This window comes from Ascaphus truei, chromosome 7 (assembly GCF_040206685.1).
Source record: "Ascaphus truei isolate aAscTru1 chromosome 7, aAscTru1.hap1, whole genome shotgun sequence".
NCBI lineage: Eukaryota > Metazoa > Chordata > Amphibia > Anura > Ascaphidae > Ascaphus > Ascaphus truei.
In genome coordinates, this window is record NC_134489.1 from 18175912 (window position 1) to 18300677 (window position 124766).

Here is a 124766-nt window from a genome sequence, read left to right on the forward strand (position 1 = left end):
GCTACCATATGTTTCATTAAAGGTAGTGTGTTTTAAGATGGATCTTAAAGGTGAAGAGAAGGGGTGCAAGTCGAATATTGAGGGGAGGGGCATTCCAGGAGATATGGGGACTCATATTTCCTTCAGGGAGGATTTCAGATTAGTAGCAGAAACATTACTGCTTGTTGGAGCCAACTCCTTTAACCCTTTCAGTGCCAGAAGTCCCAGCAGCCCTTTCCAACACTTTTCTGGCCCGTCTGACATACAGAGGGTTAACACACCCGGAGTCACTAGCCTCTCCAGCTCTGACCCACAGGTCCGGGTGCCAGACAGAGCAAAGTTTACACGCAAGGCGGTCATTTTTTCCTGCAGAGACGACAAGCCTTGAGTGCAGGATTCATTCTTGTGTAACCGTTTTGTTTGCGGTGGAGAATGATGTACACGCGCGCACGCGCACACACTACAGAAAGAGAAGCCGGGAAATGTAGCGATGGAAGCAGACTTTACTACAGCAGCTGCTGTATAGTGTCTGAAAATAATATTCCACCTAAAAAGCACAAGACGGAGTTCGGGAGGGCCGGAGGGGAGGGAAAAAAAAAAAAAACTCAATGGAGAATGATCTCTAGTGTTCTCTGAAAGAGAACTTTCTTATAGGCAGAAATATCTATCTGCATGTGATCATTGTATTCAAATATCTGCATCTAACCCTTTCGCTACCAGAGTGCAATGAGGTTCTAACCCCAGACAGGGAAGTGGTTGAAATGCTGTTTTTTATTTTTTAAACACCTTGAAATTCCTGTTGTTATCACCGAGAAAGGCAGTGTGTGTTTATGTATACATATGTCAGAGGTAAGAAAACACATAAATGTATTCTTAACACATGTTATTGTCTGGTTTTGCCATGCATTTTACAAGCATTACTGCGGGCTGTGTAAGCCTCTCAGTTGTTAGTGAACTCACCGTGACATTTTTCAGACACTCCTCACAAGTTGCGTTGGAAATTTTGGAACATTCTGCAAGATAAAGATTTATGGAGATCAAACCTTTTCGTCAGGGTAGGGCAACCTTATCATCGAGCAGATGTCTGCACATTCAATCAGCTGCCAGAGAGACATATCCTTCCACTTACCTTACAAACTGCCCAATCTACTCAGCAATGATCAATTCTGCCTTCTACTTAATACAAACGACATGGTGAAGTGACTGTTCTCCTAGTTTCCATAACCATATGTAACCCCCCTATCCAAACTGCATTAACCTTTTTGCTGTCAGAGGGGACAGTCACACAAAACATTGCAGGTCACTCTGGTAATGACTTAAAATTCCCCAGATGGTTGTAATATAGAACCATCTGTAATATCCAATTAATGCTTTTGTTCTGCTGGAGATTTAACAAGACGTATTGAGGCCCAAACTCACTACAGCTTAACATACCTATAGTCCCAGCCACATGAATGGGATTTCAGCTGTACAGAAAACTTAGCACTGTTCAGCAACTTTTGGTCTTAAAAGAAGCAACCCCCACACCACCCAAAAAAAAAGTCTATACGTTTAACTCCTAGTGTCCGTATGTTGCCTCCTAAGCATATCCTACTGTTTTTAATTAAAAAATAAATCGTTTTTCTAATGTTAAAAAGCATGATTTTCTTTCTCTGGCTTCCATGGTAACATTTTGACTGTATTGGGCTCTGGGGAGAGCTCCATTTTAACCTCCTGATACTTAATATTTCAAACGCTTACATCTCTTGAACGAAGCAGCAGAATAAAAAAATAAAACATTTGGAAAGGCAAGAAACTATCTTTTGAAATAAAGGAAAAGATGTAATTTAAAAACAACGGTGATCAGCACGGACCGGTGCTTTAATGATGTTACAAATGAATAATGATGTTGTGGTTAAGTAAGCAAACAGTTAAGGTAATGTAAAAAATATATATATATATATATATTTAGGAAATGTTAATCATTTTACACTAGCTGTTTCATAGTACAAATTGCACATGTTTAAAGGGTATTTTAATGATGTCCATAACTGTTACTCTCTTATCATAATATTTTGTGTAAGAGACTACTGTTTCCCAAAAACAAACTGATCTAAAAATGAGTGTGTGTATATATACAGGCAGTCCTCGGTTATCCGACACAAAGCGTTACTCAAAATGGCGTTGGATAACGAAACGTCTTAAAGCGAAACACGTTTTCCCATAGGAACACTGTTTAAATGAAAGGTTCTGTTCCTGAAGGCATTTTTAACACTAAAATACACTAAATATTTTATGCTGGCAATAAGATACACAGCACACACAAATTATATAGTGTATATACTGTATTATATATATACTGTATTAAATATATATTTTAAAATATAATATAATATATTATATTATTATATTTTAAAATATAATAGTATAATATATATATATACACAAACAACTTTGCAAAACGTTGTAAGAGCGTTGGATAAGACGTTTTGGAGTTGTAAAAATGAACATAGGTATGCATTGCACAGCGTTGGATAAGCCATTCGTTGTAAAGCGAAGCGTTGTAAAACGAGGACTGCCTGAAATAAATATAAATATATATATATATATATATATATATATATATACACACACACATACATATATATATACATATACATTGCTTTTCATAACAATTGTACATCATATACCGTTTGCCTATAAGCAGATACAACATCAAGTATATGTATATCTCCATATCCAACAACTGTTTTACCAAACATTAAATTATATAAAAATCATTCACGTACAGCACACAAAAAGCTGTGTTCACTTTGCTGTCAGTAAATGTAACAGTATCCATTAAAGAATAAATTGCTAATAAAGTTCCTATAATTTCCTAGCTTAACCCCTTCGTGACTGGCTGAACAGCTTTACTCAATGTATCTATTTAACAATAACACCATTTACATTATTAGATGCATTCTTATAGAGGAGGCGCTAATGCAAGTCAATAGGAGGTGAAAATAATGCTTTCACTTCCTTAAATCCTGCTTGTGACTAGTATCAGTGTGTCTGCGTGTGTGTCTGTATCAGCATATAAAAGCAGCACATAAAAAGGCACGTATGTTAATTTATTTTGTACTGTATGTATCTGTTGGTTGGGAAGAATTTTTTTTTTCTAAATTTACAAACAAAATCCTAGAAGACATTTCCTATCTTAACATTTCCAACAGGGTTAAACACAGATGACGTGAACACATGTTATTGCATTAAACCGGATAAGGAAACAATTGTAAAGGAATTATGATGATAAACAGCAGCCCTTTCGCTCGCAGCTGTTAATCCCAAGCAAACAGCAATTTATTGAGGTTAGTTATTTAAACAGCTGGCAAATCACTGCCTGGCATAACTACAACACGTCCAATTCGTCTGTTTGTTTTGGCTGCAATTGCAGAAAAAGGAGACACAGAATGGGTGATCATTGTAATGAGCAACAGGTCAGTGTAGAGAGGCTGAGACAGTGTGGGGAGTTCTAACATGACTGGGGTCTTCTCCAATGTAGCCCACCCTCATCTCTGTTATAAAGAGTTCATTCTGGGGGCACTCTGCCCCTCCCCTGGCTATGGAGGAGGGCACTTCTGGGGCTTTTTGCTTTTACCTTAGCTGTGACGGACAGGGAGGAGGGAGGGGGGGGGGGGGGTATCTAACCCTCCCCTAGCTAGGAGAGGGGGTATTTCTTGAGGGTTTATCTGACCACAACTCTTATCAGGGGTAGTTTGGGGGTATTTGCCCCCTCACCTTATATAAGGGGGTATATCTTGGGGCCATCTGTTCCACTCCTAGCTATGAGGGGGTATTTATTGGGGCTATCTGCCCCTCCCCTAGCTATGAGGGGTATTTCTTGGGAGCTCTGACCACCACCCTTGCTAGGAGTAGTAATTTGGGGGTATTTGCCCCCTCAATTTATATAAGGGGGGAATATCTTGGTGTTATTTGCCCCTCCCCTAGCTATGGTATCTGTCCCTCTACTTGTTGAGGGTTATTTGTTCCCCCCCATCTTATATAAGGGGTACCTGCCCCCTCTCTCTTACCGGCCCCGGCCACAGCAGCCACCCCCACACTCAGCAGGACACACAGTGCCCCGGGCACCCAGCGGGCCGGCTCCATCCTCGCTCTTTCCTGCTATTCTCAACCGCCGCCGAGTCCCGGCTGCTGAGCACAACACGAAACCATGTGATGCTGGCGAACCACGCCCACCCAGCAACGTCACTCAACCCCATTCTACCATGGACTGGGGGCTGTAAACCCCGCCTACTCGTGAGTCACTCGCCGGGATCCTCCCTTTCATTCCAGCCACGCCCACGTATTGGTCAATCCCTTCTCACAGTAGCCCCGCCCCTTATCATGATGTCACTCCATAACTAGTCCGGGTCCCTAGGCTCCCTCAATGTGGACAAGAACAATGGCATTTTTTTTTCTCACACAAAAACTTTATTAGCATTTTCACATATATAGAGTACAGAACATAACGGGACAAATCAGTCAAGTACACACGTCTACTTGTAAGGCCTCGGCCAGGGTGCCGCTGAGCTGGCTGGCGGGCGCGCTCAAGCTGCGGTCCCGGAGGCGTGCGCTGTGCGTACAAGCAGCGCCCCTCAATGGGGCTGGGCCCAGTGCGCCCCTTCGCGCGGAAGGTGCAGCTGCGTTGTACTACAAGATTTTCCCGAGACACTGAAATGGAGTTTACTGTTTGCGACGGAGGTGTGGCCACGCCCCCACTGGCGGTTCAACCAATGAGGGCAAACCAGCTGCGTGATGTCATGGTCACACCCCCGCAAAACCCTCACCACACCCCCTCCCGTCACATCTCCCCGCAGACCTCAGATCGCAGTCAAGCGCTATGCACGCGCAGCCCCCCCGCCGGGCGCGCGTGCTACAGTGCTGATGGGGACCCCAGGGCCCAACCTCACGCTGGCCGTGATGAAACACATTGATGCAATGTGTGTGGCCAGCGTGAGCGAGCGCATGCGCGGCGCTTACCTGCTTGGCGAGACAACGAAATTTGATTTGGCTGCTCACTGATGCGTCACGTGAGCTGCGAACCAGCTCCGTGACGTAAAGGCCGTGCCCCCTCAAGCGTGCAACTTGCTGACCATGAAACGCCCAGCGCCTGATGTCACGTCGCTTGAGCGACAGCAAGCGCTCTCCCACCCTGGCCGCAGCCTTACTTTTGTCTGAAGCGCTTATTCCCATCATGTGTTATAATATGTCACGTGTATTACTCCTGTAAAGCGCTATGTACGCAGGGCAGGTCTTAGGGCAAGGCTAGCAAGGTGGCCACCTTGGGCCTCGAGTCTCCGGGGGCCCCGCGCTCCCTCCTCTCCCTCCTGTCAGCGCCGGGAGGTAGGTGTGCATAGTGTGTGTTTTTTATCCTCTTACCTTCTCCACAGCGGGCTGCCTCCTACAGTGTGACGTCACGGCGTCATACGATGTGGTGTGCCGTTTTGGGCCCCGCAAATCCAAAGGACGGCCCTTTTAAAAATGGAGCTATATGAATTACTAGCTGGAGGTACCCCTGCGCTGCTCAGGAATTCTAAGAAACAAAAAAATACTGAGATTTATAAATGGATAATTACATTTTTTCATTTCTTAATGTGAAATCCCCTGGCTAAAATAACAACTCTACCCATAATAATTTAAAGCTGCAGTTCAAGCTCCCGGTTTTTTTTTTTTAGTTTTTTTTTTTTAGTTTTTTTTTTTTACTTCAATAGTTTCATGTGGGCAATCTCTACTTACCTAAAGAACTGCATAGCTGCCGGTCAATTCGTTCTCCGTCTATTGATCGGCAACGTTTGGCGACATCTTTAAATATGGGGAATGTAAATGGTTGCTATAGGAACAAGCATGCTTGTTAAAATAGAATACAAGAAAATTGGTCTTTCAAAGTTTTTTTTTTTTTTTAAAACAGACAATGCTAAAAGTATTTTTTCTTACTACAGAACTGATTTATTTAAAAAAACACACATGCAGGACATTGCTTGAATTACAGCTTTAATTTCCTCTGAGGTCCTGAAGTGTTTGAGTAAGGCTGCGTGTTTGTGGGACATTGCACTCTCCTCCCAAACAATGATCTTGCATCTTTTGCTGCATTTTCTGTATTTTTGATAATGTTGCAAATTGAATTTTCGGAGTGACCAAGTGTAAGTGGTAGATTGAGGGTTGTGTGATGGGCTCATGCTATTTTTCATGTCATATGTGATGTCATTTGTGAATTGTATCCAAACATAGACAAAAAACGGCTCCTTGATCTCAGGAACCATCATGCAAAATGTGGTTACGATATCTTAAGAAGTGTCCAAATGCATAGCGAACAGACAAACAGCTTTCCAAAATATATGTAGCCCTCGTATCCCCCCCCCCCCTAAGTGAGATTGAGGGTGTACGCTGTAAATATGCTACTAGTGCTGCCTTTACCTGCTGGCTCACGGAGTTCCCAAGCCTCCGCCACGGGGAGCCTGAGGTGATACAATTAACGTCTCGTGCAGCGCCTCCACCTGAGAGGGATCCCAGCGTACTGGGAGGAGCCCCACACAGGACCCAATAACAGTAATCACACACTTGATAAAACAACAATAAGCTTTACTGGCACAGGAATAACCTTTTAACGCTCTAATGGTCACTAATAGGTACAACTACCCACCAAGCCTGGCACGGCCGTAACCCACCACCGTGTTCCCCCACAACGTGTCCCAAAGAGTTCCACACCCAACCCCAATGTGTGAGACAGCGCTGCCCACTAATTTGAGTTTTTGGTTTGTGTTGTGGTGAGGTACCTGCCGGGTGTGTCCACACCCGGGCACGCCTGTTACGCCGGTGCTGCCCGCAGACCAGACCCGTCCCTGTGTAAGGAATCCGCTCCTGGGTCTGGCTGGAACCCATCCTTCAGGAGCATGGCAGGTTCCAGACAAACTTTTCCCTGCTTCTGCAATCACCTGCCTCCTGCTGCCTCCTGTGCAGCTCTGGCCTGATTAGTCTCCTGTGCTATTTAGTTACTGCCCCGCCCTCAGGAAGTTGCTGCACATAGACTTTGCAACACCAGTTGCAAGTAACTGTGCTTGTCACAGACTCTCTGTTTGGCCTGCTAGGCCTCCTTGTGCCTTGTCTCCTGCTCCTATTCCCCAGCTTCCCAAGGCCTTCTTGCATAGTAGCCCCGGCGCTGCTTTCCTTGTTCCTGGCAGACTTTGCCGTGCTGAAGCGGCTACGCTGGTTTCCCCAGTGTTTCCTGTGGCGTGTCTGCACCCCTGGTTCCTGTGGCCTTCGCCCTTCTCTATTCCTGTTCCCTCCTTCCAGAAACCCTGCCATGCGGAAGCAGCTTTTCTGAACTTTTCCTGCCTTCCCGTGCTGAAGCGTTGGATTCCCAGATCTGTGGCTTCTGGTTCCTGCTTCCTCCAAGTGGAGTTTGTTCCTGTGCTGAAGTCCCTGTACGGAAGCTTCTTGTTCCTGTGACTCCTGTCCTTACCCTGTCGCGCTGCAGCACCTTCGCTGAAGCGTCTCCGCCGAAGTGGCTTCACTCAAGGTTCTTGCCTTCTACGCTAAAGTAGCTTCACCCAAGATTGCTTGATGATGACCTCGGCTCCTATCCTCGACCACCGCTCCTGTACCGCCTGCCTTGACCCCTGCCTGGATAACGTTAACCCTGCTTTCTCCAATCCTGACCTGGCTGTGTTTAACTATGAACTGCGCAACCCTGAACAGGCTTCGAGGCCTAAGGTCGGTGTTTTCATATCCCCACCTCAGCCCCGCGGCCCGTTCCCGGTTTGTGGCGAGCACGATCGTGACACTCTTATACTGAGGTGGGGACGTATGTGTGCACGCACCCGCAGCAGAAGGAGCGTGTCCGGAGTGTGGTGTTTTGGTGTTGCCTGGCCAGGTGGAAATAGCTGTAGCAATACTTGCCGGTACCGGTAAAAGAAGAGACGTAGTAGTTGCCGTTAGCCAAGGTCAGGGAGAGGAGAGATCCGGAAGGTCGGGGTCCAAGCTGAGATCGAGGGACGTGAGAAGCCGCGTAGTCAAGAGGGAGCCGGGGTCGGGAGTCAGAGAGTGTAGTCCGCCAAGCCGAGTCGTAACCTGAATAAGCGAAGACAAGAGAGAGCCAGAATAGACATCCACAAGGAGAGACTATGTCGAGCAATGTGAAAGTGGTACAACAGGCATTATATAGTGCGGCTGACCAATGGGAAGCGGAGGCAGACCTGGAGGAGCACAAGGAGCTGTCCTGGATTGGTTACCTTGATAGGCAGACAGGTGAGCAGCTTTGGCACTAAGTAACAGCCTGTGTGTGTATTGGGGACGTGGTCTCACTGCCAGAGCAGTGAATAAATTATGTTCGCCTGGCACGCGCTCTGTAATGTCGGAGAGCGCGCGCCCAGGACAAATGGCAGCCGCCTGAGTGCGGGCTGCCTGCGGGGCAGCGGTGGCCCGTCGGGGATGACGGGGAAGCCCCAGATCCACGGGAACCAGGTGGGACCGGCGGCAAGGACATCCCACGGCAGCGGGAGTCGTAGGAGGTAAGGGGGGGGTCACGCTGTGACTGCCGTGACCCCCGAATCCTCACAGTACCCCCCACTTCAGGGTCGGCCTCAGGACGATCCTCCCACAGTTTGGATGGGAACTTTTTTCGGAAGCGTTTGAGAAGCCCAGGTGCGTGAATGTCCTTAAGAGATACCCACGATCTTTCTTCGGGTCCAAAGCCCTTCCAATGGACCAAGAATTGAACCTTACCTCTCGAGATGCGAGAATCCAGTATGGCTTGGACCTCGTACTCTTCGTTGCCCTGTGTGATCACTGGGTCTGGTCTAAGAGTGTGGTCCGGAAAGAGAGAACTGGAAATAAACGGTTTGAGAAGTGAAGTGTGAAACACATTAGGAATTCTCATGCTTTGAGGTAATTGAAGGTGGAAGGCCACCGGGTTTACCTGCTCCATGATAGCAAATGGGCCCAGAAACCTAGGTGCCAATTTAGGGGAAGGGGTTTTGAGGTGGATATTTTTGGTAGACAACCAAACCTTGGCTTGTAACTGGGTGCAGGTCGGCGACGACGGTCAGTCTGGAGTTTCGAAGTCTGGGAGGCCTTTTGAAGCGCCGATTGAATTCTGGACCAAGAGTCCTGTAAGAGGGAGATGTGTTCATCTACGGCTGGTACTCCAGAGGAGATATTGGAAATAGGCAGGCGAGCCGGGTGGAATCCGTAATTAATAAAGAAAGGCGTCTCACGAGTGGATTCATTCCTGGAGGAATTAAAGGCATTCTCAGCCCAGGGAAGTAATTCCGACCAGTCGTCCTGGGATTCTGAGACGAAGCACCTCAAATACTTCTCGAGTGATTGATTAACCCTCTCGGTCTGCCCATTAGATTGAGGGTGATATCCTGAAGAAAAGGAAGAAGAAATGCCCAGTCTTCTATTGAAGGTCCTCCAGAATCTGGAAACAAATTGAGAGCCTCTGTCCGATACGATGGATGTGGGAATGCCATGGATCCGGAAAATTTCTCTGGAGAAAATATCGGCTAGAGCAGGTGAGGAGGGTAATCCTTTGAGAGGAACGAAATGTGCCATCTTGGAAAACCGATCCACCACTACTAGAATGGTGTTCATGCCATTCGACCTAGGCAATTCGACAATAAAGTCCATGGATATGTGGGACCGGGGGCGTTCCGGGATGGGTAAAGGCATAAGAAGACCATGGGGTCTCTGACGAGGTATCTTATTGCATGCACAAACCGGGCAGGCCCGAGTAAATTCAAGGATGGTCTTGGCCATATTGGGCCACCAGAAGGTGCGGCGGATGAGGTCCAATGTTTTTTTTAATCCCGGATGTCCTGCCGAATGGGAAGCGTGCCCCCAATCCAGAATCTCAGGAATAAACTTGGGCTCTACGTACAAGGTGTCCTTCGGTACCTCGAGATCTGTAGGAAGGTGTTTTTGAGGCTTGATGATTTTTTCAAGATTCTTGAATGCAGCGACCGCGAGGATCTTTTGCTTGGGAAGGATGGACTTGGTAGTTTTCTCCGGTCTCTCTTCAGAAGAATACTGTCTGGAGAGGGCATCCGCTTTGACGTTCTTGGTGCCGGGAATATAGGACAAAATAAAATTAAACCTAGAGAAAAATAACGACCAGCGGGCTTGGCGGGAACCAAAGCGGCGGGCACTCTCTATGTACAAGAGATTTTTATGGTCTGTGAGAATCGTGAACGGCTCTTTTGACCCCTCCAGAAGATGCCTCCATTCCTGAAGGGCTAACTTGACAGCCAAAAGTTCCCCATTGCCCACGTCATAGTTCCTCTCAGCTGGAGAGAACTTCTTAGAGAAAAAACCACAAGGGTGGAGTTTATCCTGGGGAGAAAATCTCTGGGATAGGACTGCGCCGGCCCCGCAGTCCGAAGCGTCTACCTCCAGGGTAAATGGAAAATTGGTGTTCGAGTGTCGGAGGATGGGAGCTGAGACAAATGCTTGTTTCAATGCTTTGAAAGCTGTGACTGCCTCAGGTGACCAAGCCGAAGGATCGGCTCCTTTTCGGTTCAGTGCCGTGATCGGAGCGATGATGGTGGAAAAATTGCGAATAAATTTCCGGTAATAATTGGAAAACCCTAGAAACCGCTGAATGGACTTGAGGGAATCGGGTTGCGGCCAATCCACTACGGCTTTAAGTTTCTCAGGGTCCATGGCAAATCCCCTGTCGGAAATAATATACCCAAAAACGAGGTGGAAGTCTGGTGAAAAAGACACTTTTCCATCTTGGCAAACAAGCGATTCTCTCGGAGGCGGGAGAGCACGAACTTCATATGGGTGATATGATCCTGTAGATTTTTAGAAAAAATAAGAATGTCATCCAGATAAACAATTACAAAAAGGTTAAGGACATCCCGAAAAATGTCATTGATAAAGTCCTGAAAGACCGCGGGGGCGTTGCATAAGCCGAAGGGCATCACGAGATATTCGTAGTGGCCGCTACGGGTGTTGAAGGTGGTCTTCCATTCGTCGCCCTCCCGGATGCGAATGAGATTATATGCCCCGCGAAGGTCTAGCTTGGTAAACACGTTAGCACCTTGAAGTCTGTCGAAGAGTTCAGAGATGAGTGGGAGAGGGTAACGGTTCTTCACCATAATGCGGTTCAGGCCCCGGTAGTCTATACACGGTCTGAGAGTACCGTCTTTCTTCTTAAAGAAAAAAAATTCGGCCCCCGCGGGCGAGTTGAAATGCTGTATAAAGCCCCGCTTCAAGTTCTCGCAAATATATTCGTCCATGGCTTCCATCTCAGGCAGAGAGAGGGGGTAGGACTTGGATTTGGGCAATGTGTATCCAGGCACGAAGTCTATTGGACAATCGTAAGATCTGTGAGGGAGTAGTAGCTCGGACTGAGTCTTGCTGAAGACATCCATAAAATCTGCGTACGGGGCGGGTAAGTTTCCCTTGGGGTTGGATGTATTAGCCAGCAGTTTGGGCGGAAGTACAGCTGGTGGGGAAGACTCCTCTGACCTTGATCTCCAGACAATGGGATCTTGAGATGTCCAATTGATGTGCGGATTGTGCTTCTGCAACCATGGTAAGCCAAGGGTAACATGTGTTCCAGGAGCATGGATTACATCCAAGGCCAGGGTCTCCTTATGGGAATGAGAAGAAATGGTGAGAGGGCTGGTCTCCAAGGAAATGTAAGCCGGGATAAGAGGACGGCCGTCGATCCCTACCAAGGCAATGGGAGACTTCTTCTTAATGAGTGGAATCTGGTTCAATTCTGAGAATTTCTGGTCCACAAAGTTTCCTCCTGTGCCGGAATCGATGAATGCCGTTGTAGATGTCTGAAAGGTAGGACCAGAGAGAGAAACGAGAATGGTTAACTTCATCGGAAATTCCTTCTTGGAAAAGGGACAGGGAGAATTAGCACCCAGGGAGCGCCCCTTCATACCCACTGGGCTTGGTAGTTTCCCGGACATTGAGGACATTCGCGAATCAGATGCTCAGAGGATCCGCAGTAAAAGCATAATCCACAGAGTCTGCGGAATTGTTGTATCGGTGCCTGGGTGCATTGAACTCCGAGTTGCATCGGTTCTGGAGCCTCCAGAGTGGGCAGCGGAGAAGTGGCAGGTCTTGTGGGTGAAGAGAACCTGGGAAAGGGGGCATGAAAAGGCACAAATCGGAAGTGTTGGCGCTCGGAGCGGCGTACCTGGAGACGTTGGTCCACCCGAATGGCCTGGGAGATAAGTTCCTCCAGAAGTTCTGGCCTGGGTTGTGAGGCGTGCTCGTCCTTTACGAAATTCATTAGTCCTCGCCAAAAAACTGTGACTAAAGCCTCCTGACCCCACCGAGTCTCAGCTGCTAGGGTCCTTGTAACAGGGGACTTATCCCTGTTCACAAAGGTGCCTCTAATCCAGCAGTGTGGTGGTTAACTGCTGGTAGCAAATTAACTAGCACCACCTGCCTGATTACAGGTAGTAGAAAAAGCCTGCCTTTGAGACAGGAAGTAACTCCTCCCTAGCTCTGACTGAGAGCTGGCCTTTGGAGAGACAGAGCAGAGGTTCTTGAGTCCCAGGAGAGACTGACCAAAAGAAACCCAGATCTCTGGAGCTGAGCGGTCTTGAGCTCTGCACAGCAGAGCTGAATTCAAGACACAGGGAAAACTACTGCACCTGAAGCTGAACCAGGAAGTGAGATTTTCCCTCCAAGAAACAGATAAGACTTTTATTCTTAAGAGACTGCTTATATCTGCTTATTTTCATGCTATATGTTTTGGGGCTGCGAGAACTGCTTAATTAAGGGAGATGTGAACTAATTGCATAGGATTTCACTAGAAATACTCCCAAGTGAATGGAAGCTTTGTTCCCCCCCCCTGTGTTTGGATAATTTCCTGATAAAAAGGAACAGGCACAATAAAGCCTATTATAATTTCACATTATAAAGCCTCCTAATTGTGTACCTCTGTGAACGTCCATCCACATATGGTGTCCAAAGTGGGACAAGAGGTGTCTTTGTAGTTAAAAAGGACCGGAGAGTTTTATGTGAAATTTTTGTTATGCTTTTTTGCGTACAAACAAGTCTGAGAAACTTAGAGGAAAAAAAAAAAAAAAACCTCATGCAGCAGAGATCAGAATTAAAGGGACACAACACTGCACTGAAACTTACACTGCATTGAAACTTACAAAAACACAGATGGACTCTTTACCCCAATCCCAAGAGGAGAGAGACTGCTGAAGCAGCTAAAACTTTATTTGCCTATCACAAAGCGTAATATGGTCATTGAAATAGGGGTCTTTGCCTTTCAGCCATATTCAGGGTTCAAGAAGTGAGTCAGCCCTTGGAAAGGGATAGGTGTTTGTTGTTTTCAAAAGTTTCGCTGAAGCAGTGAATACAGATGGTGACCCACGAGTGGTACTGATTTTGCAAATAAAGGTTGCCACACCGCATAGGGCTACCAGCTGTGAATGGAGTATATGCAGAAAAGTGTGAAAATTGATACAAGACTGTGCTGAAGCAAGGGAATTTTTAGCAAACAAATGCTGAGTGTAAAATTGCCCTATAAAGAAAAATGGTTTTCAAAGCCAATTGCTGAGTGTTGAGTCCACTGCAAAGAATGTTTTTTTTTTCTGCAAGTAAAAAAGTATGCCTATTATCTTGGGAGCAAAACAGACGCCCAATGTGTGAAGTGTGAATGCCATAATACCCAAAGATGAGACTGAAAATTACTGAACTCAGGCAGAAAATCAAATTATGTTGCTGAAGCGGAGGCATTGCACCTAGCAAATAAATGGTGTGTAGCAAATAGACTTTTTTACCTAGCAACTGCACAATCTTGTATACCTGATAAAAGAAAATGCATGCACAGTACTGCTGATATTGAAAAAAAAAAAAAAAAAAATTACCCAAGAAAGAAAAATCTACAGAGATGCCTGTGAGAGCTGCGACCTCTACAAGCAAAATATGCCCATCTGTAGGACTATCACAGTTGGGAGTTCTAGCAAATACAGTGGCAACAGCTGCAATAGCGCCTCCTGAGGTCAGGAAGAAAATGACACCTGATAGCCTAAAAATGGAGGACAAGATGCAGCGTTCCTGTAATGAACCCTAGCCCACGGAAGAGTGGCCCTTCCAGTCCAATAAAGAGGAAGACATCTCTTACGGGGAACCCGAACCGAGTCACACCCACAAAACACCCCAAGAATGGTGGGGGTGCCTGAACTCGGCACGAACAGAAAAGACCGCTCCCTTTGATGACGAATATGATCAGCAGGAGACAAAGCGGGAGCAGTGGATCACCGAATATTTCCGTCAGCTATTACAGTTGCAAGAAAAGCCGGGTGGATCCAGTGACGCTGCTAAAACTTCAAATGAAGATGTAGACCCCAGTATCCCTGAAGGGACGGTGTCATCCAAATCAAAAAGGAAGAAAAAGAAAAGCGGTTCTTCACTTACCGTGGAAGTAACAGACACGTCCGCAGATCCTGTGGAGAAAAAGGGGGACCGAGATGCCCTGCAGGCTAGAGAAAATGGAGAATTCGTCCCGCGTATAACCGAATATCTAGAGGGCCCAAGGCAGAAGTCGTGTACCCCAAAGAAGTGTCTGTCTGGTGCCAACAGTGAGTAACCCTCAACCAGTCATCCCAGGGAAGCGGAGCCAGAACCAGTGAGTGACGATCCCTTGACCAGCCCTGAAGACGCCCTGAAAATTGCCAGGCGTGACTGTGATTTACTCCGTGAACAATTGAATCAAAAGAAAGATGGTTACGCGGAGCTACTGAAAAATAACGTGAAGCTACAGGAATATGTGCTCGCAATGTACTCTACAGCCAGGACAGAATTGGACGATCTCAAGACTGAGCTAGATACTGCAAATGCTGCTATTTCCGCCATGGATGAAAAGCAGAGCCAATCTGATAAAATGGTGGCTACGCTAAAGCGGAAGTATGAGGAGGCACTGAAGCAGATGACAGTCTTCCAGCAAGAGGTTCACACTCTTCGCATAGAGCTGAATGCCTCACAACAGGAGGTCAACAGTGTCCAGATAGAGGTGGACGTAGCTCAGAAAGAGGTTCAGACACTCCACAGAGCACTGGATGCCTCACATCATGAGACCAACAGCTGCCGCACAGACCTGGAAGTTTCCAGAAAGGAACTACACAGTCTCACTGAGGAGCTGGACATTTCAAGGAAAACTATCCTACATCTTAACTTAGATCTCAAAGTCTCTCAGAAGGAGCTTCAGAACTTAAACCTGGAGATGGAAGTCTCACGCCAGGAGACAGCCCGCCTCCAAGCAGATGTTCAAAAATGGAAGGTGGACTGCAAGGAAGCCCTGAATAGTACAGAGACTGAAAAAAGAGAAAATTTAAGATTAAAAAAAGAAAATTCTGAGTTGACAGAATACGTCAAGGGAAAGAATGAAGAGCTGCAGGCTCTTAAAGAAATAAATAAACTTTTGAAAGAGGAAATGTTTGAAGCAGAGCACCGACTGCAGAACCAACTGCAAGGTCTGCATACACACCTCCAGTATGCTGAGGAGAATCAGCAAACGCTGCAGGAAGAAAAGCTGCAGGCTGCTAAAGAGGTACAAGCACTGCAGGAACGTCTGAATACCTAGTACGTCCCCACAGAGCAGTATGAGGAGCTAAAGGCCACGCTGCATGTCTTCAGAGCATCATTGGAGGCGGAGCTTCGATACCAGGTGACTCTGTATGAGAGGGAGCGTGAGAAGGCTCAGAAACTGGAGCAAGAGCTGGAGAGACAGAGAGACTGTTCCATTCTCTTGAGTCAGTACACCAAGGAGGAAACAGACGCAGCGGCAACCTTGACAACAAAAATTACGGAGCTCCAGAATATGAAGGAGACTCTAATACAGCCACCTAAGAAAGCACTAGCCAAACCTACAGCTGCCCAACAGGCAACAAACAGAGGTAGGAGTGCGGAATCAAAGCCAGAAGAATCCTTAGCTGAGGAAGCTGAAAAAATAGGACATTCTCTGGAAAAGGAGGTGGAGGTGCAACTCAGTCCCAAAGAAGGTGAACTGGCGACTCCGTGGTGTGGAGAAGAGCAGAAAACTCTAAGGGCTAGTCCTAACTGCTCTACAACTGTTGCAATACACTTTGTCTACAAAAAGAGGAGTGCCCGACGCAACAGAAATCTCATGACCGCGCACGTGATAAAAAGACTTTACGTGGAAAAAGTCCTCCTCGAGCGACTGAGGAGTGCTGATCTCAAGCACCTTCGGGAGGAGACAAAAATAAACTGGAGAAAGGGCTCCAATCCCAGCGGCACAGAGGGTTCTCTTCCTCCATCCACTCTCATTCAAGTCACAGAAAGATCTCGAATGAGAGTGGAAGGATGGGCTTTGGCCGTGGTAAGCCCGAGCTTCCCACAAACAGGGGAGGTATGTAACAGGGGACTTATCCCTGTTCACAAAGGTGCCTCTAATCCAGCAGTGTGGTGGTTAACTGCTGGTAGCAAATTAACTAGCACCACCTGCCTGATTACAGGTAGTAGAAAAAGCCTGCCTTTGAGACAGGAAGTAACTCCTCCCTAGCTCTGACTGAGAGCTGACCTTTGGAGAGACAGAGCAGAGGTTCTTGAGTCCCAGGAGAGACTGACCAAAAGAAACCCAGATCTCTGGAGCAGAGCGGTCTTGAGCTCTGCACAGCAGAGCTGAATTCAAGACACAGGGAAAACTACTGCACCTGAATCTGAACCAGGAAGTGAGATTTTCCCTCCAAGAAACAGATAAGACTTTTATTCTTAAGAGACTGCTTATATCTGCTTATTTTCATGCTATATGTTTTGGGGCTGCGAGAACTGCTTGATTAAGGGAGATGTGAACTAATTGCATAGGATTTCACTAGAAATACTCCCAAGTGAATGGAAGCTTTGTTCCACCCCCTTTGTTTGGATAATTTCCTGATAAAAAGGAACAGGCACAATAAAGCCTATTATAATTTCACATTATAAAGCCTCCTAATTGTGTACCTCTGTGAACGTCCGTCCACAGTCCTGAACTCCAAGGCGTACTGGGCCACGGGCCGACGTCCCTGTGAAAGCTGAGGCAAAGAGTCAGAAGCAGTCTCCTGTCGTGCGGGGGTATCGAAGACCTGACGAAAGTCTCGTCTAAATGCCGCATAATCTCGAGTAATTTCGGGGCGTAGTTCCCAAATCGGGGAGGCCCAGGCCAGGGCATTTCCTGTGAGTAGGCTGTAGACATACGCAACCTTCTTACGTCCAGAGGAATACTGCTGCGGAGCCATCTCAAACTGGATCTCACATTGATTGAGAAATCCGTGGCAGGTGTGCGGGTCCCCATTGTACGGCTTGGGTGCCGGAATCTTCGGGCCCGGTGCTGCGGTGCCCATCGGTTCCACGTGTGCCGGAGTTGCAACCACAGGGGGTGCCTGTAAGGAAAGATCTTCTACCTGTCGGGTGAGAAGAACCAGCTGATCGGTCATGACCTGGATTTGCAGATACATAGCCGATGTCATGCTGCCACGTTCAGTCTGATCTGCGTCTTGTGGGCTCAACATAATGTTACGCTGGTGCTGCCCGCAGACCAGACCCGTCCCTTATACGTCCCCACCTCAGTATATGTGCATGCACCCGCAGCAGAAGGAGCGTGTCCGGAGTGTGGTGTTTTAGTGTTGCCTGGCCAGGTGGAAATAGCTGTAGCAATACTTGCCGGTACCGGTAATAGAAGAGACGTAATAGTTGCCATTAGCCAAGGTCAGGGAGAGGAGAGATCCGGAAGGTCGGGGTCCGAGCTGAGATCGAGGGATGTGAGAAGCCGCGTAGTCAAGAGGGAGCCGGGGTCGGGAGTCAGAGAGTGTAGTCCGCCAAGCCGAGTCATAACCTGAATAAGCGAAGACAAGAGAGAGCCAGAATAGACATCCACAAGGAGAGACTATGTCGAGCAATGTGAAAGTGCTACAACAGGCATTATATAGTGCGGCTGACCAATGGGAAGCGGAGGCAGACCTGGAGGAGCTCGAGGAGCTGTCCTGGATTGGTTACCTTGATAGGCAGACAGGTGAGCAGCTTTGGCACTAAGTAACAGCCTGCGTGTGTGTTGGGGACGTTGTCTCACTGCCAGAGCAGTGAATAAATTATCTTCACCTGGTGCGTGCTCTGTAATGTCGGAGAGCGCGCGCCCAGGACAAATGGCAGCCGCCTGAGTGCGTGCTGCCTGGGGGCAGCGGTGGCCCATCGGGGACGACGGGGAAGCCCCAGATCCACGGGAACCGGGTGGGACCGGCAGCGAGGACATCCCACGGCAGCGGGAACCGTAGGAGGTAAGGGGGGGGTCACGCTGCGACTGCCTTGACCCCCGAATCCTCACAACGCCGACATGAAGACAGAGTGGATCCGCTGATCCCGCGATGAGTCCTTCTCCGTGTGGGGTCATATCCCACTGGATGGTCCCACCGTGAAGACAGTCTTTGTATCTTGTAGGGGTCTGGTCCCAGACCACAATTATTAGGGCTGCGCAGTGTCACAGCTGTGTCCCTGAACTTATCAAACAGCTAATGGGGCAGGGTCCTACCTAAGGGCCTGTCCCTGTAGCATCCAAAGGCTTCCCAGGTGAGTCGGGTCCTAGCTGGGGCCTAGGGGGATACCTGGCCTAGTATCAAAGACACCCTGCACCTACAACCTCCCCTATCTGCGTCCCAGCTCCTAGTGAGAAGAACTATCCGGTTCACAAATTGGAATTTCTCACCCTCAAGTGGGCAGTAGTGGAGAAGCTCCATGACTATCTGTATGGGGTCTCCTTTGAAGTAAGAACAGATAACAACCCGTTTACTTACATTCTAACCACAGCCAAACTGGATGCCACTGGTCACAGGTGGTTGGCCGCCTTATCCAACTACCAGTTCACATTAAAATACAAACCAGGGCCTCTGAACATAGGAGCTGACGCACTATCTTGGAGACCTGGACTGAGTACTATGTCTGATTATGGGCCCTGGGAAGAGATTCCTGGACCAGGAATGAAGGCGATGTGCTCTACCACAGCGATAGTAGAAGATAAGGTGATGTTCTCCAAGTTGCAAGTAGCTGATCCTTTAGGGTGCCGACCACAGGCCCTTCCTAACGCATACTGCCACCCCGATGGCATGGGTCTTACTCAAAATGTCATCTTCACTTGGAAAGAAATGGTACTAGCACAGATAAGTGATCCCGTGGCTAACGCTGTCCGCGAGGCCCTACATCAAAATAACATCCGCCTGAGGGTATCCACCGATGTGATACCCAATATGGCTCATTACCGATACGTGAAACGACTTCGAGATAGGCATTGTGTAGACTATCAGCTAGCAGAAAGGGCCACAGCTAAATTAAATGCCGATAACAAAAAGGAGGTACGACCCCAAAGTATGCTATCGGGAGCTCCAACCTGGAGACACAGTTCTCCTACGCAACTTGGGGATTCCCGACAAGCACAAGCTGGCTGATCGCTGGAGAGAGGGACCCTTCGAAGTAGAGTCCCAAATGCCGGACCTCCCTGTCTATCGCATACGTGATGTGAATGGCAGGATAAAGGTCTGGCACAGAAACCACTTGTTGCCCATCCCACAACTGGGAGAAAGTGATCCAGAACCCGAAACTGTAATAACCAATAGGGGGCCTGAAGAGTCTACAGAGACTCCCGCTTCAATAACTGAGACGACTCAAGATCCTCTGGAGGGAACTTCCAACAGAGATTGGTGGGCACCTCCCGAAGGAGCAACGGGTAATGGGCCTGCGCCTCAAGTACCATCAACAGTCGATTCACCAAGTCATCAACTCAATCACAATAGTCCGAGTTTTGTGCCACACAGAGACAATGTTCAGTTAAACAGAGACTTTGCTCAAACTAGTTCACCCTTTACGAGAGATTCAAGGCCTCAAGCATTTGACAGCCTCTCCCAAGAAGAAGAGTTAGAGACAGAGACTCGCAGGAGCCAGCGAGTAAGACGCCCTTCCACTAGAGTGGCTTATGATTCATTAGGGTCACCTCACTATGAGTTTCAGCAGCCGGCTAAAGCTAAGCTAGCCTCCGTGATAAATATGTTCGTTGAGATGTATAACCTTGTTTAAAGTGTAGTCGTTAAGATTGTGTAACTGTACAGCATTTTTATTATATAACGATGTGTGTTTATATGTTGTTCCCAAGCGGGGACGTTGGATTTTCCACCAGGGGGAGGATCCAACCTGGTCCCCCAGGCACCCTGTTTCACCCCTTACCTCCGCTGCTGTGGGGGAATGCTGAGGGGAAAAGTGCAGGAGGCGATGGGCTCGCCGGCGGCTCCCTTCACAGGGTGCCGCCATGTTGGACTATGCGTGCCATTGTATGAGTCGCACATGCACAGTGAGATTAGCGTACGCGGCAGCAGTAGTAACAGGCTGCAGAAGGAACTACAACTCCCAGGTTTCATAGGGAGGGAGTACCACCTGACGCCAGGGAGCCAATAAGGCTGCAAGAATCCCTGGGGGAAGATATAGACTTTCGCACGCTGAGAGAGGAAGGAGTCTGTCAAGGTCTGGACAGAGAGGGAGCAGGTAGGGTTCCCGGAGCAGTGCTTCGGTGGGCTAGGCCAGAATTGCCCCAAGGTCCCAGATAGTTCCCTGACTCACTGTAGAGAAACTCTATGTGTATGCTGTAAGGAAATGCCCTAGGATAGGGACCCTTTCGCTGTAGCAATAGTGTGAGATATGCTGCAGGACGTTGCCTGAAGAGAAGTGCAGCCTGTTGCAGAGGAGACTACTCAGACATCCGTGATAGAGACTATTTATATGGGTACACTCCAGTCGGGAAGCCCCTCCAGAGGCATCCGCCTAAGGATCCAATCGGGAGAATAGCAGCAGATTGCAGCGCGGAGCCACGCCATTGATCTGCGGATTTTCCATTGTTGGTCTGGACTGAGACCAGGGAGGCATTAACAAGTGCACCAACGGGCCCCAACACACAGGGAAGCGCGCTATCTCACACACACACTCTCTGGGGAGGAACTTGCTGGTGGACACTCAGGGGTTAAGTGCCCAGGCACTCCAGTACTTTGCGGTTCTCAACCGGGAGGTGTTATTGTGGGGTGATAATCTGCCAGTGCTTTCAGACATTCAGTGCTGTGGCAACAACCACCTTAACGGTGACACTATTGGGTAATATGCTGTGGCTGTGTTATGGTATATGCAATATATGTGTTTAGTAAATAGGTCGGTGCTCTGGCTTCCCCCCGCCCCCCCGGTTGTCCGGCGCTCTCCCCCCTCCTCCCCCGGTTTCCGGCGCTCTCCCCCCTCCCCCCGGTTGTCTGGCATTCTCCCTCTCCCCCGTTGTCCGCGCCTCTCCTCCTCCGTTGTCCGCGCCTCTCCTCCCCCCTCCCCCATTGTCTGCGCCTCTCCTCCCCCCTCCCCCATTGTCCGCGCCTCTCCTCCCCCCTCCCCCATTGTCCGCGCCTCTCCTCCCCCGCTGTCCGCGTGGGACAAGAGATGGGGGGGGGGGGGGGGCAGTGCCAGTCGCGGCTGACTCTCTGCTCCAGTGTGTGTGTGTGTATGTGTATGGGAGACAGTGTGTGTGTATTTTTATGGGAGACTGTGTGTGTATGTGTATGGGAGACAGTGTGTTTATGTGTGTGTATGTGTATGGGGTGTTTATGTGTGTGTATGTGTATGGGGGACAGTGTGTGTGTGTGTGTGTGTGTGTGTGTGTGTGTGTGTGTGTGTGTGTGTGTGTGTGTGTGTGTGTGTGTGTGTGTGTGTGTGTGTGTGTGTGTGTGTGACAGTGTGTGCGTGTGTGCGTGTGTGCGTGTGTGTATGGGAGACAGTGTGTGTGTGTATGTGAGACAGTGTGTGTATATGTGTGTGTATGTATGTGTATGGGGGACAGTGTGTGTGTGTGTGTGTATGTGTGTGTGTGTGTGTGTGTGTATATGGGAGACAATGTGTGTGTATGTGTATGGGAGACAGTGTGTGTGTATGTGTATGGGAGACAGTGTGTGTGTGTGTGTGTGTGTGTGTGTGTGTGTGTGTGTGTGTGTGTGTGTGTGTGTGTGTGTGTGTGTGTGTGTGTGTGTGTGTGTGTGTGTGTGTGTGTGTGTGTGTGACAGTGTGTGTGTGTGTGTGTGTGTGTGTGTGTGTGTGTGTGTGTGTGTGTGTGTGTGTGTGTGTGTGTGTGTGTGTGTGTGTGTGTGTGTGTTGTGACATAGTCCAAAGATGTTAGGCAGCTTTCTGCCCCATTTTAGAGCAGAAAGTGCAGGAATAGTTAATGATCCGTTCCACAGCTTCCCATTAACTCAGGCAGCTGGATGGAAAATCCAGACCACAGATTACAATGGCTCTAGTTCTCCCTCACCTGCTCTTCTAATCACATGCACAGGTATTTAGAGCAGAGAGGTTTTGCATTTCTCTCTCTCTCTCCTTGGAGCCTGGGGGCTGGGGGTGTCGCTACTCTCCTGCATCCAGTATCGAGGTTGACGGCCTCTCCACGTATCTCAGTACCAGAGGATTTGCCTGGACACCCCAAACAGATAAGACAAACAAATGGTTACTGCTGTTGCTAAAAGACTGTGCTGTATCTTGTGACCCTAAATGAGAGAGCATTGTTTTAAGCTGGGGAACCAGTTTAGTTGGCCAGCAGCTGTTAGAGAGACTGATTTTGATGTGTAGTTAGATCCCTGAAAGGGATAGGATTTTGTTTATATAATTTGGTTTCTTTTTACTTGAAATAACAGTGTGGGAAATACTGTAACAATGAAATGAGTGAACTGCTGAATGAAAGTATCTGAGTACCTCTAACCTACACATGTTAAAGCTGCAGTACCTTACTTGGATGAAAATAAAGCAGGCAGAAGCCTGAGTTAAGCAGCTTAATACTTTGCATGATCCTGTTTTTGTATTAAATAACCCTAGAAGACTGTGTCGGGAAGAACCCAGACAGACGTCAGCACTACAAAAGAGGGGCGTTTGTCACATATGGTGGAGAATGCGGGCAGACACTAAAAGTCTGTGGGTTTGCAAATAAATGCGGGGGTTTAAAATGGCCGCCCAGCTGAACTAAAGTACAGATGCTATGAGTGAAGTCTGTCCCACTGTGTATATCAGTTGTGCTTCTAGCATACACAGAGAATGTGCGAAGTGTGGATGCAATAGCACCCTGAACCCAAACAGAAAACCAAAATGTTTTGCTGAAGAGAAAAAAAAATTGCATCTAGCAAGTGCTGTTTGTAAAGCTAATGCCTTTTGCTGAAGTGAGTGAATTTGCAGCTAGCAAGTGCTGTATGCAAGTTGCTGAAGTGAGTGAAATTGCAGCTAGCAAATTGTCCCTGCCGGGCTTCTAAAATGGCCGACGTGAAATGTTTGTTTTGTAATGTACATAATCATGAAAAACAGTGTCCCTTCAGGCCATACGATGATGATGATGATGATGACTCGTATGTGGCCCCTGGAGGAGAGCCGTACCCACAGATGAATTTAGTATGCTGGGCCTGTCATAAAGTAGGTCACATGGAAGATATGTGCCCCAAAATTTTCAAAGACAAACAGCTGCAAAAGCAAGCAACGCCCTGTGAGTGCAAGCAAGATGTGGAAGCTGATACCAGTGAGTGTGTGCCCAGTACCACTGATATCTCTGGAGCTAATAAAGCAAAAAGAAAGAAGAAAAAGAAAACTGTTCCTCAAGTCACAGGGGAAGTGACCGAGCCACTTGAACCTGCGCTGTCAGGACATGCGTCAGAAAGGCGCCGAGATGTGCTGCAGACCGGAGTGACCGGCAGAATTGTCACGGGAACAGTGGCAAAGGAAAAGGAGGAGCAAAGGGAAGCTGAATCCTTGAACCAGGATAAAGAGGCTTTGGTTTCTGCACTCCAAGCTGCCCGCCATGATTATGAAGTCCTGCGGCAGGGATTGATGAAGGAGCGAGAATGTTGGAAGAAGGAGCAAGAATCTAACAATAAGGTGCGAGAAGCGAATGCCGAGTTACAGAGGTGTATACTTCCAGCTTTACAGGAGTACGAGGCTTTGAAGAAAACAGAGTCTCTCTTACGGAGTGAGCTGGAAGAGGTGACGACTAGGCTGGAAAAGGCCAACACCGTAATTGCCACCATGGATGAAAAACAGATTAAGTCTGACAAATTGATTGCTATCCTAAAACAGAAATACGGGAAGGCTCTACAAGAGGTGCACACGCTCAGCACAGAGGTGCAAAACTCACGCCTGGAGGGCCACGGTCTGAACACAGAGCTGGGAATGTTGAAGCAAACCTATGAGATTGCCCTAAGTGAGTTAGAGACTGTAAAGCAAGAAAATGAGACTCTGAAATTGGAAAATTCAGATTTGACTGACCAAGCAGAAAAAGTAAAGAAACAGTTGACTCAGGAAAAATTAGAAGTGCAGGAAGCACTACAGAATGCATTGATGCACACCCAGAGCAAGCACCAGAAAGAGGTGAAGACCCTGAGGGAGGTCTGGCACGATCAGGTTGAAGAGCTGCAGAAGCAGATGGCTGAGCGCGAGATACAGTGCGCCAAGAGAGAGGAGGTGTCCGTCCGTCAGGTGGTTTGCCTGACACTGCGCTATAAAAGCGAGATGGCCGATATCTACAAGCAGCTGGACCACACGGCAAATGAGGGGGCCCGGCTGCTGCTGGAGCTGGACAAGACCCGGAAGGAGCACCTGCAGCTGCAGGTCAAGAATAGAGAAAATGAAACAGAGTTAAACCTCGCTCTGAAACAGATGACGGACATGGGAGAAGCGGCTAAAGTGGTTCAGTCGGGCTATCAATCCTACCTCCTAACCAAGCAAGCTGTACGTTCCTATACGTGTATCTTCAATGCTGTTGCAATATTACGATTTGCTATAAAGATGAAGTTGGAGAAAGAGATTCCAAGGCTAAAAGAGACACGGTCACAAAAGGAGACCAGGGAAAGTAAACTCAATGCCCTCACTGATGACAAAGAGGAAGGAGAAAGAATTGACTTTGATTGTGCTGCTGTTATTCCAGAAACAGATAGGCACCCTCCTGAGAATATACTCCCTGATCTGGAATTCAAAAATCCAGATCCTCAATTTCATTTACGTTGTCCAGAAGATTATCAAACTAGTGGACACACCCAGGACACCACAGAAGATGTTTTAGCCAAGTGGGTGGCAGTTCCTGAAAACACAAACTTGTTGACAGATCCTGATGACGTGGTTAATATGGACTACGTTTGTACAGAGGCAACTAGGTCTCCAAAACCCAAAGGCCTGGTAATGGCCACAAAAGGGAAATCAAAGATTGAAAAGAAAAAACAACGAAGGTTAACACGGCGCCTGAATAGTTCCATATCTCACCAATCTGGACCACACTGTGGAGCCAAGGAGAATCTGGTCCAAGGGTCTCATCAGAAGCTAAAGAAACAGTCCAGTCATTTGCAGGTTGCAGCGGGCTATGAAATAAAGTCAAAGGATGCAATAGACTGGAAGTCAAAAAAAAAAAAAAAAAAAGTTTGGGGAATTGACCGATATTTTTTTTGTTATTACACGTGTGGACTATGTCACGGACACTTAACTATGCAAATAAGCATTTTGTCAATATTACAATGTTATATTGGTTCTCTGTGTTGAAAATGTAGCTAAACTACAAATTAATATACAGGGTTGATGGCCCTTTCAGTTGGTAAATTATATAATGAGGTTCATATTCTAGAGTAGAACAACCCAGGGAGGTAATAGAAATTGTCTGGTTTTCTGAATATATTTAGCATATCCTGGGTTGTAAGAATGTGTGCTAGACACTTATTTTTCAAAATAGTTCCCTAATAGAGAGCAACAAAATATGTTTGCCAAAAATAGTCTCTTATGACGAAACCTATTGTCCATAATTGCCGTGGGAAAAGTTCATATTCGTGTCATGTAAATACTTAATGTTGTACTGAGGAGTTAGCTCAAGTATTTCAGGTAGGACGCTCACCCCAGTGAGGTCCATGGCCGCTCACCCCAGTAGGTGTGAGCTGGGGAGGGGGATATGTGACATAGTCCAAAGATGTTAGGCAGCTTTCTGCCCCATTTTAGAGCAGAAAGTGCAGGAATAGTTAATGATCCGTTCCACAGCTTCCCATTAACTCAGGCAGCTGGATGGAAAATCCAGACCACAGATTACAATGGCTCTAGTTCTCCCTCACCTGCTCTTCTAATCACATGCACAGGTATTTAGAGCAGAGAGGTTTTGCATTTCTCTCTCTCTCTCCTTGGAGCCTGGGGGCTGGGGGTGTCGCTACTCTCCTGCATCCAGTATCGAGGTTGACGGCCTCTCCACGTATCTCAGTACCAGAGGATTTGCCTGGACACCCCAAACAGATAAGACAAACAAATGGTTACTGCTGTTGCTAAAAGACTGTGCTGTATCTTGTGACCCTAAATGAGAGAGCATTGTTTTAAGCTGGGGAACCAGTTTAGTTGGCCAGCAGCTGTTAGAGAGACTGATTTTGATGTGTAGTTAGATCCCTGAAAGGGATAGGATTTTGTTTATATAATTTGGTTTCTTTTTACTTGAAATAACAGTGTGGGAAATACTGTAACAATGAAATGAGTGAACTGCTGAATGAAAGTATCTGAGTACCTCTAACCTACACATGTTAAAGCTGCAGTACCTTACTTGGATGAAAATAAAGCAGGCAGAAGCCTGAGTTAAGCAGCTTAATACTTTGCATGATCCTGTTTTTGTATTAAATAACCCTAGAAGACTGTGTCGGGAAGAACCCAGACAGACGTCAGCACTACAAAAGAGGGGCGTTTGTCACAGTGTGTATATGGGAGACAATGTGTGTGTATGTGTATGGGAGACAGTGTGTGTGTATGGGAGACTGTGTGTGTGTGTGTGTGTGTGTGTGTGTGTGTGTGTATATGGGAGACAATGTGTGTGTATGTGTATGGGAGACAGTGTGTGTGTATGTGTATGGGAGACAGAGTGTGTGTGTGTGTGTGTGTGTGGGGGGGGGGACAGTGTGTGTGTGTGTGTGTGTGTGTGTGTGTGTGTGTGTGTGTGTGTGTGTGTGTGTGTGTGTGTGTGTGTGTGTGTGAGACAGTCTGTGTGTGTGTGTGTATATGTGTATGGGAGACAATGTCTGTGTATGGGAGAGACTGTGTGTGTGTGTAGGACACCATAAGTTCCCACCCGGTCGGTCAGTCACCCCCCCCCCCCCACTCGGTCAGTCACCCCCCCCACTCGGTCAAACATCCCCCCCCCACTCAGTCAAACATCCCCCCCACTTGGTCAGTCACCCCCCCACTCGGTCAGTTACCCCCCCCCCCACTCGGTCAGTTACCCCCCCCACTCGGTCAGTTACTCCCCCCCCACTCGGTCAGTAACTCCCCCCCTCCACTTGGTCAGTCACTCCCCCCCCCCACTCGGTCAGTCACTCCCCCCCCCACTCGGTCAGTCACCCCCCCTTGGTCAGTCGTCCCCCCACTTGGTCTGTCACCCCCCCTCTCCCACTCTCTGTCACTCACCCTGTCAGTCTGTCACCGTCACACCCTCTCACCGTCTCTCTCTCTCTCTCTCCCCCTCAGTCCCTCCCCTCCTCTCTCCCCCCATCCCCAGCGGTCTGACCCTGAAGTATTCTCTGACTTCCGGTATCTGCCGCTGCTACAGCGCAACTCCTCCCTGCCGCTCTCCTGTGCCGCTCCTGCACTGCTCACATGGTCCTCTTCTCCCTCCGCCACCAGCTGCTGTCCTCTCCCTCCGTCGGCTGCTGACCATCGCTGCAGGATGCCGTCCTTCTGTCCCTCCACCACCGGCTGCTGGGTGCCGTCCTCTCCCTCTGCTGCCAGCCAAGCCGAGGGCGAGCCTGGGATTTAGGAGGAGGGTGGGTTGGCCGGGGTCTCTTAGCAGGGGTCGTTAGTAACGGGTCAGCATGTGTTACTGGCCAAAGTGCTGTGGTGCCGGGCAGTAGATGATGAATATTAGGGGCACGAGACTGTGCTGGTCATTGTGATTAATGTTAGTCCTTCGGTCCTCACAAGGAGAAAGGGAACTGGCCGCAGCTTGACCCAGTACTGGCAACGTGAAGGCCCTGAGAATCTGTGCTGGGCGCAGGATCATGGCCACGAGTTTTGGGTGCAGGGTGATGGGTAGAAGGCTGGGTGTGGGGGGAAGTAAAGAGAGATGGGGGCAGGACACGAAGAATAACACACACCACACACCACACAGAGACACACATACACACACACACACACAAGTAATTCAGTTACTATAAATATAGACGTGCAAATAGCTAAAAATGCGTTCTAAGTCAAACTTCTTTGTGTTTTGGAACTAAAATTGTGTTTTTATTTTTAATTAAAAACATCACCATTACAAATTCAATTTGTGTGACAAAAGACAAAAGTTTCACTTAAAATGCACAGATAGGGATTCTGGAAATACACACACACACACACACACACTGCAGAATATACGAGTTCTTCAGTATTAGGTGATACCTTTTTTATTTGGACTAACAATGTATGTCATGGGACAAGCAATACTAATATATATATAATATATATATATATATATATATATATTTATATTATTACCAGATTTGGGCCCCGTAATTAGGAGACAGCACACCAGGAGTATATTCAAATGCAGTATGTATTGAAGAGAATACAGGCACTTCAACCAACGTTTCGGTCTGCAGAGAGCGACCTTCCTCAGCCCAATTCGAATAATATCATCTCTATTATTATCTATGGGATTAGCATCTGGATATTTTGGATACTTGAGTGCTGGTTGCTACTATTTACTATAGTAAAAAAAAAAAATATATATATATATATATATATATATAGCAACTGTAAATATTGCTGTATCTTCATTTGCATGTCTTAGACAGGTCTGCAACCCTATCTTTCCCCATGATCACCCAGTGTTTCCACTGCAGCAAGGGATTCTGGGAAATGACATGCAAATGAGCACACAGTGCCACCTTTTGTCTCAAGCTCGTATAACACAAGCAAATCCTCAAGCCAATGCATGCTGTTTTAAACACAGCTTTTAGACAGAGGCTGGGATGAGATGCAAAGCCAGTACACCCACTCACAGACATGTTTCAACCTTGATGGGTATCATCAGTGTGAGGTTGGTTGCTGGCTATGCTGGTATGAGACTAGACTAGGTATTCACCACAATTATTAAGGTTATGGTGGGTAAAAAAAAGTGACAAAAAACCTCCACAGTAAAGCATAAAGCAACTGTTAATAATTACTGTCTTTCACCATTATCACCCAGTGTTTCCACTACAGCAAGGGATTCTGGGAAATGACATGCAAAACACTGGGTGATAATGGGGAAAGACAGGGTTGCAGACCTGTCTAAGACATGCAAATGAACATACAGTAAGATTTACACACAAACGCACGCACGCACGCACACACGCACACTTTAATGAATTAATTCTGAGCTACTCTCCGCTGCTGCTGCACTGACACAGTTCTGTGGGGAAGATCATGTGACCAGGCAGTATAACTGATACATTTGAGCACGTGCACGGCTGTGGAGGGGGCAGGACTCACAAAGGGGTGTGCCAGGGCCTGTTACATTAAAGGAAGGGGTTGTGCCTTTCTAAAGGGTTGCTATAGAAACAAAAATGCTCGTTACATTCGAATACATAAAAAATTGTCTTTCAAAGTTGTTAAAAAAAAAATTACTACAAGTATTTTCTCACAGTACAGAACTGATTTATTAAAAAAAAAAAAAAAACGTGTAGGATATTGCTAGGACTGCTGCTTTAAAGGTTTAATGCATAACAGATGTTGGAGGTTGGCTTATAGATCGCATTTCAGGCCTAGTCTAAAATGCTGTGGCTAAAAGTTCTTTGTTAGACAAACCATGAGAAAAAAGGGGGCAGAGTTAGTGCTCAATAAATACAGGTGTATTTCCTCTCTTCTCCAAGACTCTCTGCAAGAAACATCTAAGGCTAGGTCCCCAGTGCAGCCGTGCGCGCGCCTCTCACCAGCCCCTTATCTGCTCCCTCACTGCCTCCGGTCCCACCGCGCTCCCAGGCTCACTGCGCACTGTGACACGTCAGCCGGCAGGGGCTACAGACAGTTTGTGATCCCGAGCTGCGACACGTCACGTGGTGTGGCAGGGAGCCAATCAGAGGCGCGGGACCGGGAAGGAGGGGGGGAGAAGTCTGCTGAGCTCTGTGTGTGTCACACAAGCATGTGTGTGTTTTTTTTTTAATTTGGCCGGCGTCATGGCCCCGCCCCCTCATCATGGCCACGCCCACACAGCCCGTTTTTGCCAAGCCCCCCACGCCTCCTGCAGATCGCGGTATAGCGTGCTGCCAGGTCGCATGGTGGATGTGCAGGCGCGTGCAGTGGGGCCTCAGCCTAAGCTGCAATGTGAGAGACAAAGGTTTCTCTGTCTTTATTCGATCATTACCAACTGAGAGAGCACATGTGATCGTCATTAATTAAATTTCCATCTGTAACACTGTAAGAATAAACAATAACTGTGTCTGCTGAACCACAATCACCTGAAGTATTGGAATCTTTATGGACAAGGAATAAGTGAAATTGTTTTAACAGACAGTATTATACACACAACATTTACATACTCAAAAAATACGCCATTAAAATCTAAGGCCGTTATAATACCAAAAACCCTCTGTTTTAAAAAGCATTAAAGGGACAGTCCCTCATAGGACCAAAGTGTATATGTTAAAGGGGTCACACATCTGGGTGACTGATCCCAAAATCTGACACCTATAAATATTTTTAAATAATTTCTCAAAGTTACTTTGTAAACTTTTTGAGCTGACACTTGGAAAGGGTTTCACTCCCCGTCCCTTTACCGGCTCTCGGAGAAGGACATGGTGGGAGAAGGACATGGTGGGAGAAGGACATGGTGGGAGAAGGACATGGTGGGAGGACATGGTGCGAGAAGGACATGGTGCGAGAAGGACATGGTGCGAGAAGGACATGGTGCGAGAAGGACATGGTGCGAGAAGGACATGGTGGGAGAAGGACATGGTGGGAGAAGGACATGGTGGGAGAAGGACATGGTGGGAAAAGGACATGGTGGGAAAAGGACATGGTGGGAAAAGGACATGGTGGGAGAAGGACATGGTGGCAGAAGGACATGGTGGGAGATGGACATGGTGGGAGAAGGACATGGTGGGAGAAGGACATGGTGGGAGAAGGACATGGTGGGAGAAGGACATGGTGCGAGAAGGACATGGTGGGAGAAGGACATGGTGCGAGAAGGACATGGTGCGAGAAGGACATGGTGGGAGAAGGACATGGTGGGAGAAGGACATGGTGCGAGAAGGACATGGTGCGAGAAGGACATGGTGCGAGAAGGACATGGTGCGAGAAGGACATGGTGCGAGAAGGACATGGTGCGAGAAGGACATGGTGCGAGAAGGACATGGTGCGAGAAGGACATGGTGCGAGAAGGACATGGTGGGAGAAGGAAATGGTGGGAGAAGGACATGGTGCGAGAAGGACATGGTGGGAGAAGGACATGGTGCGAGAAGGACATGGTGCGAGAAAGACATGGTGCGAGAAGGACATGGTGGGAGAAGGACATGGTGCGAGAAAGACATGGTGCGAGAAAGACATGGTGCGAGAAGGACATGGTGGGAAAAGGACATGGTGGGAAAAGGACATGGTGGGAGAAGGACATGGTGCGAGAAGGACATGGTGGGAGAAAGACATGGTTCGAGAAGGGCAAAGAGCACGCAAACCGTAAAGACCCATAAAAAGGTATTTGTGTAATTTCCAAAGAAACAAAAGCTGTCCAGCATGTGTTGTAGGAATCACATTTGATTAGAGAAGACAAACAGGTAGTTGATTTTTTAAAAATATTTTTTGGGACAAAATGTTCTTTTTTTGGTCAGCTACATGGGATTGCACCTCCACCTCATGGGCTCTGGAACTCCAGGGTCCACAGGACATAGTGGCTACGACCCGGGCTTTCTTGCTCATTTTCTACGAGAGATGGCGTTCTTTGCTCCTGTAAAACGTCGAACGCGATGTAGTCGGCAGAGGGAACGCGAAAGGAGGACTTTGTCCGTGGTCCATATGAAGATGGTCTCTTGTTCCACATTTTATTTATTTTTTATTCCAAAAACTCCTCCTTCACTCTTTAACCGCGTTGCTCTCACAACGTGTTGCTGATCCAATTGACAGGAAAGGGGTGAGAAGAAGCCCAATGCTCCAATTGTTGTTCCTCCTTTGTCTTTGCTTCAACATCTGAGCTCATTCTTCAAAGAAATTCGGATTTTGAACTGTGGTGGTGGCTTCCTTATACAGGGGATTGCCAGCCTAAAAAAACAACAGGATAACGAGAATATTGTAGGCAGAGGGTAAATGTGAACACCAATAACTTGTGTATGAGGAGAATGCTCTTATTTATAGCTGCAATCCCCCTACTCGTATTTTTATACCCCTCCTCTATTTATACAGGGTGGGAACAGTGGTTGATCTGTGCTATTTTCCGCTCTGGCGACCCTCCGCTTCCCGAGATACATACTGGTGAAGTTGCCAGCTTTATATTTTCCTCCAGGAGAAACAAAATGGCAGCCAAATCTTGGACCAATAGGAAGCCAAGACATCATTAGTTGCAGCTTTCCATTGGACAGCCATTAAAATGCCATTTAAAAACCAAGAAGTAATACCGGTAACTTCTCTGGGAAGTATATTGGGAATCTGGTGGTCCTTAGTGCTACTGTAGTGCCGACGAGTAATCTAAAACAAATCTGGGGCTATCAGCAGCAAGACCCAGGCACATGCTGGGTACATGCTGCAACATTTCAGTGACATTTCTGCAGCCAGGCTAATGGTCCATTGGATTAACAGCATGGGTCCCTGGCAGTCCCATTCAAACTGAATGGGACTGCCAGGGATCCCTGCTGTGTTAATCCGATGGGCCATTAGTCTCTGCAGAAATGTCACTGAAATGTTGCAGCATGTACCCAGCATGTACCTGGGTCTTGCTGCTGATAGCCCCAGATTTTCACAGGCAAGTTTAAGGCAAGTTTTAGAATACTCGTCGGCGCACCTGTATAAAAAGGGGGGGCTACTTTAAGGGCGAGATAATAATATACATCCTTTTCAAAAATACAAAATGTTAATATACGCACACGGTGCAAAAGGTGCAAAACCCCAAGAAAAACGTATTATAATAATTTATATCAAACTACAATAAATAATTTCGTTAACGTGTCAGAAAAAAAAACATTTCACCCTCATCCTCTCTCAGTTAGTTTTCCAACCCCATTAATAATAATTCCACATTTATTACATGGCATTGATGCCTATAGAAAAAAGGTGTTGGTAATGTCACCACAAAAATTTCAGGACCTTCTGGTAGCTTATTATTTTGGGGCAGATAAAGGGAACAATTGAAGGGTTTTATACAATAGTAAATAACGATATAGTTGTTTTTTTTACTTTGTCCCACTTGGACTTCATCTGCTCCTGCTGGAACCTCCCGTATTCCTTTCGGTCGTTTAGTTCCGTCACGGCTTTCCAGACGGCGAGGAGGAGCAGGCCGATGAGAATCACTCCGGAAATGGTCCCGCCCACTATCGCGAAGATGTTAGGTGGTTGCGGGCATTCTGGGAGAATAAAAAAAAGACGATTAGTGAAGTGTGGGCCACGGAGGATGGGACACGGCAAGCTGTTTGGACTTGCTGAGAAAGACTGAAGCCATATTTATAGTGTAATAATAGAAAGGGGAGAAACTTTCTAAACAAGTCATATTCGGCCAGAAGAAAGGTTAAAAAAAAAAGCCCACCTTGCTCTTGATTTTTCTCATCTTCAGCTTTCACCAGCTTTTGTAAATATTGCTGTATTAACTCTCCCCTCCCCCTCTATGTTTACCCATCTCTTTCATCCCCCCCTCCCTCCTCCTCTCCATAACTATCCCCTCCTGGCCCTTATCCTCTTCCCTCCCCCACCCAAACACAGGTCCATATCTCGTTAACCCCTCCCCCAGTGCACTGGGGGCCCCTGATGGGTGGGGGAGGGAGAGCGAGATATGGACCTCAGGTGGTTAACAGTGGGGATTGGAGGCTCCTTTAATTTGTCCTGGGCTACAAGATTTCTGTTGGTCGGCCCTGAGTATTATTGATTTCTACTAATTGTGCTGCTTGATATACAGATGTTATTCCAATTTACGCTGGATTTTCTCAAAGTATCATCGTTCCAATAAGTGTAGTTATCCCACCCAATAAACATATTTGTATATATAAGTGTAAACCCCCTCCTAAAGGGTTACTAGCTGGTACTGGGGTATGTTGTTCCCCACCCTGGTTGTTTTGGGGATCCATACGTCACACAGGGGTATTTAAGGAGCCAGCACTGGAAGGTCAGGTTCCTGGAGGTCCATAGGAGTGGAGCCTCGGGGAGTGTAGATGGGTATGTTAATAAGGTGATTGCAAAGACCGGGTCCCCCTGTTTGTTTTATTGCAGATAGGGCCAGTACCCCTTAAGTGAGGAGCCCCTAAAGATGAAAAAAAGGAGACCTGTACAGTTTAATAAAAGGAATACGGCACGCCATAGAGGGTGTCAAGAAAAGATAGCCCCCGGGTGCCTGCTGATCAGCTCTATCCGCGGATCAGAGCTAAAGTTTCTCCTCCGTCTGTGTGGAAGTGGCAGTGCCCAAATACAGACAGCAAGGTATTGGGTCAAGCACCCCAAGACCCATCAGGATTCCCCGTAGGGGCCCTGAATAGCCGGATCGCTATTTAAAGGGTTCCGAAGAGACAAGGGGGGCCCGGTCCCACAACTACCCACGCAATGAAGTCAGAGTACCTCCATCTAAATGTTAAGTGTGGGCACAGACGGAAGAGACGTATTCGTGTATGTCTTTGTATAAAACTTTGTATAATGTGTAAATATATGGAAGGACGGTCCCTGTGTTTGGGGACACGAATAAATGAAAGTTGTGCTATAAAAGTTACTGGCACCCATTATTTAACAACCTTGCTACCTCATCACCCAGCTGCCCGAATTCCAGCACCCTGTGTCAAGGCAAACCCTGCGGAGTAGCCATATACACATCACACCGATGTTACCTCTTTAGGAAGCCGGACAGGGAGGGTTACAAAAGTACACTGTCTATATCCCTTTGTATTCTCTACACATAATTAGGTTACATGTAGTTCTATTTAAAAAGTGGCTGTCACACCTCTCCCTTTTTTAGTTTTGGTCAAGCAATTTGACTTATCACATGGATATATTTTTCTAAAGAAGAGCGACGATAATTAATACTCCAGTGTGGTGTCTTGTTTTGGACAACTGGAACCGCATCAGATCGACTATCAAAATCCCACTGAGGTCCCAGAAGTGGAATTTGTAAATGAAAAAATAGTGGTGCGGTGGGTGAGACAATTAAAAAGTAGTGGTACTTTTTATACTCTAGTTTCATCACACTGTGGCCACGGGAGCAGTATACACGTCAGAGGCCTATCTCTGGCTCAGATCCACAGGCGTCTGTTAGCTAATTATATGCAAACATAACGTCCGCTGTGTATCTAGCCCAACGCCATGTTAAGTTAGCACTACCTTGTGTTAACGTCAAGTAACATGACTTGCGTTATGCCGGTCCTGCCTAAAGGTGGCGTCACTACCATCGCGCCCCTGAAATTTAGGTTTTGCTAGAGAGGGAAAGAGAGAGAGAGCCAGGTGCTGGGTGTGAGTGGCGCCACCTTTATCTCTGACCTAACTAACATCAGGTTAAATCCCTGCGGTAACTATACCGGAGCTCTTTGGATTTGCCTTGTTAGTGGGAACGCCTGTTTGCATATCATTAGTACGAACGTCTGTTGTAGTAACGCAAGGCCTCTTCTGGTCGGAAACAGCTCTTAACACTGAGTTTTTCAGCTTTAAAGATAGCACTTAAAGCTGCAGAACAGGATACACAGGTTTGAAGCAGGGGGTCTCCGGGGCTGAAGTGTGTTAATTTCAGAGAGACCCCCTGCTTCCAGAGATACTTACCCCCATGCTGTGCAGTTTAAATGTCCCGGTCACGCTGGCCAATAGGAAGCGGAAAGGGGTGACGTCCCAGCTTCCTATTGGCCCTCGGGACTTTTAAATCCGCCATTATGTTAGGCACACAAGTTCCCTGGCTGCTGGGATACCGACACCCCCTACGGAGGTACTGTAAATATCTCAGGAAGCAGGGGGTCCCTAGAGCTTAAATGAACACAGTTCAGCTCCGGAGACCCCCTGCTTCAATCCTGTAATTAAAAAAGGTTCTGCTGCGTTAACATATAACGGATCTCTGTGGATCTCTGTGGATCTCTGTGGATCTGGGCTTCTTGCCCCTAATCAATATGCTTTGAAGCCGCTTTCCTGCTATGGAGAAGATTTTATTCCCATGCATTTGAACGGAGTTGATCTCTTCCCCAACACTGGGAAGCCGCTCCACAACGTATTCAATTGGGGTCCAACAAGGGAATGATTTCAGAGATATGAGGGCTGTCTTCGTCCCTAACCTATGTTCTCCGTGTAGGTTAACGAGTACGTCTCCTCTCCGTCCTCCTCCTTTATGACATAATGCATCCAGCAGCTCTTTGAGTCTTTCTCCCGGCAGAAAGTCTCCTCGGCCAGCGTCTCCACTCGGTGGGCCTGGATCCCGGGACACAGGTCCGAGCAGTTCCTATGTTGCTGCTGGTCTCCGGTGGTAATAAGGCACTCAACGCATGGCCTGGAGCATGAGGGAGAAAAGTTACACGGCCATTTAAATTATCTCCAGGGTCGTGGTGGGGGGGAAGCGTGCTGGGAGGACCTTGTAGCCGCGGAGAGACACCACCCCTCCCCCGCGCAAACCCGCTCACGTAGGGAGGAGTGCTGGGGGCGCGTGGGAGCGGGGATGGGTTTATAATGGAGGTGAATCAGGTAGAAGGCGGACGTGCCAGCTGGAAAGACTGATAAGAGGAAAAAACAGGTTGTATTAGGTGAATAGAAGAGAATATGAGCGAGAATAAAGGAAACAGAATGACAGAGAACGAGAGAGAGAGAGAGAACGAGTGAGAGAATGAGAGAGAACAAGAGAGAGAATGTTAGAGAGAGAGAGAGAGAACGAGAGAGAATGAGAGAACGAGAGAGAGAACACGAGTGAGTGAGAGAACGAGAGAGAGAATGAGAGGGAGACTGAGAGAGACTGAGAGAGAGAACATGAGTGAGTGAGAGAGAGAGAGAGAGAGAGAGAGAGAGAGAGAGAGAGAGAGAGAGAGAGAGAGAGAGAGAGAGAGAGAGAGAGAGAGAGAGAGAGAGAGAGAGAGAGAGAGAGAGAGAAAAGCTGAGTGGATATAATAGATAGACACAGAAAGTGAGAAAGGAAGTAAATAAAGAGTGAGTGAAAGAGAAACGATATAATGTGTGTACTCCATGCGCACAACACTACGCTTGGCAGGACACACAATAATATAGACATATTGACAGACTATAGAGACACAGAGTTCTAACCAATAGGAACAATATACTGAGCAGACGGACACATTAAACGAGTGTCGGCATAAAAGAGCGGGTTTGGTCCTGTGGTGACGACTGAGGCTGTGCCACCATCTTGTGCTTCAGCAAGAGCAGCGAGAGGGAAGCTCGGGCTCTGAGTCTAATTATCTGACATACTGTAAGCCCCCCTCCCCCCTCCCAAGTGACCTGCGCTGGACTATAAAGGGAAACTCTAAGTGGGGTTGTGGCTAATATCAGACACACTGCAACCGAGTACTTTCTGCTAACAGAGCGTAGGCTAGTTCCGGGTTTGCAAGACGGCTCCAAAAAGCCATTGCTACACAGCATGCAGGCCGCCGACAGCCAGGTGCGGTGTATGAAAGGTGCGCCTGGACCTCCGCTTAACCACTTGGGCCCCTAACCCCTGTGGGGGAGCCTGTGCCCTGCGCTTAGCATCTCGCTGGGCCACAGGCCCTGGCCAGAGTCCTGGTCCCCAGCAAACTTTTTGAGGGCCTCACAGCACGGGGCTAGATATCACTTTATTATAGCGCTATTTCTATGTAAATAAGCCCCGGGCCGGTGATACCGAGCATCAGAACTATCATAAAGAGGGAAGTAAAAAATCTACTGGGAACTAATTGTGGGGATATGTCCAATCTTATGATACTCACATTTACCACTCAATAGACCGTAACAAAAAATAATAGGAAATATTGGAGTTTATTGTCTTTTATTCTGGTATTATTAACCTGGCTATTAATCATATTATATTTAGGTATTTGACTCCAGTTTAACTTTGCTCTAAAATGCCGTGCTCCAACCTCTCATTCTATGAACCTACAACCTGTCCGACTTCTCCCTGTGTGTGTTTTTTTTAGGTAATAGTAAGTACTTTGGTGCTGGCAGCCCATGGCAGAGTTGTGCTGGAAAACAAGCACTCGCGCTGCAGCTTGATGTGCAGGCAGCAGCCAGACTTTGTTAAGAATGGTCTGGGCCATAAGAAATGACTCTGCAGCTACCTGTGCAGGGCATGGAAGGAAACAAGACAGCCAGCCTGGCTGGAATAAACGCGCTTACTCTGCAGTTTCTTGTGAATAACATTTAACACACACTTTAACGGGATGCCCTCTAATAACGAGGCATGCTGCCCAGTGAGGCTCGTTGGATATAGAGCGTGACTTACGCAAACTTTGAGCAGGGGGAATGGCAGCCTGGGCACAGCTCGCAGAAGGGGGGCAGGTATCCGGGTTTGCAGTTGCAGGTGTTACACTCGCACTGCCCACGCCCGCTGCACACACTCTTCCTCTCGTTCAGGCAGTTAGACGTGGATTTTCTGCACTGGCAGGCGCTGCCTTCAAACTCCGTTCTGCACTTGCACATCCCACAGTCGCAGGTCCCTGTGTTTAACACAAGCATCAGGTCACGGAATCTGTATTTGCACATCCCACAGTCACAGGTCCCTGTGTTTAACACAAGCAGCAGGTCACAGAATCTGCATTTGCACATCCCACAGTCGCAGGTCCCTGTGTTTAACACAAGCAGCAGGTCACAGAATCTGCATTTGCACATCCCACAGTCACAGGTCCCTGTGTTTAACACAAGCAGCAGGTCACAGAATCTGCATTTGATACAGCGCCTTTCACTCTCTGCTGCTCTTTAGTTTGGGAAAGTTTAGGCCCTCCCCTGCCAGAGGGGACTGTAATGCAAATGTTACTTTTAATAATGAGGTTACCATCTTGATTAATAGCTACATTTGGGTTTTTGCTTCTAGTTTCTAGTGGTTAGGGATTTAAACAAATACTATGTGAATTGTGGGCCATGTTTACCAAGCCATGTAAGGTTCCATATGGCCCAAATATTTACACGGGGCTCTATGTAGGGTTGCTAGGTAGTATTGAACCGGACTGTCCTGTATTTGGACACTCTGTCCAGTAAAAAATGAGAGGTAATACTGGACATGTATGTGTCCGGTATTATTGTGACCTGATCGGCTTGGGGGGGGGGGGGGGGAGCGTGGGATTTCCCAGAGCAGGGCTGCTGCTAGGGGGATGGGCAGCTTCCTCCATCCTGATTGGCTGCATTACCCAGCAGCAGCCAATCAGGAGGAGGTGTCAGGAGTCTGGGGATGGGGCCAAGGAGAGGACGAAACAGCATGGAGCAGAGAGAGATGAGACGGGTGTGTGTGTCTGTCTCGAGTGTGTCGCACCTTTCACCATTGTGTCCAGTATTTTTGGAGACGTTACCTGGCAGCCCTAGCTGTATGGTACCTTGTCATTTTGTGCTTTTCAGTAAATCTGTGCCCCTGTGTAATGTCAGTGATAGAAAATGTAATTCCTTCTTATTTCCAAAGGGTGGCAGTGCAGGACACGGTTTGGACAACAGTTACAGCAAATAAAATACCACTTTCCACGTTATTTCTTAGGCCGAGACAGAAGGCGATGCGACGTGCGCCCTAACGTGCGAGCGCACGTCCGTCGCAAATTTGGGTTCTGTGGGAGGAGTTTTCAAACTGAAAACTCCACCGGCAGCAAAGTGCAGCGTTGTCGCTGCGACATTTTGCCGCCACAACTCAAATTGAAATTTGGGGGCTACAGTCGCGTGACGCGAGCTGGTTCAGCCAATAAAGGCGAACCAGCTCCGTGACGCGTTCGTTACACGCCCTCGCCACGCCCCCAAACGCCGCGATCTGCCTCCTGCAGTTTGAGCACAGAACGCTGTGCTGCAGGAGCGAGCGGCGGGGGCGCGGACGCTAGCAAGCTGCCATAGCAGCCTGTCTGAGCGAGCCCTAAGGCTGCGCTTTTAGTGCCGGCGCCGTGCTTACTATAAGCGCACGTGACGGCGGCAACGCATTTGTTTTGACGCGACGTTGCGTCGCTGTTGCCGTCACTATAAGCGCAGCCTAAGGCTTGGTCCCCACTGCCTGCTGCAGCGCGCGCTATGGCGTGCGCTGCAGGGACAAGAACTCCGGGCCGCTACCACGGTTGGCCGCCGCGCTGCACGGCCAGATTTTTCTGAAGACAGGAAAACTGTGTTCAGGACTTGCGACGGAGCGCTGGCCACGCCCCCTGGTGGTTCAGCCAATTAGGTCGAATCTCCCGGTTGACGTCGTGGACACGTCCCCCCTTCTTTCCCCCTGCAGCGCTGCACAGACCGGGGAACAGAGCTGCACGCGCCGCCAACCTGGCAGGCGCGCGTGTAGCATCGACACTGGGGCAGTAGCCTTAGGCTGGGTCCCCAGTACATGCTGCAGCGCACGCTGCAGGAACAAGAACCGCCCCTCAATGGGGCCGGGCTCACCTGCTGCCTTGGTGTGCTAGAAAATTGTCTTCAGAACTGGCGAAGGAGCGCTGGCCACACCCCCCGGGCGGTTCAGCCAAAGAGGGCGAACAAGCTGGGTGACGTCATGGCTGCGCCCCTGCCACGCCCCCTGTCGCAATCTCCTGCAGCTCAGCCACAGGCCCCAGGTACGCTCTTGTTAAAGTGTTGTTGGTCTATTCCTGAATTAGCAGTATGAATGTGCTTGGTGCTGTGCTATTGGAGCTGCTGGGCTGTGCTTTGTGTTGTGCCTGACGTCATGGCCGCCCTCCCTGTTTTGGCCACGCCCCCATCGCTCCCTACAGATCGCGGTTTTAAGCTGTGCACGCACCGCCAGGACGCCAGGCGCGCGTGCAGCATCCAACGCCGGGGCCGTAGCTTTAGGCTGCGTCCATGGTATGGACAACCACGTGGATGCTTCCGAACGCTGAGCGATCAAACTGCCTAATGGCAATGATCGCGTCTATACGGTGTGCGGGCGCGCGGAAGCGGGAAGGGGCGCGCGTTGCGCCAGAAATCAGTTAAAACTGATTTCTTGGTGCGACGGGCCGGTCACATGAGCTGTTCGCCCAATGAGGACGAACCAGCTCCGTGACGTCACTGGCACACCCCTAGACACGCCCACGGACGGCGCGCGTATCTTGGCCAGGAAAGGCATCCGCTTTTCCTCAGCCACCGTGCGCCTCCGCACAGCTGCAGTGTCTATGGAACCAGCCTTAGTATACAATGCAGAGCAAATGCAGGGGCTATACACCAAGGTGAATAAAAGTCCTTTATTGCATGATCGACATCATGGTAGTGGGTAAGTAAAAATCTCTTACGCGTTTTAGGCGTCTGCCCTTTATCAAAGAGAACTGTTTAACACACTGCAACCGCCCGGCTAATATAGGTCTCTCCCCGCTTCCAGCCGATCTCAGTAAGATGATTTTCGCACGAGATCGCCAAGTTACAATCTCATTGGCTGTCTGATGCAGCCAATGGGATGAATGAATACTTCTACTATGTGTGTGACGTGCAGGAGATGTCTCAGATCAGCAGAGCGGCTGCAGTGTGTATGAGTGAAAGCAACAATATATATAACACAACATTAGAGACATATTAAAAACACTGTATCATCACAGGGAAACAATCTACTCAGCTGAAATGGTGGTAAGGAGGTAACAGATAGAAGAAATGATGTATATCATATACCAAGGCTATTGATATTAATAGGCTGTTAATAAAAATAAGTTGTTAATGTAAAACAGCTATGGGAACCTAATAGTGATATAGTTCCATATGTATATTACTAGTTCATTGATTGGACTTATATGTTCTTCTAAATATTGATCATATAATTAGAATTCCTAATAAGTCAGCCTTATATAGATAGAGAATTAATGGGAACAACCATAGTACACTTTTTGTCATAAACATATATATATATATAGAACAGATACATACAAAAATAGGTAATGTACATTCATATATGTAGATATTCATGTCGTTCCACATTGTAAGAATTACATTATTTCCTGATATATCGACTTTATATTAGTGAAACATCACTTAGAAATCACCTATTTCATTGCCAAACATATACATATATACATGTTTGGACAGTTCTCATAAAATGTTTTTTAGAGACATTAATATCCTTTATCACCACCTATCATATAGTATTACTGTATACAGAAGTAATATGTCTATATACACATTTATTGTGTTTTTATGTTTTTAATGTGTCAAGACATACTGTGTTATTATGGTATAGATTTGCTGTATGATATTGATGTTATATGGCATATGATTATTAGATTTTGATTTAATTTAAAAAGTGTTTTAGCTCCCAGTCAATGTTCATTCCCTTGGGGGCCAATGTCCCATGGGTATAGATCCAGTGCATTTCTCGACGGTTAAGGAGTGACTCTCTGTCTCCTCCTCTAGGATGAACAGGGATATGTTCCAGAGCACTGAATGTTAAATGCTCTATCGAGCCTTGTACACAGTTATTAAAGTGTCTGGCCACTGGGTAGTTGTCATCTTTATTTCTAATAGTTCTGATGTGTTCCCTAATTCTTATCTTTAATGGTCTTATAGTCTTTCCAATGTAACTAGAACCACATGCGCATTTGAGAACATAGACAACATATTTAGAGTTACAAGTTAAAAATGAATTTATCCTATGTCTATGTCCCGTGAAAATATTCTTCATTGTTTTAATGGGGAGTGCATATTTGCAAAGGTTACATGTTCCACATTTGTAGAACCCCTTAGGAAACCCTTTCTCTGGAACCATTTTATCTCTATACATACTGGGTGATAAATGATCTCCCAATGTTTTGGCTTTGCGATAAACTATTTTAGGTTTAGAGAGTGTGACTCTATCTAGATCCCCATCTAGTCTAAGTACTTCCCAATGTTTGTTAAGGATTGATCGTATTGTTCCTGCTTGTCTCGAGTAAGTGGTAATGAATAAGGGTATGCCACCCTCCTGAGTACTTCTTTTCTTTTTAATGTTCTTATGTCTACACAATATATCTGCTCTTTTGCATTGTTTGGCGTTCTGTAATGCACTTTCAAGAACGTTATCTGAGTAACCACGAGCCTTGAATCTTGTTTTAAGTTGTTCTGCTTGGTCATTAAAACTTGAGTCTGTCGAGCATATCCTCCTGAGACGTAAGAACTGACTCTTGGGAATGCTGTTCAAGAGTGGTCCAGGGTGTGCACTATTTGCTCTGAGCAGAGAGTTGCGAGAATTTTCTTTTCTGTAGATATTAGTTTGTATGGAAAGATCAGTGTCCACATGTAAGTGGAGATCTAAGAAATCAATATAATGGTCATGAACCATATGTGTAAATCTAAGATTGCAGTCGTTGGATTCAAGGTATGTGAAGAATAGTGAAAGTGTGTGTGCATCCCCAGACCAGATTAGTAACAGGTCGTCAATGTAGCAACGATAGAACTTGATGTGGTGTCTGTACGGGTTAGTATCACCGAAAATGTGTTGAGTTTCCCAATGTCCCATGAATAAATTGGCGTATGAAGGTGCAAATGAAGTCCCCATCGCCGTGCCCTGTGTCTGTAAATAATATTGATTGTTAAAAGTGAAATAGTTGTGCTGTAATAAAAATACTACACTATCCAAAATAAACGTGATTTGTGCCAAGTGAAGATTGGAGTTGTTTAAGAAATAAGTGAGTGCTTTAATGCCTTTAGTGTGCTCAATAACTGTGTATAAAGAAGTCACATCTAATGTGACCCAAGTGTATGTGTGACACCATGTGATGTTTTTTGTATCTAAGAGTAAATCAAAAGAATCCTTCAAAAATGAGGGTAATTGTTGAACCAACGGCTGCAAGAAAAAATCTACATACCTAGATAAACCATCTCCCAAAGATCCAATGCTAGATATTATAGGTCTACCTGGAGGACACCCAAGCGACTTGTGGATCTTTGGGAGATGGTGAAAAATAGGTATGATAGGAAAAGGGTTAAACAGAAATTCTTATTCTTGTTTAGATAGAACATGCAACTCTCTGCCCAGATCTATAAGCTTCTCAATTTCTTTCAGATACATCTGCGTGGGATCCTTGGTAAGTTTACAATATGCATCAGTATCGTTTAGTTGTCTCATTGCCTCAGAACAGTACATCTCAGAGCTCATTACCACTATGGCCCCACCTTTGTCTGCATTTTTTATCACTATATCTTTTCTGATTTTCAAAGCAGCCAAAGATTGGCCTTCTTCTTTGGATAAGTTGTTGGATACTGAGGTTCTGTTTAACCCTTTTCCTATCATACCTATTTTTCACCATCTCCCAAAGATCCACAAGTCGCTTGGGTGTCCTCCAGGTAGACCTATAATATCTAGCATTGGATCTTTGGGAGATGGTTTATCTAGGTATGTAGATTTTTTCTTGCAGCCGTTGGTTCAACAATTACCCTCATTTTTGAAGGATTCTTTTGATTTACTCTTAGATACAAAAAACATCACATGGTGTCACACATACACTTGGGTCACATTAGATGTGACTTCTTTATACACAGTTATTGAGCACACTAAAGGCATTAAAGCACTCACTTATTTCTTAAACAACTCCAATCTTCACTTGGCACAAATCACGTTTATTTTGGATAGTGTAGTATTTTTATTACAGCACAACTATTTCACTTTTAACAATCAATATTATTTACAGACACAGGGCACGGCGATGGGGACTTCATTTGCACCTTCATACGCCAATTTATTCATGGGACATTGGGAAACTCAACACATTTTCGGTGATACTAACCCGTACAGACACCAGATCAAGTTCTATCGTCGCTACATTGACGACCTGTTACTAATCTGGTCTGGGGATGCACACACACTTTCACTATTCTTCACATACCTTGAATCCAACGACTGCAATCTTAGATTTACACATATGGTTCATGACCATTATATTGATTTCTTAGATCTCCACTTATATGTGGACACAGATCTTTCCATACAAACTAATATCTACAGAAAAGAAAATTCTCGCAACTCTCTGCTCAGAGCGAATAGTGCACACCCTGGACCACTCTTGAACAGCATTCCCAAGAGTCAGTTCTTACGTCTCAGGAGGATATGCTCGACAGACTCAAGTTTTAATGACCAAGCAGAACAACTTAAAACAAGATTCAAGGCTCGTGGTTACTCAGATAACGTTCTTGAAAGTGCATTACAGAACGCCAAACAATGCAAAAGAGCAGATATATTGTGTAGACATAAGAACATTAAAAAGAAAAGAAGTACTCAGGAGGGTGACATACCCTTATTCATTACCACTTACTCGAGACAAGCAGGAACAATACGATCAATCCTTAACAAACATTGGGAAGTACTTAGACTAGATGGGGATCTAGATAGAGTCACACTCTCTACACCTAAAATAGTTTATCGCAAAGCCAAAACATTGGGAGATCATTTATCACCCAGTATGTATAGAGATAAAATGGTTCCAGAGAAAGGGTTTCCTAAGGGGTTCTACAAATGTGGAACATGTAACCTTTGCAAATATGCACTCCCCATTAAAACAATGAAGAATATTTTCACGGGACATAGACATAGGATAAATTCATTTTTAACTTGTAACTCTAAATATGTTGTCTATGTTCTCAAATGCGCATGTTGTTCTAGTTACATTGGAAAGACTATAAGACCATTAAAGATAAGAATTAGGGAACACATCAGAACTATTAGAAATAAAGATGACAACTACCCAGTGGCCAGACACTTTAATAACTGTGTACAAGGCTCGATAGATCATTTAACATTCAGTGCTCTGGAACATATACCTGTTCATCCTAGAGGAGGAGACAGAGAGTCACTCCTTAACCGTCGAGAAATGCACTGGATCTATACCCTTGGGACATTGGCCCCCAAGGGTATAAACATTGACTGGGAGCTAAAACACTTTTTAAATTAAATCAAAATCTAATAATCATATGCCATATAACATCAATATCATACAGCAAATCTATACCATAATAACACAGTATGTCTTGACACATTAAAAACATAAAAACACAATAAATGTGTATATAGACATATTACTTCTGTATACAGTAATACTATATGATAGGTGGTGATAAAGGATATTAATGTCTCTAAAAAACATTTTATGAGAACTGTTCAAACATGTATATATGTATATGTTTGGCAATGAAATAGGTGATTTCTAAGTGATGTTTCACTAATATAAAGTCGATATATCAGGAAATAATGTAATTCTTACAATGTGGAACGACATGAATATCTACATATATGAATGTACATTACCTATTTTTGTATGTATCTGTTCTATATATATATATGTTTATGACAAAAAGTGTACTATGGTTGTTCCCATTAATTCTCTATCTATATAAGGCTGACTTATTAGGAATTCTAATTATATGATCAATATTTAGAAGAACATATAAGTCCAATCAATGAACTAGTAATATACATATGGAACTATATCACTATTAGGTTCCCATAGCTGTTTTACATTAACAACTTATTTTTATTAACAGCCTATTAATATCAATAGCCTTGGTATATGATATACATCATTTCTTCTATCTGTTACCTCCTTACCACCATTTCAGCCGAGTAGATTGTTTCCCTGTGATGATACAGTGTTTTTAATATGTCTCTAATGTTGTGTTATATATATTGTTGCTTTCACTCATACACACTGCAGCCGCTCTGCTGATCTGAGACATCTCCTGCACGTCACACACATAGTAGAAGTATTCATTCATCCCATTGGCTGCATCAGACAGCCAATGAGATTGTAACTTGGCGATCTCGCGCGAAAATCATCTTACTGAGATCGGCTGGAAGCGGGGAGAGACCTATATTAGCCGGGCGGTTGCAGTGTGTTAAACAGTTCTCTTTGATAAAGGGCAGACGCCTGAAACGCGTAAGAGATTTTTACTTACCCACTACCATGATGTCGATCATGCAATAAAGGACTTTTATTCACCTTGGTGTATAGCCCCTGCATTTGCTCTGCTGTGCTCCGCTCACCTCTCGCAGGACTTCTCTATTTGTCCACTATCAGCGTGATGCACGCCCAAGGAACAGCCGACACCTCCTAACCGTGAGTACCCCAGTCCGCTCACCTGCGCTCTGGGGCTTATGTTCCTTGTACCCACACACTTCCTAGGGGGACATTAAACTGTTCTTAGGTAATCAGATATTTTTCACTGATTTTACCGGTAGATACAGGTCCCGCCCGCTACAGAGAGGAAAGGGTTTACTTTATGGAACACACGGCACACATGTTTTAGAAGACGGCTTCTCCAATTTGCTTTTTCTTATGATATATGATATATACCTACATCCACCTCTACAAGGAATACCATATAGCTGAGCACGGTACTGGGGATTCTTTCCCTATTTTTCACTTAGTATACAATGCTCCCACTGCAGCCAGGGATTCTGGGTAATGACATGCAAATGAGCAGTCACAGTGTGTCATTTTTTGCTGCTTACCCATTTTAAGTTACAGATGTAGTTTAACGTTCTAGTAGCCATTACACACTCCTTTGTTCTGGCCCAGCATTAAGTGGGCCCTCGTGTTCCAGACTGGACAGGTCTCCTGGAAGCACTGGGAGATTCCTGAAATCTTGGGTAGACTTAGGAAATTGGACACATCTCCCACGGCAGTCTGTGTGTGAGCTCGGCTGCAGGGAGAGTCAGCCTGTGTGTATCACCCAGTGTGTGTATATCGGTCAGTCTGCTCTGTATCACCCAGTGTGTGTATATCAGTCAGCCTGCTCTGTGTATCACCCAGTGTGTGTATATCAGTCATCCTGCTCTGTGTGTATCACCCAGTGTGTGTATATCAGTCAGCCTGCTCTGTGTGTATCACCCAGAGTGAGTATATCAATCAGTCTGCAATGTGTGTATCAGAGTCAGTCTGCTCTGTGTGTATCAGTGTATGTGTATTTGAATCAGTCTGCTCTGTGTGTATCAGTGTGTATGAGTCAGTCTGCTCTGTGTGTATCAGTGTGTGTATGTGAGTCCGTCTGCTCTGTGTGTATCAGTGTATGTCTATCTGAGTCAGTCTGCTGTGTGTGTATCAGTGTATGTGTATCTGAATCAGTCTGCTCTGTGTGTATGAGTCAGTCTGCTGTGTGTGTATGTGAGTGTAGAGGGAGAGGGGATTGGCCCGGTATTAAAGTGGTTGCACCCCATATGGCCACCCCCTGACCTCACCAGGGAGGCAAGGTGTTAACTGGACTGCGGTCCAGGAATGTGGCTTACACCTTGTCATGTCAGGAAACTGTATGTTCCCCTGTTCCCATGTTTCATTATAATCCTGTATTTTAAAGATGTTTTAAAGTGCATTTCTGTATCTCCAGTTCTGGAGGTCGCAGAGAGTTGATATTTGGCCAATATGTGGAGTCACTGCAGGCATTAAAAACTGGCAAATTTCGACCCACTGAGCCCACCAGAATGGAACTTATTAATATGTGTATATATTAAAGAGTATATGTATGGTATTTTGGAACTGCTCTGAAAAATGCAGACTCCATCTGCTATGCTAAATAGGTCAGGAAGGGCAGCCGGATGATTGAGCCTAAGTACTAATCAACAGACCAAGTACTAATCAACAGACTCTGCCACTCTAATTGTTACCTGAGGGCGGAGAATCATCAAACTGGAGTGGTTTGTAAGTGTTATGTCTACACCTACAAACAATTAAGATCCTATAAGATACTTCATTTGGTAGACTGGTCGTTGCCCCTGATTGAATTATGGGGCTACAGAAATAAGACCCTCAGAGTCCCAGTACACATGGGCTAACTAGCTGGGGGGCATGATTTAATCTGTGTCTCCACGTTAGGGATTGGATACAGATAATTGTTCACCAATAGTCTGTATTCAATGTTAAGAATAGGGTTACACAGGTATATAAACTGTGTCAACCCTACAGTTTTTAGTTGTGCTTCTGATTCCACCTGGAATGTCACCGGATTGCTGGAGAATTGCTAGCTGATACTTCTCCACCCCCCAACCCCAAGTAAGTGTTACCTTCTTGTCTGTTAATTGTACTATATTGCTGTGTTCACCTTTTTAAGGAATAAATGTATTTTATTATATCTAAGCCTCGTTCAGTTCAACCCAGATATTTGGTGTTCATTATATCTTGTCATAAGCTACCGTGACAGTGAGTCAGTCTGCTCTGTGTGTATCAGTGTATGTGTATCTGAGTCCGTCTGCTCTGTGTGTATCAGTGTATGTGTATCTGAGTCCGTCTGCTCTGTGTGTATCAGTGTATCTGAGGCAGTCTGCTCTGTGTGCGTGTTTTGTGTGTACGTGAGCCAGTCTGCTTTGTGTGTGTGTGTGTCACGAGTCACGTGTCTATGTGTCTATGTGTCTATGTGTATCTGAGTCAGTTTGCGGTTTGTGTATCAGTGCATGTAAATGTGTAGCTGAGTCAGTCTGCTCCGTGTGTATCAGTCAAACACTGTGATAAATAAATACCAGGCCGCAGGCTGGTTGGGGATCAGAACATAGATTTGCCGCAAACAAACTCACCTTCCCCTGCGCACAGCTTCCCGTCAAACAGCTCACAGTCCCAGTTGTTACACTGACAGTGCTGGCCATAGATCTGCCTTGTGGGATCCTCGTTAGTGTGGCAGGAGCACTGTCCGCACACGCAGTCCCCATCCCCGGAGCACACGGCCGAGCCATTCTCCTTCCTGCAGCTCTGCTCAAGCTCCTGGTTTGTCCGGCCTCCCGTACGACACTCACAGTTCTTCCCCACATGGGCCTCATTGCACCTGAAACAGAGAACGGCGGAATGCGTTGGGAGCAGTGACTGAAGGCGATGGTCCGAGGTGCAGCGATCGCAGTGAGATGATACAATGACTCTCAGCGTATGAATGAATATGTTTCTGGGGTTTCATTTTAAGCACAAAGTCAGAGTATAGAACCTAATAAAATATTTTTCCGCAGTAAGATCGGCCGGTAGTGTGCAGAGATTTTTTTGGCGTGGGGGCCAATGTTGATGTTTTTGGGGACAGCTTTTCTCAGCGGTCTGAAATTCGCAACGAGGTCCAAAAAGCTCTGTCCCAATAATTTCTTGCGATCAGAACCAGGATCACTACTTTTATGATGGTGATGGCGCTGTGTCTGAGTTGACGGAGGGTTACCTGCAGATGCCACACACTATCGCCCCGTTTGCGTTGCAGTCCCCGTCCTGCGGCGTCTCGTCACACTCGCAGTCACACAGGGTGCTGACGCTGACAGACAGCATGTCGGTGAACCCCAGGGGACGGATCACGAAGGACTGATTTGGGAGGCATCTGGTGGCCGTCACCTTCACCCGGAAGGAGATCTGAAAGAGATATTGGGATGAATGGAAACCTGCCTTTCTGCTGCCTGTATATGGGGTGCTTGGGACGGTTAGATCACACCATCCCGTTTGCTATCATATTATTATTATTTTATATTAATACAAATGGCCACTAGCAGTCATGCCAGCGAACCAATGAGAGTCATTATGATACACTGTGTTCTCGTTGATTGGCCAATGTTTTGTTGGCTCTGAAGTTTGCAGGTCCAAATCTGCTGAACCAGAGTTTCATCTAGTTTACTGCCTCTCCAATCATATATATTTGTATAGGTTTATACATATGTATAATTATAACCATATTTCCACGCATGTATGTACGTATGTACGTAGGTCGCCAATACATACATACATACAGTGACAGCTCGGCTACGTTGCCGGATCTTTGCTCTCGCATTAAAGGCAGGAAGCATAAGAATCTGTTAGCAGGTTAATTCTTAAGAGGCATTAAAGAAAACAAACAAAATGCCTAGCTCCTCTCTGAGCGCTAACTAACACCATTGTTAGTGCCTAACTACCGCTTGGAGGGCTAAGCCCCTTACCAACTATAGTAAACACGGTCATAAGCAGGAGTGGGATGCGAGGGAAGAGTCCGAGCCTTCTCCCAGGTACATGCTCCCGGGCAGCTTGATTCCCGGGGGTTCACCGTGTTCACGGCCGCAGGGTCCTGCAGCTCCCAGTTACACCCTTAGGGCTGTAATATAGTGTGCGCGCTACCGTGCGCACGCGCGTCAATGATAATTGGCTGTGTAAGCCAGACGTTTGTATACTTGGGACGCACGGCCGTGAGCGGTGGCGCGGCAGAGCACAGAAAATACAAGAAAATTGTATTTTCGCGCTGTTGCCGTGCCACGTGACATTATGAACCAATCACAGCGTGGCGTAATGCTGTGATGTCATAGCCATGCCCCCCAGGCCGCGTGCATCACAGCTTGCCCTATACAAACAAAACGCCCGCGCCACGTTCAACACCGGGCGCGCGCCCGCACGCGCACCAGCGCCTGCTATATAACAAGCCTTATGGGCAGTCCCCCCAGCCTCTTGACCTGACTCTGCAGGTTCGGCAATAGGTACTATAGCCTCTGTGGCATTCCAGCAGAATCTCAGGGCGTCCCCGAGAAGCGTGACCCTGCGCCTGCAGCATCTGGAAGTACGGACTGCATGCAAGTTCCTGCCTTTTAAAGAGCTCAGGAGAGAATTACCTACAGTTTAGCAGCTAGGGTGTGGTCTGCTGCCACACAGTGAGTAAAGTTAACCCTTCACTGCTGCTCTCTGCCCTCTCAACTTGGGAGTTGCTTGTTGAAGGAGAGGACACAGAGCAGCAGGCAAGCATCCATTGAGAGCAGCAGCAGGCATCAGAGCATCCACTAAGCTTTCTCAAGTCATGCTTTTCGCCATTATCACCTAGCATACAGTGCTCCCACTGCAGCAAGGGATTCTGGGAAATTACATGCAAATGAGCACACAATGTGTCACCTTTTTCCTGGAATATCCATACACATGGAGCCCATTTAAGATGATGTATCGCCGTTCACACATCTTTTAAGCACAGCACAGGACTAGCAAAGCAAGTCAAACCACTCGCGGACATGTTTCAACCTTGATGGGTATCCTCAGTGTGAGGTTGGTCTGTACTTGCCTTGCAATATTCCCAGGCAAAAGGTGACACATTGTGTGCTCATTTGCATGTCACCAAACTACAGTAAATATGTCAGCTTTAAATAAAGAAACGTTGTGGAGAAAATCATTCACCGCTCTCCCAGTGAATATTCCAGTCCCTATTATTATTATCATCATCGCTTATCTCTAAAGCGCCAACATATTCCACAGCACGGTACAGTTATGTAAATGACAAACAGAATGACGTACCAAATAAGGACAAAAAAGCGCACACAGAGACAGAAGGGAGTGAGGGCCCTGATCCTCAGAGCTTACACTCTAGAGACAATGAGGGACACTGTTGAAACAGAAGGTGAAGTGGCTGCTCATCGTGGGACGGAGTGTGCCTCAGGGTGGGGCATGGACCAGCCACACCGCCGGTCCCATTAAAGCTGCCGTTTAAAAAAAATGTATATATATTCCCATTCAATATGTGCATCGATACAATCTGCACACTGACAAGTGATTAGCTACGCTGCCGATCGATCAGTTCTCCTGTAATCAATAAATTTTTTTTATAAATGCTACAAGTATTTTTTCATAGTACAGGACTGATTTATTAAATAAAAAAAAACACATGTAGGATATTGCTTGAACTGCCGCTTTAAGGTTCATAATCACTATTTGGACTTCCTTGTTAACTCCTAAAAAAAAAAAAATAGATGCTGGGAGTCCGTTCTCCAGAGTTCCCCAACAACAACAGCCCCGTGTGTGCGTCTGTGTGTAATATGTATGTAGCCAGGACTGGTTCTTGGCTACCAGTCTGCCCTCACTGGCAGAAAGCCCTGGTAATAGCAGGCCTGCCAGTACGTATCATGGGTTTTCCCCACTCCCTGCAGTACCCTTGAGTGACAGGGGGTGGAGGTGGAACCAGTATACCCAATCGTGGGTCAGACCTCGTGCCTTCCTCCTGGCTGTACTTAAGGGGGGTTGCCACCCAAATTCAGTAGTGCCTCTCCCCACTTGAGAGAGACAGGTCACACAGCAGAGTGTCTGAGCATTGGGCCTTCTCTGTTCCCCTTCCCCTCGGGGGGGGGGGAGTGAGTGTGGACCTTTCCTCTGCCTCTGCTAGAGGGGCAGGGAAGAGCAAAGTCAGCTCCGGGTGCCCTTGACCCGTAGTGGATGTCCAGGGACCATCCTACGGCTGGATAGATCACCAGAAACTGCATAGAGCAGAGGCCTGCTGTGACTGCATTGTACTTAACAGAATAAAGCCGTTCCTGTTTATATACCTCCTGCCTGGTGTGTGATCTTACTGGGAGGAGAGGGAGTATTTATCCCGTAGGAGATCGCCTCCATACATCTGGAGCCTGCGGCAGATGGAGGCGCGGCACTGCTAGAGAACCATGTGGAGTATGTACCCCAGAAACCTGTCCTGTGTCCCCACAACCATTGGCGGATGACTCAGCCCTCCTGCTTACCAACAGGTAGCATGCACCACACATGCTGTAATGGCAGAATCTCCCATCAGGTGGGGGAAACACGGTTACATGTACAATTACATATTTATGGTTACACACACATGTATGGATACAGCCACAGACACACAGAGAGTTCTCACCTCCTCTTTGATCTTCACGTTGCTGCACCTCCCTTTCAGCTGGTCCATCGTCTCGACTCCGTTGGAGCAGAAAGAATCATACAAAATGTCCAGGAAGTCCGGCGTGGTCCCATGGTCCAGAATGACCTCTGAGGACAGGTTCTTGAAGGAGACCAAAAAGCATAAAAGGTCACAAATACACTAGGCACCCTGCTGGAAGTGAAGGGGTTACTACAAAGCCTCACTCTAGGAGTCTATAGGGAAACCCCCTCCTGCCCTTCCTCCTCCACTCCAGCTTCTTACTTGTTGACACACCCGGGCAGCGGAACCTCAAAGAACGCATGTTTTACACAGCTCCACAAACCTGCTTTATTCACCCCCCATTGTCACACATCATATGGCAGCCAAAGGATTCTGGGTAATGGCATGCAAATTAGCATGTTGGACAAGTGTCATTTGTAGCTTCCTATCCATTTCTAACAAGGATTCCCTAAAGCGTTTGCCTGCTGCATTACCCAGCAAAGCCTGTAGAAGACATGTACTGTAGACACACAACGTCTTTATCTATGCTCTATTTTGCATGGTAGAGGTTTCCCGACTTGCTGACCCCAGGGAAACATGTGATGTTAATGATAAGAAAAGATTGCGCATTTACATTTAAAATGATAAAACCATTTGCTCCCACGCTCACAAACAGAAGTCGGTTATTTAAACCGGCGCTTAATAGCTGATTTTACAGGAACTTTGCCGAGCTTAACTAATGCTAAACCAATATAGGGACTGATCAGATTGGCAAATATATAGACCATGCGAACTGTACCTGATAGGCCTCTGTAATCAGCTGCACAACATTATTTGAATCTGCCGATAACTCCCCAACCGCAGACTTGGGAATTAATTTACTGAGTTCCTGCAAATGAACAGAGTTCAAACATAAACACATCCTCAATTAACAGGGGCTTAGCAGTGTCCTAATGTATTTGAATATAAACACATACAGGAGAAATAAAGTCGCAATCTGAGATCAGGGGATGCTGTGTAATGGGATGGGATGTGTATACCTGTATGTTGTAATAGGGGAAGTTAGAAAGAGAGGAGCTATATGTAGCAATGCAGGGGTTTGGAAAGAGCTATATGAAGTGATTATATGGGGCAATAGGAGGAGTTATGAGTGTTATATGGGGCAATAGGAGGAGTTATAAGAGTGTTATATGGAACAATAGGAGGAGTTATAAGAGTGTTATATGGAACAATAGGAGGAGTTATAAGAGTGTTATATGGAGCAATAGGAGGAGTTATAAGAGTGTTATATGGAACAATAGGAGGAGTTATAAGAGTGTTATATGGAGCAATAGGAGGAGTTACAGGAGTGTTATACGGGGCAATAGGAGGAGTTATAAGAGTGTTATATGGGGCAATTGGAGGAGTTATATAATTCTTTTATATGGAACAATATAGGGAGTCATAGGGAGCGGTTACAGGAGGAATCATGCAGGAAAATGCAGCAACAGGAGGAGTTATATAAAGGGTTATAAAGGAGCGGTTACACGCAGCAACAGGAAAAGTCTGAGAGCATATATATATATATATATATATATATATATATATATATATATATATAAAAGAACAAAGAGAAGCGCAGGCACCATAGTGTTATACTGTATAAAAAATAGAGCCCATTTAAAAAGATGTTTTTTAAATCGTGTAAGTGCGATTCCTTGGGACCGCGTGTCTTATTAAATGGCCTCTATTTTTTATACAGTATAACACTTTGGTGCCTGCGCTTCTCTTATATATATATATATATATATATATATATATATATATATATATATATATAAATGTAAGGATGTATATATATATAGGTTCCGCGCTGTCACTTACATAGGAGGTGCCATACTGTTCTTTTGCCAGCAAGGTCACTGCGTGGGAAGTCAGGCTGCGCATGCGCGAGGGAAGCGCGCGAAGGGCAACCAATCTGGAGGAACTTTGGGGGTTGCACTTTGAACTCTGAACTGTGAGAGAGTCAGCTGAGGCTGAGGACCAATCGGGTGCGAGACTCTGGTGAGAGGAACAGGATGCGTGTGGGCGGTGGGTCAGGCACGAGAGGGAGGTGAAGGAGGAGGTTGGCGGAACCTCGTGTGCGTGAGCGGAGGGTCAGTGACCTTCCCGCTTAGGTGAGAGACATTCCCCAGGCCCGAGGAGCATTCCCCTGTCATCGTAGGGTGCCGTTTTGTAGGGACGGCCATAGCTGTTAGGGACGTTTCCCTTTAGTGCGGTTTGAGCTGCGGAGCTGCGGTCGCCATCTTGGATTGGATACAGACGGCGCAGCATAACGGAGTGTCGGCGAAAGGCTGGAACAACGCTAAGGACCCTGTGTGGAGTGTGGCGGTCATCGCAGTGACCGGAAGGTATCATTGTCTACAAGTGCACCTACACCGGTCTACAGGCGCTGATCCCGCCTCCCACTAACTAATTGGGACATCAGTGTGAAATCATATGGTACAATACAGATACGGGTTATAGGACATACTCCTAGGGAGAGTGGCAGAGCCACCTGTGTACAGAACATTATCCCTGATAAGGTGTGGCCGAGCCACTGTGTGTGTGTAACGTTAAGATATATATTCTGCATTTATTCCGTTCAGTATGCATAATACATAAAAGGTTGCTGTTGCACAATACGGTTGTTATGTTCTTGCTTAGGGTATATTCTCTATCATGGGGATCCTGGACAAGTGGAGGCGCTGCACCGCGATAAGTAAGGGTATGACCCCAGGCTCCCAAACAGCGGAGGCTCAGAGCTCCTGAAGCCACAGGTACATGCAACACCCGTAGTTCCTTAGTGCAGGCAGTCACAAAAAGGGCTACATATATATATATATATATATATATATATATATATATATATATATATATATATATATGCAAATATAACTGTATGCTCATCTGCATGTCTTAGGCAGGTCTGCAACCCCGCCTTTCCCCATTATCACCCAGCATACAGCACTTCCACTGCAGCAAGGGATTCTGGGAAATGACATGCAAATGAGCACACAGTGTCACTTTTTGCCTCAATAACCATTTTTAACATGGTTCCCTATAGGCTTAAGCTTGCTGCATGGTCACAGCTTTGAGCACAGCCAGGGTTAAGGTGCATACCCAGAAAACCACCCACAGACAGCCGTTTCGACCTTGATGGGTCTCATCAGTGTGGGGTTGATAGAGTATTATGGTTTAGCCTATCCCATAGCCTCTCTTGCATTCCCAGTAAAATCAACCCCACACTGATGAGACCCATTAAGGTCGAAACAGCTGTCTGTGGGTGGTTTTCTGGGTATGCACCTTAACCCTGGCTGTGCTCAAAGCTGTGACCATGCAGCAAGCTTAAGCCTATAGGGAACCATGTTAAAAATGGTTATTGAGGCAAAAAGTGACACTGTGTGCTCATTTGCATGTCATTTCCCAGAATCCCTTGCTGCAGTGGAAGTGCTGTATGCTGGGTGATAATGGGGAAAGGCGGGGTTGCAGACCTGCCTAAGACATGCAGATGAGCATACAGTTATATTTGCATATTTGCTTTCCTGTGGAGGGTTTTTGTCTTTTTTTACTCACCATAACTTAACTCAGTATTATGGTTTATATATATATATATATATATATATATATATATATATATATATATATATATATATATATATATATATATATATATATACACAGTATAACACTATGGTGTCGGCGCTTCTCTTTGTTCTTCTTTTTGTTTGTAGGTACAGTACTTTGTGGGTGGCTATACCACATCAAAGGAGCTGCATGAACCATTAGTATCTGGGGTCTGGATACCACTCTAATTTTTACTATCCTCAGTGGACCTGATGGACTACACCTGTGTGAACTTTGAGTGACTTTTTTTATGATTTATGAACACCACTTATAATTAGTTATAACACTAACAGCTATTAATAGCACTAATCTAAATCACTATTATTATAATTAAGTATTCACCTAATTTTTATAGATTTAAGCATGTTAATATTCACACAATTAATTATTAAGAGCTACTGTTTGTTTGTGTGTTTTGTTTTTTATATAGATAGATAGACAGACAGACAGACAGACAGACAGACAGACAGACAGACAGGCAGGTAGGTTTGTGCATAGTTCATGGTTATATTTTATTAAGTGTGCAGTAGTTAGAGGAAATACTGCTACAATGTTCAGCTCCTCTTTCAGTTCCTGCCTCTTACTTCCCAAAGACACCTTCTTACCTGATATGTTTTAACCATCCTGGAAGTGACAGCGAACACTGGCTGAATGTTATTCTCAGAGAGTTTCTGGGCCAGCTGCCCGACTGACGGATAATCCTGTTTAGAAGACAAACCAACACAAGCCAAATTCCTGAAGTGTTGAAATGTAGTAAAAAACTAACCACTTCCTTTACTTCCCTGCAGCTATATCTTATTAATCCCTTCACCGTCACAGGCATTACCACTGCCTATTTTCTACGCTCTGGAGCCGTTTCTCTGCGTCAGTTTTGCAGTCGGAAGCCTTTAGCAAAGACCCTGAAAACAGCAGGTTTTCCCCTAACCCTATGCAAATACATTGAATATCAAGTTTCTATATACTCATGACTTAATCCCACACCCACTGTCACACCTACCAACCATTGTGGCCAAGCATTGCCATATCTATTGCACTTATTCCCTCACCTGCTGTCTCTGTAAGTCTCCCAACAGATTGTAAGCTCTCCGGGGCAGGGAGTTTCTGATTTTGTTTGTATCACTTACAGCATTATAATTCCATGTACTGTACTGTCTCTTTGGTAAAGCACTGAGTACATTGTGGGCGCTATATAATTAAAGGTATACATACATCTCAACTGCAATACATTGTTTAGCCTGAAATATAGACACGTGCCTGGAAAAGCCTCTCTCCCAGTCAGTATTGCGGACCCTCTCCTATCTATTCCATAATCATCTCATGGGGTTTCTTGTGGGTCCCTAAAAAAGAAGGGTCTAGAATTCAGGTTCGATGACTTACCCCCCAAAATAGCCCTCCCCCAAATAGAGAGAATTATTTTCTCTCCTGGGGAATGTAACCTGCATGAAATGGGGTTTCCGGGAGGTAGAAGCGAGATACTGCAGGTTGTAATATTTTTTCCCTTAGATTTATTTTCACTATTTCTTCGGCCGCTTCTGGATTTTTTTTTCAACTGCGCTGTAGCTCACACACAGCACATACAGCGCAACCCCGTTATGCCGCGATCCGTTACACCGCGAATCCGCGTCTAACGCGATGCAAGCGGGGCTCCCAATTTTCGTATTTATGAATACTTTAAAACAAGCATGTCAAACTCGCGGCCCGCGGGCCGCATGCGGCCCACACCGAGGATCAGTGCGGCCCAGCCAATGTGTCCCGGTTACGGCGGTGAAGAGGATGCGGCAGCTGGTAAGTATTGTCTGTGTGAGTGAATGCTGCCAGGTGATTGGATGAAGGGCCGCATGGGTTTGAATGAAGGAGGCGGGGCTTAGAATGCCGGCCGGGATGCAGGGGATTGGTCGCAGGCAGGTCAGAGGAAGCCGGGGGCGGGGCTTCCGCTTTGTGCAGAGCACACGGTGAGTGTGTCTCTGCCTTCCCGCTCCTCTGCCTGCTGCGCGATGTCCCCCGCCGGGCGGGCAGCCACAGGGACCCGAGGTAGAGGCGCTCACCCCCCTTGCCGCTCACCCCCCTTGCTGCTGACCCCCCTTGCCGCTCACCCCCCTTGCCGCTCACCCCCTTTGGCGCTCACCCCCCTTGCCGCTCACCCCCTTTCTGCTCACCCCTTGCCCCCTTGGCGCCCCCCCTTGCACCTTTGCCGCTCCCTTTGCCCCCGGTCCGCATGGTGCGGGAGATGGGCGTGGGGGCGGGCAGTGGTGGTGCGCGATCGCTGGCGGGCGGTGGGTGCAGCGGGAGGCTCAAAAAGCAGGCCTTTCCTCTGTCCCCCGCCCCCCCCTCCCCTCCAGTCACTCACATCCGTCGCTGTACTCCACTTTGTGTGTGTGTGGGGGGGGGGGAGGGAGTGTGTGTGGGGGGGGAGTGTGTGTGGGGGGGAATGTTTGTGTGTGGGGGGGGAGGGTGTGTGTGGGGGGGAGTGTGTGTGGGGGGGAGTGTGTGGGGGGGGGAGTGTGTGTGTGTGGGGGGGGTGTGTGTGGGGGGGGAGTGTGTGTGTGGGTGGGGGGGGAGTGTGTGTGTGTGTGTGTGTAGGGGGGGAGTGTGTGTGTGTGGGGGGAGTGTGTGTGTGTGGGGGGGAGTGTGTGTGTGGGGGGGGGGAGTGTGTGGGGGGGGGAGTGTGTGTGTGTGGGGGGGGAGTGTGTGTGGGGGGGAGAGTGTGTGGGGGGGGGAGAGTGTGTGGGGGGGAGTGTGGGGGGGGGTGTGGGTGTGTATCTGTGGCTGTGTGTATCTGTGGCTGTGTGTGTATCAGTGGCTGTGTGTGTATCAGTGGCTGTGTGTGTATCAGTGGCTGTGTGTGTGTGTGTGTGTGTGTGTCTGTGCAGGCCAGCAGAGACTGTGTGGGTGTCTGTATGTGGTCAGTGTCTTTGTTGGTCTGTCTGTGTGAGTGTCTGTAGGTCAGTGGCTGTGTGCGTCTGTGCAGGTCAGAGAGAGAATGGGGGGGGAGAGAATGGAGGGGGGAGAGAATGGAGGGGGGGAGAGGGAGATGGGTGGGGAGAGAGAGAAGAGGGGATTGAGCGAATGGGGGGAAAAGGGAGATGGGTGGGGAGACAGAGAATAGAGGGGTTTGAGCGAATGGGGGTGGGGAGGGAAGAGAGAGAGAATAGGGGGAGACAATGGGAGAGGGTGAGAGAAAATGGGGGGGAAGTAGAGAGAGAATGAGGGACAGGGCCGCCAACAGGCCTGGTGAGTCAGTCAACCACTCTCTCCCACCCTCTCTCTCTCACCCTCTCTCTCTCTCACCCACCCTCTCTCTCTCTCACCCACCCTCACTCTCTCACCCACCCTCTCTCTCACCCACCCTCTCTCTCTCACCCACCCTCTCTCTCCCTCTCTCTCTCCCCTCTCTCTCTCCCACCCTCTCTCTCTCTCACACCCTCTCTCTCTCTCTCTCCCATCCTCTCTCTCTCTCTCTCCCATCCTCTCTCTCTCTCCCACCCTCTCTCTCCCACCCTCTTTCTCTCTCTCCCACCCTCTCTCTCTCTCTCCCACCCTATCTCTCTCTCTCTCTCCCACCCTCTCTCTCTCTCTCTCTCCCACCCTCTCTCTCTCTCTCCCACCCTCTCTCTCTCTCCCATCCTCTCTCTCCCACCCTCTCTCTCCCACCCTCTCTCTCTCCCACCCTCTCTCTCCCACTCTCCCACTCTCCCACCCTCTCTCTCTCCCACCCTCTCTCTCTCCCACCCTCTCTCTCCCACCCTCACCCACTCTCTCTGTTTTATCTTAACTGCACTACCTACACCGAAATAACCTATTCTGCTTTCTTCCAGATCTGACTCTCAAGTTTCACACGGGAGACATCGGAAGACAGGTAAGGAACACCTTCCCTTCCAGTATAGTACCTTGAGGGACTGCGGATCAGGTAAGATCCCAGGCGGGATTGCTGTTTTGGAAATTGTTAAAAGGGGGCATCCTGACACTGGTTAATGGGTTCAGAAGTCATTCACGTCTGGCTTTTTTTTTGGTTCGGTTAGTGAGGTCAACACACACACACGCACGCACGCACGCACGCACACACACACACACACACACACACTGTACTTTTCAAAATAAACCTACGTTTCTATGTAAATTTAAGTTTTTGTTTTTTTTGCGGCCCACATAAACTTAAACATTGTTTATTTGGCCCGTGTTAGCCTTTGAGTTTGACATGCTTGCTGTATAGGACTGAATCCAGAGGGCTCCGGAGCTGAAATAAATATGCGGGTCAGCTCCAGAGACCCCCTGGAGGCCTCTGGAGACCCTCGGGGACCCCCGGTATCAACCCTGTGTAGTAAAAATAAAAGAAACTCCTTGATATGCATATCGAAAATCTGACCGCCATCCATCAGCTGGTGGCAAAAGAACGCAAGAGTTTATAGTATGATACGCATATCGGCGTTTAGTGAATAGCAGTTGCTGGCAAAAAATTGGAGTTTGGGGATTTTTTCAGCTACCGCACGGGTTGTTATAGCCATATCTTGGTAAAAAGACGTTGTAGTGCGATATTGCACTGTTATAAGAGCTTTGTGAATAGCTACACATGCAGTATCACACTAAAAGGGCATTAATTGTGCAATAATGCACTCATCGAAGTTTAATGAATAAGTCCCATAATACGCCTAAAAATTTTTGGGTGAGATTATGTTTTAGGTAGGGTTGCCAGGTGTCCAGTGTTGAACCGATTATCCTGTATTTGGACACCCTTTCCAGTAAATAATTAGAGGTAATACTGGACATGTATGTGTCCGGTATAACCTCTCTGGACATAGTGACCTGACTGGCTTTGGGGGTGGGAGGGCGCAGGATTTCCCTGAGCAGGGCTGCTGCTTGGGGCCGGGCAGCTTCGTCCATCGGGATTGGCTGCATTACCCAGCAGCAGCCAATCAGAAGGATGTGTCAGGAGCCTGGGGGTGTGGCCATGGAGCGGAGGAAACAGCATACAGCGGTGAGAAGGGTGTGTGTGTGTGTGTGTGTGTGTGTGTGTGTGTGTGTGTGTGTGTGTGTGTCTGTGTGTCTGTGTGTCTGTGTGTCTGTGTGTCTGTGTGTCTCTGTGTCTCTGTGTCTGTGTGTCTCTGTGTGTGTGTGTGTGTGTGTGTGTGTGTGTGTGTGTGTGTGTGTGTGTGTGTGTGTGTGTGTGTGTGTGTGTGTCTCGAGCATTGCACCTTTCACCATTGTGTCCAGTATTTTTGGAGAAGCCGCCTGGCAGTCCTAGTTTTAGGAGGAAAAAGCAGTTGAGACACCCAACTAGAGTAATTCTGCTGCGCCCCCAAACACTGAACACAAACGGCATCAGACAGAGGACTCACAAACTCATTGCTGCTCTTGTAGATATTGTCTTCCAGGTGACACTGACCATCGTTGGGGGTCAGAATCGCCGCCAGTTTCCCGTCGCCGGCGATATGGAATCCGTCATCCGTGGCATAAACCAGCAGCCTTGTCACATTCCTCCAGCCAATCTTATCCTGTGAAAAGCACAATACAGGGTATTTCTTCTTATATCCCACTTTTTGTGTTATCATGGGTTTGTATGGCGCCAACATATTCCGTAGCTTGGTACAACTTCATAGCTCTGAGCACACAAAATAACACAGTTCTTTGTAAAAACCCTTCAAATATCCAGAACCTCATTTTTTGGAACCTTCAGATTCCAGAAGAAGGGAAATACGGAGGGGTTTGGCGAGGAATCTCACTGCACTGCAGCCTCTTGAATCCAAACAGATCCTTTGTGACATGCGGGTTATTCAGTGAACTTTTGTCTCCTCATGATTCCCAGTTTGTCACTTAGATTGTAAGCTCCTCGGGTAAGTGCCCCACTCATTTCAGTGGTTCCCATTACTGGTGGCTGTACTGTATGTGCACAGATGTAGCCAACGTTACCACTGGTTATTAATGCAGCCTGAATTACTCTAGAAGCGACCATTGTTTTTAATTAGGCTGCGTCCACGCTGCCGCTGAGTGCGCTCATGCTTGAGAGCGGTGACGCCACCAACTCTCCAAGCAGGAGCGCAGGCTGTCCTGCATAATTTTGCAAGTGCGAGCGGGGGGGTGGCATTGGGTGGATCGGGGCTATTTCTGTGTCTAGTGTGTGTGTGTGTGTCGCTGTGTGTGGTGTGTGTGTCTGTGGGCATTGACTGCTGCTGAGCGCGCTTCAAAATCAATTTAATCTGTCTCCCCAAGCGCCGAGCTTGGGAGAACGCTGCGTGAGCGTGGCCGTGCAGATTTATATTCACGCGCTCAGCGGCAGTGTGGACGCAGCCTTAGCTGCCTGCATGAAAGCGGTGTGGGTAACGCGTCACTTCGCCAGCAGAGTGCAGCTGCACCGCAGACGCTGTATCTGTAAGCTTGCATCACTGTCCAGGGTCTCGCATCGTCTGCACAGTGTAAGCATCAGGGTACATATCGTGAGGTACATCATGCACCATCTAAAGCAGGGGTGTGCGCAAAACAGGGGGGTGCTAGATTTTTCAGGGGGGGGCGCGGTGGTTGCTGCGGCACCGCGCTCTTCCCCCGAGGCATTTAATTGAATGCCGGGGGATCGTGTGAGGGCTCTGCAACTTCAATTACCTTGTCTGCGGTGACGCGTCGCCATGGCAACGCAGCGTCAAATGACGCCGCAGGGTTACGTGACGTCGCGTGACCCCGCAGCGTCCTTTGACGCAGAGAGCCTGGAGACAAGGTAAGGGAAGGGGGCGTGAGCAGGGAAAGATTGCGCACCCCTGATCTAAAGCAACACTAACACAAAATGATTTCACTCACCCCACAAACGGCCACCTGCATCATGGCGTCCAGCCCCCCCTCCGGGGCGTCCAGGTTCCCGGAAATCCTCTGCTTCCCGACCTGCTCCTGGAACTGTCCTCCATCTCCGGTGAGGTTCAGGATGTGTTTGAAGGAGAAGGGCGGCTGGCACAAGACGGTCTTATCCGGACAGGGGTTCTTCAGATTCTCCGGGTGCGTGTTTACAAACGGCAGCACCGTCTTATCCACAAAGGAACCGAAACCTGCACAAACCCTCCCGCACTGTTATTCCCAGCAGCGAAAACACCGGCACACATAAACAGGACTGCTGTCATTTGTAACCTCCTCTTTTACTGCCAGATGCAAAACAGGACTGGTGTCATTTGTAACCCCCTCTTTTACTGCCAGATGCAAAACAGGACTGGTGTAATTTGAAACCCCCTCTTTTACTGCCAGATGCAAAACAGGACTGGTGTAATTTGTAACCTTTTCTTTTACTGCCAGATGTAAAACAGGACTGGTGTCATTTGTAACCTCTTTTACTGCCAGATGCAAAACAGGACTGGTGCCATTTGTAACCCCCTCTTTTACTGCCAGATGCAAAACAGGACTGATGTAATTTTTACCCCTCTCTTTTACTGTCAGATGTAAAACAGGACTGGTGTCATTTGTAACCCCCTCTTTCACTGTCAGGTACAAAACATGTCTGGTGTCATTTGTAACCCCCTGTTTTACTGCCAGATGTAAAACTTTGCCTCACTCACTCCATACTGCCACATTGAAGTGGGTCAATCACGGGCATTAAGAAGGGGATTCCCTACTCGTGAGCTGACACTATACCGAACCATCTGATGCCATTGTGGAAGGTTTAATATATACCCCACAGATACCTTTTCATCATTTGTACTTACACTGGGCCGTGTAAGTATTTTCATTTATATATTGAATTATTAACCCAGATTCCCCCCCCCCCTGCCCTCTGGAGGCTATATATGCGAGCACCCCTGTTTCTAGGATAAGATTGTGTTGTTTGTGCTGACATTTTGCTTTACCCATCCTCATTGCCTTATTGGGGAGGAACCGGATCGAACACGGGCACCGCAGAGGGGCTCCTTGCTCGTGACTGCACACCAGCACCTACCATCTGTTATTGGCCTGGATGGGTTTGGGAAACCCCAAAGTAACCAATCAACATCTGTACTTACACTGGGCCGTGTGAGTATTTTATTATATCATAATCTCCCCCTTCCCCATAGAGAGGCATTGTCTTCTTTGGGGCTTGCCCTACGTTCAATTTCTGCAAGATAGAGTGTTTTAACCCCTTGCTCCCCCTTTTTTCTGTTTCACAGATGTAAAACAGGACTGGTAACATTTGTAACCCCCTCTTTTACTGCCAGATGCAAAACAGGACTTATAATTTGTAACCCCCTCTTTTACTGCCCGATGCAAAACAGGACTGGTGTCATTTTTAACCCCCTATTTTACTGCCAGATGTAAAACAGGACTGGTGTAATTTGTGTGAAGATTGAGATAATGTGTGTGGCTCAGGCTATATGAAGACAGACTATCACCCACCTCCATTTTGGCCTAACCGCCATTTTGAGTGTTTGCTTGTATGAATGCTTATCTGTTTTATTCGTGTATGATCTGTGAATGTTTGTTTGATTCTCTGAGTATCGCTTCTAGATGTAACTAGCCCTTGTGTAATTCCTACAAGTCATGAGAGGTTTGAAATAGCATTCGTAAGAGGTTTTTCCTGCCTTAGATATTTCTGCTGACCTTAGGTTCTGTTATCTGACAGATACAGTAACACACAGGGCTAAACATTAAAAAGTCAGCAGGTTAAGGGCGGCCCACATTATGGTGATATATAGGATAAGAATATAGCAATGTAAAGCATATTTATATATCAATATGTATTTTTGTATGTCATCATATTGTTTTTATCTCTAAGCCAGCCCCCTTAAAGGGCGTATTACTCATTTTTGAAATGTATAAAAATGTGATACTAAGCAATATTTCTTCAGAGGCCTGAGTTCTTTTTTTAATTCTATTCTCTCAAATTGTACCTTAGTGCAGATAAACTCCCGTTGTTACTGCCCAGTTACTATAGCTTAGGAGTCGGACCTTCCCATGGTATAAAAGACAGCTCCCTATCAAATGTAGTTCTGTTCTGAGTGTTCCAGTGTAGCCTGCTCCTTGGGGAGTAGGCAGGATTCTACCTCACCCCACCAGGGGGTGAAGGGGTAAAGCTTAGCCCAGGGGCCTCAAGCTCCTGTGATGGCTAGTCCAGGTTAATGGTCCCACGAGCCTGGCTCTGACCATGAACAGAAATGCAAGCTGCGAGGGATGTCCTTTGAAGTGGCTGCACTGCTCTTGCATGAGAAGGCTGATGTATGAGCTGCTCCACCAAATAAAGATGTGATACTGAAGTTACTCTAATGTGTTCCTGTGGGGAAGAAGAATCCCTGGCAGAACCCTGCAGGATGGAGGCGCAGCCACATCCTGAAAACCTGTCCTGTTGTCCTAATCCCCACACCATCGCAGAGACTCAGTCCTCCTGAGATTCAGCAGGTGAGCACCACAGCTCCATAACATCCTAGTAACCTACAGATTTCCCGAGGGGGGAGGGGGGGAATAGGGGTGTTACATAATCTTTTTATTAAGCATCTTCCTAAAATGTGTCACCTTGGTGCAATTTAGGGTTGCCGGGTGTCCAGTATTTAACCGGACTATCCTGTATTTGGACACTGCCCAGTAAAAAATTAGAGGTAATACTGGACATGTATGTGTCCGATATCGTCTCACTGGACATAGTGACCTGACCGGCTTGGGGGGCCGAGGAATTTCCCTGAGCAGAGAGAGAGCAGCGCTGTTGCTAGGGGGCTGGGCAGCTTCCTGATTGGCTGCTGCTGGGTAATGGAGCCAATCAGGAGGACGTGTCAGGGGCCTGGGGGTGGGGTCAAAGAGAGGAGGAAACCGCGTGGAGCGGAGGTGTGTGTGTGTGTCTCTAGCACATCACACCTTTTACCATTGTGTTCAGTATTTTTGGAGAAGCCACCTGGCAAACCTACAGTAGGTGTAATTTAAAAAAAAAAATACATTCACACTAATGTTTGCAAAGCTCTTTGCGCCATGTCTAGCAGGGTACGGAGAGTCACAACTTTCTTACAAAGCTGCACTTTTATTTCTTTGTGTTTTCATAAAAGACTATGTGCCTGGCCGACACACAAAAGGAATGAAACTGGCAACGTTGCACATTGAAGAGCAACACTTTAACCACGGAGTCACACTTCTTCTGTTTCCCACGGATATGACACAGAGATATGGGGTAATGGGCCATATACACCTTCTTTTTTTTTTTAACCCAAATCTGACACCTATAACTATGTTTAAATATTTGTTTTCAACTTCGTTTCCAGGTTAGGGTGAGCTGCAAGTTGTTAGGGGCTCAGCGGCGCATTTCCAAATTTGCCGCCCCCAGGCACTTGCCTGTGTCTGCCGCCGCCGTTGCCTTGGTGCCGACCTACTGCTCCTTTGTAATCCCGACGTCAACTGACGCCGCGACATCGTGCGGCGGCTCGTTGCCATGGAAACCCGATGTCATGACATCATTTGACGTCGCGACATCCCGTCGCCATGGCAATGAGACGCCGTGTGACGTCACGGTGGCGGCGTCCGCAGCGTCATTTGACGCCGGGATTCCAAAGGACCAGGAGTGCGGCAGACACAGGTAAGTACCTTCCCAATAGGCCCGAGAGGCCCAAAATGGGGCAAAATGATATGGGGGCAGAAATTTTTGCCGCCCCAAAATGTTGGGCCTAACAGGGAATCTGACACTGGACTCAATTTCCTCTGGCTGCTCCCTTTTGTTTGATGTCAAATAAGAGTTTGCCCCGGCAAGATCCCCCTTAATTCTGATAAGGACAAGGTGGGATATATATATATATATAGCGGTAAAGAAATCACTTGCTTGACAACAACTTTCCCATTAGATTGTAAGTTCTTCGGGGCAGGGACCCCCCCTTCCTACTGTTACTGTCATGTCTGAAGCGCTTATTCCCATGATGTGTTATATTATTATGTCACGTGTATTACCGCTGTGACGCGCTATGTACATAAATAGCGCTATATAAATAAAAATATACATACATTCAAGAGAAATTCATTTTGGAAATAATGTCCCCCCTCCCCCCAAATGGAAAACAGCCACGTTTCTGGTTGGCTGTGTGGGGTTGCACTGTCCCGCGTCTCACCTATCTGCGCTGACTTGGTGATCTTATTCAAGGCTTGGAGAAGACTGCTCCCCAGATTCTTCACATTCTGCAGGTCATCGAACATGGAGAAGGAGAGATCCATGAGATAGTAAAGGTCAACTGGATATCCCTCCGCTCGTCTGAACTTCACCTCGAAGGTAACAGGCTGGTCTGACCGTTAAAACAAATAATAATTCCTGATTACCGTTTGTTCACCCCGGGGAGGGGAAAGAAGGGGACATACGGCATGAAGACATGAACAAGTGACGGTAAGACAAAACATTTGGTCACAACATCGGTCTATTATCTAAAAGGAAGAGTACGGGTTTGGATTAGACGTGGCCAACGCCAGTCCTCAAGGGCCACCAACTGGTCAGGTGTTCAGGATATCTCTGCTTCAGCACAGGTGGCTCAATCAGTTTCGGCTTCAGCACAGGTGGCTCAATCCGTGGCTCACTGATTGAGCCACCTGTGCTGAAGCAGGGATATCCTGAACACCTGACCAGTTGGTGGCCCTTGAGGACTGGAGTTGGCCACCCCTGCTTTAGATTATTCACTGACAAACAGGTCTGGCGGCTCTGGCAACAGAAGGCTTCGCGGGACAGACGGGCAGATGTGGTTGACCGGTACTTAAGTTGCTGGGGCGCTCATACGAATGATTATACAGGCATACCCCGCATTAACGTACGCAATGGGACCGGAGCATGTATGTAAAGCGAAAATGTACTTAAAGGGAAGCACTACCTTTTCCCCACTTATCGATGCATGTACTGTACTGCAATCATCATATAAGTGCATAACTGATATAAATAACACATTTGTAACAGGCTCTATAGTCTCCCAGCTTGTGCACAGCTTCAGTACAGGTAGGGAGCCGGTATTGCTGTTCAGGACGTGCTGACAGGCGCATGCGTGAGCTGCCGTTTGCCTATTGGGCGCAATGTCCTTACTTGTGAGTGTACTTAAAGTGAGTGTACTTAAAGTGAGTGTACTTAAAGTGAGTGTACTTAAAGCGGGGTATGCCTGTAATCTAACTTGGGCACCCAAGGCGCAGGAAGTCACACTGGGGATTTTTCTAGTAACTGTGGGATTGTACATGTCAAATTGCGTGATATGACAAGGCGATAAGCAGCGGAAAAACACTCTGATCTCGCCGTATTCTAGAAGAGCATAGAATACGATTAAAATATCACATCTAGTGAAATCACATATTGCGAGCGAATAGACGTACAGTACAAATTTCACGATGCTGGCTTTGTTTTGGCAAACAGAATTAATATAACTTAGTGTACATTGGGAGGTCATTCAAGTACAGTCACATTATATCAAACGGCCAGTTTATATTTTCTGAGGGGGTAATGAGTCCTTTATTACATTTTGAAGTATATATATGTGATTTCACTAGATGTGATATTTTAATCGTATTCTATGCTCTTCTAGAATACGGCGAGATCAGAGTGTTTTACACACGTGTATATACATATATACACACACACACACACGTGTATATATAGGCTAAAGGAGTTTCAAACCAATGACATTGCCTTTGAAGCTGGCACATTTTGGGAGGCTTAAGAACTGTTCTGCCTCTAAACGAAAAGTTTGCGGTCAAAGTTGCAAACTTTGGTTAATTTTCAGATTTTTGAGCATAAAAAAAAACCAAAGCAAAAAACTAGGGGTGTGCCCCGTCCCCCCCTCCCCGAACTAATTTGCCTATCTCTAGTCAAGGGTTTCATTGCATGTACTCTTACAGTCAAGAGATGTCTGAGATTTGGACACTATCACAACTATAATGAACTTTCATGTTGATGCATCACACAACATACATGGACGGTCCCTTCTCCAGCACCTACACAGCCACTCAACCTTTGTGCTGCTCTAAGCCAAGTGTCTGCACTTCTGCTACTTGGTCACCTGGTCTAAGCTGGAGGGAGATTCTTCGGGGGGTCAGCTGGATCACGTCATTCAGCGTACTGAAGCCAGAAGTTGCACGGCTGGTAGGGTAGATGACATCAGTGTCGTTGCACCCTCGTAGATCCAGCTGCTTCACAGTGTCGCAGCGGGCAGAGTCCGGCTCCCCCGCTTTGGTGAAATTCTGCACAGTGGACATGTTCACATTAACACCATCAGTGCCAGGGTGGAAGGGGGTGGGGGGTTGGGGGTGAGAGTTGCAGGCTACCCCTTCTCCCTCTTTTAAATTTGTAGCTTCAAAATGGTAAATGAAAAGCAACTCTTTAAAAAGGCATTTTTAAGATCTTTTCCAAGTTTAAAAGAATCCTGCCACATACCCGATAAAGAATTTCTGAAATTTGCACAGATCAAACATTTCCTCTTAAATCAATATTCAAGGCGCCGCCTTCAACAAAGCATGCCTTTTGTGTGAATATGCAGTTCTGATCCACTACAGCAGTTTTTTTGGTGAAGGAACCCTATGTGAAATTCTGAGGAACCCCAAACCTCTCTAATAGCGCGTCTGAGATCAGATGCATTGTAAGGAACCCCAACCCTCTCTAATAGCGCGTCTGAGATCAGATGTATTATAAGGAACCCCAACCCTCTCTAATAGCGCGTCTGAGATCAGATGCATTGTAAGGAACCCCAACCCTCTCTAATAGCGCGTCTGAGATCAGATGCATTGTAAGGAACCCCAACCCTCTCTAATAGCGCGTCTGAGATCAGATGCATTGTAAGGAACCCCAACCCTCTCTAATAGCGCGTCTGAGATCAGATGCATTGTAAGGAACCCCAACCCTCTCTAATAGCGCGTCTCAGATCAGATGCATTGTAAGGAACCCCAACCCTCTCTAATAGCATGTCTGAGATCAGATGCATTGTAAGGAACCCCAACCCTCTCTAATAGCGCATCTGAGATCAGATGCATTGTAAGGAACCCCAACCCTCTCTAATAGCGCGTCTGAGATCAGATGCATTGTAAGGAACCCCAACCCTCACTAATAGCGCGTCTGAGATCAGACGCATTGTAAGGAACCCCAACCCTCTCTAATAGCGCGTCTGAGATCAGATGCATTGTAAGGAACCCCAACCCTCTCTAATAGCGCGTCTGAGATCAGATACATTGTAAGGAACCCCAACCCTCTCTAATAGCGCGTCTGAGATCAGATGCATTGTAAATTCTTCTGTATTTGGTACAATTTTCAAATTACCTGAAAATTACAGGGAACACTTTAGGGAAGCCCGGGGAACCCAGGGATTCCAAGGAACCCCTGTTGAAAAACACTGCACTAGAGAAACAGCTCATATCCTCGCTCTACCTCACCTAACTCCTATGCACAGGAGATATTGAAAGACACCACCTTAGAAAATAGGAAGAAGACGTAGGGGAACAACTAGAACTACAAGATTGGGCAGAGATCGAGGGTAACATCTCCAAAATATCTATCCATCAACACCTTAATAAAAGAAAACAGTTACAAGATGCCACATTGATGGTATCAGACGCCAGCCAAGGTCAATAAATATAACAAATTCTCGCCAAATTGCTTCTGGGGCTGTGACCAGATGGTCACATTGTATCACATATGGTGGGAGTGCGCGAGGATTGAGAATCTCTCGGACCAGGTCTTTGGTCTCATAAGTAAGACGCCTGAAACAACAGTAGCCTTCTCTCCCTGGGTAGCCCTCCTCCACAGGAAACCAGACAACCGTCAGATTTACACACAAGAGATTAATAGACCATATCGTTTCGGCCACTATGGAACGTGGTGGAAGCCAAATGGCGTGGCCCAGTACCAAAGCTAAATAAGCGAATTGAAAAAAAATATGGCATATGATGAACCTGGAAACGCTCTCAGCGTGGCTACACGACACAGTTACCAGTTTCACAAGAATGTGGAACCCTCGGCTTCAAAACCACGAATACCCAACATCCGACCAGACAACATTACTTCTGTGACCCGACACACTAAAAAGCCACAAACCAGAGAGTGTACCTTTGTGATGTATGTTGTTGACTCCAGTAAGAATCCTGGATAATTGTATTTATCAGTTGTACTGTTCAGCTGTAAATGTGGGTTGTATTTATGGTGCTCCCTTTTAGCCCCCTCCACTATCCTAAAAGGACAATTTGACATTATGTACGCCCCCCCCCCCCCCCCCCCCCGGTTCCCTAATCCCTTTTCCTTATTATTTTGTAACCCCTCCCCCCCTCCCTGCCATATTTTCTCACAAAAAAATTGTCATTGGGGCGGAAAAAAGGCATTATTTATTAAAATCTCGCTGATGAAGAATGGGTTTCTTTTGTGAATCTGGTGCCATTCTTGCACCTGTGTTACATGAGTTGGGAGATGTTTACAATGGGTGATTCCATTTGCCAGCTGCTGTGTGTAAGAGCTTGCCGGCCACCTCACTCCAAGTCAGCAATGTGGTGGTGATCCAGTCCTGGCTTTGTATTCCCACTTGCTAGTAGTATCTTTGGTATTACACGATCTAAAGAAAGACTGGTCCGGATCTTTATCACAATGCTGACCTGAATTAAATGTGCAATTATGGAGGAGGTAGGTGTAGAGGGAGAGGGGGTTGGCCCGGTATTAAAGGGGTTGCACCCCATATGGCCACCCCCTGACCTCACCAGGGAGGCAAGGGCTTAACTGGACTGCGGTCCAGGAATGTGGCTTACACCTTGTCATGTCAGGAAACTGTATGTTCCCCTGTTCCCATGTTTCATTATAATCCTGTATTTTAAAGATGTTTTAAAGTGCATTTCTGTATCTCCAGTTCTGGAGGTCGCAGAGAGTTGATATTTGGCCAATATGTGGAGTCACTGTAGGCATTAAGAACTGGCAAATTTCGACCCACGGAGCCCACCAGAATGTAACTTACTAATATGTGTAGATATTAAAGTGTATATGTATGGTATTTTGGATCTGCTCTGAAAAATGCAGACTCCATCTGCTATGCTAATAGGTCATGAAGGGCAGCCGGCTGATTGAGCCTAAGCACTGTGATCAAAAGTTAAACTGCCCTGATTGTTTACACTAAGTACTAATCAACAGACCAGACTCTGCCACTCTAATTGTTACCTGAGGGCGGAGAATCATCAAACTGGAGTGGTTTGTAAGTGTTATGTCTACACCTACAAACAATGCAGATACTTCATTTGGTAAACTGGTCGTCGCCCCTGATTTAATTATGGGGCAACCCATAGCGTCCCAGTATACATGGGCTAATTAGCTGGGGGGCATGGGTTAATCTGTGTCTCCACGTTAGGGATTGGATACAGATAATTGTTCACCAATAGTCTGTATTCAATGTTAAGAATAGGGTTACACAGGTATATAAACTGTGTCAACCATACAGTTTTTAGTTCTTCTTCTGATACCATCTTGAATGTCACCGGATTGCTGGAGAATTGCTAGCTGATACTTCTCCATCCCCCAACCCTAAGTAAGTGTTACCTTCTTGTCTGTTAATTGTACTATATTGCTGTGTTCACCTTTTTAAGGAATAAATTATATTTTATGATATCTAAGCCTCGTTCAGTTCAACCCAGATATTTGGTGTTCATTATATCTTGTCATAAGCTACCGTGACAGTAGGGTGACCAGACGTCCCAGTTTTTCTGTGACTGTCCCGGTTTTTGGCATTGTGCCCCGACGACTTTTTTAAAAGTCGCAAACCGGCCCGTCTTTATGTTTGCCGTTGGTACATGCGTGAAAGGCCAGTGCCGATTGCGAATGCGCTGCTGGGAAGAGCCAACCGGGCATGCGCGGCCGGCAAGAGCAAATCCTGCGCATGCGTGCTCGACTTGCAGTTGGCGCATGAATGGCCCACACTGATCGCGGATGCACTTCCTGCAAGAGCTGATTGCACATGCGTGCCGGCATGCGCCGGATCGGCTCTTGCCTGCCGCACATGTGCGGTAGTTGCGGACCATTCGCGCATGGCTCTGGCTTTCGCGCATGCGCAGGCTGTTCGTTTTTTCACTGGGAAAATATGGTCATCCTTTGAAGAGGGCAACACTGATTTTAATAGGGCGAATGAGATATTCATAATTCATACCCTAAATGTCCTTAGCTGCAAACGTGCTGCCATTCTGTCACCCAGAGGTGGCTGTAGGAATACCTCTGAAGTATACTATATGTATACCTGCTGAAAGGGTCTATACCAGGGGTAGCAACGCCAGTCCTCAAGAGCTACCAACAGCTCAGGTTTTCAGGATATCCCTGCTACAGCACAGGTGGCTCAATCAGTTGTTAGTCCACACTGGGTACATGAGCCCTAAGTATAATGCAGACAGAGTAGCTGCCTCCTCTCCAAAAATAACGTGTGGTAATTTATTTAAAAGGAAACATTGGAGGACTTTAACACGTCTTCTATGGTGTCTGCAATTATTTCTGTCCTTTATGTGCTTTTCTACTGCCGCAGGTTAAACAAGACGTGTGATAGCTTTACCAGCTTATAAATAGAGAATACCGTTGTTATTATTACACAATGCCCGAGGGAATCACTGCTGGGAAATGTGAGAGAGGAGATGTAATGAAGACAAAATGAGACATGAAACCTAAAATGAGCAGTTCCCCATCCAGATATCCCACTCGCCCCTTAATTTATCATACGGGGTGAGAAGTAGGGGGTTTCCGGAGCTGAATCACGTTAGATACTTCCTGGAAAGGCGACGCCAGTTCCTCGCCTCCATGGGGGGAAAAATGTAGGTTTGGAGATCCCAGTCACACAGGACAATGGGATGCTGCGACCTCATCTATCGCGGCTTCCTATTGGCCCACATGCCATTAGGGGTTTAACCAACCGGGAAGCACAGGCAGCACCTTTCCCTGTAAGTATCTCAGGAATAGGGTTGCCAGGTGTCCGGTATAGAACCAGACATGTATGTGTGCGGGGGGGACATGTATGTGTGCAGGGGGAGACATGTATGTGTGCGGGGGGGAACATGTATGTGTGCGGGGGGGCATGTATGTGTGCGGGGGGGACATATATGTGTGCGGGGGAACATGTATGTGTGCGGGGGGGACATGTATGTGTGCGGGGGGACATGTATGTGTGCAGGGGGACATGTATGTGTGCGGGGGGACATGTATGTGTGCGGGGGGGCAAGTATGTGTGCGGGGGGGCATGTATGTGTGCGGGGGGACATGTATGTGTGCGGGGGGACACATGTATGTGTGCGGGGGGCATGTATGTGTGTGGGGGACACATGTATGTGTGCGGGGGGGGCATGTATGTGTGCGGGGGGGACATGTATGTGTGTGCGGGGGTGGGGGAATGTATGTGTGCGGGGGGGGGAATGTATGTGTGCGGGGGGGACATGTATGTGTGCGGGGGGGACATGTATGTGTGCGGGGGGGACATGTATGTGTGCAGGGGGGCATGTATGTGTGCAGGGGGGGCATGTATGTGTGCGGGAGGGCATGTATGTGTGCAGGGGGGCATGTATGTGTGCGGGGGGGCATGTATGTGTGCGGGGGGGCATGTATGTGTGCGGGGGGGCATGTATGTGTGCGGGGGGGCATGTATGTGTGCGGGGGGGCATGTATGTGTGCGGGGGGGCATGTATGTGTGCGGGGGGCATGTATGTGTGCGGGGGGCATGTATGTGTGTGGGGGGGACATGTATGTGTGCGGGGGGTGACATATATGTGTGCGGGGGGGGAGGACATGTATGTGTGCGTGGGGACATGTATGTGTGCGGGGGGCATGTATGTGTGCGGGGGGGCATGTATGTGTGCGGGGGGGCATGTATGTGTGCGGGGGGCATGTATGTGTGCGGGGGGGACAAGTATGTGTGCGGGGGGGACACATGTATGTGTGAGAGGGTCATGTATGTGTGCGGGGGGGACATGTATGTGTGCGGGGGGGACATGTATGTGTGCAGGGGGGGCATGTATGTGTTCGGGGGGGCATGTATGTGTGCGGGGGGGACATGTATGTGTGCGGGGGGCATGTATGTATGCGGGGGGCATGTATGTGTGCGGGGGGGGCATGTATGTGTGCGGGGGGGGCATGTATGTGTGCGGGGGGGACATGTATGTGTGCGGGGGGGGACATGTATGTGTGCGGGGGGGACGTGTATGTGTGCAGGGGGACATGTATGTGTGCGGGGGGGACATGTATGTGTGCGGGGGGGATGTATGTGTGCGAGGGACGGACATGTATGTGTGCGGGGGACGGACATGTATGTGTGTGGGGGGGGTCATGTATGTGTGCAGGGGGACATGTATGTGTGTGGGGGGACATGTATGTGTGCGGGTGGACACGTATGTGTGCGGGGGGACATGTATGTGTGCGGGGGGGCATGTATGTGTGCGGGGGGACATGTGTGTGGGGGGGACATGTATGTGTGCGGGGGGGACATGTATGTGTGCGGGGGGGACATGTATGTGTGTGGGGGGGACATGTATGTGTGCGGGGGGACATGTATGTGTGCGGGGGGGGCATGCATGTGTGCGGGGGGGCATGTATGTGTGCGGGGGGGCATGTATGTGTGCGGGGGGGACATGTATGTGTGCGGGGGGGACATATATCTGTGCGGGGGAGGACATGTATGTGTGTGGGGGGACATGTATGTGTGCGGGGGGGGCCTGTATGTGTGCGGGAGGGACATGTATGTGTGCGGGGGGGACATGTATGTGTGCGGGGGCACATGTATGTGTGCGGGGGGGCATGTATGTGTGCGGGGGGGACATGTATGTGTGCGGGGGGACATGTATGTGTGCGGGGGGACATGTATGTGTGCGGGGGGACATGTATGTGTGCGGGGGGACATGTATGTGTGCAGGGGGGCATGTATGTATGCGGGGGGGCATGTATGTGTGCGAGGGGGGCATGTATGTGTGCGGGGGGACATGTATGTGTGCGGGGGGGACATGTATGTGTGCGGGGAGGACATGTATGTGTGCGGGGGGGACATGTATGTGTGCGGGGGGACATGTATGTGTGCGGGATGGACATGTATGTGTGCAGGGGGGACATGTATGTGTGCGGGGGGACATGTATGTGTGCGGGGGGGACATGTATGTGTGCGGGGGGGCATGTATGTGTGCGGGGGGACATGTATGTGTGCGGGGGGACATGTATGTGTGCGGGGGGACATGTATGTGTGCGGGGCGGGGGGGACATGTATGTGGCCGGTATTACCTCTCTGGACTTAGTAACCAATCGCGGGATTTCCCTGAGCAGGGCTGCTGCTGCTAGGGGGCTGGGCAGCTTCCTTCATCCTGATTGGCTGCATTACACAGCAGCATCCAATCAGGATGGAGGTGGCGGGCCAAAGAGCGGCGGAAAAGCATGGAGTGGAGAGAGGTGAGGCTGTGTCCTGTGTCCTGTGTCTCCTGTGTGTCCTGTGTCTCCTGTGTGTCCTGTGTGTCCTGTGTCCTGTGTCTCCTGTGTCTCCTGTGTCTCCTGTGTGTCCTGTGTGTCCTGTGTCTCCTGTGTGTCCTGTGTGTCCTGTGTCTCCTGTGTGTCCTGTGTGTCCTGTGTCTCCTGTGTGTCCTGTGTGTCCTGTGTCTCCTGTGTGTCCTGTGTGTCCTGTGTGTCCTGTGTCTCCTGTGTCTCCTGTGTGTCCTGTGTGTCCTGTGTCTCCTGCCTGTATATGTTCTGTTTTGTCCTGGGGTCTGTGTGTGTGGGTGTGTGTGTGTGTATCTGTACTTGTACTGTTTTGTGTGTGTGTGTGTGTGTTTGTACTTGTACTGTTTTGTGTGTGTGTGTGTATCTGTACTTGTACTGTTTTGTGTGTGTGTGTCTCTGTACTTGTACTGTTTTGTGCGTGTGTGTGCGTGTGTGTGTGTGTGTGTATCTGTACTTGTACTGTTGTGTGTGTGAGTGTGTACTTGTACTGTTTTGTGTGTGTGTGCATCTGTACTTACCTGTTTTGTTTGTGTGTGTGTATCTGTACTTGTACTGTTTTGTGTGTGTGTGTGTATCTGTACTTGTACTGTTTTGTGTGTGTGTGTGTATCTGTACTTGTACTGTTTTGTGCGTGTGTGTGCGTGTGTGTGTGTGTGTGTATCTGTACTTGTACTGTTTTGTTTGTGTGTGTGTATCTGTACTTGTACTGTTTTGTGTGTGTGTGTGTATCTGTACTTGTACTGTTTTGTGTGTGTGTGTCTCTGTACTTGTACTGTTTTGTGCGTGTGTGTGCGTGTGTGTGTGTGTGTGTGTGTATCTGTACTTGTACTGTTGTGTGTGTGTATCTGTACTTGTACTGTTTTGTTTGTGTGTGTGTATCTGTACTTGTACTGTTTTGTGTGTGTGTGTGTATCTGTACTTGTACTGTTTTGTGTGTGTGTGTCTCTGTACTTGTACTGTTTTGTGCGTGTGTGTGCGTGTGTGTGTGTGTGTGTGTGTGTATCTGTACTTGTACTGTTGTGTGTGTGTATCTGTACTTGTACTGTTTTGTGTGTGTGTGCATCTGTACTTACCTGTTTTGTTTGTGTGTGTGTATCTGTACTTGTACTGTTTTGTGTGTGTGTGTATCTGTACTTGTACTGTTTTGTTTGTGTGTGTGTATCTGTACTTGTACTGTTTTGTGTGTGTGTGTGTTTGTACTTGTACTGTTTTGTTTGTGTGTGTGTATCTGTACTTGTACTGTTTTGTTTGTGTATGTATCTGTACTTGTACTGTTTTGTTTGTGTGTGTGTACTGTTTTGTTTGTGTTTGTACTTGTACTGTTGTGTGTGTGTGTTTTCTCTGGATGTCCTGCGGGAGTGATAATGACAGGGAGGGGGGGTAAGAGAGAATGAAGGGGGGGGTGAGAAGATGAAGGGAGGGGGGTGAGAGAAGATGAAGGGGGGTCAGAGGATAAAGGGAGGGGTGAGGATGAAGGGAGGGGGTGTAAGAGAATGAAGGTAGGAGGGTGAGAGAGGATGACGGATGGGGGGGGTGAGAGGATGAGGGGAGGGGGGTGAGAGAGGATGAGGGGAGGGGGATGAAAAAGGATGAAGGGAGGGGGGGTGAGAGAGGATGAAGGGAGGGGGTGAGAGGATGAAGGGAGGGGGTGAGAGGATAAAGGGAGGGGGGTGAGAGGATGAAGGGAGGGGGTGAGAGGATGAAGGGAGGGGGTGAGAGGATGAAGGGAGTGGGTGAGAGGATGAAGGGAGGGGGTGTAAGAGAATGAAGGTAAGGGGGTGAGAGAGGATGACGGATGGGGAGGGGGGGGTGAGAGAGGATGAGGGGAGGTGGGTGAGAGAGGATGAGGGGAGGGGGATGAAAAAGGATGAAGGGAGGGGGGGTGAGAGAGGATGAAGGGAGGGGGTGAGAGGATGAAGGGAGGGGGGTGAGAGAAGATGAAGGGGGGTCAGAGGATAAAGGGAGGGGTGAGGATGAAGGGAGGGGGTGTAAGAGAATGAAGGTAGGAGGGTGAGAGAGGATGACGGATGGGGGGGTGAGAGGATGAGGGGAGGGGGGTGAGAGAGGATGAGGGGAGGGGGATGAAAAAGGATGAAGGGAGGGGGGGTGAGAGAGGATGAAGGGAGGGGGTGAGAGGATGAAGGGAGGGGGTGAGAGGATAAAGGGAGGGGGGGTGAGAGGATGAAGGGAGGGGGTGAGAGGATGAAGGGAGGGGGTGAGAGGATGAAGGGAGTGGGTGAGAGGATGAAGGGAGTGGGTGAGAGGATGAAGGGAGGGGGTGTAAGAGAATGAAGGTAAGGGGGTGAGAGAGGATGACGGATGGGGAGGAGGGGGTGAGAGAGGATGAGGGGAGGTGGGTGAGAGAGGATGAGGGGAGGGGGATGAAAAAGGATGAAGGGAGGGGGGGTGAGAGAGGATGAAGGGAGGGGTGAGAGGATGAAGGGAGGGGGTGAGAGGATAAAGGGAGGATGAGAGAGGATGAAGGGTGGGGATGAAAGAGAATGAAGGGAGGGGGGTGAGAAGATGAAGGGAGGGGGATGAGAGAGGATGAAGGGAGGGGTGAGAGGATGAAGGGTGGGGATGAAAGAGAATGAAGGGAGGGGATGAGAGAGGATGAAGGGAAGGGGATGAGAGGATGAAGGGAGGGGGGTGAGAGGATGAAGGGAGCGGGGTGAGAGAGGATGAAGGGAGGGGGTGAGAGAGGATGAAGGGGGGTGAGAGAGGATGAAGGGAGGGGGTGAGAGGATGAAGGGAGGGGTGAGAGGATGAAGGGAGGGGAGGGAAGGTGAGAGAGGATGAAGGGAGGGGGTTGAGAGAGGATGAAGGGAGTGGGGGATGAGAGGATGAAGGGAGGGGGTGAAAGAAGATGAAGGAAGGGGGGATGGGAGAGGATGAAGGGAGGGGGGTGAGAGGATGAAGGGTGGTGAGGATGAAGGGGGGAAGAGAGGATGAAGGGGGAAGAGAGGATGAATGGAGGGGGGAAGAGAGGATGAATGGAGGGGGGATGAGAGAGATGAAGGGAGGGGGGTGAGAGATGATGAAGGGAGGGGGGGAAGAGAGGATGAAGGGAGGGGGAGAAGAGAAGATGAAGGGAGGGGGGGAAGAGAGGATGAAGGGAGGGGGGAAGAGAGGATGAAGGGAGGGGGGAAGAGAGGATGAAGGGAGGGGGGAAGAGAGGATGAAGGGAGGGGGGAAGAGAGGATGAAGGGAGTGGGGGATGAGAGAGGATGAAGGGAGTGGGGGATGAGAGGGGATGAAGGGAGGGGGGTATGGGAGAGGATGAAGGGAGGGGTATGGGAGAGGATGAAGGGAGTGGGGGATGAGAGGGGATGAAGGGAGGGGGGTATGGGAGGGGGGATGAGGGAGGATGAAGGGGGGGGGACAGTATGAATGGAGGGGGGATGAGAGAGGATGAAGGGAGAGGGGGTGGGAGATGATCAAGGGAGGGGGGTAAGAGAGGATGTGGGGAGGGGTGAGAGAACGAGGGGGATGGGAGGGTGAGAGGATAAGGGGAGAGAGAGGATGAGGCATTTGTGGGAGGAGCATTAATATCAGTATTGCTCGCCATGTACAGTATGACTGCAGGTCAGTTATGTATAAATGATCTGACCATTACGTCATTTGTTCTAAATTTCACTCCAAGCGTGCACCAATTTGCATCAATTTGCACTATTTCATATTCTATTTCCTAAAAAAAATCCTCGGAAGGGTGCTCCCTCCCAAGTCTCCCCAGATTTTTTACAAAACAGAATATAAATTGGTGTATACAGTACTTGGAGTGAAATTTAGAAAAAAATACGTAACAGTCAGGTCATTTCTAAATAACATTCTTCCCACCAACGATTCTGGCGCACGTCGCACCTTTCACCATTGTGTCCAGTATTTTTGGACAAGCCACCAGGCAACCCTAGTCAGGAACCAGAGGGTTCCCGCAACTGAAATGAACACAGTTCAACTCCAGAGTCCCCCTGCTTCCTGTCCATGTTAACAAAAAGTATGTATTCAACTTAGAAATCCCCTTTAAATTAAATGCCTGCAATGCCCCAGCTTTCTCCATGAGAGGCAGCCATCTTGGATTTGTGAGGTCATATGTAACGCTCTCTTCTTTGTCCTCCTCCACCCCAAGGCCCTGCAGCAGACACAGAGAGAAATGAGTTGTAACTTACAGGCTTCTTACACCAGGCACAGCCTGGACCAGACTGGACACATTCTTGGCAGTTGCTGACTTTGAACTTGGTGCATTCTTGAGAAGAGACTATAAAAACAAAAAAGGAAGAACCATTTATTTGTATTAAATAGTCTGTGTACAAAGTGAAAACAAGACGGACCCCAAGAGCTCGCAGCTTAAAACATGGCACATAGCGAAGGCGGTTGTCTCAAACTGGGCCTTTCTAGTTCAGAGATCAGAGACATCACTTAATTGCTAGCATCTCTATCAGCAGAAGATATTAAGGGTCACCTACTCCAGGAATGGTTTCCTGTTACTGTTTCTCTGTATACAGGGGCAGCCCCATCAACAGCTTTTAGTAGTTTGAATTATGACTAACTTGTAACACAGATGGCATAGATGTATACATGTCATAGAGATGCTAAGATGATGCAGTTAGAGTTTAATTAACTTTGTTTCAGCTTTTGCATCTTCTAAAGCAGCGTTTCCCAAATGGTGGGTCACGACCCGGCATCGGGCCACGGCACCAAAATTGCCGGGTCGCAGAGAGGCTGGCTGCGAGGTGTCTCCCGTCCCCCCGGCTCAAGTTAAAAAAAAATGGCGGCGATTCCCCCCGCGGTCCCGCGCGCTTGCGCAGGGCAAGCAGGGCCCGCTCCCTTCCTCCCCCCCGCTCCCAACGTGGGATGGAGGAGGAAGTACCAGCTCCTCTGCGGCCCGCACGTTACATGGGGGAGGGTGGAAGTACCAGCTCCTCTGCGGCCCGCACGTTACATGGGGGAGGGTGGAAGTACAAGCTCCTACTGCGGCCCGCTTCCCCCCGCGGCCAGCTTCCCGAGCTCACCTCCCGTGGCACCCCCTCCCGAGCCCACCTTCCGTGCCCCCAAGCCCACCTCCCGTCCCGAGCAGCAGGGGATATCGGGGGCAGCAGGGGAAAGCGTCCGGCGGCAAGGTAAGTCACCCCACCCAGTCACTGCCTCCCACCCAAGTGTCCCTGGCCCCCTCCCTCCCACCCACCCAAGTGTCCCTGGCCCCCTCCCAAAGTGTCCCTGGCCCCCTCCAAAAGTGTCCCTAGCCCCCTCCAAAAGTGTCCCTGGCCCCCTCCCAAGTGTGCCAACCAACCAAGTGTCCCTGGCCCCCTACCCAAACCCAAGTGTCCCTGCCCCCCCCTATCCCACCCACCCAAGTGTCCCTGCCCCCCCCCCTCTCCCACCCAAGTTTCTCTGGCCCCCCCTCCAGTCACTCACATCCGTCGTTGCCTGTAATTCACTATTTGTGTCTGTGTGCATATAGGGGAGAGCGAGTGTGTGTGTATGTATCAGTGTCTGTGTGTGTGTATCTGTGTGTATCTGTATCAGTGTGTGTGTGTCTGTGTGTGAATCAGTGTCTGTGTGTATCAGTATCAGTGTAAGTGTGTGTGTATCAGTGTCTGTGTGTGTATATCAGTGTTTGTGTGTGTGTGTAGCAGTGTCTCTGTGTGTGTAGCAGTGTCTCTCTGTGTGTAGCAGTGTCTCTCTGTGTGTAGCAGTGTCTCTGTGTGTGTATCAGTGTGTGTGTGTATCAGTGTGTGTGTGTGTGTGTGTGTGTGTGTAGCAGTGTCTGTGTGGCTGCGTGTGTGTCAGTGGCTGGGTGTGTGTGTCAGTGGCTGCGTGTGTGTATCAGTGGCTCTGTGTGTGTATCAGTGTGTGTCAGTGGCTGCGTGTGTCAGTGGCTGCGTGTGTGTATCAGTGGCTGTGTATGTGTGTGTATCAGTGGCTGTGTGTGTGTCTGTGTGTGTATCAGTGGCTGTGTGTGTGTGTGTGTGTGTGTATATCAGTGGCTGTGTGTGTGTCTGTGCAGGCCCTATAGGCCAGTATAGGCGATAACATTTTTAGTGGGTCACGAAAAAGAAGTTAAAAAATAACCGGGTCACGGAAAAAAAAGTTTGGGAAACCCTGTTCTAAAGGATGCCATGCACCCTCCATGATGTATCCAGATTGATGCATCAGCCACAGTCAGACGGAGTAAAGATTAAGTAGGAGGGTCCCATATTCGTAGCCAATATATTGAAGTCATACACTGAGATTTTTTTTAATGTACTTTCCACAAATGCATGGGAGATACAATGCTTTGTATATGTGACAGCACCATCTTTGTTTTCTACTAACTAGGAACCCTAACTAACCTGGACCCTGACTGTCACCCCCCACTCCTCATAAAACAAAGAGAACGAGTTACTCACCTAAAGTGTGTGTAAGAATTCCAGCTTGTATCCACAGCAAAAGGATAACCCAGGACATTTCCTGAAAAGCACACACAGGGTTATGTACAGGACAGGATGTACCATCCATTACAACTCACTAGAGTAACTATGGGGGAATTCTATGGCCCAGTGTGTCTGTCCCTCCTACTATAGGGTTACTAGGGTGCTTTAGATGCACACAGTGGCATTTAGATCCTTGTATGTATGTATGTATGTCTTTATTTATATAGCGCCATTAATGTACATAGAGCTTCACAGCAGTAATACACGTGACAATCATATAAATAACTACAAATAACACATCATGGGAATAAGTGCTTCAGACATAAAAGTAACATTGTGGAAGAAGAGTCTCTGCTCCGAAGAGCTTACAATCTAATTGGTAGAGAGAATGTACAGAGACAGTAGGAGGGCGTTCAGGTAAGTGCGTGTGCAGGGGGCCAAGCTTTATGTATCGTGTGTATAGTATTAGCCCAGGTGCTATTCATATGCTTCTTTAAGCAAGTGTGTCTTAAGGTGGGTCTTAAAAGTGGATAGAGAGGGTGCTAGTCGGGTACTGAGGGGAAGGGCATTCCAGAGGTGTGGGGCAGTCAGTGAGAAAGGTTTAAGGCGGGAGAGGGCTTTAGATACAAAGGGATAGAGAGAAGACATCCTTTAGCAGAACACAAGAGTCGGGATGGTGCATAGTGAGAAATTAGGGCTGAGATGTAAGGAGGGGCAGAAGAGTGTAAAGCTTTAAAAGTGAGGAGGAGAATTGTGTGTGAGATGCGGGATTTGATAGGAAGCCAGGAGAGGGATTTCAGGAGCGGAGACGCTGAGACAGATTTAGGAAAGAGTAGAGTGATTCTGGCAGCAGCGTTTAGGATAGATTGTAGAGGAGACAGGTGAGAGGCAGGAAGGCCGGACAGCAGGAGGTTACAGTAATCGAGACAGGAGAGAATGAGGGCCCGAGTCAGAGTTGTAGCAGTCAAGTAACAGAGGAAAGGGCGTATCTTGTTAAACTTAGTGGAGTTATGTTAATCAAAGTCTCCCAGTTGTGAAACCAGGAGAAAAATACAGCTCCGGATTGATCATAGAAAAGGATTTCAAACTAATAACAGTGGGATCTCTTTACCGTCAGCAAAACTGTTGCCCCAGTCTTCCCCCACTTTACATTATAATTCGCACTACACTGTACACAGCAGCGGATTTACAAAACTGCCGCCCGTAAGCACTTACATGGTGCCGCGCTCCTCCTTCAGCATCAAATTACACTGTTACGTCACATGGTGTCGCATTGCCATGGTAACATGACATTGCTACGTCATTTGACGCTGAAGGAGGAGCGTGGCACGAAGCAGAACATAGGAACCCTACAGAAGCCCCACGCTCTCCCCCTGTGGTCAGTGGGGAAGAAAGCAGGGCCTCTGTTTATGAGGGAGGGGGGGAGTGAAATGTTGCTGCCCTAGGCCCGGAACTTATGGGACCTAACAATTACTTCAAGTTATTGCTGCTAAAGGTGGTTCTACAAGATATTGAATCATAAGGTGTACTTAGTTTTTCACACATGGCTTCTCCAATTTGGCTTTATTTTTGTTAAATAAATCACGACACGGTGTAATATGTCATGTGTTGTTGTTCATCTGAGGTTGTATTTACCTCATTTTAAGACCTGCTAAGGAACAGATGATTGATATACAGGGCACAATGGTGCGACGCGCTGGAGACACACACCTCTCACCGCTCCATGCTGTTTCTTCCTCTCCTTGGCCCCACCCCCAGGCTCCTGACATGTCCAGATTGGCTGCTGCTTGGTAATGTAGCCAATCCGGATGGAGGAAGCTGCCTAGTCCCCTAGCAACAGCCCTTCTCTCTCCCCGCTCAGGGAAATCCCGCGCCCGCCTCCCCAAGCCGGTTAGGTCACTATGTCCAGAGAGGTAATGCCAGACACATACATGTCCAGTATTACCTCTCATTTTTTACTGGACAGAGTGTCTAAATACAGGACAGTCCGGTTCAACACTGGACACCTGGCAACCCTACTTGGCTGTAACCGATTTGTCGCACCTACCAAAAGGAGGGTCCCCTTCTTCAGGCTGTCATAGTGACAGGCGATTGTTAAGCAGTAAAGCTGTAAAATAACCCAGTCCTGTTATGAACTCATCTTCTTGCACATATTTACATTGCAGCCATGAAGGGAAGTCTCCCCTCCCCTCTATGTGGTAATGAGCAGTGTGCAGTGTGCATTGTGTAATGATGAAAAGTATCTCACTGCGAGCTTCCACGTATCACAGCTCTTTTTAACCCCGGTAATGCCAGGGGAAGACTGCAATACAGGACTGGAATGAGAGATACCAATTCTGAGGGCCCTGTCCCTTTAAAATCCTTCAAATACTTTCTGGGCAAGCTACCCATCTATCTGAACAAGCTCCTCACCCCTACCACACGCATTTTAATCTGGTCTGTAACTGTTACATACGCCTATAACATATATTATCTTTAGCTGTGCATGCAATGTCTTGTATATAGGCAGTCCTCGGTTATCCGACACAATGCGTTACTCAAAATGGCGTTGGATAGCGAAACGTTGTAAAGCGAAACACGTTTTCCCATAGGAACACTGTTTAAATGAAAGGTTCCGTTCCTGAAGGCATTTATAATGCTAAAATACACCAAATATTTTATGCAGGCAATAAGATACGCAGCACACACATAAATTATATAGTGTATATACTGTATTATATAACATAATAAATAATATATTATATAGTATAATATATATATATATATATATATATATATATATATATATAATATATATATAAGCCATTTTGGCGTTGTAAAAATGAACACAGGTATGCATTGCATAGCGTTGGATAAGCCATTCGTTGTAAAACGAGGACTGCCTGTATAATGTATAACCCTGTTCACTTATGTAACTATGTATTTGTAACCATGTATTATTTGTCATATTAACTGTGCCCAGGACATACTTGAAAACGAGAGTTAACTCAATGTATTACTTTCTGGTAAAACATTGTATAAATAAATAAATAAAATAACCTCCTTCAGTGGTGACGGGCAGTAGGTGGACCTCTAAGGAGAAACATAACCCGGAGTCTCTCCCTTGTCATTGAGAGGCGTGTTTCTGGGAGCTCATCACAGCCTTGTACCTCAACCTTGCAGCAGAAAGTCCCCCCCCCCCAATGCGGCTTTACTGGTTTATATTTTTTACCACTACTCTGCAAAATATAGCTCAGGCACGAAACCTGCATCCTGTTTGTGGGCCTCGCCTTTTGGTTTGGAGGGGAATGAAAGTGTAAAAGACAGGACGAAGACCTGAGTTCAAAGCCAGGGGCGGCCAACTCCAGTCCTCAAGGGCCACCAACAGGTCAGGTTTTCAGGATATCCCTGCATCAGCACAGGTGAATCAGTGCAATCAGTGCACCTGTGCTGAAGCAGGGATATCCTGAAAACCTGACCTGTTGGTAGCTTGAGGACTGGAGTTGGGCACCCCTGGGCTAATAAGTCTTCGACTGAGCCACCTGTGCTGAAGCAGGGATATCCTGGAAACCTGACTTGTTGGTGGCCCTTGAGGACTGAAGCTGGCTACTCCACCCCCCCCCCTCCTCCTGCAAACGGCTTTCTGGGAGCCTACCTCCCGCCTCCCCCCGAGCCTGCCTACCTCCTGCCCGGGGCAGCAGCCGCAGGGATTGGGGACAGGGGGGGAAGCGAGGCAACATCTATGGACAAACCTTTGCCTGAAGCGTCTGGCGGGCAGGGAAGCAGCAACCACCGTTCAAGATCAGTCACCCACCGACCCACCCAGTCACCCACCCAGGTAGTCACCCCCCGACCCACCCAGTCACCCACCCAGGTAGTCACCCACCGACCCACCCAGTCACCCACCCAGTCACCCACCGACCCACCCAGGCAGTCACCTACCAACCGACCCACCCAGTCACCCACCCAGGTAGTCACCCACCGACCCACCCAGTCACCCACCGACCCACCCAGTCACCCACCCAGGCAGTCACCCACCGACCCACCCAGTCACCCACCCAGGTAGTCACCCACCCAGGTAGTCACCCCCCGACCCACCCAGTCACCCACCCAGGTAGTCACCCACCGACCCACCCAGTCACCCACCCAGGCAGTCACCCACCGACCCACCCAGTCACCCACCCAGGTAGTCACCCCCCGACCCACCCAGTCACCCACCCAGGTAGTCACCCCCCGACCCACCCAGTCACCCACCCAGGTAGTCACCCACCGACCCACCCAGGCAGTCACCCAGGTAGTCACCCACCGACCCACCCAGGCAGTCACCCAGGCAGTCACCCACCGACCCACCCAGTCACCCACCCAGGTAGTCACCCACCGACCCACCCAGGCAGTCACCCAGGCAGTCACCCACCGACCCACCCAGTCACCCACCCAGGTAGTCACCCACCCAGTCACCCACCGACCCACCCAGGCAGTCACCCACCCACCCACCCACCCAGTCACCCACCCAGGCAGTCACCCACCGACCCACCCAGTCACCCACCCAGGTAGTCACCCACCGACCCACCCAGTCACCCACCCACCCAGTCAGTCACCCACCGACCCACCCAGTCAGTTACCCACCCAGTCAGTCATCCACCCAGGCATTCAGTCACCCACCCAGTCAGTCACCCAGGCAGTCAGTCACCCAGGCAGTGAGTCACCCACCCAGTCAGTCACCCAGGCAGTCAGTCACCCACCCAGTCAGTCACCCAGGCAGTGAGTCACCCACCCAGTCAGTCACCCAGGCAGTGAGTCACCCACCCAGTCAGTCACCCAGGCAGTCAGTCACCCACCCAGTCAGTCACCCAGGCAGTGAGTCACCCACCCAGTCAGTCACCCAGGCAGTCAGTCACCCACCCACATGCCTTCCATCTCCCCTCCGAAACCAGTCCCAGTGGAGTAAGTGGAGGTCTGCGCGACGTGTTCCCCGATTCCTTACACAAAGGCCCCAAGTGCAGTGTGGGAGGAGCTGGACATGTGAGAATTCTTTTAATCAATGCCATAGACAGGGAGTTGATAGAACAGGGGGTCTTGCAGTGAGGCTGGTGGCTCAGGGGAAATGATGCGAGGAAGTTCTTCTCTTAAAGGGTAGTGGATGCATGGAACAGTGTCCCAGCAAAGGTGGCGGTGGTTAATACAGTCAAAGAATTCTGGGATATTCCAAAAGGTATCATAAATACAGGAAAAACCTGGAGATCGAATCAGGTCTCAGGCCTCACAGCAACACAGGCTCAACGGAAATATTCGGCCGAGAACAGCCCAAACGGGTACTTCGTAGTATACAGAATTACCCCCAAGTACAGTTCACGCTACCACATGCTGCAATTATATCCACTACCACATGCTGCAATTATACCCACTACCACATGCTGCAATTATATCCACTACCACATGCTGCAATTATACCCACTACCACATGCTGCAATTATATCCACTACCACATGCTGCAATTATACCCACTACCACATGCTGCAATTATACCCACTACCACATGCTGCAATTATATCCACTACCACATGCTGCAATTATACCCACTACCACATGCTGCAATTATATCCACTACCAAATGCTGCAATTATACCCACTACCACATGCTGCAATTATACCCACTACCACATGCTGCAATTATACCCACTACCACATGCTGCAATTATATCCACTACCAAATGCTGCAATTATACCCACTACCACATGCTGCAATTATACCCACTACCACATGCTGCAATTATACCCACTACCACATGCTGCAATTATACCCACTACCAAATGCTGCAATTATATCCACTACCACATGCTGCAATTATATCCACTACCAAATGCTGCAATTATATCCACTACCAAATGCTGCAATTATATCCACTACCACATGCTGCAATTATATCCACTACCACATGCTGCAATTATACCCACTACCACATGCTGCAATTATACCCACTACCACATGCTGCAATTATACCCACTACCACATGCTGCAATTATACCCACTACCACATGCTGCAATTATACCCACTACCACATGCTGCAATTATACCCACTACCACATGCTGCAATTATACCCACTACCACATGCTGCAATTATATCCACTACCAAATGCTGCAATTATACCCACTACCACATGCTGCAATTATATCCACTACCACATGCTGCAATTATACCCACTACCACATGCTGCAATTATACCCACTACCACATGCTGCAATTATATCCACTACCACATGCTGCAATTATACCCACTACCACATGCTGCAATTATACCCACTACCACATGCTGCAATTATACCCACTACCACATGCTGCAATTATACCCACTACCACATGCTGCAATTATATCCACTACCAAATGCTGCAATTATACCCACTACCACATGCTGCAATTATACCCACTACCACATGCTGCAATTATATCCACTACCAAATGCTGCAATTATACCCACTACCACATGCTGCAATTATACCCACTACCACATGCTGCAATTATACCCACTACCACATGCTGCAATTATACCCACTACCACATGCTGCAATTATATCCACTACCAAATGCTGCAATTATACCCACTACCACATGCTGCAATTATACCCACTACCACATGCTGCAATTATATCCACTACCAAATGCTGCAATTATACCCACTACCACATGCTGCAATTATACCCACTACCACATGCTGCAATTATACCCACTACCACATGCTGCAATTATACCCACTACCACATGCTGCAATTATACCCACTACCACATGCTGCAATTATACCCACTACCACATGCTGCAATTATACCCACTACCACATGCTGCAATTATACCCACTACCACATGCTGCAATTATACCCACTACCACATGCTGCAATTATACCCACTACCACATGCTGCAATTATACCCACTACCACATGCTGCAATTATACCCACTATCACATGCTGCAATTATACCCACTACCACATGCTGCAATTATATCCACTACCACATGCTGCAATTATACCCACTACCACATGCTGCAATTATACCCACTACCACATGCTGCAATTATACCCACTACCACATGCTGCAATTATACCCACTACCACATGCTGCAATTATACCCACTACCACATGCTGCAATTATACCCACTACCACATGCTGCAATTATACCCACTACCACATGCTGCAATTATACCCACTACCACATGCTGCAATTATACCCACTATCACATGCTGCAATTATACCCACTACCACATGCTGCAATTATACCCACTACCACATGCTGCAATTATACCCACTACCACATGCTGCAATTATACCCACTACCACATGCTGCAATTATACCCACTACCACATGCTGCAATTATACCCACTACCACATGCTGCAATTATACCCACTACCACATGCTGCAATTATACCCACTACCACATGCTGCAATTATACCCACTACCACATGCTGCAATTATACCCACTACCACATGCTGCAATTATACCCACTACCACATGCTGCAATTATACCCACTACCACATGCTGCAATTATACCCACTACCACATGCTGCAATTATACCCACTACCACATGCTGCAATTATACCCACTACCACATGCTGCAATTATACCCACTACCACATGCTGCAATTATACCCACTACCACATGCTGCAATTATACCCACTACCACATGCTGCAATTATACCCACTACCACATGCTGCAATTATATCCACTACCACATGCTGCAATTATACCCACTACCACATGCTGCAATTTCCTTCTTCTGACCCCATTCTCACCTAGACGCCCACTGAGGACGCCCGCAGCCCACCTGTAGTACTGGTCCTCTCTGCTGCCTGGTGGCTAGATAAAAAGGAGCCCCTTTTTGTGTTTTGGTTTCGCGAGTTGGGGGCGATCCTCTTTGCTTTAGCACATGTCTACTAGCCCAGGGGAGAAACCCTGCAGTCCCTCTTAGGGCCAACACCTCATGCATCAGAGGAAACAATCCCATTGGTTCATTTTTCTTGGATAAATCTGGTGCTGAGTCTTGCAACCGTTTAGCAGTCCGGCGACTTTAATAAAGACTCCCGCTAACTCTGTGGGCCCAGGTGAATTTCTGCCAGGCTCTCTCTGTATTACTCAGCTCAGTGCTGTGCGCCAATGGGCCACGGGGGCTACTTATTAAACTGTGATAGTGCCGATCGGGGCACTGTCGAGCGGAAACTCCCATTGACTCTGCTCCAATTAAAATCGGCAAGCCTGAGGTGGCGTTAACCTGTTTAGCTCAGCGCCACGTGTAAGAACAAAACAAGCTTCATACATAGGGTTGTCACATTTAGCTTTTTATCATACGGGGCGCCGAAATGCAGTAGGAAAGTGTGACGTCAAAATTGGCGCTGAATGACATGCAAATGCTTGGAGCTGAGCGGTATCTCATGCTTGACCGCTATATTCTTTGGTTTTCATCATCTCTGCTCTTGGCTGGGCGGGGGAAAGAGGCGCACTGAACCAATAAATAGCGGTGGGAGAAAACGTAACGCCTGTAGGAGTGGGTGTCATGGTATTATGAGATGACCAGGCAGTGTCCTAACGTTGTTATTTTAATAATTTAATAACATGACATCTATCGGAAATAGGAACTATCACTCTCACATAGAAGTTCAGGCATTTGACCTCAAGGCGCTAAAATACGGGACAATTATGCGTCCCGACCGACCTTTCCGTGAGAACGGGTCAAGTCCATGAAATAAGGGACAATCCTGTATATATGGGATGTCTGGCGACCCTATTCATACACAAGGTGTAGGACCAACTAGCTGAAAATGAGAAACTGTTGCTCCATCTCGATGTATACAGTAAAACTCCAGGTTTGTCTTTTAGATGGTGGTTTTGATGGGTGAAGAAATGAGAAGTGAGTCTAAGCACTACCCCTTGGAGTTCCTATTATAGATTAGTGTCTCTGGCTCAGGAAATGAAGATTTCCCTTAAAACAGCCTGTTGTGTTTATTATTCAGCCATAGAATGAAACTGGATGGTCTCTCACACTGTCTCACCCTTTCATTTATATTCAATATGCAGTGAAACTGCTTCCCCGTGCGGGAGTAAATAAAATAATGTATGTTTTATTATAGCCCCATTCTCCCCCCCCCCTCATCCTCTCATCTCATGTCCGTCCCCCCCACTCCTCCTCTCTTACCGCCTTCACACTCCTCAATCACCCCCCTCCTCCGCTTTCTCTCACCCCCACCGCCACTTACTCCTCTCCCCCTCCTCCTCTCATCGCCCTTAGCAATGCCTACCTGGTTTTGGTGGAGCAGGGCAGCAGAGGAAGAGGACGGCAGCGGGAGAAGAGGACAGAGGAGGAGGACGTCGGCAGGGCAGCAGGAGGAGGAGCTGCGCTGTAGCAGCGGCAGACACCGGAAGTCAGTGAAGACTTCAGTCGGACCGCTGGGGCACGCTCCTCCCCGGCCATTGTCCTCTGCTGCCCTGCTCCCACAATCCTCCGTTCTCTTCTCCCGCCACTGCATGCCGTCCTCTGCCACCCTGCTCTGCTCCTGCCGTCGTCCTCCTCTCCCGCGCTGCCCACCGTCCTCCTCCTCTGCTGCTGCTGTCCTGCGCTTACCACCCTCTTCCACCACCACTCCCACCAGCCCCCAAAATGGGCTGCCCTGGGCGACTGCCTAAGCCGCCTAGTGGTTGCACCGGCCCAGCTTGTGAGATGTGCGGTTTCTTGAGACTTGTGAGTTACAAGCAGGACCGCAGGCTGATTTATTACAGGGATACTGCTCTCTAACATCCTAAACCTGTGTAGCCCTTCAGTGAAACCCATGTCTCCCAGGCATGGAGAATTCTACTGGAGTACGCTCATCTGCACTTTACCGACCAACTCCGGGCAGCTCAGCAGGGTGATAAAGATCCAGGCTGGTCTTTCTTCATATCTTACTCTATTATAACAAAGTTGAAAACATATCAGCCAATGGGCATACACAAACAGGGCTATTATCTCTCTACTTGACCTGGAGTTAACTGGCAGGAATGAAGCACCCAAAGGAACACTGAGAGGGGATAGCAGGTTCCTCTAACCCTGCAGTGGTTGAAACAGAGGTCTCTACAACAGTCTTGAACCTATTGAAATGTATTGTTATTCCACATTTGTTTTGCTGGATAATTGATTTTAATATGCTTATTATGTGCTATGAGGGAGTGGCTCAGTGAGTAAAGACACTGACTGGCACTGAGAATTTGAAGCAGGGGAACCTGGTTCAATTCCCGGTGTCGGCTCCTTGTGACCTTGGGCAAGTCACTTTATCTCCTTGTGCCTCAGGCACCAAAACCATAGATTGTAAGCTCTACGGGGCAGGGACCTGTGCCTGCAAAATGTCTCTGTAAAGCGCTGCGTATAATTAGCAGCGCTATACAAGAACATGCTATTATTATTATTATTATTATGTACAGGGCCACTGACAGCTTTTCTCAGGGCCCAGGACTAGTTTCTACCGGGGCCCCCTTGTGTTGGCAGCCTTGCGGGCCCCCTCTTTCTCTAGCACAGCGGTGCGCAATCTGTGGGGGGCGCGAGACTGTCGACGGGGGGCGCGGGGTTTACAGAGGCCCCGCGCGCTTCCCGAAGGCACTTAAATTAAGTGCCGGGGGAGCTGCAGGGCCTCTGTAAACCATACTTACCCGTGGCTCCGGCGGCTTCGTCCCGGCGTCGCCATGGCAACGCGGCGTCAAAATGACGCTGCGAGGTCATGTGACGTCACGTTGCTATGGCAACGTGACGTCATTACGCCGGTGCGAGGGTAAGTTGGGGTTGGGGTTGGGGTTGGGGTTGGGGTTGGGGTTGGGGGGGGCGCGGGAGTGAGGGGACAGCCGGCAGGGGGGCGCAGGGAAAAAAGTTTGCGCCCCCCTGCTCTAGCACACCACCTCGCTCTCTCACCCTCCTCTAGATCTGCAACCGTTTCACACTCCCTCGTCCTCCATGTATTTCTCTCCCCCCCTCCTCTATCACTCAATACCCCCCTCCTCTATTACTCAACCCCACTCCCGCAATCCCACCTCATCTATCTCTCAACCCCCCTACCATGTATTATACGGCCTTCAAACCTATCTCTGCTTGCAAAAGTACTTTTACAAATAGAACTCCAACGGGAACGCTACATACAGAAACTAGAACTATTAATGATGAAACATCATTTTTTCATTTCCACATTGTTCCCAAATGTCTTATGGAGTCAACACTGCTGAAGCCCAAATGCCTAGAGACGCTGGCAGGTCATTACTCTGTAGCTGTACATTCATAGATGTGTGATAGGCGGGGTTTTCTTCCTCGCCCCATACGGTGACACAGACACAGAATGCATCTGTGACTTATTGTTTACCAATAATGCATAGAGAGGTGTTTTTCTATTAGGTGCCTCAAGTCAGTGGGGGTTACGGATGAAACTCTTCCGGCTGTAAAACTGGAACTCCAAAACTGCACTAAATCCATCAAAGAAAAATGTCCCATAGGAAACAGTGTTATGTTTTAGTTTAAAATGTTTGGTGCCGTTTTCTTGCTCCGGTATTGAAGCTGGGAGACTTTGATACATGACCCCCATAGTATCTCCCATTTTGCCCCATGCGAGTCAGCTTGCCAGACGAGTAGCGTCAATATCAGGAGGTAAATGCTGCATCTATGTCTCTGTGTCATCTGGGTGTGTTGTTGGTGCCTGAGACACAGGGAGATTAAGTGACTTGTCCAAGGTCACAAGGAGCTGATACCGGGAATTGAACCAGGGTCCTCTTCTTTAAACTCAATGTTATACCTGTAGTTTATAGAGTCACTGTCTTTACTCACCACTCCTTCTGCACTCACCACTCCTTCTGCACTCACCACTCCTTCTGCACTCACCACTCCTTCTGCACTCACCACTCTTTCTGCACTCACCACTCCTTCTGCACTCACCACTCACCACTCCTTCTGCACTCACCACTCCTTCTGCACTCACCAATCACCACTCCTTGTGCACTCACCACTCCTTGTGCACTCACCACTCACCACTCCTTCTGCACTCTCCACTCCTGCACTCACCACTCCTTCTGCACTCACCACTCCTTCTACACTCACCACTCCTGCACTCACCACTCCTTTTGCACTCTCCACTCTTTCTGCACTCACCACTCCTTCTGCACTCACCACTCCTTCTGCACTCACCACTCCTTCTGCACTCACCACTCCTTCTGCACTCACCACTCCTTCTGCACTCACCACTCCTTCTGCACTCACCACTCCTTCTGCACTCACCACTCACCACTCCTTCTGCACTCACCACTCCTTCTGCACTCACCAATCACCACTCCTTGTGCACTCACCACTCCTTGTGCACTCACCACTCACCACTCCTTCTGCACTCTCCACTCCTGCACTCACCACTCCTTCTGCACTCACCACTCCTTCTACACTCACCACTCCTGCACTCACCACTCCTTTTGCACTCTCCACTCTTTCTGCACTCACCACTCCTTCTGCACTCACCACTCCTTCTGCACTCACCACTCCTTCTGCACTCACCACTCCTTCTGCACTCACCACTCCTTCTGCACTCACCACTCCTTCTGCACTCACCACTCCTTCTGCACTCACCACTCCTTCTGCACTCACCACTCCTTCTGCACTCACCACTCCTTCTGCACTCACCACTCCTTCTGCACTCACCACTCCTTCTGCACTCACCACTCCTTCTGCACTCACCACTCCTTCTGCACTCACCACTCCTTCTGCACTCACCACTCCTTCTGCACTCACCACTCCTTCTGCACTCACCACTCCTTCTGCACTCACCACTCCTTCTGCACTCACCACTCCTTCTGCACTCACCACTCCTTCTGCACTCACCACTCCTTCTGCACTCACCACTCCTTCTGCACTCACCACTCCTTCTGCACTCACCACTCCTTCTGCACTCACCACTCCTTCTGCACTCACCACTCCTTCTGCACTCACCACTCCTTCTGCACTCACCACTCCTTCTGCACTCACCACTCCTTCTGCACTCACCACTCCTTCTGCACTCACCACTCCTTCTGCACTCACCACTCCTTCTGCACTCACCACTCCTTCTGCACTCACCACTCCTTCTGCACTCACCACTCTTTCTGCACTCACCACTCTTTCTGCACTCACCACTCTTTCTGCACTCACCACTCTTTCTGCACTCACCACTCTTTCTGCACTCACCACTCTTTCTGCACTCACCACTCTTTCTGCACTCACCACTCCTTCTGCACTCACCACTCCTTCTGCACTCACCACTCCTTCTGCACTCACCACTCCTTCTGCACTCACCACTCCTTCTGCACTCACCACTCCTTCTGCACTCACCACTCCTTCTGCACTCACCACTCTTTCTGCACTCACCACTCTTTCTGCACTCACCACTCTTTCTGCACTCACCACTCTTTCTGCACTCACCACTCCTTCTGCACTCACCACTCCTTCTGCACTCACCACTCCTTCTGCACTCACCACTCCTTCTGCACTCACCACTCTTTCTGCACTCACCACTCCTTCTGCACTCACCACTCCTTCTGCCCTTCCTGATAACATAATGAAACATCCGTTGTGTGTCAAATACATTGTAGGTTGATATATAGTTCATTCTGCGCTAATAATATAAAGAGACATTTCAGGGTTTATGCCAAGTCGAACTTGTCGGATGATTTTTTTTTTGCTGGCAGCACTGGAACATTTGTTCTTAGTACATACTATTCACATACGCCTTACAGAGTCTGTTTCTGTTCACCAAGAAAGTAAAAAGTAATATTTGCACGCAGATTTGGGGAATTTCAGGCTTGTACATAAGCAAAGCCAAGCACAATTGAAAATTACATTTCCGTGCGACAATTTGCACCAAAAAAGCCATTTGTATCGCTTTGTACATAGGACTCAATTAGGAAAATAACGAGCTGTTAGAGGGAGAATTACAGCGGACAAGGAGTTTCACAATTAAAATGTTTACGTTGAGTGCGTAGATTGTTTTAAGGAACTGAAAGCGAATAACATTGCTAAATTGCTTATTTTGAATTGTCCTCTAAGCAGGACTGTCCTTGTAAGAGCCTCTGGGGTAATGTATTGAAGTCTCCCACCTGCTATACCAGGGGTGCTCAACTGCAGTCCTCAAGTCGTCCGCGCCCCCCCCTCCCCCCCCCAACAGGTCAGGTTTTCAGGATATCCCTGCTTCAGCACAGGTGGCACAATCAGAGGCTCGACTGAGCCTCTGATTGCCCCACCTGTGCTGAAGCTGCAGTATCCTGAAAACCTGACCTGTTGAGGGGGGTTTGTCTTGAGGACTGGAGCGGAGCCCCCTGTGTTAATCTAGTGCAAATAAAATCTCCACTTGCACACAATGGGATTTTTTTTCATTACTAAATCAGGTGCTGTTTTTTTGCACTGGTTTTCCTCCCGTTTTGCAGCTGGGAGACTTAAGTAAACGGACCTCCCCTGAGCGTATCGGCAAAGCGATGTGTTCAGAGAGCCTTACCTTTAATTTTTCAGTCTGCACATCACTATTCACTAGAAATGTCACTTCATTTTGGATTTCATTCCCTCAAAGCGCGTGGAACACATTCATAGTTGATTGTAACGAGCGCATATTTCTGCACTCGGCAGTTTACAAATCTTCCTCTTTCTGGTTTCCTTTCTGATTGCGGGTCTGTCTGGGTTCTCAGAGGTGTGTTCCTTTCTGTGCACAGCAGAAAGCACATAGTGTGCGGTTTACAAAACCTGAACTCTGCTGAAACATGGCAACTCCGCCCACGTCACCCAACGTGCCACTCTTTGCTATGATACAGAAAACCTCCGAAGCTCGGGCCTCCATCTGCAACGTCTTTGAGACAATAAGACAATAGCAACATTTTGCTAAGAATGCTCCTACTGTAGCTGAAATGTTAATCTCCTGTTGTACCTGGCACCCTCTGCCTTTTAACCCACAGGAATAACGAACAGTGAACGTATTCACCTTGGTGGAATACATATATAATAGTTGCCTGGAGCCAGTTGATGGGCAGCTTCTGGCAGTAATGAGCAAGCCAAGAATGTTTTTAGGGACGTATCATTCTACGCATAACATTTCTTGAAGGTCACGGTAGGACAAATGGTTCAAGGTCACGGTTGGACAAATGGTTGAAGGTCACAGTTGGACAAATGGTTGAAGGTCACGGTTGGACAAATGGTTGAAGGTCACGGTTGGACAAATGGTTGAAGGTCACGGTTGGACAAATGGTTGTAGGTCACGGTTGGACAAATGGTTGAAGGTCACGGTTGGACAAATGGTTGAAGGTCACGGTTTGACAAATGGGTGAAGGTCACAGTTTGACAAATTTTGGCCTAATCTTGCCGCACGTTGTTTTCTCATGTTATTCTGGAAGCCAGAGGGTCACGTGTAGAATTACTTAGCTCAGATAGTGCCAACTCGTCCTCTTTTCCAAGCACGACAAGGTCTGTTTCTTTTCTTACTTTATTTTGGAGAAAGTAGGTAAATACAGTTTCTTGTGTAGAGGTGTAGGTCTAACTGTGCTTAGTAGTAAAGGGAGGTGAAAAGATAATCCTGCAGCACCATTACAGGGGTTACAGCGAGGTACTCAAGAGTCCAGAGGAATGGTGGAAAAGGAAAAAGCAATGTGTGCTGGGTAGTAAGATAGTCTGGGTACAGACCATCTGTGGGCAGAGCAGAGGGGGAGAAAGCAGACTAGCCCATTAGAGAGAAAGGCTGAGGCTGCCATGGCAACTCACAGGAGTGCCTGGGGAAGCTACAACATGTAGCAATAATGTAACATCTTTAATGCAGCAAGCTGCTGGGAGAGGGGAAATGGCACTGCATTTACCACACAAGAACTATGTTTGTGTGCAGCACCAAACACATACAGCTGGCATTAAGAAAGCTGACAAGCAGGGCTACAAGAAAAAGGGGGGGGGGGTGAAACAGAAGTGCGGACAGGGGTATACCTGTTCCATGACACTCCCCGTCTTGTATCTGTAGATACCACTATATAACATGCTATGTGGAACATATGTGCAATGCAAACATAACATAACAATGCAAAGGTCCATATTCCCATAGCAAGGTTATACCGGCCGGTACCACTGGCGTTAAAGTTCTTTGGCCAACCTTCCAGTAAGGGAAGCCGGGTGGATGCACAGCTCTTGGTTAGCTTGATGCAACACAATGTCTTTTGTAAGAGTCTCTGGCACTGTTTCCTTTTAGCCTTGTGAGAAAACAGTCCTTTTGTCTCTGCAGTTTTATCCACAGAGCACATCCCCTTGTAAGTGCGCCAGTCGTGGTAGCTTGTCGCTCTATCACCTGGCGTTCGGCAGAAGGAGATGGCGTTTGGTTCCTTGCGGAAGCGGAACAACACTTCTGGAAGACTGGTTGTCGAATCTAGTCCAGTAAAGAGGGCGTCTCTCAGAGAGACTGAAGCTGAGTGCTCGGGTTGAACATTACCCGGATTTGATCGGGTTCCTGAGGGCGGTAGGCCCCAGGTGATTGGAGGTACTGACATTCTTCACCTTCCTCCATTAGAGGTGCTGGCTTTGCGTGGCCGGCAAGGAATATCCTCTGGACGAAGGCCACAAGGTTGTTTTTGGTCTCTGGTTCCCTTTGTAGGTCACAGAGGTGCGAAGTGAACCTAGAGATGGCACGTTCTCCATTGTTTGGGAAGCGCCTTCTTGGTGAACGGAATGGTAGCGGAGTCACCCAACTGCTTAGTCCGTCTTTAGAGAGTTCCTTGACTGTTAACTTCGGGAATCCTCTATCTTCCCTTGATGATGTTTGCTTGTCATCGTCCCTTGTTGTCTGGGACGCTGTGCACCGTAGGTCATTGGTGCATTCCTCTTGCACGAGAACATCTCCCCGTAATTTGGTTAAGCGCTTTCGTGTCTCTTTGTTGACTACCATCGGGAGGTTATTGTCTCCCCAGACGTAACGAAGAACAGTCTCTTTTGCCCTAGTAAAACCCTTTATGAAATGTCTCTGTGGCTGTCTCTTTTTGGATGTGTGAGACGACAGTCTTTTTGACACTGGAACTTCACCTGTAGGGCGCAATCTTTTGCAGCTGTGCCAGCCATGGCAGCTGGGTGCTTTGTCACTTGATACTCTGTGGCGAGGAATAACTGTACGTCTTAGTTGTGCCATTGCTCGCGGGAGTATTGTCTGATTGTCCATTGCCTTTTGGACGATCCCTTTGTCGGTCACCTTTGGGAGGTTACTTTCTTCCTTCGGTGGAATCGACTCGTCATCCTTAGCTGTCTGGACTACTGAGCATCCTAGGCCATTGTCGCATCCCCTCGACGTGAGGATGTCTTTGTTGATCTCAGAGGTATGACCTTATCTTTTCTCTTCACTTGGCCCTTCGGTCACTTGGAGATGGCCAAGACATGGTTCAGAGAGAGATGTGTGTCCACATTCTGTCACCACCGTTCTGCGGGCATCAACGTAGTCTTGCCCGTGCTCTTTGTTGGTGCACGCGTTGCCCACTATCACCCATCCTAGGTCAAGTCTTTGGGCGTATGGCGCGTTGTGGGGTCCGTTATGCTGTTTACGGACTTTATGTACCCTCATGATGTCCCTACCGAGCAGCAGCAGGATCTTCGCGCCTTGTTCTATCGGCCGGATGTGGTTGGCTATTCCTTTGAGGTGGGGGTAATGGAGTGCCACGTCTGGTGTGGGAATCTCGTCCCTGTTTGTGGCCATGTGGTTGCACTCGATGAGTGTGGGAAGGGGCATGTTCACTTTGCCGTCTATTGAGCATATGGTGTAGCCATTCACTCTTCTCCCTGTGGTCTCCATTCGCCCTGCGCACGTTTTGAGAGTGTAAGGAGAAGCACCGTCTTGTATGTTAAACATGTCGAAAAACTCTGACCTGACCAGCGATCGGTTGCTCTGGTCGTCGAGGATTGTGTACATCCGAATAGCCTTCTCAGGTTGTCCCTGGGGGTGCACTGCGACAAGGCATATTTTGGAGCAGGACATTTTGTCACCTTCTTTTCCGCAAACCTCAGTGCGCTGAGATGTGACGGATGTTAGCTCTCCTTCTTCTTTCTCCCCGCCGTGCTCCGCTACGGAGGATGGGTTCTTGAGTTGGTGGAGTGTCAGCGCCTCTGGGTGTAACGCCGTCACGTGCTTGTCACTTTCGCACACTGTGCATTTGATTTCTTCTTTACAGTCCCTGGCTAGGTGAGTCGTGGAACCGCAGCACTTGAAGCAAACTCCAAATTCTCCAAGTAACCTCTTGCGTTCCTCTAGAGACTTCATCCTGAACCCAAAGCACTTGTTGAGTGGGTGTGGCTTCTTGTGTATGGGACATTCCCTGTTTGGGTCCCTTGGTTCCTTGTCTCCGGCGACCGACTGATCGGGAGTAGTTTGGGTCGTGGGAGGCACGTTCGTCCTGCGGGTCGAGATGGGTGTTTGGGGGTTACCATATCTCGTCGCTGGTCTCTCGTTCCTCAGGCTGCTTGCACTGTATGTGGTTTGCGCACCTAAGAAGAAGCTGGGGTCGTTCTTTGTCCTTGCTGCTTCGCGAATGAAGCTCAAGAAAACTGAGAATGGGGGGTAGACGACTTGCTTCTCCCTTTTGTATTTGGAGCCTTGTGAGATCCATTTTTCTTGGAGGTTGAAGGGTAGCTTCTCCAGGATGGGTCTCACTCCACGAGCTGAGTCTAGGACGTTGAGACCTATTAAGGAATGGTCTTTCCTTGCAAACTCCAGTTCTTGCAGCAGGTCTCCAAGATCTCGTAACTTCGAGTAGTCTTTATTTGTGATCTTGGGGAAGCTGTCGACTCTTTTGAAGAGCGACTCCTCGACTGCATCGGGGCTGCCGTAGGACTCTTCTAGCCTTTCCCACACTAGGTCGAGACCTACTTGGGGTTGATGCGCGTTTGCTGCCCGCAGCCTTTTTGCGTACTCTCTGGATTCGTTCCCCAGGAACTTGACTAATAGGTTGAGCTCTTCCCTTGCTGAGAAGTCCAAGCTGGTGATTGCGTCTTTGAACGTGAACTTCCACGTCCGGTAGTTCTCAGGGCGGTCGTCGAAGCTGATGAGTCCTGCGTGCACCAGATCGCACCGGATCATGTACTTGGCTATGTCTGTCAGACCTGAGGCATCGGCGTGTTTGTCCCGCTCTGAGGTAATTGCTGAGACGGTCTGTGCGGTTGCCTCTTCCTTGGCGTGGACGCGTGATGGCTGCTGGCTAGTGTGAGGGGCTGTGTTCTCCCTTGTGGGTGTACCTGGATGGCGAGCCCGTTGTAGTGCATCCGTGTGCGCGCTGACGTGTGGATCACTGTTGCGGCTGTGGCTATCCCAGGCAGCATGTGCCATTGACGGAGCAGCGTCTTCTCCTCTTGGACCTAGCAAGTCTTCGGTGTCTGTAGTGTCACTCCCTCCGTGTTGAGATGGTGCGCTGGTGTTTACGCTGAAGAGGCTCCTTACATAGTCTTCAGTGCGTTGGGCTGGATCCTCTGAGGCGATCCGTCTGTACGGTTGCTCCCCGCCGTCCTGTCTCGCGGCTGCTTCTAGGACTTCAGCTTGGGCTATGGCGGCGGCGGCTTCCTTCTCTTGATTTAGGGCCTCTAGATCCGCGTCCAATTCGGCCTTTCTACGCGCGGCGGCGTTTCGCTCTTCCTCTTCTATGCGCGCTCTTTCTGCCCGTACGGTTGCCTCTCTCCGACCATATTCGGCCCTGGCACGTGCAGCCTCTGCGGTGGCTCGCGCCTTGGTAGCGCTTGCGCTTGCGCTAGACGCGTGAGATTGCGCTGATCTTGCTGACCTTGAAGAATGTCTGGATGTGCTTGAGCGCTGTGACGCGGTCTCCAGGAGGAGCTCTTTTCTCACGCTTCGCGCATCTGTGATGGCGGCCCGCACGCGGCTGTCACGTGCAAGATCAATGTTGTTTTGTAAGTCTCTTTCTTGCAGGCTTTCGCCGGTGTTGGTTCTGGTCAAGTAGGTGATGTATGTTTCTGACAGCCCTTGGTAGCACGAGTGATTAGACTTTATTTGAATAATTGCCTGCGCGAGCTGTTGTGCATTATCGCCAATACTAACAACATTGCGTAACTCCAATGCGGTTGTTTCCCAGGCCAACTCTAATTTAGCGCAGTGCGCTTTAATGTCAGTCTCATATTTTTCGTGGGCCTTTTGTGTCAGTGTGACTGTCCGTTTGGGCCTTGCGCCTGCCTGCGCCTGTTGCGGTTGCGCGGCGTTCTCTGTGTCTGAGTGATCGCTTTCCTGCGTGATGTCTGGTGAGGCTCTGAGTTCTGCCATGCTGTAGGTGTGTGTAGGCCTTTTGCCAGTGCGTGTGGCGTGCGGTCTTTTACCTTGTCAGCGATGGGCGTCTGTTTCAGATGATGACGAGCGGTGTCCTGCAGCGTGCAGCGTAGGGGTAGCTGTACTCACAGGTGTCCGGTGGCTCTGACCCGTGTCCTAGCGGGTGTCCGGTGGCGTGGCCCTTGATGGCACTGGCCGTGGGGACGTGCGCAGGGGGTAGGTGAGATGGTGGCTCCTCACTATGGGGCTGTGCAGAGGGTGAACTCAGACAGAGAAAAGGCAGTTAGGTTTTGTGTGGGAAGCACTGTTTGTTGCAAAGCTGCTGTGCAGTGTAGGCTGCTGCTTGTCTGTTAAGGTTGCAGGCTGTTTGCAGTTTGAGCTACTTGGTGATTCCTTTGTTTGCAGAGACTGCCCTATGTTATCATGGAGTCTGGAGTAGCAGCTCCTGTAAGTGTCTGTAAGGCACACGATATCTTTTCACTATTCTGGAAGCCAGAGGGTCACGTGTAGAATGACTTAGCTCAGATAGTGCCAACTCGCCCTCTTTTCCAAGCACGACAAGGTCTGTTTCTTTTCTTACTTTATTTTGGAGAAAGTAGGTAAATACAGTTTCTTGTGTAGAGGTGTAGGTCTAATATCTATGTGTGTGCTTAGTAGTAAAGGGAGGTGAAAAGATAATCCTGCAGCACCATTACAGGGGTTTCAGCGAGGTACTCAAGAGTCCAGAGGAATGGTGGAAAAGGAAAAAGCAATGTGTGCTGGGTAGTAAGATAGTCTGGGGCAGACCATCTGTGGGCAGAGCAGAGGGGGAGAAAGCAGACTAGCCCATTAGAGAGAAAGGCTGAGGCTGCCATGGCAACTCACAGGAGTGTCTGGGGAAGCTACAACATGTAGCAATAATGTAACATCTTTAATGCAGCAAGCTGCTGGGAGAGGGGAAATGGCACTGCATTTACCACACAAGCACTATGTTTGTGTGCAGCACCAAACACATACAGCTGGCATTAAGAAAGCTGACAAGCAGGGCTACAAGAAAAAGGGGGGGGGGGGTGAAACAGAAGTGCGGACAGGGGTATACCTGTTCCATGACACATGTAATGATACTTTTATTATATAATCACATCCCGGACAGAATATTATGACCCTATCTGTTCTTAATGGTTCTCTGTTGTTTAGTGCAGTGTTCCTGAACCACTAGCCCCGTTTTTATTCCGCGATGGCCCATGGATGAACCTTTTCACTGGCTCCTAATTACTTATGTAACGGTCATATCACCCCACCCAATCGCATATATTGCGTGCGTGGAGAGAACATGCAATGTTACCAAGGGGGTGCGTGGTGCTATACCTGTTAGCTCACAGAAGGCTGAGCCTCCGCTAAGGGAACCTGGGGCAATATATTACAATACTAATGATGCAGCGCCTCCACCTGCGATGGCTCCCACCAGAGGGGAAGTAGTTCCTCGCAGGACAATACACAATGACCACACAGACAGCTCTATATAACTATTGACTTTACTACATGCAGCAACTTATCACATTCCATATCAACACATGCGCCACGGCGGACGCTAACCACTCTAGGCGTCACGGCGGACGCTACCACCTCTAGGCGTCACGGCGGACGCTAACCTCCCGCAGACTCCCCACCCTGTGTCCAGTAACCCCCACCCAAATGTCTTGCACTCCCAAAATCATATACCAATGTCTGCATATGTATGTGTGACTGCGCAGCCACTATGTCTGGTGATAGGCCTGGTTGGTGCACATGAGTTGCAGGTTACCTGCCCGGGCTCCAGCCACGGGTACCGCGATATCACCGGAGATCCGCCCGATCCGACGTTGTCCTCCACACCGCGTTGGGTGAATTCCAGCGCGGATAATATCACCTAGTCCCAGGGTCTTTGATAGTGTTCTGAGCCCAGAACCCACCTCGCAGGGCCGCACGGCTTTAGCACTGTGTCCCTGACTAAGTTACCAATAAATGGGTCAGTGTCCCTATCTAGGGCCTGTCCCTATACTCCACAAGCTATTAAGTGGCTCAGGACCTAACTGGGGGCCTGGGGGCTGCTGGCCTAATGCAGAGGGTCACTGACCCTTGCATCCACCTCTTACCCCTAGCTGGTCCGGATCATGAATGACTTCCTCTGCAAAACCCCGCGAAAATGTATCTCTCTGGGAGCAGGGGAATCCAGCCTTCCGATTGGCTCCCTGGCGTCACGTGTGTCTGCCCCTGTGCACCCTGGGGGCTGTCCTTCCCGCCTTGGGTGTGCGTAAGCTGTGTGGGGGCCTCCCGCGCTGTCTCCTGCCCTGCGCATGCGCAACAGCACCGGTAATGGCGGCGCCCTGCTTCAGCCGCCGGGCCGGTGGCAACGCGATCGCGGCCTTAGCAACGGCCCGATCGCGTCCCCGGCAACCGGCCCGCTCGCGTCCCTAGCTACCAGGGATTCCGATGCCGCTCGCGTCCCTGACTACCGGGCAACGTGCGGCTCGCGGGACAGAGGGAAGGGGGGGGTGAGTGCGCGAGGGGGACCTGGCTACATCCTCCCCCTGGTGAAACTCCAACGTCCCCGCTTGGACCACATAACTTACTACTATACACAAACGTTATATATTAAAAATGCATAATCACACTTATATAATGAAAATTTCAACAACCAACCGTGATTTCACTATATCAGCTCTACATCAGATTGTACATTTCACTGAACATCACAATAACTGACTGTACTCTGCTGCGAGCCCACTGCTGAGCCTCATAATGGGGTGCCCCAACTTGATCATAGGTTACCCGATTTGGAGGGTACCTGACTCTTTGGCCCCTACGGAGTTGTTCCTCTGCGACTCCCTCGGGGGAGTAATACACATAGTCCTGAGGCTCAGCCTCTTCCCTTGAGGGGAGAATTGTCTCTGTACAGTCTCTGTTAGACACAAAGCTCGGGCTCTGTGGATCCAAAGGCTGGCCTGTTGGTGCCACCTTAGTAGGCGTTGGCCTACGGGGCCCTTTACCCGTAGCTCCTCCGGGAGATGCCCCTTCTGTGGAATAGTCCCTTTGAGAGGGTCCCTCCATAGGGTCTTCAGGAGTTTCAGAGTGGGTCTCGTTATTTACAGTCTCTTGACCCACCTCTGATAGATCGGACTCACCGTTGAGCGGTGTGGCCTGTATTTCTTCTTCTTCGTCTCCCACTTGGGGAATAGGGAGAAGGTGATTACGGTGCCAAACCTTTACCCGGCCGTCTGTGTCTTTGATGCGATAGACCGGGAGGCCGGGCATCTGTGACTCTACCTCATATACGCCATCTCTCCATCGGTCTGCCAGTTTATGTTTTCCGGGGACTCCCAAATTACGAAGTAACACAGCGTCACCAGGACGTAACTCTCGATATTTGACTTTATTGTCGTATCGTCTCTTATTGCCAGCATTCAGTTTAGCTGTAGACTTCTCAGCCTGTTGGTAGGCTTGTTGCAAACTGTCCTTTAGCCTTTGCACATACTGGAAATGGGTAGCATTGTGTATCCCATCCGTTGAGACTCGAAGACGCACATCTACGGGGAGTCTTGCCTCCCGCCCAAACATGAGGAAGTACGGGGAGAATCCCGTGGACTCATGGCGAGTACAATTATACGCGTGTACCAACGCTTCTACGTGACGACTCCATTCTGCTTTCTGCGTTCCCTTCAGAGTTCCAAGCATGTCCAACAGGGTCCTGTTGAATCGTTCAGGCAAAGCATCTCCTTCGGGGTGGTACGGAGTCGTCCGGGACTTGGCGACGTTCAGCATTTTAAGTAATTCTCGAATCAGAGTACTCTCAAAGTCTCGCCCTTGGTCGGAGTGAAGTCGGTTTGGAAGACCGTAATGAACGAAGAACTTTTCCCATAGAACTTTCGCGACCGTGATAGCCTTCTGGTCTTTTGTGGGGAAGGCCTGTGCATATCGGGTGTAATGGTCCGTGATGACCAGCACGTTACCGATGCCTCGGCTATCAGGTTCGATACATAAAAAGTCCATACACACCAAGTCCATTGGACCGGAACTCTTAAGATGGGCCATGGGAGCTGCTCTGGTAGGCAACGTCTTGCGTTGAATGCACCGGGAACAACGGCGGCAGTGTTGTTCCACTGCTTCCCGCATCTTGGGCCAGAAGAACCGGTCTCGGACTAGCCCAAAAGTCTTCTCTACACCTAGATGCCCGTGTTCATCGTGTAGGGACTTCAACACCAGGTATTGTAAGTTCTTGGGTAGGACTAGTTGTCTCCTATCCGGGTGATTATGATATTGCACCACCCGATAGAGCAAGCAATTGTCCACTTCAAATTTGTCCCATTCTCGCATGAGTAAGGCCACCAAGTCATTGGGCGCACGTTTCAGAAGGGCTGGGTTCCTTTTTTCAACGGCGTGCCGGATGATACTAGCGACCGGATCTCGAATTTGGTAGTCTACCAGATCTTTCCACCGGAACACCTTGTCGTGCGTGAGGTACATCCCTTTTGGGTCGCAGTAGGCGGCGGGGACAGCCTGCGACTGGCATCCCAAAGAGTCGACCACTCGTAACTCGGAGAAGGCCACTTGGTCGTTAACTATGGCTGCAGTTTTACACATAGCCCGCACTCCGGGGCCGGGAAGTTCTTCCCATTCCTCATCATCGGGGGTAGCGAGTAGTCCTGGTCTTCGGGAGAGGGCGTCCGCCCCAATATTCAATGGCCCCGGCTTATACTTCAAGGAGAAGCTGTAGTTACTGAGGGCGGCCTGCCATCGGTGGCCTGCTGCATCTAGTTTGGCCGACGTATTGATGTACGTGAGGGGATTGTTATCTGTCCTTACCTCGAAGGTGACACCATACAAGTAATCGTGGAGCTTCTCGGTGATCGCCCACTTGAGAGCCAGAAACTCCAACTTGTGGACGGGGTATCTCTGCTCACTGGGTGTCAAGCTGCGGCTGATGTAAGCTACCGGTCGCAGGCCCTCCGGGTGCTTCTGGTGCAGGACGGCGCCTAGTCCATTTAGACTGGCATCCACATGCAGGACGTATGGCTGTTCGGGATCCGCATAAGCAAGTACAGGCGCTTCGGTCAGACACTTCTTCAGCTTCAGGAAGGCCTGCTCACACTCAGAAGTCCATTTGTCACCGAACGGTTGGCGGGCTGGTACAGCCTTCTTCCCGGTCTCGGAAGGATATATCTTCAACAGATTGTTCAAAGGTTTAGCCTTGCTCGAGTACCCTTCCACGAAGCGGCGGTAATACCCACAGAACCCTAGGAAGGATCGCAGCTCTGTGACGTTCTCTGGGCGAGGCCAGTTCACCACGGCCTCTACCTTGGCAGGGTCGGTGGCGATCCCTTTGGCGGACACGATGTGCCCCACGTAGGTCACCGAGGTATGGCAAAATCGGCACTTGTCTAGGGACAATTTCAACCCTTCGTTCCCCAGACGATCAATCACCTTAAACAACCGCTCTTCGTGCTCTTCCAGAGTCCTTCCGAAGACGATGATGTCGTCCAGGTACACCAGGCACTCCCGGGGAATCATGTCCCCGATAGTCTTTTCCATCAACCTTTGGAACGTAGCAGGCGCCCCACATATACCTTGGGGCATACGGGTGAATTGATAGAATCCCAGGGGGCAGACGAAAGCCGTTTTCTCCTGGTCTTCTGCCGTCATGGGCACCTGATAGTACCCTGATCGGAGGTCCAGCACGCTAAACCAGTGACTCCCATTCAGCGCATTCAGGATCTCTTCAATGCGCGGAAGGTTGTATTGATCCGGGATCGTGCGGTTGTTCAGTGTCCGATAGTCGATACACAGTCGTACGGACCCGTTCTTTTTCCGCACCACCACTATGGGCGACGCATAAGGTCCTCGTGATTCCGTCACAATCCCAGCGGTTTCCATGTCTTGGATGGCGTTCCTCACATCGTCCACATCCCGAGGGGCAAGGCGACGAGAACGTTCCCGGAACGGGGTGGCATCACTCATCCGAATGGTATGTTGGGCACTGCGGCTGCACCCCACATCCATCTCGCTCGTGGAGAACACATGTCGTCGTTGCATCAGCTGGGTGGTCAACCGTTCTTTCCACTCTGTGGACAGTGTCGATTCGCCGAAGTTGAAGTCCAGATCGACTATCCGCTCGTGCGCGGCCGCCGCCTTCACCTGAGGTGTGGCTCCCACCGGGCTGACCGGATATATGCATCCCAACTTCTGGTCGACATCAAACTCCATCGGAAAGGGGGAGAGATTCTGCACATATACGTGGGTTCGAATAGGGATCTTAGCCGTCCATTCCCTCACTTCGGGTAGTATTCTATACCCTCGCAGAACCTCTTCTTCTTCAGGCTCATTCTCCAGCGAGAACAGTTGGTCGTTCTGGTCTCGGTCGGGATAACAACACCAGACGGCCATCTTTTGCACTCCCCCTGGTAATATGGTCGTCAGTCCTCGTTGACGATTGTAGAGGTCCCCATGACGCTCCAATGCATATACCCGGTGGCATTCTTCTCGTAAGATGGGGTCTAAGAGCGAATCGGCCAGCGGCAACTCGTTGGTCTCTCTCAAGTAGGCTCGGATTATAGCTTGCACTATGTCTGCATTGGTTCCCAAGATGATTGGGTACTTGCAATGGTCTTGGGGCTCCGGGCATACCATGGCCGCTACCTGCATGGGGTGCTTCTTGCCGGTGTTCAGTTGGAGTATGTCCAGTTGGACCTTTACAATCCCATCGATGGGGTAGTCTTCATTACTTAACCCCCTAACCTTCATATGTTCGGCCGGCCTTAGTGGGCAGTGTTGAAGGTGCTGATCATAAAACCTGCGATATATTATGGTTACTTGTGACCCTGTGTCCAATAGGGCCGAGGCGTATATCCCTTCTAGTACCACGGGCACGATGGCCGCAGGGCCCACTTGACTGCAAGCTTCACCGGATGGGGCGTCATCACTGGGGCCGGCGTCAGAAGGGGCATCCGGGGTTCCAGTTCCAGAATGAGTGAGTTCGAGGTCAGCTTCTGCCATTGGTACACTGCAGACCATAGATCGGGCTGATTTTCCTCTATCGGAAGGGTGTTCCTCAGGGTGAACTTCCTTTTCTGGACAATTACGGATTACGTGGCCCTTCTTGCCGCAGTTATAGCATACCACTGGGCGGCTTTCCGGGCGACTCGTGGATGGGGAAGGTGGTCGGTCGGGGGGTCGTAGTTTGTACTCTTTGGACAAGGCAGTAGACTCTTCCTTCTTTTCCGTAGAGCCCTTTCCTTTGGAGGCAGAGGAGCTCTTAGGTGTAGCGGTGGAGTGTAGCATAACATGAGCCTCCTGTAGTTTCACTTGCCGCAGCAACTCGGTGAACTTGTAGGGGCCCCCGTCCATTATCTTGCTGCGGAGCATGTTGGCTATGGGGTGAGTGGGGCTTGATCCCCGCAGATACTGTTTATGGAGAGCTTCATCCATCCCTGATGCGGAGAGCAGCTTACGATTGAGTAGGACCCCGAGGACCAGCTGTAGGCGGTGGATGAAAGCCGACAGGTCCTCTCCATCCTTCTGATAAAGACGGAAGTACTTCGTCCAGAGCGCTCCTTCGTCTTCTGCTAGTCCGTACGCCTCCAACAGGAACGCCACCATTTCCAACGCTGTCAACTCTGGGTGTTGGTCCCTGTGGATGGTCAACATAGTAGACGCAGGGGGTCTGAGGCATTCCATAATACGCTGCCGCTTTACAGTGTCAGTGCACGACCACTCCTCTACGACTTTTACTGCATTCTCCCTCCACAGGTCTATTCCTTCTTCCCCCTGGGGTATTGGAAGTACTCCAGAGAAGGCCTTAAGCTTCCTATAACTTTGAGACTGGGAGGCCACAGTGAGGGCTTCTACGAATTGGGGTAGCGCCACCCCCATTATGGAACCTTCGTTCGTTGCTCTCTCTCCGATAGGCCGGAAGTTTACCTCGCGGGGTACGGTGTCGGGTGGAGAGGGGGGACTGTCAGCCCAACTACTGGCGTCCGGAAGGGCGCTTGGGGTAAAGGAGACTTTGGGATGGGGACGGTCAACCCGGTTTGGGGTACTGGACACGGGGGTAAGTGGCGTCCAGGTACTGGTGGACGGTTCGTCGGGATCTTGAGGAGGGGCTCTGAGCGAGAACATTTCCCGTATTACTGGCAAGTCCGAGTATATAAGGGGGTAGCCTTCTGGTGGGCACTCGGGGGCTACTAGAATATTCGGGGCCGCTTCAGGGCCTATGTCCCGGCATACGGTGAATAGTAGTGCACTCAAATGATAAGTAGAGTCGAACACCCTGCCACGGTACCACATTCTATCTGCGCCTAAGAGCTTGCTCAGTGAGTTCCGGATGTCAGTTTCAGGCACTAACGCCGGGACGTTCCCTACTGCAACCACGTGTCTAGGTGGTTCACGGACGGTGGTGGCCCACGCGTGGACCTCTTGGCGTGAGGGAATTACCATGATGCTGATTTTTGGTTTTGAATAGGGCACCCCAGGTCTAAGCTCTCAGCAGCGCCTCCAAATGTAACGGTCATATCACCCCACCCAATCGCATATATTGCGTGCGTGGAGAGAACATGCAATGTTACCAAGGGGGTGCGTGGTGCTATACCTGTTAGCTCACAGAAGGCTGAGCCTCCGCTAAGGGAACCTGGGGCAATATATTACAATACTAATGATGCAGCGCCTCCACCTGCGATGGCTCCCACCAGAGGGGAAGTAGTTCCTCGCAGGACAATACACAATGACCACACAGACAGCTCTATATAACTATTGACTTTACTACATGCAGCAACTTATCACATTCCATATCAACACATGCGCCACGGCGGACGCTAACCACTCTAGGCGTCACGGCGGACGCTACCACCTCTAGGCGTCACGGCGGACGCTAACCTCCCGCAGACTCCCCACCCTGTGTCCAGTAACCCCCACCCAAATGTCTTGCACTCCCAAAATCATATACCAATGTCTGCATATGTATGTGTGACTGCGCAGCCACTATGTCTGGTGATAGGCCTGGTTGGTGCACATGAGTTGCAGGTTACCTGCCCGGGCTCCAGCCACGGGTACCGCGATATCACCGGAGATCCGCCCGATCCGACGTTGTCCTCCACACCGCGTTGGGTGAATTCCAGCGCGGATAATATCACCTAGTCCCAGGGTCTTTGATAGTGTTCTGAGCCCAGAACCCACCTCGCAGGGCCGCACGGCTTTAGCACTGTGTCCCTGACTAAGTTACCAATAAATGGGTCAGTGTCCCTATCTAGGGCCTGTCCCTATACTCCACAAGCTATTAAGTGGCTCAGGACCTAACTGGGGGCCTGGGGGCTGCTGGCCTAATGCAGAGGGTCACTGACCCTTGCATCCACCTCTTACCCCTAGCTGGTCCGGATCATGAATGACTTCCTCTGCAAAACCCCGCGAAAATGTATCTCTCTGGGAGCAGGGGAATCCAGCCTTCCGATTGGCTCCCTGGCGTCACGTGTGTCTGCCCCTGTGCACCCTGGGGGCTGTCCTTCCCGCCTTGGGTGTGCGTAAGCTGTGTGGGGGCCTCCCGCGCTGTCTCCTGCCCTGCGCATGCGCAACAGCACCGGTAATGGCGGCGCCCTGCTTCAGCCGCCGGGCCGGTGGCAACGCGATCGCGGCCTTAGCAACGGCCCGATCGCGTCCCCGGCAACCGGCCCGCTCGCGTCCCTAGCTACCAGGGATTCCGATGCCGCTCGCGTCCCTGACTACCGGGCAACGCGCGGCTCGCGGGACAGAGGGAAGGGGGGGGTGAGTGCGCGAGGGGGACCTGGCTACACTTAGAACTACAACTCCCAGCATCCAATAGTTCTGTTTCTGATGTAATACTATGCTTTTCAAGACAGTAGCAGTGTGTGAGCATGTTGATATGTTGGTGGAGGTTTGTATTTGAGCTGGAGAGATCTATTATGCTTTCAGTCAGTTTTGAGCCACCGGAGTGTTTGTTGATTGTTGTGTTGGACGGTATATTTATGTATTTGGGGCCGACAGGAAGGGTTTATTTTTCTGATGAAGCAGTGTGCCGCATGAGGCTGAAGGAGAGTTGTGTTGGTTCCGGAGGGATTTTGTTTAGTCCTACGGGAGTTGTTTGTTTTATTGTCGGTGCACGTGTTTAATTTTTGGAGATGCCAGCCGGGTTGTGGTCACGGGAGTGGGCTACGTGGAGTGGTGTTTGGGTTATTGGGGGGGGGGGGGGGGGCTTGTGGGCCACCGGAGTGTTAGTTGAGTGTGCAAACGGTATATGTATTTATTTTGGGCCGACAGGAAGGCTTTATTTTTGCGGTGAAGCAGTGTGTCGCATGAGGCTGAAGGTGAGTCGGTGGGGGGGGTTGTGTTGGGGGGGGGTTGTGGGGGGAGGGGTGTGGGGGTGTTTGTGGGGGTGTTTGTGGGGGGGTTTGTGTGCCACGGGAGTGTTTGCAAACGGTATATTAATTTATTTTGGGCCGACAGGAAGGCTTTATTTTTGCGGTGAAGCAGTGTGTCGCATGAGGCTGAAGGAGAGTTGTGTTGGTTCCGGAGGGATTTTATTTAGTCCTACGGGAGTTGTTTGGTTTATTGTCGGTGCACATGTTTTTTTTTTGGAGATGGCAGCTGGGTTGTGGTCACGGGAGTGGGCTACGTGGAGTGGTGGTTGGGCTATTTGGGGGGGGGGGGTTGTGGGCCACCGGAGTGTTAGTTGAGTGTGCAAACGGTATATGTATTTATTTTGGGGCGACAGGAGGGCTTTATTTTTGCGGTGAAGCAGTGTGTCGCATGAGGCTGAAGGAGAGTTGTGTTGGTTCCGGAGGGATTTTATTTTGTCCTACGGGAGGTGTTTGTTGTATTTTCGGTGCACGTGGGTTGGGGGGGGGATTGTTGTGGGCGACGGGAGGGTTTTGTTGGTGGTTGCGTGGCACGGGAGTGTTTTGTGAGTGTTTGGCGTGCTACAGGAGGGCTTTGTTTGTCCGGTGAAGGAGTGTGTCTCATGAGGCTGAAGGTGAGTTGTGTTGTGTCCTGCGGTTTTCAGGTGCTTACACAATATATATAGAGTCTGTACCTGATTCCTTTTGGTGGTAGCAGCCGGTGAGGGTTTAGTGCGTTGAGAGGTGAGAGGGTTTAGTGCGTTGAGAGGTGAGAGCTGTCAGAGCAGTGAGCGTTAGGTGCGTTCCCAAAGCTCAGTGAGGGCTGGGAGAGTGAGGCAGTGGTGAGGTGTGCGGGGGCGGGCCAAGGGGGCCTTGAAACAGTGGTGTGAGTCCAATGAGAGGTGTGGGGGGCGGGCCAAGGGGGTGGTGTGAGTGTGTGAGGCCAATGAGAGGTGTGCGGGGGCGGGCGGGCCAAGGGACCAATGAGATTGCCGCTAGGGACAGGGAACACAGCACAGACAGAGAAACATACATACAATGCTTTCACAAATATATAGTAGAAATATGTAGCCATGTGTAAAATTGGTGTACATATCTCTCTCTTTCTGGCAGTAATCTCTGGTAAGAAGGCAGGGTTGCCAGTAGTCATCATGGAGGTTTGCCCTCAAATCCTGTGATGTGTCATATGTAGCAAAGGAAGTGACAGCATGCTCTGTGTCCACTGTTAGTGACACAGAGGTGGGTCTTTCTGGAGCCTATATATTCCGCATCACTTCCTAAAGTTAGTGTGTTATGTCTGGGTGAAGTGTCTGCAGGTGTTCAAGTGGGAGCTGCAGAGAGTGATAAGCAGACCCCACACTGTGTCCAGGGCTCTGGCACAGCTGGTAGTCTCCCTTAGGGGAGAGGTGGAATAAACCTAATTGGCAAACTACAGAATCAGGAAGGACCTTACTTGAGAGGTACAACATGAGGTTGTGCGGCTAAGTGTCGGCCGCTATGATGGGCAGTCTGCCATGTACCCTGCAATTAAAGATGCCCTTGTTCAAAAGACCCTTCTTGTCTGAGACTAGAGTTATTCAGCAAGAAGATGCACCCAGGAGTTCTCTTCCAGAAACTCCTCCCTGCTATCGTGGGGATCTGGAAGGGATGGAGGCGCTGTACCAACTGTGAGTAGAACTCAGCACTACCTCATACGCCTGTCATGGTGAAATCCCCACTACCAACGAGCGGGAGACTCAGGAGTCCTGTGAGCCAGCAGGTGCACCACACTACACTGACATGTAACTGGGGCAGTTTCTCACATAGGGGGCCAGGATCAGAAGGGCCCTGAGGGAAACACAGTTACATATACATACACCGTAAATGCAGTTGGTATAATCAAGGCAAACCAGGCACAGTACCATAAAGAGACTGTTAGTATGGGATCAACAATGGTTAACAGTTCACATCAGTTACCATAGTCCATGAGACCATCCATGCCACACTGTGATAGTAAAATGTCCAAAGGGTAAAGATCTTCCAATTCAAGGGTCCATCCGCAGGGGAGTCAGGGAAAAACAAATGTCCCAACACGTGTTTTCACCCTCGCTTCATCAGGGGGTTTGCCTTGATTATACCAACTGCATTTACGGTGTATGTATATAATATATGTATTTGACATCAGCATGTATTAGGAAATTTGGTGCATGTGTTATCTATGCTTGCTGTGTGGTTTTATATTTACTAGGGGTGAGGCCAGCCTTGTAGGTTCAAGGGGTTATTGTTACATATATTTTGTAGGAGGAGGTCTCTAGTGTTTGTCAAGATATCCGTTTTATGTAGCCAATAAAGTTTTTTTTAATCTACAACCACTTCCTGGTGAGTCTGTGCTTCTAGGAGTGGTGGCGGCATCGATCATCTGCTTCTTCAGGCAAACTATACAGCAATGTCTAACTAACTGTAAGAAACCGGGGAACTCCTCCTTCAATGAGTGTTCCCCCCTTACCTCTCCCCAGCCAGCGTCCCGCGGCGGGGGTTAGCTACCAGAGACGGGGACCTCCTCCCGCCACGGTGATAATTTGATAGATCCCATCATACCATGTGTGCTGGATAACTCCATCAAGCAAAAAACGCATCTTAAATCTGCCCCCCAGGTAAAAGATACTTTGCATCCCCTACAGCAAATAGCATCCCCCCCCCCCATCCAAAATATATTATCCTTAAATGCTATTGTTTTGGGGATTTAAAAAACGTAAGGGTCAGTTACTGAAATATCTAACAAGATACCAAAATCTAGGTGTTCAACTTATAAATTATTATAAATTCATCAGGGTAGGCACTCATTTTATGTATCAAGTACTTTACCTAATTGTATTATGTCTTGTGTAAAATGCCTGTGTAGATTGTTGGCTCTATACTGTATATAGTAATATAAAAAATACAATTCAATACAACATGATAGTAAATCGTGATCTGCAGCGGTCTGTTGGGGAGCGGTCCGGCCTGAACTTACTGTGAATGCAATGTATTTATATATAATGTATAACCGTGCTCACTTAATGTAACCATGTATTTGTCATCGTAACTCTGTGCTAAGGACATACATGAAAATGAGAGGTAACTCTCAATGTATTACTTCCTGGTAAAACATTTGATAAATAAAATTAATTATGTACTGTCATTTAAGTCAATAGCAGTTAACACCAGATCAGGATGCGAAACGCATCGGTGTTTAGTGAATCTCAGCTTGTCATTAAAAAAGCAGCACTACTGTGCATACAAGCAGAAAAGCACAATTCTTTGTAAAGCACATCGCGAGGGATTCACTAAGCATAAAGCACCCGATTCGGCATTAACTGCCAATGGCGGTTAACGAAGGATCGGGCGCATTACCACACAATGATCCTTAGTTTATTCCCCTCTTGATTGGTATAAGTCAATTCATAGACAGAGACCATTTGTATTTAAATAGACCCTTCCCACTTCGACCATTGGCGATGTGGAACAAATGGTAATGTCGGGTGAGGAAGCGGAAAGTATCTTCCGACAACCCAAAACTTTGAGATTCCATTGGAATATTTGAGGGCACCAACACTAAAAATGAATAAGACCGACTCCAAACCAGTGAGAATTGTCACGCATGAGACATACTAGTACCCAAGCAAAAAACATATATGGTGCTGGCCAGAGGAGGAACTAGGTATTTTTGCGCCCGGGGCAAGTTCCACCAACTGCATGAATCTTGAGTATTTTCTCTCCCCCCCCCCCCCCTTATCTATCTACCACCATTCTCTCTCCACATCCCTCCATTCTCTCTCCCCACTACCCCATTTTCTCTCCACCCCATTATGTCTCCCCTCTCTATGGATTCTCTCTCCCCCTCCTCCCACTCTCTCTCCCCCCTGCCCTCCACCATTCGCTCTCTCCCTTCCGTCCCCCCCATTCTCTCTCTCCCCCCATTCCCGATTCGCTCTCCCCTCCCTAAGATGCAGCACCTGGGGCAGCAGCCCTGCCCCCCCGCCCCCCCCCCCCCGCTCTCTCCCCTTGTTCCATCTCCAGTGCTGGCCATAGATAAATGGCTTCTGGGCCTTACCGCAGGCAGAGGGAAAGAGAGACTGTGTGGGTCAAGCGATTCTTATCTGCTGATAGTTTCTATGTCTTGTTGTATTCACCGCGTTGGCTGAACCAACGTGGAAATTATGTGTGTGCTGCTGCAAGCTCATAGGTTTTCAAGACCATATATGTCCCTTCAGAAATCACTGCAAGGTACAAATAGGATGCGGCAGAGCAAAAAAGAACACAGCAAGGGCAGTGTCGGTGTAGTTCGAAGAATGGTATAGAGGAACATAATGGTTAGCGATATAAAGCAGTGAAGAGTATTCCTAAATATATCCCAATATCAAACTTTCTTGTGAGATTGACATAAAATAAATCATTATTTGAGACTTGCAAAATTGATATCTTCAGATCCACATAATACCAGTCGGGTAAGGACTTTGGGGATGGTCATGAAATAGTATGGCAACAGGAAGAAGAAGATGAATGGGACAACCCTGTTACATCTACAACCGCACCTCTGGTTGTGTGTTCTGGGGATACTTCACCCAATGTGCTCTCTATGTTGGAAACACTTTAGGGTCTGGAAGTTTATAGAGATACTCCTCAGAATAATAATAAAGCATGTTATTTTTTTCCTAAGGGGGTGGGGAAAGCATCATATCTGTGAATGCAATGAGGTGTATTTGGGGTACTGGAAAGTATTACTTCCTGGTAAAATATTTTATAAATAAATATATAAAGGGAAAATAATTGCATTGCTTTCAATGGGATTCCTTTTCTGTGCTAAATCTGGTGCCCTTTTTCTGTCCCAGCTTTGCTGTGTCTTTTTATCTAGTCTGTTAATCTCTATGCTCGTGTATCTCAGTCACTGTTTCTCCTAAGGGTGCCTCAGGCTAAGATGAATAGCCCTCCATTAGAAAACAGACTGTGATGAGATTTCAATGCATTGATTTCAGAATTAGCAGCACTTTGAAAATATTAGAAAAATCAATTTCCCATCACTGTCTCTATAACAGAATTTGCAAATACAACGGTACATATAGGGTGTGGTAGCTCTTTAATCCCAGTTGTAATGGAACTACGATGATAGAAAGCCAAGAATCTAATAAAGTGTGAGGCTTCATAACAGCTAGGAGAATAGGGAGTGCCAAGAGCTTCTTACCTACTGTACCGCCATGTGCTGTCTTACTAAAGGGTTCTAAACCCTTCTCCATCTATTCTATACCTTCCCTGTGCACTGTGATTCCTGCCTGTCTCAAACACTGTTATTTGTGTGTCACTTTTCCTGCTCTGAGCTGCATCAGGTACCTTGTAACTGAAAAGCAATATTAAAGTCTGACATGTATTGTCAACATTACTGGGTGCCCGGGGCATACTGTACTTAAAAACGAGAGGTCACTCTCCAGTAACGCAACGGGGGGGTTGCAAGGGTGCACTTGCAAGCCCCAAGAATTGCTCTGTAGGAGGCATTACGTGACTGCGCGTTGTCGTGGGAACACATCACCGCGGGACATCGCCACATCATGACGCCGTGACTGCAACCCCCCCCCCCAATCAGATTTTCTGGTTTGCGCCCCTGTACTTCTCATTGGATTATTTCCTGGTAAAACTATTTTATAAATAAAAGCTATCGCAGCCTGTAAAACTTGTATTAAGTGATACAAATGTTTAAAATCTTGATGACAGACAAGGATGCAGTCCAGACCCCAGCGAGCTCCAGTTCCTCTTTTTTTACCATGCCTACCCTTAAATTCCACCTTTTCACTGCATTCCTGTACAACGCAAACCACCTTCACCCCAAGACGTGAACACTCCGTGATGAGGTTACGCTACTGAGAATAGGTCATTACAATATTACAGGTACCTTCAGATTAGGAGCTGGCATCTCAGGAGCAAGAGGAGACAATTTCAGCTGCAGTCCAGCGGTTGGCTTTTTTTCCGACCGACTCCCATGAAAAGAGGAAGACACAAAAAGAGGAAACCTGTGCGAGTATGATGTCAATTACTGTATGGTGAAAGAACTGTTTCTCTTTCCTAAGTTACGTGTAGCTACGTGTGGTTTGGGTTGCAACCCTGCAAGGGTGCAGAGACTTGTCACTCTGACCACTGCTGAGAAACAGCCCACTCCCTAATGTGCAACCTCTCTACTGAGAACTGTTCAGGCTGTAGAAAGAAGTTGCAAGAGTTTGTGGTGCATTTACAGGCCATACTAGGTCGTTACTAAAGCCAGTCATAAGTGCAGAGAGCCTGTCTGCGAAATTGAGGACATTCTCCTGTCCCAACCAGCCTGACTTGAGACATTCCCTACAAATTCAGAACAGTCCAGCTAAATTCAGCATGTTTCACAACCTTATAGATACCCATAGCTCTTCTTCTCAAGAATTTTTCATATCCTTAACTCATCATCATAGCGAAGGAGTCATTTATTTTTATTTTTTTAATAACAATTTTTATTGTGTTCACATCTATGGGAAGGGACTGGAATGGAGGGTAAGGTGGGTACAGAAATAATAAAAAGGGGAATGGTATGAGGGTGCAGTGGGGAATGTCGTATCTATCCCCGTTGCTCTCATTGTATACAACCATGGTTCCCATACTGCCACGAACCTCTCTAGAGAGTCATTAAGGATCGCTGCCATTTTTTCATAGCATGGTTCGCCATATTCTCTATTACCACTTGGAGGCTTGGGGCTGGTTCCTCCCATGTGGCCGCTATGCTGCATCGCTCCGCTGACAGGATATGGAGACAGCTTTTGAGCTCTCCATCAAGTATACCCTGAATTGGGTTATTTAGTAAGGTCACCCAGGGATCCGGTGTAGCAGGAATACCAAGCACACTATTTAGTAGCCGAAAAATCTGTCTTCATAGTTTCTTTGGTTAATGTGTTGCTGTCATGCGCTCAGGGTGTATGCTGACAAAGAGTCTGATCTCATGTGTAGTTCCGTCCTGGAGGAAGATCTGTAAGTGCCTAGCACTTGGATGGGGACAAAAGGTAAGGAAAATCGACTTCATATGTTAGTCCCCACCAAAGAGGACAGTGCAATCAAGGCAAGCGGAGCTGCAGCGGCCATACCGGTAGTTGTGACTGTATATCCAGCGTCTGTGTCAGCTGTATGGACGCCCACGCTCCCTCCCACGCATGCCACTTTTCACCTGAGAGTATTGGTCGAAACGTCGTATTTATGGCTTAAATAGGTTTAACTTTACACAAATCGGTGGTGCCCTGTTTGGCTTTTCCTTCATTGCATATTTTGGATTACTGACAGGTTTCCCCTGGGGCCAGGAGCACCGGTAATTGTATCATTTATTTGTTTTTTTTTTCTATGGTGTGCAGTATATACCCTTATCTTGCATTCCCAAATATTCCTCCATGTCTCGGGGTCTCAAGGCTCCTCTGGGTCTGCTTCCCATTGTCTGATATGCGAGTCATCCACACCCCTTCCCTCCGGGATCAGGTCCTGATATAGGCAGAGGTGGGATTCAGCCGGTTCACACTGGTTTGTGCGAACCTGCTCTTAATATTTTACAAGTTCGCCGAACCGGTGCTTATTTCTCTCACTTGTGCGGGCGGTGGCAGTGTCTACCTGCATCTCCCGGCATCTTTCCCTGCAAATCTTCTCAATATGGCATCCCCTTCCTCCCCCCTCCCATGCTGTTCCTTGTCACCCTTCCATGGCTTCAAACACTTTTTCACCCCACCTTATCTACAGTACATCTCTGTTGTTTTTTTTGGTTTTTTTCCTCTCCCTTACACTGTTTTAGCCATAGGTTCCTTTGCAAATCAGTATTGCCGACCTGAGGAAGAGAGGATAACTCTCGAAAGCTTGTCCTATGACATAAATTCACTATAAATGTATGTATGTATGTATGTATACACACACATACACGCACCATCCATGCATTTTATATATATAGCTGGGCTCTGCCGCGCCACCTGCTGGCCAGAATGCGCAATGCAGCACACAGCTTTTCTCCGCCCCTGCTGGTCAGGTCGTATCTGAATGTTCACGTGGCTACATAGCGGTTAGCTGTCAGTGGCACATTCTGTGGTTCATATGGGTTGTATCTCTACATTGCTGAACATATAAAGAGTTTTAGTGACTGCTGCGGTAGCAGCCTTGCACTGCTTGGGTGTATATTTGGTGGTGGGAGACCCCCTTTTGGGTGGTAGAGCACAGTACACTGTTATCAGCCGGGTTAATCTGCCATTTAGGTTAGTCCTGCTCTTCTGATGCAATGTATTGTACTGTTTTATTTCGGCTGCGGACTACGGCTGTGAAGCAGAATATGCCTCTGATCTCTATCTGACTTCTAGTGAGACTGCACGCAGTAAGATCGTTCCATGAGATTACCCTTTACCAGGTCATATGGAGAACAGAGAAGTCCCGGGATAGGAATCGTTGTGCTTTCGGTATCTTGAATGTTTAATGACACTAACATGCAAAAGCAAAGTCTTAAAAACCACGGGCTGCGAGTGTTACCCAATGTTACTTTATCATTTATTATTTATATTATCATTTTGTAGCCTTGCAAATCTTTTAGATATTTTGTAGTTATTTGTTGCCATTTTGATATTATAACAAAGATGTCTCTTGTGGTTTTTAAATGATATATCTTACACATTGTCACATTGTATTCACTATTACACGGTTCTAGAGGAAGGGAGTATCTATTGTATCTATAGGGTATTATCTATCCCTTAATTGTTATTTCACCCTAATTGGGTGATAATACCTGAGTATTAAGCGCTCATCTCTATAATGGTTGCCAAGTGGCGTTTCCAAAAATACTGGACACAATGGTGAAAGGTGCGATGCACTTGAGATACACACACACCTCTTTCTGCTCCATGCTGTTTCCTCGTCTCCTTGGCCCCACCTCCAGAATCCTGACTCCTCGTGATTGGCCGCATTACCCAGCAGCAGCCAATCAGGATGGAGGAAGCTGCCTAGCCTCCCAGCAAAAGCCCTGCTCTCTCCCTGCTCGGGGAAATCCCGCGTCCCCCCAAGCCGGTCAGGCCACTAAATCCAGAGAGGTAATACCGGACACCTACATGTCCAGTATTCCCTCTCATTTGTTACTGGGCAGAGTGTCCAAATACAGGACACCTGGCCACCCTCGTCTCTACCTCAATGTGATAGACGTCTTGAGGGGAATTACACCCTTACACAGAGGTACCCGTATTGCCGGCTGTTTTTAAGGTACAGCTAACTTCCTCGCTGCGAGATAGATCTGAGCGAGGGCAGAATGTGGCCCACTATCTACAAACTGCAGCTGAGCCAGATCTCCGGCACTACCGATCACAGTGGCGGCACACACTGCTGGCCACGCGGAAACCCGCAGCTGATTTTGACCTGCGGTTTTGTAGATCTAAGTAGCGGTACAAGTAAACCGAAGCTGAAATAGTTATTACTACATCTGTTTAGCAAGCCATTGCCGGCACCGCCTCTGAACTTCTAAGTACCGTATATTCTAATAAATACTAGTTTACTGTTGAGAACGTCCTCTGAACCCTGACTATGATTTTATATGCATCACGATTTCCATGGATTTGACAAATATATTATAAACTGTCTACTAACAGGTGTGTCAGTTAAATTGCTCCCCTACAGAGGTCGGCGTTTATGTACGTAATCAATTAACCCTTTGTTTTACGAGTTACTGAGACTAAAAGACTGATGAAATTAACTATTTAAAAGTTACATTAGGTTTTAAAGCAGCCACTCCTCGTATGGCCGCGTATATAGTGGCCCCCACGCATGCGCGACGGAGAGCGTGACATCAAACCTGCACGGAGGTCCGGGGAGGTGCGGAGGTGTGGCGTCACGTGAGCGGTTCGCCCCCATTGACGGAACCGCGCACGTGACCCGGCCTTCGTGCGTCAAACAAAATTGTTTGTCTCGCAAAAGATCGGCCGCGCTGTTGCGCTTGATCGCACGCACTGTGGGCGCC

General features: G+C 48.4%; 2 protein-coding genes across 3 annotated transcripts in view; both read right to left on the bottom strand.

Moving 5' to 3' along the window:
• The window catches only part of PTTG1IP (PTTG1 interacting protein), a 25441-nt gene extending 21250 nt beyond the window's left edge, over positions 1-4191 (bottom strand). The window contains exons 1-2 of the mRNA XM_075607137.1: positions 4032-4191; positions 940-992 (exon numbers count right to left, since the gene is read on the bottom strand). Of these exons, the coding sequence (XP_075463252.1) occupies positions 940-992; positions 4032-4107 (129 nt within the window). The 5' untranslated portion in view covers positions 4108-4191. The remainder of the gene's footprint in view (positions 1-939; positions 993-4031) is intronic.
• Positions 4192-31734: 27543 nt separating this feature from the next.
• On the bottom strand, positions 31735-120835 carry ITGB2 (integrin subunit beta 2). Of its 2 annotated transcripts, none has more exons than XM_075607138.1 (16): positions 120678-120835; positions 84127-84187; positions 81907-81995; positions 70335-70515; positions 68421-68591; positions 64186-64427; positions 62736-62891; positions 58008-58103; positions 54557-54646; positions 53758-53898; positions 50338-50522; positions 49721-49965; positions 38546-38759; positions 36405-36616; positions 33355-33521; positions 31735-32226 (listed from the first exon to the last, which is right to left on the bottom strand). In XM_075607138.1, the coding sequence occupies exons 1-16, from the start codon at positions 120696-120698 to the stop codon at positions 32161-32163; spliced, it is 2337 nt and encodes a 778-aa protein (XP_075463253.1). In that variant the 5' UTR covers positions 120699-120835; the 3' UTR covers positions 31735-32160. The 2 variants fall into 2 exon arrangements, with proteins under 2 accessions (XP_075463253.1, XP_075463254.1); XM_075607139.1 differs by lacking the exon at positions 120678-120835 and adding an exon at positions 98646-98888.
• Positions 120836-124766: the final 3931 nt, after the last annotated feature.

Bases quoted from the DNA above. Each gene is read 5' to 3' on its own strand.
- ITGB2 (XM_075607138.1), bottom strand. From the start codon at position 120,698: ATGCCAGCTCCTAATCTGAAG. The intron at 58,104-62,735 runs GTGAGTCCTCTG...TCTTCTAAACAG, and splicing joins ACAAGAGCAGCAATGAGTTT to GATTATCCGTCAGTCGGGCA. The intron at 53,899-54,556 runs GTACAGTTCGCA...GTCTCCTTCAAG, and splicing joins TGATTACAGAGGCCTATCAG to AACCTGTCCTCAGAGGTCAT.